This window comes from Papio anubis, chromosome 1, assembly GCF_008728515.1.
Source record: "Papio anubis isolate 15944 chromosome 1, Panubis1.0, whole genome shotgun sequence".
NCBI lineage: Eukaryota > Metazoa > Chordata > Mammalia > Primates > Cercopithecidae > Papio > Papio anubis.
The window spans coordinates 107,503,341-107,645,561 of NC_044976.1; the positions used below are offsets into that span (position 1 = coordinate 107,503,341).

Below are 142,221 nucleotides of genomic sequence, written 5' to 3' on the forward strand. Positions count from 1 at the left end.
TGGAAACCGTCTCTCACTGCGTAAGTAGCCGGTGGCTGGCCGAGCGCCTGTAGTCCCAGCTACTCTGGAGGCTGGCTGAGTCAGGAGAATGGCGTGAACCCGGGAGGCGGAGCTTGCAGTGAGCCGAGATCGCGCCACTGCACTCCAGCCTGGGCGACAGAACCAGACTCCGTCTCAAAAAAAAAAAAAAAAAAAAGGCGGGGAGGAGGGGGGAATTTATTGCACGATATTCTTTTCCATTATTTTTCCTTTCTTTTTTTATTTTACTTTTTTTTATTTAGATGGAGTTTTGCTCCTGTTGCCCAGTCTGGAGTGCAGTGGCCCTATCTCAGCTCACTGCAACCTCCCCGTCTGGAGTTAAAGGGAGTCTCCTGCCTCAGCCTCCCAAGTAGCTGGAGTTACAGGCGCCCATCACCACACCCGGCTAATTTTTTTATATTTTTAGTAGAGATGGAGTTTCACCATGTCCGGACTGATATCGAACTCCTGACCTCAGGAGTTCCACCTCCCTCAGCCTCCCAAAGTGTTGGGATTGCAGGTGTGAACCACTGTGCCCAGCTTGTTTTAATTCTTAATTTTTTTTTTTTTTTTCTTAGCTGCAGTCTCACTCTGTCACCCAGGCTGGAGTGCAGTGGCTCCATCTCGGCTTACTGCAACCTGCGGCCTCCGGGGTTCAAGCGATTCTCCTGCCTCAGCCTCCCGAGTAGCTGGGATTACAGGCATGCACCACCATACCCAGCTAGTTTTTGTATTTTTAGTAGAGACAAGGTTTCACCATGTTGGCCAGGCTGGTATCGAACTGGCTGGTTGCAAACTCCTGACCTTGTGATCCCCCCGTCTCAGCCTCCCAAAGTGCTGGGGTTACAGGCATGAGCCACCGCGCCCAGCCAGTTCTTAAATTCTTGATATTACAGAACTAAAGTGAAACTTATTAATATTCTACTCTTACATTTTTTATCGACAAATAAAATTCATGACCCAAAAAGCCCAAAACAAAACTAAAAACAGGGAAAAGCTTATAAAATTAAATATGGATCCCAGCATTAACAGCTGAATAGAGAATGTGATTTTAAAATTCTTAGCAGATAATGAAGTTGTGTAGAAACTGAACACTTACAAATTATTTAAAACCTGGAATCACCAGAAATTACACAGTCGGATCATGGGAAGACAGCACAAAGGGGTTACTGAGGGAACCTACACTATTCTAGCTGTGCCCCATACCCTTCTCAGAGGAAAGCCTGGCATCGATTAAATACTGGCCCAAACTAATACTAGCAGCAGAGCCAGTGATGGTACCCTGCCTATCAGAGGACCCTTCCACTGGGTTGTTAGTTTTGATCCAGGCTCCAGACATCTGGCGGATCTCATTAATGTTGGCGCCTTGGGGGCGGATTACACAGCCAATTAAGTTATTTGGAATGGTAAATTTGTGCGTGGTTTGAGTAGATTTTTTTTTTTTTTTTAGATGGAGTCCTGCTTTGTCACCCAGGTTGGAGTGCAATGGTGTGATCTCAGCTCACTGCAACCTCCGCCTCCCAGGTTCAAGCAATTCTGCCTCAGCCTCCCAAATAGCTGGGATTACAGGCGCCCTCCACTACACCCGGCTAATTTTTGTATTTTTGGTAGAGATGGGGTTTCACCATGTTGGCCAGGCTGTTCTTGAATTCCTGACCTCAAGTGATCCGCCTGTCTCGGCCTCCTAAAGTGCTGGGATTACAGGAGTTAGCCACCGCGCCTGGCCATAGTTTGAGTAGATGTAGCCACACTTGCCCAATAGCCTTTCACCTCTGGAGAGCTGGAGTCAATTTGGGTGAATCCGGTCCCACTGTGCATCATGGCAAAGTGAGCTTGTTGTCTTGCCACCTGGTTCAGCTTGACCAGATCAAGCAGAGAAATGGTGTGTTGTCCTTGAACCGAGTAGGCATCTAGAGGTGGTCCCTCCAGGTCATGGGTGTCGTGGGGGTAGCCTGTAGCGTTGCTGCACCAATCTTGGCCACCCACGCAGATGACTGGGGAGTTGGCTGGCATGGGCTGGTATGGAATGGTCATGACTCTCCCTTGGGGAGACTGGGAGAGCGTTTCCAGCATGACCAGGCAGATCTGTTTGACAAACCGATGGTGATGGCCCTCTCGGTGGAGTTGGGCAGTATATCCCCTGCCACCTAGACCTGGGTACCATACTCTTGGGAATCTCTTTGATCTTACACTTGCCTTTCCCAAACCTTTCTCTCTTTTTTAGCTTAGAAAACTACTTATTTATTTACTTGTTTTGAGACAAGGTCTCACTCTTGCCCAGGCTGGAGCACAGTGGCTCCATCATGGCTTACTGCAGGCTCGATCTCCCGGGCTCCAGTGTTCCTCCTGCCTCAGCTAAAAGTGTTGGGATTACAAGTGTGAACCATCAACACCTATTATACAATATTCTGAAAGGTTTGCCATTCTTGTCCAATCCTTTTTATGACACAGCAGGTCCCTGTGAGTGACTTGTAATTTTGGAAATCACTGAATACATCAGTTTTTAGGTACTGCAAACCCAAGCACCAGGTTTTTGAACCATATTTATAAGAATCAGGGGTATATATCACAGCACAAATTGACACAAAGGAAAGGGAGTTGACTCCCAGGCAAGGACAAATAGCAGAGTTAGAGATTAACAATGGTGAATCAGGACCAGGGAGATGGAACCAAGGAAAAGTAAAGCCCAGCAAATGCCCAGACTCAGGACGGCTAAATCTCTTAAGCGTGATCTTAGCATAAATACTGATGCTATTTGGAGCTTCTGAAAATACAAAGTAGTTCATATCTTTTTTTGTTTCCTCAACACTTAGCTCAGATCCTGGCACATAAAGGTTTGCTGGCAGTGTTGAATGGACGGCTCTGTATGGTTGGAGTGACTTCAGTTTACAAAATGTGAATATCTGTATCCTACCAAAGACTGCTGTTCTGTCCTAAATCAGCAAGATATGATTTTCCAAGTTGCAAATATACCCCAAAGGACTAGTTTCTATAAGTTGGGTAATTTCCTTCCTGTGTTTTTTTTTTTTTTTTTTGAGACGGAGTCTCGCTCTGTCGCCCAGGCTGGAGTGCAGTGGCCGGATCTCAGCTCACTGCAAGCTCCGCCTCCTGGGTTCACGCCATTCTCCCGCCTCAGCCTCCCAAGTAGCTGGGACCACAGGCGCCCGCCACCTCGCCCGGCTAATTTTTTGTATTTTTTAGTAGAGACGGGGTTTCACCGTGTTAGCCAGCATGGTCTCGATCTCCTGACCTCGTGATCCGCCCGTCTCGGCCTCCCAAAGTGCTGGGATTACAGGCTTGAGCCACCGTGCCCGGCCTTCCTGTGTTTTAAGAGTAGTCAAGTGGAGGCCGGGTGCGGTGGCTCATGCCTGTAATCCCAGCACTTTGGGAGGCTGAGGCAGGTGGATCACAAGTCAGGAGTTCGAGACCAGCCTGGCCAACATGGTGAAACCCTGTCTCTACTAATAATACAAAAGTTGGCTGGGCATGGTGGCGTGTGCCTGTAATCCCAGCTACTCAGGAGACTGAGGCAGGAGAATTGCTTGAACTCGGGAAGCAGAGGTTGCAGTGACCCAAGATGGCACCATTGCACTCCAGCCTGGGCGACAGAACGAGACTCCGTCTCAAAAAAAAAAAAAAGAAAAAAAAGGTCAAGTGGCAATTTGTAATCTATGGATAACAGACACTTCAGACTTCATCTTGCACAAATCTATTTAATGGAAGTGGGGTGCAGTATGTTTCACTGTGATTGGTTCAGGGATCTGTCAACACTAGGTGGAGAAGAAGCCACCATCTTTCTTTCGGGAGTAGCCTCCATTGGTGGCTGCAGTGTGAGGGGACACTGGAGAAAAGAGAAGAGGAAGTGGACTGAATTTCAGATCCTTGGCCTTTTCTAGGAAACTTTAGTCATCAGTACATTTGTGGGTACTGTGGAGAAGCTTCTCATAACAGCTGGGAAAACTGGCATATGGAGGACTGATGGGAGGTAGTTATAGGTCTTCCACCCCCAGGGTTTTGCCCTTGCTGTAAATGTTTGTCCCCTAGACCTAAGGCTGAGCAAAGAGGCTCTGAAAAATTGAATTAATTTCCTAGCTCTGTAGTCAGCACATCCCCTGGTATTAATCTGGTACTTGCCAACTTAATCGCTGCTTTCCAAGACCCACAGAAATCCCTCATCTTCCCTACTATCCAGTCACCTGAAATCCCTGATTCATGGGTCCATTTAGAAAGACCCCCACTGCTTCATCTGCTTACCCAGTCTCCTAACCCTTACCTATGGATCCCTGGATGCTGTGGATGGACTCCTTTTTAGGGTTGATCCAGTGTCTGATGTTAGCCAGGAAAGTGATGGGTGGAGTGGGAGGGGTTAAAAATTCTCCAGGGAATTGGATCTTGGTTCTAGAGGAATGCGTAGGGAAGAACAGTGGAGAAATCAATCATAGAAACGTGAGGAGGGCAAGGTAGTTGCATGTGATCTCAAGAATAAAGCAGCCAAAGACCTTTTTTACCTCTGTGAGATTAACTAAAGATTTTGTTTATACAGATGAGCACAATCTTGGGTGATTTCTGTTCATCTTAGACAGTGAAAATACAGAAACTATATTATAGACACAGATGTAAAAATACAGAAATTCGTATACAAATGAGTACCTAGTGATTATCGTTTTCCTGGTGACATTTTACCTTATATGACTGGATGGCAGCATGTTTAGGCTGGAGAGGCTCTGCCTCTACCACTTACCTACAGACATCTTGTGTGGTCTTCTGGTTTAACAGTATCTCATTTTTGTTCTTGAATGTCCCAGTGTGGTGGTTGTACAAGGCTGCTAAGCGGAAGTCCAGGTCATCCTTTGGTATCTACAGAAGTCAGTCCCCCCAAGGTTAGCTCGGCCACCTGTATCCCTGCTCTAGTCAGGTTCTATTGTGCTCTACTCTTCCCCAAAAGTATAGTGAAGGCTCTCTTGGGCCTGGAATCCACAACTCCTTACACACTAATTTGTTGTACATGATAACTCTGGTTGATATGGAATTATCTTGGGGTTAGGTCTAGGGAGTGGTGAGCTCTCACTGGAGAGTTAGGAATATTGTTCCTGATATGGGCTTAATGAACTTTACCTCATTCATGTTTATATTCAGTCCTCATTTTCAACAGAGAATGAGAAGGTCTGTAAAATCATTTGCTCTAGATAACTGCCCGGAGCAAAACTTAAGTCTTCTGGCTTCCCAGAGGCCAGATAAATTGGTTTTTGGCTTTGGATTTGGTAGGATCTTGGGTTAGAGACAAAAGGAAAAGTACTGAAGCATTTAGGGACAGACTAACTTTCAAAAAGAATATTAAGGGCTGGGTGCAGTGGCTCGTGCCTATAATCCCAGCATTTTGGGAGGTTGAAATGGGAGGATCACTTGAGGCCAGGAGTTTGAGACCAGCTTGAGCAACATATTGAGACCTCATCTCTTCAAAAAAAAATTAGCTGCATGTCATGGCACATGCCTATAGTTTCAGGAGGCAGAGGCAGGAGGATTGCCTGAGCCTGGGAGGTTCAGTCTACAGTAAACCATGATCAGGCCACAGCATTCCACCCTGGGTGACAGGAAAAAAAAAAAACAAAAAAAAAAACCAAAACCCTAAATGGCTGCAAAGAGGAATAATATTTCAATGCTAGATACCTCGAGATCAAAATAGTAGGCATCCCGCCTCATGGAAGTAATTGTGGGGGTTGAGTTGAGCCGACTCCAGGGTTCCTGCTGCTGAGCAAGGTGAGTTGGGTTCTTGTATGGCAATTTCTGCAAAAGAGAAACCATATCCAGGACAACCTGGTTATACAGGAAGCCTTGCTGATGTGGTTAGCTTCAGTAGCATCGCCTTATTCCATCCAGTTTTATTTGTGTTTTTAGTTTTATTTTTTGAGACAGAATCTTACTCTGTCACAGAAGCTGGAGTGCAGTGGCATGATCTCAGCTCACTGCAACCTCTGCCTGTTGGGTTCAAGTGACTCTTCTGTCTCAGCCCCTCAAGTAGCTGGGATTACAGGCATGTGCTACTATGTCCAGCTAATTTTTGTATTTTTAGCAGAGACAGGGTTTTGCCATGTTGGCTAGGCTGGTCTTGAACTCCTGACCTGAAGTGATACACCTGTCTCAGCCTCCCAAAGTGCTGAGATTATAGGCATGAGCCATCACGCCCGGCCCCATCTGGTTTTATTTGAATCTCAGACATCTGCAAAGAGAAGAATGGTATGGGGCAAGACTCCCCAGACTCTTGATCCTCCTAAGTTTTCTTAGTGAGAACTGACAGAAACAGGCCAGAAATATAGGAGAAGGTATAGAGTGGGATGAGGGGAGTAAAGAGTTGGGAGCAGATAGGAAAAATGATGAGCTCAGGTTTAGATGTACTGAGTTTGAAGAAAAGGTGAGACATTCTAATGCAAATAACAGGTAGAAAACTGGAAGTGTAACTTGTTGGAGGAGAGCTCAGAAGGATTGGTTGTCCACATGAAGTAGTAGCTGAAGCCTGCAAAATGGAGTCAAGCCAAAAGGGAAGAACTGGTTTGTGAGGATTGTACAGTATTATAACTGGGAGTGAGGAGGACCCCAGAGAAGCAATCAGAGACGGAATCAGGAGAGTGCAATGTCTAAGCAGGTAAGACAAAGATTCCAGTAAGCAGGGAAGGGTCACTGATTGCAGGAATGGCAGAAAAAGTCCACTGGACATTAGTTCTCAATAAAGCTCCACAGGCATGAACGTAAAAAGCATGTAACAGATTTCTTCATTATATATAAAATGCCATATTCGCCACTGTATCCCCAGCTCCTAGCACACTGACCTAACACATGGTATTAAAAAACGGTTGAATCCAATATATCATTTGACTGAATTCCAGTCAGTGCAACTAACAACCTATTAGAACTCTGGCTGGGTGTGGTGTCTCACCCCTGTAATCCCAGCACTTTGGGAGGCTGAGGTGGGCAGATCACCTAAGGTCAGGAGTTTGAGACCAGCCTGACCAACATGATGAAACCCCATCTCTACTAATATACAGAAATTAGCTGGGGGTAGTGGTGGATGCCTGTAGTCTCAGCTACTTGGGAGGCTGAGGAGGGAGAGTCGCTTGAACCCAGGAGGTGGAGGTTGCAGTGAGCCGAGATCGTGCCATTGCACTCCAGCCTGGGCAATAAGAGTAGGATTCTATCTCAAAAAAAAAAAAAAAAGAACTCTCATTAGACCTATCCAACATTGTAATCCTCCTTCTCCCCAGTATGGCAAAGTGCTATGTGAGCCATACCTTTTTTTTTTCTTTGAGACGGAGTGTCGCTCTGTTGCCCAGGCTGGAGTACAGTGGCGTGATCTCGGCTCACTACAACCTCCACTTCCTGGGTTCAAGCGATTCTCCAGCCTTAGCTTCCCAAGTAGCTAGGATTACAGGTGTGTGCCAGTGTATCTGGCTAATTTTTGTATTTTTATTAGAGATGGAGTTTCACCATGTTGGCCAGGCTGGTCTTGAACTCCTGACCTCAGGTGATCCACTTGCCTCAGCCTCCCAAACGCCTGGAATTACAGTCATACCTTAATTGAACAGTGTGTATCAGCCACTGTGCTATCACCAAGAATAATGAAGTATGAAAGAAAGAAAGCTACAGGTATTTGATGCCAGCATAGGCTCAGTTATCCTTTGATGGGGCCCTGAGCAGCACTCCTCCCACTCTCCTTGAAGACCACTTAAACCTCGTCATCTCTGTCAGCAGAAGGATGAGATTGTCTTTCACTGAGAAAGTCCAGACTGTCAAGCACGAATGTCATCTTTACATCCACTTTCTTTTTTTTTTTTTGTATTTTTTAGTAGAGACGGGGTTTCACCGTGTTAGCCAGGATGGTCTCGATCTCCTGACCTCGTGATCCGCCCGTCTCGGCCTCCCAAAGTGCTGGGATTACAGGCTTGAGCCACCGCGCCCGGCTACATCCACTTTCTTTCCATCTCAGGGAAAGGAAAGTCCCTTTTACTCCCCGGACCTACACTTCCCCGTGCTTCTGAGACCTGTACCATTCTGCATATGCTCTTTTCTGACCCAAGCCTCTCTTCATTTCTTTGTCATGGTCTAGCTACCAGCCTATCACTTTCCCTACACAACCAGACCTTTTCAGGAGTCAATATTTACTATCTCTACTTCCTCACTCACCATTCCCATACCCTCTTTAGCTCACTGTAGTCTGGCCTCTGCCTCAAGCACCCCCTAAAACTGCTCTTGCTAGTTATCAGTGAACTCTGTGGCCAGTTCAGGTGGATCCTTTCCAGGCCTGATCTTATTTGAACTCAGCTGTTTCTGACATCATAATGCTGATTCCCTCAAATGCCCACAGCATGCTCTGTGGGCCCAGCTCCTCTGGGTTTTCCTCTTATTTCTGGCCCTTATCTCTCAGCTACTGTCTCAGCTCCACTTTCTCTCTGTCCCTTAGACAGTGCTATTCTCCAAGGGTCTCATTTTTACTTTTCTTATGCTCACATCCACTGGATGAGCTGATTCCCTTCCATGGCTTCAACTACTATATGGATACCGTAGCTCATATGGATACACAGCTCCATCATACATCTTCAATCCAGAACTCTCAACCCTGTTGCCTACTATTGATCTTCACTTAAATGTCCCACAGTCACTACAAAAACATCTACATAGTTGATGTTTCTCAACATCTTTCTCCCCAAACCTGCTTCCCCAGGATGCCCCATTTCAGTGAACCCTCAGAATTAAACCCTTAGGAACCTAGCAGTTATCCTAGACTCACCTCCTCTCTTGGGCCCGTATCCAGTCAGTCCCCAGGTCCTGTCAGTCCTGCCCTGTGCACCTTTCTCACATCTGCACCTGATCTCCATCCCCTGTGGTACTGCTGTAGATCCATTACTCTTCCTCCTGGAGATCGCCTCACTTGCCTCCTAACTGATCCCTCTTGTCTCACTCTCATCCTATCCAGTCTGCTGCCACTTGTGCTTCCTAAAACACCCATCTGATTGTGTCACTTGGTACTTAAAATCCTGCTATGGGGCTGGGACCTACGGCTCATGCCTGTAATCTCAGCACTTTGGGAGGCCAAAGCAGAAGGATCACTTGAGGCTAGGAGTTTGAGACCAGCCTGCGCAACAAAGGAAGATCCTGGTTCTACAAAAAAATAAAATAAGAATTTGCCAGGTGTGGTGGCACCACCTGTGGTCCCAGCTACTTGGGAGGCTGAGTTGAGAGAATTGCTTGAGCCCAGGAGTTCGAGGCTGCAGTAAGCCAAGATTGTACCAGTGTAGTCCAGCTGGGGTGACAGAGCAAGGAGACCCTGTCTCAAAAAAAAAAAAAAAAAAAAAAAAAAAAAAAAAAAAATCCCACCATGATTCCTCACATCTCTAGGATGAAACCATAGCTAGCTAGCTAGCATGGTGTACACAGCATACCCAGCCCACCAAGGGCATCTCCCAGCTCTGATCTCTGAGTGCCTCCATTTCATGCCTGCACTCCAGCCCTTCTGGATTATTTGCAGTTCCCCAGACAAGCCATTCTCTATCTCCTTTCCATGTATTTGCACCTGCTGCTCCCTTTGCCTTGCATATCTGGTTCCTGTTTCCTTCTTCCTAACTCATATTCTACCCACTCCCTCACCTGGCCTACCTAACTCATATTTGGACATCAAAATGCATCTGCTTTGTGAAGCTTTCCTTTAAGTTCCTGGTTCTCACGGCACCCTACACACAACTCTGTCACAACATGTGCTGTTGTGCAAGCATTTTTGCTATTGTCGGTCTATCTTCACTACTAGAGTTCCTTAACAGCAGAAGCTACATCTAATTTATTTATATATCCTTGGTGTCTAGCAGAGTGTCTGGCTTATAGTAAATAAGTATTGAATAAATAAAAAGGGGCTCTTAATATTGTTATTAGACAACAATTACCACTTAATTCATCTTATTGTGCACCACTTCAAATATCCCAATCACTCCTACCAGAAAAAAGATCATCTAAGTTCCTAAATCAGTGACCACCATCATGCTAAACACACACATAACAAACACATTGTGGTGTTAACCAGAAGACAGAGTGTGAACACAGATGTATAAAGCATGACCTCTGGTGACTTTCAGAGGATTCTCTCCCAATCCATATCTCATTTCTCTTCAGAGAACAGTCTTCCCAACAGGGAAATGGGTAGCTTGAAGGAACCTGGGCCCTGCCATAACTTATACTCACAATTGATTTGAGTTGCCAGAGCCCCTTGTTCTTCTAGGCTAGAGCTCTACTTTCCCCTGCTCAGAAACTCCTCTGAAACGTTAGCCAACCTGAATATGGAGATAGGGAGGCAGGCAGAAAACAGACTTCTCTGGTACCCGACTGAGTGTCTTCACCAGAGTGCTTTATGTTACCATCTCTGCCCATCACACTGACAGAAAGAAGACTACCGGTGACCCTACTAGGAATCTGCGCAAGAAACCACAGTACCTTGGAAGCCCGCAGTTCTCCTAAGTAGGAATCATCGTTATCTAATGTAGGCTGCTGGAAAGGGTCCCGGGTGGGAGGCATGGCTAAATGCCTAACTCTTCTAAGAGGGATGGGAGGTCCGCTCAGCCGCAGCACAGCCTCACTCGCATGTGATCCCGGGTCCCAATTGTTTGGAACGCTGGTTTCGGTTGCCAGGCAACTGCCCAGCCATTTAAGACAGAGGAATTCCCTGCGAGGAGGGCGCCACCTGGCGGCTGACCGCGGGAGGCCGCTGGGGAGGATGCTCCGGGGAATGCAGAGGGAAAGCGCCGCTGAGTGGGCCCCGAGCCTTGGAATTGCACTCCTGAGCCTCGGCGGAAAAGCGCGGGCCGCTCACCATCACGACTTCTGCAAAAGACTTCAGTTGAAGAAAGAAGTCCTTAAAGATGACCCAGAAATTTCCTTCTGGCTCGCACCTAACAAAAGGCTTTCAAAGCCATGAGAGAATGAGGATGTCAAGAGACCAAAGAGGGCCGGGCGCGGTGGTTCACGCCTCTAATCTCAGCACTTCGCGAAGCGGAGGCGGGTGGATCGCTTAAGCCCAAGAGTTCGAGACCAGTCTGGGCAACATGGCGAAACCCCGTCTCTATAAAAAATAGGAAAAAGATTAGCTGGGCTTGGTGGCACGCGCCTGGAGTCCCGACTACTCAGGAGGCTAAGCCAGGAGAATCTCTTGAACCCCGGAGGCGGAGGTTGCAGTGAGCCGAGATCGCGCCACTGCACTCCAGTCTGGGTGAGAGAGTGAGACCCTGTCTGGGGGCGGGGGTCGGGGTGGGGGCGGCACGTGCGGTACTTGGAAAATTGCGGCTAAGGCAAACTCCTTGCTTAAACTCTGATCAACTGCAGTGTCAGGGCTTCTCATCTAGCCGGTTGTAAAAGCACGGATGGATTTGGCGGGATGTAAGATCTCCAGGAGTGGCCTTCGTAGGAGGGAACACGTACTGGGGCCTCTTCTAGGCGACGACTTCTGGAGGGTGATCTCTCCATCTTCTTTCTCTCGGTTCACATGCCACGTGTACAAAATCAGAGATGCTCATAAAATAACCCCTAGCCCGAAAGGGCTGTAGAAAACGGAAATTTGTTGGCGCTGGCCTGGAGGATGCTTCCACCGCGTTCTTCACACGAGCCCGGGGCATGCCCGTTGGGCCGGTTGCGCACCCCGGGCGCGCGCTCTCCCGCGCCCACGCCGCGCGCACCAGCTGCGGCGGCTGCCATGGCGACCCGCAGGTGAGCGGCAGAGGCGCGCGTGGTCCCTGCCCCACCCGCGCAGAGCCAGAGAGGAGGCGGTTGTCAAGGCGACGTGGGTAGGAGGAGAGGACTGAGGGAGGAGGAAGGATGGGCGGTGTTGGCGTAGCCGCAGGGAGGTGACTGGAGCGAGCCTGGCCTCTTGCATCCCCTCCCTGTGTACCTCCCTCCCCTTTTTTTCCGCCTTCTGCCAGCAGAAGCAGCAGCCGCAGCACCTGAGCCGCTACTGCCGCTCACTCAGGACAACACTATGGCTGAGCCTGGCCACCGTCTCTCCGCCAGAGGCAGGGGAACAACTGAGAGGCGCACACCCCGGCTGTTGCGGCTGCTGCTCTGGGCTGGGACCGCCTTCCAGGTGACCCAGGGAACCGGACCGGAGCTTCACGCTTGCAAAGAGGTACTGCCGCCCCCCTACCCGACCCCGCTTTGGTCACAAAAGTCTTGGATCCAGGCGGAGACCTTGGGGACACAGGCGCAGAGAGTTTCAGACGCCACAGAGTTTAGATTTCTTTGGGGATGAGGCATGGGGGGAGGGAAGAGGAGCCAGTCTGGCGTCATGAGGAGGCCAGCACATTGGAGGACTCAGGGATAGATCAACCTCACAGCTTGGGATGCTGAGCTCAGCGAGAAAGGTCCCAGCCCCAAGAAGGGGAGCTACCTGGGTACCTGAACTCAGAATGAGGGAGGAAGACGAGTTGTTTTCCAGCTGGGATGAATTCATCTTAAAAGTGGTTGACAACAAAAGATTATGCACAGAGAAGCAAAATAGGAAGAGGAAAGGAGAGTAGTGGGAGAGGAAAGGAGTTAGGAAGGCCAGAAAAAAGTACCGGAGCGAAGTGATTTTATCATGGCTACACAAAACGGAGTGTGAAGGTGGGAGATGTGCGAGAGGGATGATAGGATCCCAGCTCTCTAGTTCCTTGTTTGTTAAACATCGGTTAGTGAAGACTGTTAAATGTGGCTTCTCCTTATAGCTTGGCCTCCCCGCAGCGTACTATGTTTAGTGTACCTGACAGCACACGACTCACCTTTCTGCAGATTTTGAGTTCTTCAATATCTTGTGTTCTGCCAACCTCTGGTCTCCTCTCTGACTTCTGCTAACATATGTCAAAGTCTTTTTCAAGGTATTTCCAAAATGTTGGAAGCAGAATTCAGACAATAGGTAGTCAATGTCTTATAACCAAAAATATCTTTTGAAAAGTCATCTTGGAAGAACGCAAAAGGGCACTAGGAGCAACAAAACAGTCGTTTCTCTATTATTGAAATAACGATATTTGGTTGTGCTCTGAGCAACTTTTTTAGAAACCATATGGCAGAGGCAACAAGATATTTACAAGAACTACGTTGGGGAAGGCAAAATGAAAGTTCTGTTATTTCTGTGGAATGTGAAGGACTAAGGTTTTGAGAGGTTAGTGTGTATATATATATATATAACTTTAAAATATATATGTTTTAAAATAGAAATGAGGTTTCAATATACTGCCCCGGCCAGTCTCTTAACTCCTGGGCTCAAGCGATCCTCCCACCTCAGCCTCGCAAAGTGCTGGGATTATAAGAATGAGTCACTGCACCCAGTCCAGAATATTTTTTATAAATTGTTAGTGTGAACTGATTGCCAACAATAACTCCATCCCTTATGGAGATATATTCTTATAAAGATGTTCTGAGTCTACAGTATAGCAGGTCATAAAGAAGTCAGGTGTGGGGGGAAGGATTTTTGTGTGAATAAAGATACTTGATTTTGAAGATTCATGAATATGATATAAGTGACCCCAGTGAGTGGGACTTTTGATAACCTTTATTAGCCTCAATGACAACCTGCCCTGGGCCATCTACATTTCCACCCAGCCACATAATGACCTTTTTTAGAGATGGCAGAGAACAGGATGATCTTATCAGTGACTCTGGCTCACCGGCCTTGATGGCCTGTGGTCTAACCAACCAAAATAATGAGACGAAGAAAGCCCACTTGCCTAAGAATCAAACAAGGGAGTCTCCTGAGTGGAAGGTAAGAATCATACAGTTTAACTACCAATTCTTGTTGAGATCTTTGTCAACAATGGAAAATATGAGACATTTCAGAAATTAAGCACTTCTATTATCTTGATTTGGAGGAAGAGAAGAATATTGATACTTGAGAACTTGAACTTGTGTACGAATTTTGCCTTTGGTCTTGTTTGAATAACCAATATTTGCCTAAGCAAAAGGTCTTACCGCAAAGAGTAAGCTTAGGGTAGTGGAAAGCTATGGAGCTCAACCTACCAGGGTTTTAGTCTTGTTACTTACCACATGGTTTTTGGATTTGTAGAATGGGTATCAAAATAACACCTACCTCAGAAAGGATTGCTTTGAGTATTGAAATAGAAAATACATTGGAAACACAAAATAGAGTTACCTGCCCTCCTTCCCTGTTCAGCTTCTTTCCCATTATATCCACACTCATGCCAGATTGGAAATGGCTTAGGAGGCATGCCCATTGACCACAGGCGTCAGCAAGTCCTGTTTACATTCTCCTTAAGCAAACAGTGGCCATTGAACACCCTCAACTCCAAAACAATCAGGGAGAGAATAAGTCCATTATTATAGAATTCATTTGGCAATATGAACTGATCAAACAAGTTTGGGGGCTTCCAACCCCACACGGTGAAAAGCCAATTCAAGGTAGACCAGCATTTCTCTGTTCCTTTTTTTTATTTTTATTTTTTGAGACAGAGTCTCACTCTGCCAGCCAGGCCAGGCTGGAGTGCAGTGGCATGATCTCGGCTCACTGCAACTTCCACCTCCCAGGCTCAAGCAATTCTCCTGCCTCAGCCTCCCAAGTAGCTGGGATTACAGGTGTGTGCCAATACACCCAACTAATTTTTGTGTTGTTAGTAGAGATGGGGTTCACCATGTTGGCCAGGCTGGTCTTGAACTCCTGACCTCAGGTGATCCGCCCACCTCGGCCTCCCAAAGTGCTGGGACTACAGGCGTGAGTCACTGCACCCGGCCACTCTTCTCTGTTCTTGATCTTCATACGAATTTCTTGTGAGCTGATGTTGGGTGTTGATGGCAGGGACTCTTATCAGGCCAAGGCTGACCCTAATGACAACAATATCGTTCCAGCCTTGTTCATGAAAGCTGAGGCATCTCTCTGGATGTAATCAGGAAACAGAGAGGTTTAGCTTGAGGCCTAAACTGAGGCGGCAGAGAACTGGAAGTTCTAGACTGCTGGACATGTGCTGGGGCTTGGCATTCCTCTCACAGTTTTATAATAATCAGGGTCACACATGGAACTAAACATCCTGTATGATATTTGTTTTCACAAATCATTTCTTTAGCCGAGGCTTAGTGCTGACTGCGAGCCAAAGGAGTGTTTCCCATGGCGCAGTGAAGCAAATCGAACGAAAGAGGAGCAGAAAGCTGCCTTTAACACGCTCTGCCTTGTCCTGAGGCTCTAGGGCTAATTGCCCTCAAAGGGGTTCCCCACTCTATATTGAAAAGCCCATGGGTTAGGAATCTAGCAGACATGGATTGGAATAAAATTTGTTGAATGAGTGATGCCATTTAGTAAGGATGCTACTTTGAGAAGTTAATTAACTTCTGTTAGCATCGAATTCCTGATCCGTGAAATGGGAGATGATAATACCTATCTCACAGGGCTGTTGTAGGAATTAAATTAAATTAAATAACACATGTGAAGTGCCTAGTGCATACTTCTTTGGTATATCGTAGGTGCTTAATAAATGTTGGTAGGAAGAACATTTAAGTACACAGATAATGACATATAAATGACGACATAAGATTAACATGTGGTAAACAATGCAGGAGTGGCAATATAGAGGTTGATAGGAAAAGAGAGAAGAAAACTAATTCAGGGCAGGGCACAGTGGTTCACGCCTGTAATCCCAGCACTTTGGGAGGCCGAGGCAGGTGGATCACCTGAGGTTGGGAGTTTGAAACCAGCCTGGCCAACATTTAAACCCTGTCTCTACTAAAAATACAAAATTAGGCCGGGCGCGGTGGCTCACACCTGTAATCCCAGCACTTTGGGAGGCTGAGGTGGGCGGATCACGAGGTCAGGAGATTGAGACCATCCTGGCTAACACAGTGAAACCCCATCTCTACTAGAAATACAAAAACTTAGCTAGGCATGGTGGCGGGCACCTGTAGTCCCAGCTACTTGGGAGGCTGAGGCAGGAGAATGGCAAGAATCAGGGAGGCAGAGCTTGCAATGTGTGTGCCACTGCACTCCAGCCTGGGCAACAGAGCAAGACTCCATCTCAAAAAAAAAAAAAAATTAGCCGGGCATGGTGATGCATGCCTGTAATCCCAGTTACTTGGGAGACTGAGGCAGGAGAATAGCTTGAGCCTGGGAGGCGGAGGTTGCAGTGAACTGAGATTGCGCCATTGCACTCCAGTCTGGGCAACAAGAATGAAACTCCATCTCAAAAAAAAAAAAAAAAAAGATAGAAAGAAAACTAATTTAAACCGTTGGCACTTGACTTGCTTCTGTGATAATCAGTAGCATTTCAGTGGGCAGAGATGGAGGAAGGGTGTTTTCTAGATAGAGGGAGGAGCCTGACGAAAGGTCCACATGTGGAAAATGCAAATGATCCTGGGACTTGCAAGCAGACCAGCTGGCTGAAATGTGCAATAGTGTGAGCTACAAAGTTGATAAGGTTGAAAAATTCTAAACTAAGTGGAGAATCCCTGAAGGATTTCTGGCAGAGATAGCAGCTTAAGCGGAGTGGATTAGCATGATTATAAAGTAAGCATGGTTGAGGTGGGCCAACAGGTGACAGCGGAGAGATGAGGCAGGGAGACCAATGCCGAAGATATTACTGAAGTCAAAGAGGAGGTTAATAAAGGGACTGCACTGGAATGGGGGCAGTGGAATACATGGAAAGGCATCCGTGTGAAAAACATGCTGACGGTAGAGGTTAGAGGATTTGGCAACTGATTGATGATGTAGGGTGATGGTGATGGCAGGTCGGGCGATTTTGTTGTGATTTGATCGATCCAATCTGAAGCGAGTCCTGATCCCGACTGACTGACGTCCGGTTTGATGATCTCTCGATGATCTGATGTTCGATTGAAATTCGCGCGGCGGCAGCGCGTTGCCTCTGGCGGCAGCAGCAGCGGCAGCAGCAGCGTATAAGCAAAAGATTTTTTGTCGGATTGATGATCCGGAACTGACCCTGTTCTATTCTCACCATGGTCGATTTTATTTATCTTTGTTGGTTGTTCCATCCCTGACCTGAGTGATCCGGACCTGACCTGATTCTCCAGGTTTTAGGAGCAATGGTCAGGTTTCGGCCTAATTTTTTTTTGTTGTTTTTTTGAGACAAGATCTGGCTCTACTGTGAAGGCTGGATGCAGTGGTGCTATCTCTCAGCTCACTGCAACCTCCTATATCCCCAGGCTCAAGCCATCCTCCCACCTTAGCTGGGATTACAGGTGTGCACCACCACGCCTGCATAATTTTGTGTTTTGGGAGAGACAGGGTTTCTCCATTCTTGCCCAGGCTGGTCTCAAACACATGAGATCTAGTGATCTGCCTGCCTTGGCCTCCCAAATTGCTGGAATTACAAGTATGAGCCACCACACTCAGCCTCCGTTTTTTGTTTTGTTTTTCACATGTATGTCTCCCTAAACAATCTTAGATGTAGATTCGTTTATTTTGACCTTTATAAAATATATTGCATTGTATATAGAGCTATAACATTTGCTTTTCTAACTCAACACTAAGCTTCTAAACTCATCTACATTATTATTATTATTATTATTATTTTTTTTTTTTTTTTTTTTTTTTTTTTTTTTTGAGACGGAGTCTCGCTGTGTCGCCCAGGCTGGAGTGCGGTGGCGCAATTCGGCTCACTGCAAGCTCCGCCTCCCGGGTTCACGCCATTCTCCCGCCTCAGCCTCCGAGTAGCTGGGACTACAGGTGCCCGCCACCTCGCCCGGCTAGTTTTTTGTATTTTTTAGTAGAGACGGGGTTTCACCATGTTAGCCAGGATGGTCTTGATCTCCTGACCTCGTGATCCACCTGCCTCGGCCTCCCAAAGTGCTGGGATTACAGGCTTGAGCCACCACGCCCGGCCTTAAACTCATCTACATTATTGTATGTTACTCTATTTTCTGCATTTTCAGTGTTATAAAATACTCCTTTGGTGAATATTCCACAATTTAAAAATTAGTTCTTCTGTTAATAGACATTTGGGTTTCCATTGTTTTGCTATTTCAAACAGTGCTGCTATGGACATTGTTGAACCTGTCTTCTGGTGTGCAGGTACACATTTCTTGAAGGTATAAACCTAGAAGTGGGGTGCTGGGTTGTGGGGTGTGTACAGATTCATCTTCACAGGGAATGCCAAATTGTTTTCTGAAGTGAGGGAATTAATCAGAATTTATTCTTCAGTGACTCCAGAGATTGGGATTCTATTAAGGACCTTAGTCACTACTATGGTCTGATGTTTGTGTCCCTCCCAAAATTCATATGTTGATACCTAATCCTCAATGCAATGGTATTAAGAGGTGGGGCCTTTGGGAGGTGATTATATCCTATGGGATTAGTGCACTTATAAAAGAGGCATGAAGGGCTGGGCACTGTGACTCATACCTGTAATCCCAGCATTTTGGGAGGCCGAGGCAGGCTGATCACTTGAGGCCAGGAGTTCAAGACCAGCCTGGCCAACATGTCGAAACCGTGTCTCTACAAAAAATACAAAACCTAGCTGGTGTGGTGGTGCATGCCTGTAATCGAAACTACTTGGGAGGCTGAGACACGAGAATTGCTTGAATCCCGGAGGCAGAGGTTGCAGTAAGCCAAGATCGTGCCACTGTACTCTAGCCTGCGTGACAGAGCAAGACTCTGTCTTAAAATAAAATAAAAATAAATACAAGAGGCCCGAGGTAACTTTTTTGCCCCCTCCACTATGTGAGGACACATAGACAGCACCATCTCTGAGGAATGGGCCCTCACCAGACACCCAATCTGCTGGTGCCTCGATCTTGGACTTCCCAGCCTCCAGAGCTGTGAGCAATCAATATCCATTGTTTATAAATTACCTAGTCTATGGTATTTTGTTATAGTAGACCAAACCGACTCAGCAGTCACTGTAGCCCCGGACATACTAAGTCAGGGCTTAACTGTGGGGCCACTCTCCCTTCACAAGTAATGTTATTTCTTCAGAGCTCTTGGAGGTCCTGTTTACCTCGACTTTTATAGCTTTCTTCAGTTTTCAGTTCTGTAATCTGATGTGTCTCAGGTTGGATGAGTTTTCTTCTATTTTGGAAACTGGACAGATGAATTCTTACTCAGATCACTCGCTAAATAGAGTCTGGGTGAAAGCAAGTTCTAGGGCTAGGCTTCTGGAAATTAGTAGTATCTTAAGGTCTCAAGGTAGGTACCATCTTAGGGTAAAACAGAAATGTCACTCAATAGGAGATATCTACTGCTCTCTACTCTATCTGAGAGGAGCCTTAGCTATTGTGATGTCTTTCAGGGAAGTGCACTGTGGGCAAAAATAACTCTTCGTATCCAGATTTGGTACAGTTTACAAAATTTTGAAGTTTTTGATACTTTTTGTGTCCCTTTTTGCATTCTGTATTTCTTGAATTTTTTTCAAATTTTTTTTGAAATGGAGTTTCATTCTTGTTGCCCAGGCTGGAGTCCAGTGGTGCGATGTCGGCTCACTGCAACCTCCGCCTCCCAGGTTCAAGGGATTCTCCTGCCTCAGCCTCCCAAGTAGCTGGGATTACAGGCGCCTGCCATCACTCCCAGCTAATTTTTGTATTTTTAGTAGAGATGGTGTTTCACCATGTTGGCTATGCTGGTCTCGAACTCTTGACCTCGGGTGATCCACCCACCTCAGCCTCCCAAAGTGTGTGAGCCACTGTGCCTAGCTTTTGAATCATTACAATAAGAAAGTATCAGCCGGGCGCGGTGGCTCAAGCCTGTAATCCCAGCACTTTGGGAGGCCGAGGCGGGTGGATCACGAGGTCAGGAGATCGAGACCATCCTGGCTAACATGGTGAAACCCCCTCTCTACTAAAAAATACAAAAAACTAGCTGGGCGTGGTGGCGGGCGCCTGTAGTCCCAGCTACTCGGAGGCTGAGCCAGGAGAATGGCGTAAACCTGGGAGGCGGAGCTTGCAGTGAGCCGAGATCGCGCCACTGCACTCCAGCCTGGGTGACACAGCGAGACTCCGTCTCAAAAAAAAAAAAAAAAAAAAAAAAGAAAGTATCATTGTTATAAAAGCAATAAGGTTATTTAAAAATAGTATTCAATAGGCCAAAAGGGAATATGGAAATAACAGCCTTGAACTCCTGGCCTTGAAGGATTCTCCTGCCTCAGTCAGACTTTAGAGTTTCCCTTTTCATTCAGGATGAATCCTGAAAAGAGGGGGTTAATCCTGCGTTAGACACTGGAGAGACTAAACTCTGAGAAAAGAACATTACCAAGAACTATCTAGCCCTGTGAAATTTAGACAATTTCTGCAAATATGGATCTTTCATACTCCAATGGCCCAATAATGGAGGTCTTCTTTGCCTGTGTATTACTTTTTTTTTTTCCTTTTTTGAGACAGAGTCACCTGTGTTGCCTAGGCTGGAGTGCAGTGGCACGATCTCAGCTCACTGCAACCTCTGCTTCCCAAGTTTAAGCGATTCTCCTGCCTCAGCCTCCTGAGTAGCTGGGAATACAGGCACCTGCCACCATGCCCAGTTCATTTTTGTATTTTTAGTAGAGACGGGATTACACCATATTGGCTAGGCTGGTCTCAAACTCCTGACGTTGTGATATGCCCGCCTTGGGCTCCCAAAGTGCTGGGATTACAGGCGTGAGCCACCGCAGCTGGCTTTTTTTTTTTTTTTTTTTTTTTTTGAGACAGAGTCTTGCTCTGTCACTCAGGCCAGAGTACAGCGGTGCAATCTCAGCTCACTGCAGCCTCTGCCTGTCGGATTCAAGCAATTCCCATGCCTCATCCTCCTGAGTAGCTGGGATTACAGGCATGCACCACCACACCCTGCCATGTTGGCCAGGCTTGTGTTGAACTCGCAGCCTCAAGTGATCACCCTGCCTTGACCTCTCAAAGTGCTGGGATTACAGGCGTGAGCCACTGTGCCCAGCTTCAGATAACCTTTCCATTTAAAAAAAAGGCAGAATGCAGTGGCTCATCCCTGTAATCCCAGCACTTTGGGAGGCCGAGGCTAGCAGATTACTTGAGCCCAGGAGTTCAAGACCAGCCTGGGCAACATAGCAAGACCCCATCTTTACAAAGCAGTTTTCAAAATTAGCTATGTGTGGAGGCCCATGCCTGTAGTCCCAGACACTAGGGAGACTGAGGTGGGAGGTTCACTTGAACCTGTGAGTTAAAGATTACAGTGAGCTGTGATCAAGCCACTACACTCCAGCGTGGGCAACACAGTGGGACTCTCTCTCTCTAAAAAAAAATAAGGGACTGGGTGCAGTGGCTGACACCTGTAATCTCAGCACTTTGGGAGGCCAAGGCGGGTGGATCACTTGAGCTCAGGGATTTGAGACCAGCCTGGGCAACATGGTGAAACCTCATCTCTACTAAAAATACAAAAATTAGCTGGGCGTGGTGGTGTGCCCCTGTGGTCCCAGCTACTTGGGAGGCTAAAGTAGGAGGACCGTTTGAACCCAGAAGGTTGAGGTTTCAGTGGCACCAGAGCAAGACCCTGTCTCACAAAAAAGGTAGGGGGATCTGTATTAGTTAGCTTTTGCTATATAACAATCCACCCTGAGGCTTATTGTCTTAAACAGGACCCCTTGTTCAGCCCACAGTCCTGTAGTTTGGTCTAGGGCAGCATGGCTGATCTATGGGCTCCCTTGTGTGACTGTGGTCAGCTGGTAGATTGACTGCAAGCTAGATTACCTAAAATGCTTCACCCAGAGGTCTGACATTGACAGGCTGTTGAGTGAGGTACCCAGGTTCTCTTCTAGATGGCCTCTTATCCTCCAGCAGGCTAGTTTACACTCATTTATAGGATGGTCTCAGAATTCCAAGTGCAGTAGCAGAGCAAGCCCCAATGTGCAAGCTCTTCTCAAGCCTCTGTCCATGTCGTCATTGCTAATGTCCTATTGGCCAAAGCAAGTCACATGGTCAGGCCATGAACTAGACTTCACTTCTCTATGGGAGCCCCTGCAAAGTCATTATGTAGGGGCATACATATGGGGATGGGAAGAATTTGTTGCCATTTTTGAAGCATACCACTAGGAAAAACAGAGTTGATACAAATAACCAACCACTCCAATGGACCTATAGTTATAAATTTGGTTAAGTACTAGGAAAGAAAAATAAAGGATATGAGAGATTATTACAAAGACACCTACTTTACAGTATGCCACAAGATCTTTTATATACTTTCAGCATCTTTCTATAAAGATGACATATGAACATTTTTAATCACCATATCTGTTGGTATAGATCACTGCTTTAGGAATGCAGCAAGAAAACTACAGCACAGTAGTCAAATTGCATACTCAAGGAAAAGCATACAAAGAGTTGATTTGAATGAGATGAACTTTAAATTTCTCTATTCCCTTTTGGCTTATTGAATACTATTTTAAAATAATCTTATTGTTTTTGCAACAATTATACTCTCTTATTCTAATAATTCAAGAAATACAGAATGCCAAAAAGACCACGAAACTTACCCAGAATTTCATAATTGGTTAAACTCATTGTAAACATTTCATTATATCTTGCCAGCTTTCTCTCCATACTGATAGACTTTTTAGACTTCTATATGTATGGATATAAATATATAATTTTTTTTTGAGACAGAGTTTTTCTCTTGTCGCCCAGGCTGGAGTGCAATGGCACAATCTTGGCCCACTGCAACCTCCACCTCCTGGGTTCAAGCGATTCTCCTCCCTCAGTCTCCCAAGTAGCTGGGACTACAGGCGTGGGCCACCATGCCCAGCTAATTTTCGTATTTTTAGTAGAGACAGGGTTTCACCATGTTGCCCAGGCTAGTCTCGAATTCCTGACCTCAGGTGATCTACCCCCTCAGCCTCCCAAAGTGCTGGGATTACAGGTGTGAGCCACCATGTCCAGTCATAAATATATAATTTTCCATAAGTGTGATTATTCCATACATGCTGTTTCATAACCTGTTTTTTTCATGCAATAATATTGCAGGGGGCATTGCTACATGTTAATAAATATAGGTCTACATCATCATTTTTCTCTTTAAGAGATAGAGTCTCACTATGTTGCCCAGGCTGGAGAACAGCGACTATTACAGGTGTCATCATGGTGCAATATAACCTTGAACTCTTGGGCTCAAGGTATCCTCCTGCCTGAGGCTCAAGTAGCTGGGACTGCAGGCTTGTGCCACCACACCTGGCTACTTTATTATTTTTAAGGCTGCATAGAGTTCTGTAGGCTGTATGTAATATAGTTTATATAACTAACCAATTCAGATAACCAACCAATTTCTATTAGTATAAACAATACTGAAGTGAACACTTTTGCACATATAGTTGTAAACATTTGCTCAATTGTCATTCAGTTAACTCCTTAAATTATGTTCTTAGAAATGAGGATTATTTGACCAAGGGCATATATATTTCATATTGTTCCCTATTACTCAATTTATCTTTTGGAGAAATTGCATCAATTTTTACTTCTCATTAACCTTGCACACCCTAACCTTTTCTCACATCCTTGGCAATGCTATCAATCCTTTAAAACTTTTATAAATTAATAGGCAATACACACACATACTTTATTCTTGGTCCATAACTGAGGAATCCCACCAGTTTTCAAAAGGACCCTACTGGAGCTCCCATGTGACCTCAGAGCATTTCTAGGGGTTATTACTTCAATTGAGGGAGATTTTCTGGCTCCTCACCCTCCCACTTTTGCTTCCTTGTGTGTGGTCTCTTTTTTTTTTTTTTTTTTTTTGAGAGAGACAGAATCTTGCTCTGTCACCCAGGCTGGAGTGTGCAGTGGTGCGATCTCTGCTCACTGCAACCTCCACCTCCCGGGTTCAAGTGATTTTCCTGCCTCAGCCTCCCAAGCAGCTGGGATTACAGGTGCCCACCAACACGCCTGGCTAATTTTTGTATGTTTAGTAGAGATGGCGTAATACCATGTTGGCCAGGCTGGTCTCGAACTCCTGACCTCAAATGATCCACCTACGTCGGCCTCCCAAAGTACTGGGAGTACAGGCGTGAGCCACCGTGCCCCGCTGGTAATTTTTGTATATTTTTAATAGAGATGGAATTTCTGTATATGTTGGCCAGGCTGGTCTCAAACTCCTGACCTCAGGTGATCCACCCCCACCCCCTTGGCCTCTCAAAGTGCTGGGATTACAAATGTGAACCACCATGCCTGGCCAAGCAGTCTGTTTTTTTGTTTGTTTTTTGTGTTTTTTTTCTGAGTCAGAGTCTTGTTCCATCGCCAGGCTGGAATGCAGTGGCACAATTTTGGCTCACTACAGCCTCCGCCTGCCGGGTTCAAGTGATTCTCCTGCCTCAGCCTCCTGAGTAGCTGGGATTACAGGCATGCGCCACCACACCCGGTTGTATTTTTAGTAGAGACGGGGTATCACCATGTTGGCCAGGATGGTCTCGATCTCTTGACCTCGTGATCCACCCGCCTTGGCCTCCCAAAGTACTGGGATTACAGGTATGAGCCACCGCGCCCGGCCAAGCAGTCTGTTTTTAACCCTGCACAATCTGGATACACAATTTAGCACTTCCTAGGGTGTTAAGAATTCATCTTCATACATAAAAACACACATACCAAGCAAAAAACACCACCACTACGGCAAGATGACGCTAATGAGCAATGTAGTCTTCACTAAGGACTTTTTTTTTCCAGGAGGAAAAGTTTTAATTTATTCACAGAAACAGAATTAAAATCCCCATACATCATTCTTAATCTTTCAAATCCCTTCTCAGCTGCTTCCCCTCCCCCAACCAGGAGTAAAGTGTTCCACCCTTCTCCCACACTACACCAGTCTCCTCTCTTCCCTTTCACATTTCCCAACTTAGGTGGTCCCAGGAAGAAGCTCGTTTGGCTTGGGAAGCCAAGTCAATACTCACAAATAACCATTCCAATCGACTTGTAGTTATACATTTCGTTAAGTGCTCTGCAAGAAAAGTGAAGGATATGATGAGAGATTATTTCAAGGAGACTTAGATGGGGAAAATGAGAGCAGGCCTTTCTGAGGAGTAAGTTTAAGCATGGATCTGAAGGGTGTGGAGGAGTTTGGCAGGCAAATATGAGGGACAAACTCAGCCTGGTGCTCAGAGGATGGACAGAAAGCCAGTGTGGCTGAACCACATAAACTTACACTTGTAAAATAAAAAAGTGCAAGGCCAGGTGCAGTGGCTCACCACTGTAATCCCAGGTATGATCCTTAAAAAAACAAAACAAGCAATACAGGAAAGTATAAGTAAAGAAAATAAAAATTTACCCCAATTTTCATCACTCAGAAATAATTCTAAAAAAGTCCTTTTTTTTTGAGATGGAGTCTCGCTCTGTTGCCCATTCTGGAGTGCAGTGATGTGATCTCGGCTCACTACAACCTTTGCCTCCTGGGTTTCCAGCAATTCTCCTGCCTGGCCTCCCAAATAGCTGGGATTACAGGCACGTGCCACCATGCCCAGCTAAATTTTGTATTTTTAGTAGAGATGGAGTTTTTTCATGTTACCCAGGCTGGTCTCGAACTCCTGACCTCAAGTGATCAGCCTGCATTGGCTTCCCAAAATGCTGGGATTACAGGTGTCAGCCACCGTGCCTGGCCTGTAGCATGGATTTTTAATGACATCAATAGCTTTCTCCATCTGTGGTCAGCTGATAGGCTCGGACAGCTTTGGCTGTGAGAAAGGCCAAGAGTGCTCATTTTCACCAGGGAATCACTGAGACATGGAGGGCCAGGCTCAAGAGCTTGTCTGCTTTGTCAAGCTGCCAGATCAGGGCAGATCAGGGCAGATGGGCCGGGTGGAGAATTCTGCCAAATTTTTTGAAAATAAGTCAAACTCATCTTTTCCTCAGTCTGTATTGTCCCTCTGGTGAGTGATTAAAAATTGGGCTGTTTGTCACATTTCTTTCTTAAGCTTTCCTTCTATGTCATACCAGATAAAGAACACAAGAGATAATTATAGTCAGTGCTTGACAACTGCTGAAAATACGAAAATATATTTTCATACTTCCTAGGCCCTCCACTACTCAAATTCTTTTTTCTTTTCTTTTTTTTTTTTTTTTGAGATGGAGTCTTGTTCTGTCACCAGGCTGGGGTGCCATGGTGCAATCTCGGCTCACTGCAACCTCCACCCCCCAGGTTCAAGAGATTCCCCTGCTTCAGCCTCCCAAGTAGAAGGGACTACAGGTGTGCACCACCATGCCTGACTAATTTTTTGTATTTTAGTAGAGACGGGGTTTCAGCATGTTGACCAGGATGGTCTTGATCTCCTGAACTTGTGGTCCACCTGCCTTGGCCCTGCAAAGTGCTGGGATTACAGGTGTGAGCCACCACACCCGGACTTCAAATTCTTTCAAGTCTGAGAAGCCTGATATGATGTTACCTTTTTATTTTATTTATTTATTTTTTTGAGACAGGGTCCTACTCTTTACCCAGGCTGGAGTGCTGTGGCACGATCACTGTTCACGGCAGCCTCAAGCTCCTGGGCTCAAGTGATCCTCCCACGTTAGATTCCTGAGTAGCTGGAACTACAGGCACATGTCACCACACTTGGCTAATTTTTAAGTTTTTTCAGAGACTAGGTCTCACTGTGTTGCCCAGGCTGGTCTTGAACTCCTGGGCTCAGGTCATATCCTCCCACCTTGGCCTTCCAAAGCGGTGGGATTGCAGGCATGAGTCACTGCACCTGGCCTGCTTTTTTTTTTTTTTTTTTCAAGTCTTTCCTTTGAGACAAGAGTCTCGTTCTGTCACCCAGGCTAAAGTGCAGTGGCGTGATCTTAGCTCACTGTAACCTCTGCTTCCTAGGTTCAAGGGATCCTCCAGCCTTAGCCTCCCGTGCAGCTGGGATTACAGGCGCATGCCACCATGCCCAGCTAAGTTTTATATTTTTAGTAAAGATAGGGTTTCACCATGTTGGCCGGGCTGGTCTCGAACTCCTGACCTTAAGTTATCCACCTGCCTTGGCTTCCCAAAGTGCTGAGATTACAGGCGTCAGCCACTGCACCTGGTCTTATTAAAGGCACTTTTAAAAGATCCACAAAACTATGCAGCATGAAAAATAAAATAAATTGAGTTTCATAGGCCTAGAATGTGGTTTTCTAAGTCTGAACCTTACTGCTAATACAAAATGAAAAGCAAACAAAAAAATTGGACTCTAATTTTGATAAACCTGCATGCTAATTGGAGCATCCCTTTCCTGACCTGATGCAAAACAATGAAGGAAAACTGAAATTGCCTAATTTTGTGCTTGGAATCAATTACTTTGACCTCCCATCCCAATCACATGAAAATAGAGTGGCTAGTAACCCACTCTGGGGAGTGTCACCTAGATATAAAACTGTCACTTCATAACATTGCTGGTGTTGGGGTGAATTTTAGTGGTCCTCCAGTCCCAAGGCATCCTTGCCTACAATACCTGGATGGGCACTTATCTTTTGGTAGCCTGAACCTTTCTGGTAATGAGGAGCTCACTATTTCTAAAGGAAAACTGTGCCATTGGGGTAAAAAAGTATTAATTTTTAAACATTGGTAGTTGTTAAGCAGTTGTTGAATATTTTGAGCCAAAATTTGTCACCTCCCTTTCTAGCTTTTACATGCTTCAGAATTTTCTCCTTTAGGTTTGAGACCAGAGCCCAAATGGATCTAAACAGGCCCTTTGCACTGCTCTGCAAATTCTCTCATTTTCTGTTGTCCAAGACCAAGGATATTATCTCCATAGAGTGCCATTTCCCAGCTTACTAAATAAGAGAAATCATCAGTTTCTTAAAGGTTAGACTGAGAATCTGAGCCCCGAACATTTAACATCTACCTGTAGCTCATTCTGGGATGCATTTAAGAAAGTAATTTAAGATTAATCTCCAGTGGTCACTGTACTAAGAGTAAGAAAGTGCAAAATTCTTTCCTAAGACTTTGTGAGTTGTTAGAACGCATGGAAGGTTGTTAGACACTAGAAAGGAGTCTTGAAGAAATTGTGGACATTCTTTAACTGAAATGCCTTTAAAATCTTACAGATACCCATTATCTTCCATTGAGGAGAAAGGATTATGCGAACCCTGGAGGGGCTTTAGAATCCAAATGTCTGATGCAGGGAAAGGAAATGTCTTTGCCTTTAACACAAGAAGCTTCACATCTACGAGTTAAGCAACATAACTGGTCACTTGATGACCACATTATCTCTGACATTTATTTCCTCCTTCTAATACCGTTTCTGTTTTTTATTCCTGTTAGGAATATTGACAGATACTGTCCATTTTGGTACCTGGTTCCAGAGAACAAGTATCATCAGAGTATTTTACAGTTTGAAGACGTCAGTGACAGATTGCCTCTAGGGCTCATGGGTCATTGTCATGTTTTTGTTTTTACCAAATAGTTATTTTTCCTCTTATAGTTTTAATTTTTAATCCTCTGAAATTTAAAATAATCCCCTCATTAAGTATTTATTAAACATAATGGGCTGAAAGAGACATAGAAGAATTACATGATATAAAACCAACTTTGGGCTGGGTGCAGTGGCTCACACCTGTAATCCCAGCACTTTGGGAGGCTGAGGTGGGTGGATCACCTGAGGTCAGGAGTTCAAGACAAGCCTGGCCAACATGGTGAAACCCCGTCTCTACTAAAAATACAAAAATTAGCTGGGCGTGGTGGCACACACCTGTAATCCTAGCTACTTGGGAGGCTGAGGCAGGAGAATTGCTTGAATCCAGGAAGTGGAGGTTTCAGTGACCCGAGATCATACCACTGCACTCCAGCCTGGGTGACAGAGTGAGACTCCAACTCAAAAAAACCAAAAAAAACAAAAAAAAAACCAGCTTTGATGGAACATACAGCCTTTAAGGGAATGAGTGGTTGCAGGCAGTTACAGAGAGAGATCAAGAGCATGATAGAATGAGGCCAGTTGGGAAGGAGCAGTGGACAGAGCGCAGCCTCTGGAGATGGGGTTCATACCCCAGTTGGAGCTTCCCTCACTGTGAGACTCAGGCAAACTGCTGAATCTCAGCATCTCATTTACCAAAGGAGCTAATCCTATTTAATTTGAAAGACCACTGTGAAAATTAGAAAGGAGAAATAAGACGTGCACTAGTTATATTAGTTACCTTGGGCTGCCTCAACAAAGTATCACAAACTGGGTGGTTTAAAGGAACAGAAATTAATTTTCTTGCACTTCCACAAGCCAGGAGTCTAAAATCAAAGCCCTCTGAAGGCTCTAGGGAAGAACATTCCTTGTCTCTTCCAGCCTCTGGTGCTTGCCAGCAATCCTTGGCCTTCCTTGGCTTACAGCTTCATCACTCCAACCTCTGACTTCACTGTTTCATGGCCTTCCTCCTGGGTGTGTCTCTGGGTCTTCACATGACATAAGGCCTTGAAATTAGGGCCCATCCTAATCCATTGTGATCTCATCTTAACTAACTGTATCTGCAAAGAAGATTACATTCTGAGCTCCAGGGTGGGCAGGAATTTTGGAGGGACACTATACAACCCAGTGCACTGGCACATAGTATAGACTCAAAAAGTGGAAGTTGTTATGGTTATCAGGTGCCACAGCGCCAAGAGCAGAGAAAAATTATTTGTATGAGTTGGAGTGGTTAAGGAGAGCTTCACAGAAGAAGTAAGAGTCATGGAGGGTTTCAAAGTAGTAGTAAAATTTAAATAAGAACTAAAAATGTGTAGAGTCTATCAGGTGGGAAGAATAGCATATCAATATTTTATTTTATTTTTAAAATTATACATACATATTTTTATTTTTATTGAAAATAGAGACAAGGGCTCACTATGTTGCTCAGGCTGGTCTCCAACTCTTGAGCTCAAGTGATCCTCCCACCTCAGCCTCCCAAAGTGCTAGGATTACAAGTGCGAGCCACTGCACCCAACCAGCATATCAACATTTTAACAATAGAGTTATTAACCTTGTAAAATCAGCTACTCATGAGACAGAAATATCCTTTGGCCCAATAATGGGAATTAAAAACTATAATCTTTTTTGAAATGGTTTAATACATATATTAGTTACCTATTACTTCTTAACAAATTACCCTAAAACTTAGCATCTTAAAATAACAAACATTTATTAATATTAGCTGGACGAGGCCGGGCGCGGTGGCTCAAGCCTGTAATCCCAGCACTTTGGGAGGCCGAGACGGGCGGATCACGAGGTCAGGAGATCGAGACCATCCTGGCTAACACGGTGAAACCCCGTCTCTACTAAAAAATACAAAAAACTAGCCGGGCGAGGTGGCGGGCGCCTGTAGTCCCAGCTACTCGGGAGGCTGAGGCAGGAGAATGGCGGGAACCCGGGAGGCGGAGCTTGCAGTGAGCTGAGATCCGGCCACTGCACTCCAGCCTGGGCGCCAGAGCGAGACTCCGTCTCAAAAAAAAAAAAAAAAAATATTAGCTGGACGTGGTGATGTAAATCTGTAGTCTCAGCTACTTGGGAGGCTGAGGCGGGAGGATCACTTGTGCCCAGGAGTTTGAGACCAGCCTGGGCTGCATAGCAAGACACTCTCTCTAAAAATAAATACCAAACACGTATTATCTCACAATTTCTTGGGACGGGAATTCAGAAGCAGTTTAGCTGGGTGATTCTGGCTCAGAGTCTCTTAAGAGGTTATAGTCAAGATGTCCTCCAGGGCTGCAGTCATCCAAAAGTTTGTTTGAAACTTGAAGATCCAATTCCAAGATGGTTCACTCACATGGCTATGGCAGGAGCCTTGGTTCCTCAAGCATGGCCTCTTCCACTGGGATGCTTAAGTGTTTTCATGACATAGCAGCCAGCTCCCTCCAGAGCAGGTAATCAGAGAGAGAGCAAGGAAGATGCCACCATGCCTTTTATGACTCAATCTCAAAGGTCACACACCATCACTTTTCACCACATTCTGTTCATTAAAAGCAAGTCACAAAATTCAGCGCACCTTCCAGGGGAGGAGGATGAAGTTCTAATTCCTGTTGAAGGGAGAACCACACCACGGTGTATAATGAAAGCATCCATTCCTTTAGCTGTTGGACTAGTTTCCTACATTGGCCGTTCTTAAATCTCCATGTTATTATTATTATTTGTTAGCAAAATAATCATTTTGAGCACTCACAGTGTGCCAGGTGCTGTACTTGAAGCTGGGAATTTAGGATGAATTGGTCCAGTGCTTGCCCTCAAGGGGTTTACAGGTTAGTGAGGGAAAGAGAATAGTCTGTAAATATAATGCACGTATATAAGAGATAAAAGTGATTATAAACAGAGGGCTTTGGGTTTGCAACTCTAAGAGGGAAACTGAAGAAATCAGAGAAAGCTTTAGGGGTAGGAGGCATCTCAGCGCCTAGGGCAGTACCCAAACCTTAGCCTAACCCCTGGTATAGAGTAGTTCCTGGGCAGGTCATTGAGGAGGGACATTTGCGCCTGGAGATGGGAATGTGTGGGACTTGTATTGGGGAATGTCAGGTTGTCCAGGGTCACTTTAGTGGAAGGGGGAGAAAAGGAAGAGTTTGAGGCCAGTTTTGGAGGCCCTTGAAGAATGTGGTAAGGAGAAAGATTAGACTTGATTATGAACACACTGGAGAATGACGTGTTTTTTGAGTAGGGGAGTGATATACTTAGATACTTGTTTTGGAGAACAGAAAAAATTGGAGCCAGAGAAACTAATGTGTATGTGTGTATGAATTCATTCATTTATTCAAAATTTATTGCAGACCCACCAGGCTTTTTTTTGAGACTGAGTCTTGCTCTGTTGCCCAGGCTGGAATGCAATGGCATGATCTCAGCTCACTGCAACCTCCACCTCCTGGGCTCAAGCGATTCTCCTGCCTCAGCTTCCTGAGCAGCTGGGATTACAGGTACCCGCCACCATGTCCAGCTAATTTTTGTATTTTTAGTAGAGATGGGGTTTCACCATGTTGGCCAGTCTGGTCTCGAACTCCGGACCTCATGATCTGCCCACCTCAGCCTCCCAAAGTGCTGGGACTACAGCTGTGGGCTACCACACCCAGCCTACCAAGCATTATTTTTAGAGCGCTTATAGTCTAGTGGGAGAGGTACATATTAATCAAATCATATAAGGATAAAATGACAACTCTGACAGTGCTACAAAGAAAGGTACATGGTGCAATGAGAGCACACATTAGGGGATTTGACTTAAGCCAGAAGTTCAGGGAACTCTTCTGAGACAATGATAACCGAGTGAGGCCTGAAGAGTGTCCAGAAGTAATAAGCCATGCAAGAGTAGGGATCAGCACAGGCAAAGGCCCTGAGATGAGTTACAGAGGACCGAAGGAAGGCCAGTGTAATGGGAGGAGCAAAGACAGAAGGAAGGAGAACACAGTTAGAAATAAGGTGGGAGAGGAAGGCAAGGATCAAACCATGAATAGTCTTAATTAACTAATGAATTAATTGTGCCCCTATCTACAAGGATTTCAGTTTTTGGGAAATACCTCCATCAAAATAGTAAAATCTAAATATAAAATAAAAATTATGGCAGAAAAAAAAATACGACTTAAGACCAGGTATGGTGGTTCATGCCTGTAATCCCAGCACTTCACGAGGCCGAGGTGGGAGAACCACTTGAGTCCAGGAGCTCAAGACCAGCCCGGGCAACATGGCAAAACCCTGTCTCTACAAAAAACATAAAAATTAGCCAGGCACAGTGGCCCATGCCTGTGGTCCCTGTAACTTGAGAGGCTGAGGTAGGAGGCTCCCTTGAGCCTGGGAGATTGAGGCTGCGGTGAGCCATGATGGCACCACTGCTCTCCTGCCTGAGTGACAGAGCAAGACCTTGTCTCAAAGAAAAAAAAATACAACTTAGAATGACAAATGCAGAAAGAATCATTAAATGAATATATGAATGCGATATAAGCAAATGGACTGGAAACTTGACCCTGAGCTTCCTAGTGGCCAAAGTAGAAGCCCCCCCCCCCAAAAAAAAAAATTTAGAATATGTAGTGCTCAAAGCCCATGAAGAAAAACATGGGAAAATCATTTAGCAGGCAGGTGCAACAGAAAGATGTACTGATGGTCTGATGGTCTGTCTGCGGCATGAAAATGGAAAAGACTAGCAACATTAGAGGAAGACGTTGCAGAGAGATTCACTGATTAGTTACTATGGTTATTAAGACTATAGTATCTCTGGATATTATCTCCCAGTATCTACCGAGATTATTATGGGATCAATGATTATTATTTCTCCATCATATATATGTGAAGTAGAAGTGGAATCTATCTTATTTTTTAGGTCAGGGTAACTTTATTTTGTCTCAAATTGGACTAGCAGGGGATATGTTTACTGTCTACGAACTGTTATGGAAGTTGGCACTGCTCAAAGTGCGAGGAAATAAAGAGATAGCTTGTTTATCGGTGGGCATAAAAATAAAGAAATGGCAAGATTTGTCCTGTTTCCTCCTGTGCCTGCTAAAAAGCAGAAGGATCATCTGAGGCCTTCCTGAAAATTAGGGAGAATGGCAGCCTGTCTTAGTTTCTTCCACCAAATTTCACTCTTGGATCCAGGCCATTTCTACTTTGGCAAAGTGTGAGGTGCTAATGCAGACTCCTGTTCCCAGTGATGTTGTGCCAGGCTGGCCCAGGGGAACTGTCAGTGCCTGGTCACGGGTGGGAGGAAGTGGGAGGGGGCAGAGGAGCTCTGTTAACACTTTTAGTACTGTAGAAAGGAGCAGTTCCTTTTATTCCTTGTAGCAGAAGTCACCTGAGAAAGTGAACTTAGGCAAATGGCTTGTGCTTGAGTGTTCCACTGTAAATTCTGTTCTTTTCTCCAAATCCACTCCTGCCAGCCTCTCCTCTCTTTTTCACAGTGGTCAATATCACAGTTTCCTGGAGGAAACATTGAAAGCGACTCAATGGCAGTGCTCCCTCCTGTTGCCATAGCTTTGGGTGTCTTCAGATTTTACTCTGCAAAGCCTCATGGGTTCTCCAGGTGGAGCCCAGTGGTGAAGCCCTGGTGTGGGCTTCTTGACCTCACAGGGCTCTGGGCCTCTCCCCTCTGGCTGGCATCTGGCTGCTCTTCTGCCACCAAGACCCCCAAGAAGAAAAGTAGCTTCCTCTAAAACCAGGTTATTCGTGCGAAGCTTAGCCCTGGCCCTCTGTGTAGCATAAAAAAGAACATCTGTCCAGTGAACAGCCAGCTTTTATGGCAGTGCCCTGTTGGCCTACTGATAAGAAACCGTGGTTGCTCAGGCGGTTGCTGCACCTGCTGCTCTTGCCATTTCTTTCCTGCTTGTGTAGATAAAGCCCGGCGGAGCTGAGCTGGTTTCACCTTTGTCATTACAACTTTGAAGCCCTCTGGAGGCTTTAACAACATCTTGCCAGTCTTATCCTAGAGAGGACAACCAGTTCTCCTTGCTAGGTGGGAAAGCCGAAGCTGAATTCGGGAATTCTCATCAGGGCTGCCCATAGGAGGTCTCATCATTTCTAGCAGAGGAAAGAAACTTGAAGAAAGAATGGATTTAAGTAATTGCCTCCAGGCAGTCTTCTCTCTCTCCTTCCTCCCTTTAAAAAAATCATGGGATCGCCGGGCGCGGTGGCTCAAGCCTGTAATCCCAGCACTTTGGGAGGCCGAGACGGGCGGATCACGAGGTCAGGAGATCGAGACCATCCTGGCTAACACGGTGAAACCCCGTCTCTACTAAAAATACAAAAAACTAGCCGGGCGCGGTGGCGGGCGCCTGTAGTCCCAACTACTCGGGAGGCTGAGACAGGAGAATGGCGTGAACCCGGGAGGCGGAGCTTGCAGTGAGCTGAGATCCGGCCACTGCACTCCAGCCTGGGCAGCAGAGCGAGACTCCGTCTCAAAAAAAAAAAAAAAAAAAAAATCATGGGATCATGTAATTTTTCAGCATAAATAATGGCAATAATGTTTGGAGGACAAGGTAAGATTTCCGGAAATCTGGCAATTACGCAGATGACTTAAAAGAAAAAAAAAATGACCAAGCTAATCTTTAACTCCACACCTACTCTTGCCTTTTCCCAGGCAGCTTCCTGGTTTAGTGCAGGGTTCCCAAACTGCAGTAGGTATCAGTATCCCCTGGAGGGCTTGCTAAAACCCAGATTGGTAGGCCTACCCCTGAGATTCTGATTCAATGGGTCAGTGAGAGGGGCCTAAGAATTCGAATTTCTTTCTTTTTTTTTCTTTTGAGACGGAGTCTCGCTCTGTCACCCAGGCTAGAGTGCAGTTGTGCGATCTCGGCTCACTGCAACTTCTGCCTCCTGGGTTCAAGCGATTCTCCTGCCTCAGCCTCCCCAGTAGCTAGGATTACAGGCACGCGCCACTACATCTGGCTAATTTTTGTATTTTTGGTAGAGACAGGGTTTCACCATGTGACCAGGCTGGCTGGTCTCCAACTCCTCACCTTGTGATCCACCCACCTTAGCCTCCCAAAGTGCTGGGATTACAGGCGTGAGCCACCGAGCCCGGCCCCAAGAATTCCAGTTTCTAACAAGTCCCCAGGGGCTACTGCTGCTGCTGCTGCCCCCACAGGTCCTGAAACCACACTTTGGGAACCATTGGTTTAAGCTTTATGGAAAGTACAAGAGCTTTGAAGAAAGGCAGGCTTGGGTTTCAATCCTAAATCCATAGCTTATGTACCAGCTGTGTGACTTGGAGCACATGACTGAACATCTCTTAACTGGTTTCTTCATTCTTAAAACGGGGGAAATAATATCTACCCCACAGAGTTTATTGATTCTACAAATCCTGCAATACCAGGCCCTGAGTTGGGTGGTGGGGACATGCCTGTGCATGAGACAGTCTTTGATGTCAAGGATCTCTGGGTGGATATGAAAATTAAAGAGATAAAATGTTCAAAGTTCAAGGACCATGAGGGACGCCCAATAAACAATTTTATTTCCTTCAAGGAGGTAACATGATTCTGCTTTTCTTTTTCTTTTTTTGGTCTAAGAAGTAATTCTCAAATTTCACAGCATGGAACAAAAAGCTATGCTTCTCCCCTTGTCTAGATGGAAAATTTGAGGTACAGGTACTGTTTTGAGTTCACCTGTGTCCTTCAAAAATTCGTATGTACCTTAGAGTAGCCACTGTGTGCCCCAGCACCTCAGAATGAGACCTTATTTGGAAATGGGATCTTTGCAGATATAGTCAAGTTACAATGAGATCATTAGGTTAGGCCCTAATCCAGTATGACTGGGGTCCTTATAAAAAGGGGGAAATTTGGACAAAGATGAACACACAGGGAAAATGCCATGTGAGAGCTGGAGTTATGCTACCACAAGCCAAGGAAACCAAGGATGGCTGGCTGTCCTCCGAAGCCAGGGCGGAAGCAGGGGCCAGATTCTCCCTTGTGGCTTCCGAAGGAACCAGCCCTGCCAACACCTTGATTTTGGGCTTCTGGCATCCAGAACTGTGCAACAACAAATTTCTGTTGTTTAAAGCCACCCAGTTTGTGGCATTTTGTTACAGCAGCCCTAAGATGAATGCAGGCACTGTGAGGTAGAGCATCCCTCACGAACAGGGCACATTGAGGAGAGGTGAAGGAGGACTTCCAGTTTTTGTTCCACACATCTCTTTATTGTGCTTGTGATTTAAAAAAATTAATTGTAGGTATAATTACTGCTAAATACCCTGAAAAGAATGAACTCCTGTGCCTCTAGATATTTAAACCTCTCAGTTAGCAACAGCCTCTGACCGTGTGTCCACCTATCAGGGAATTCTTCAAAATAGCCATGGAGTGTCTGTTTGCAGGGAAAACACATTTAGATGTTTAAGTCACAGACACACACGAGTCAAAGAATTTACCATCTAACTGGGACCAGGAGAACTGAACAGTAACAACACAGCAAGGCAGTTTGTGATCTTTGCACCATGACCGTTGTGGAGGAGGGAGCTCCCACCGGCCAGAAGGATTAGGGGCCATATCACAAAGGACCGGGAAAGGGCACTTCAGCCAGGACTGATGAATTGGAGGGGTGAAGGGGACCAGGCTGGGCATTCTGCAAGGTGGGGGAGCAGGTATAATGCCCTCTTCTGATGCTTTTACTTAGCGTTTCAGTTGCAAATCCATGTCACTCTGGAGGGGTAAGCGATAAAGGCAAGGTGATAATTTTTAAAAAATATTTGATTATTTATTTATTTTGAGACGGTGTCTCACTCTGTTGTTCAGGCTGGAGTGTAGTGGCATGATCTCGGCTCACTGCAACCTCCGCCTCCTGTGTTCAAGGGATTCTCCTGCCTCAACCTCCCAAGTAGCTGGGACTACAGGCGTGCACCATCATGCCCAGCTAATTTTGTATTTTTATTGTAAATGGGGTTTCTCCATGTTGGCCAGACTGGTCTCGAATTCCTGACCTCAACTGATCTGCCCGCCTCGGCCCCCCGGAGTGCTGGGATTACAAGTGTGAGCTACCACGCCCGGCCTACATTTATTTATTTATTTATTTGAGATGGAGTTTCACTCTTGTTGCCCAGGTTGGAGTGCAATGGTGCCATCTCGGCTCACTGCAACCTCTGCCTCCTGGGTTCAAGCGACTCTCCTGCCTCAGCCTTCCTAAGTAGCTGGGATTACAGGCATGCGCCACCATGCCCAGATAATTTTGTGTTTTTAGTAGAGACGGGGTTTCTCCATGTTGGTCAGGTTGGTCTCAAACTCCCGACCTCAGGTGATCCACCTGCCTCAGCCTCCCAAAGTGCTGGGATTACAGGCGTGAGCCACTGTGCCCGGCCTAAATTTATTTTTTTAAATAAGCAATCCACATAGTAATCAATCAAAAAAGTATAAAGGGACACAAGAAAGATCTTCGTTCTTTTCTCCACAAAGTATACAGACTTTTCTGATTCTTTAGCTGTTTCTAGAATGAAGGTCAAGTTAGCTGAGGCCTAGAAAGACTACATTCCAGCTGTATGGGACAGTGAAAGGACTTTGCTGGTGCAGAAACTTTATCAGCTAGTGGGAATCTCTTCTAAAAGCACCTATTCAGGTATACGTCCACCCAACCCTGCCCCTAGAGCGTGGCCCCAGGTTGCAGCTGAACCTGCTTAAGCAAGAGCCTGGCTTCTGTTTGCCCTTAAGATCAGGTTGACCAGAGGAAGCCTGACATTCTAGAGATGATTCCCCACTCATACACCTCCAATTCACCTGGTGATGGCAGAGGCTGGGTCAGAATCTCAGTTGGTGACACTCGGTGATGGCTGAGGGTGCAGCTTTGTCCCAGAGAATGGCCTGTGGTTTTATTCAGTGTTTCCTTCACAAACGTGATACAGATATCCATAGCCACACCAGTCACTGGCACAGTTTTCATTTTACAGGACACAGAGGCACCTGCCCAGGTGTCTATTTGGCCTCTATGGCTCGGAGCGCTCATATATCACAGGTGTGTCCACAGCTGATAAGATCCCTTTGTGAGGCATAGATAAAATATCAAACACAGTATGAGAAATTGTTTTTTCTTTCTTTTTTTCTTTTTTTAGACAGGGTCTCGCTCTGTTGCCCAGGCTGGAGTGCAATGGTGCAATCTCGGCTCACTGCAACCTCCGCCTCCTGGGTTCAAGCGATTCTCCTGCCTCAGCCTCCCAAGTAGTTGGGATTACAGGCATGTGCCACCACGCCTGGCTAATTTTTTTGTGTTTTTTTAGTGGAGACGGGGTTTCAGCATATTGGCCAGACTGGTCTCATACTCCTGACCTTGTGATCCGCCCGCCTCTGCCTCCCAAAGTGCTGGGATTGCAGGCATGAGCCACCGTGCCCAGCCAAGCCGAGAAACTGTTTCTTTCACCTCCTCCTTCCCCACCACCAGGAGCAGCAGCAGGCTAAAACTTCCTGATTTCCTAATGTTCTCATGAAGGAACATTTTCTGCTATAGGTCAGAGTCAAATGAGAAACCCAATGACGGTGTCAGGTCCTGCCCAGCGTGGTGAAATGCTGCTTCAGCCTTCTTCCCATAGTCCCAGCTCTGAGTGTCCTGCTAAAGGATCTTCTCCCTGGTTGCGGTGAGCTGAGATCACGCCATTGCACTCCAGCCTGGGCAACAAGAGCGAAACTCCATCAAAAAAAAAAAAAAAAAAAAAAAAAAAAGAATGTTCTCCCTAAAAGAGGGGTTAAAATTTTTTTCAAAACTTCATTTAAAACAATTTTTTAAATAGGTAATTCACCCACATGGTAATCAATTTTAAAAGTATAAGGGAGTACAGAGTGAAGAGTAAGTGTCCTTCCTACTCCTATCCTGGCCCCCTAGTTCTCCTAGGAAGTAGCTCCCGTTGCCTTGGAACTTACTACTAAAGTTACTTTGTGGTTGGGCGCGGTGGCTCATGCCTATAATCCCAGCACTTTGGTAGGCTGAGACAGGCAGATCACTTGAGCCCAGGAATTAGAGACCAGCCTGGGTAACATGGCAATACCCCGTCTCTACTAAAAATACAAAAATTAGCTAAGTGTGGTGGCACCGCCTGTAGTCCCAGCTATCTGGGGAGCTGAGGTGGGACGATTGCTTGGGCCATGGCTGCCTTGAGCCATGATCACGCCACTGTACTCTAGCCTAGGTGATGCAGCGAGACCTAGTCTCAAAAAAAATAAAAATAAAATAAATAAGTAAAGTTAGTTTGTATGAACAAGCACTCCTGAGGCACACTATAGACACTGGGGATACACAGAAGACATTATAGCAGTCTTGACCACAGGCTTCTCTCTCTGGAACAACAGAACCAGAGACTGGAGAGTGCTCATGGGCCAGTGTGTTAGTCACAACATCAAAGTATAATACATAAAGAATGAGGGGTTCCTTTAAATTAGCTTTAATTATTTGGATTGAGATTGGAGGAGTTGAATTTTGAGCCAGATATTGATATGAATTGGAGGTTAAAAGAAAAAAAAGAAGCTAGGGAGCATTCAATAAATCACTTTTTAAAATTCTTGAAGAATATTATTTCTCATCTGTCATGTCTGCCACTTTCTTTTTTTTTTTTTTTTTTTTTTTTTTCTGAGACAGAGTTTCGCTCTCGTTGTCCAGGCTAGAGTGCAATGGCACGATCTCAGCTCACTGCAACCTCTGCCTCCCAGGTTCAAGCGATTCTCCTGCCTCAGCCTCCCTAGTAGCTGGGATTACAGGCATGTGCCACCACACCCGGCTAATTTTATATTTTTAGTAGATATGAGGTTTCTCCATGTTGGTCAGGCTGGTCTCAAACTCCCGACCTCAGGTAATCCACCCGCCTCGGCCTCCCAAAGTACTGGGATTACAGGCGTGAGCCACCGCGCCCGGCCCATGTCTGCCGCTTTCTATCTGATATTATGTTTATGTGTATATTTATAGCATTTCTCTTTTCCTTTTTTTTTGAGATAGGGTCTCACTCTGTCACACGGGCTGGAGTGCAGTGGCATGATCTTGGCTCACTGCAACCTCTGACTCCTGGGCTCAAGCCATCCTCCCACCTTACCATCCCAAGTAGTTGGGACCACAGGTGTGTGCCACCACTACCGGCTAATTTTTGTAATTTTTGTAGAGTTGGGGTTTTGCCATGTTGCCCAGGCTGGTCTCGAACTACTGAGCTCAAAAGATCCACCTGCCTCAGCCTCTCAAAGTATTGGGATTACAGGTGTGAACCACCCCACCCAGCTATATATTCATAGCATTCTTATTTTGTAGTATATATCATTTATTTATTTATTTATTTATTTATTTATTTTAACAACCGTATTAAACAATGTGGTATATATTTTATAGGATAGTGTCTTGTAGGCTATTATGTGAATAGCACTCCCTGGGGTTATATCGTGCACAACCTGTATATCTGTACATATTGGCTCTCTATATGCCAAGACTGTCCTGATTGTATTTGTATCCCCTCACTATATACTTAGTGAATATTTTTAGTTGAATTACTTTGAGATAAAGTGGGCAGTATCACAAACAATTATGGCTAGGGCGCAGGGTTGGAATAAAGAGAGGAAAGGCTAGAGAGGTAAGCAGAGGCCAAAGAGTGAAGGCCCTCATAAACCTTACAGGAATCTGGCCTTGCTTGGAGGGCAACTGTGGGGTAGCCATGCAACCTGACTTGCATTTCGTATAGATCACTCTGGCTGTAGCCTAGATAATGGATTGGAGGGGAGAGGGGAGCAAAACATGGGAAACTAGTAAGGAGGCTCCTCTAGATAAGAAATGACTGTGTTTTGATTTCATCAGTAGCAGTGCACATGGAGAGAAGTGGACTGATTCAAGAGATGTTTTGGAGATAGAAAATAGATAGAGCTCAGGATTGTACACAAGGGCACAGCTCCCGGCTTGAGGAGGTGCTGAACGTAGCAGTTTCATTATCAGAGCAAAAGGACAGTCTGAGACTGGTATTAAGTGTCCAGAATTTATGAAATATTTTAAAGAAATAAATGAAACTAAATACTTAAACGCTTCAAATGCATTTTATTTTATTTATTTATTTTTTTCGGAGACACTCTCTGTCACTCAGGCTGGAGTGCAGTGCCGCGATCTCAGCTCACTGCAACCTCCCCTTCCCTGGTTCAAGCGATCTTTGTGCCTCAGCCTCCCGAGTAGCAGGGATTATAGGCATGCACCACCACACCCAGCTGATTTTTGTATTTTTAGTAGAGACGGGGTTTCACTCTTTGGCCAGGCTGGTCTCGAACTCCTGATCTCAGGCGATCCACCTGCCTCGGCCTCCCAAAGTGCTGGGATTATAGGCATGAATCACCATGGCCGGCCAAATGCATTTAATATATTATGAAACATCAAGTAAAGGATACAATAATAAAAATATAAACATTACTTATTCTAATATAAATTGTTAGCAGATAAAATTAATGAAATATTATTATTAATAATTTTTTTGGCCGGGCGCGGTGGCTCAAGCCTGTAATCCCAGCACTTTGGGAGGCCGAGATGGGCAGATCACGAGGTCAGGAGATCGAGACCATGCTGGCTAGCTGCAGTCTCTGCTAAAAATACAAAAGGCCAGAGGAGTGGCAGAAGCACATGGTCCCAGCTACTTGCGGAGGAGGCTGGCCGGGAGAATAAGTGAACAGGAGGTGGAGCTTTGCAGTGAAGGCTGAAAGAGATCCGGCCACTGCACTCAGAGGCGACAGAGAAATGAGACTCCGTCTCAAAAAAAAAAAAAAATAATAATTTTTTTTTTTTTTGAGGTAGGAGTCTGGCTCAGCAGGTGGTAATGGCTCACTGCAACCTCGGTAGCCTTGGGACTGGTACCACACCCGGCTAATTTTATGAGAGACAGGGCCTCACCGTGTTATGAGATGATCTGACCTACCTGCCTCGGCCTCCCAAAGTGCTGGGATTACAGATGTGAGCCACCGTGCCCGGCCCAAAGTATTATTTTAAAAACTCTGAAAAGCCAGTATTGCCACTACAAGGTGGCTGATGTCACTATTCAATTAGGTATGGAATGCTGGTGGGGAGAGTAGCCGAGCACTATATTTTATTTCATTTTTGAGACAGAGTCTTGCTCTGTGCCCAGGCTGGAGTGCAATGGCACAATCATGGCTCACTGCAGCCTTGACATCCAGGGTTCAAATGATCCTCCTACCTCAGACCCCCAAGTAGCTGGGACCACAGAAGTGCACTATCACACCTGGCTAATTTTTTTTTTTCCTAGAGATGAGGTTTTGCCATGTTGCCCAGAATGGTCTTGAGCTCCTGGGCTCAAGTGATCCTTCTGCCTTGGCCTCTCAACGTGGTAGGATTATAGGCATGAGCCACTGTGCCTGGCCTGTTTTATTTTCTTTGACATCCAGAATACACGTTGGAGAGAACTATATTTTAGAAGTTGGGTCTGAGGTGCCTGTGGAATGCCCCCATAAGCAGTTAAGGATAAGAATTTGGAGCTCAAGAGTAAGCTCAAAATATAATCTAGGAATCATAAGGCCATAAAGACAACTGAAACTATGAAAATGGCTTTGTGTAAGAGAGTTGATTGAATTCTGGCACTCTGAAGAAAGAAAAAAAGAAAAATTAAAAAAAACAAAAGAAAAGAAAAAGAAAAAAACAAAAAAGAGTTGAACTGAGCTTTAGAAAAGACTAGGACTTTAATTGAACTAGAAGGCGCGTAGGTAGAAGCCGAAGAAAAGAGCAAGTCAAAGAAAGCTATGAAGTTAGGAGTAAATGGATACTGTCAGTGATGTGCTGGTAAATGTTTAACAAATGGCTCTTTAGGGAGGTGAAGGGAAGTCCCAATTTATGGTGTTTGCTGAATTCCATGGCGTAAATACTCCCATCACAGTCAATCTCAAGCTATCAGTGTCACTGAGCATGGAACTGGGAAGAGGTGAGCACAGTCAGATCTTGTGATCTCATACAAGTGTACGCTGGTCCACAGCCGGGCACAGTCCTGACGGAAAGACAGGTTTCTGTCAGGGAGATGTAAAGGACATGCTTCAAAGATAACGTGGACCACATGAAGACAGATAATAACAAGTGTGGGTGAGGATGTGGAGAAATTGGAGCCTTCATACATTGCTGGTGGGAATATAAAATGGTATCACTGTTATGGAACACAGTTTGGCAGTTCCTCAAAAAGTTATACATAGAGTTACCATATGACCTGGCGATTATACTCTAGATATATTCTCAAGAGAATTGAGGACATACATTCACACAAAAACTTGTACATGATTGTTCTAGCAGCATTATTCATAATAGCCAAAAAGTAGAAACAACCCAAATGTCCATCAACTGATGGATGGATAAAATAAAATGTACTATGTCCATATGGTGGATTTTTTTTTTTTTTTTTTTTTAAAGCAGTTTCACTCTGTCACCCAGGCTGGAGTGCAGTGGTGCAATCTCAGCTCACTGCAACCTCCGCCTCCTGGGTTCAAGTGATTCTCCTGCCTCAGCCTCCTGAGTAGCTGGGATTACAGGCATGCTTCACCATACCCTGCTAACTTTTGTATTTTTGGTAGAGGTAGGCTTGTTGGCCAGGCTCACCTGCCATGTTGGCCAGGCTCATCTCGAACTCCTGGCCTCAAGAGATCCACCCGCCTTAGCCTCCCAAAATGCTAGAATTATAGGCATGAATCATCATGCCCGGCCCATACAATGGAATATGATTTGGCCACGAAAAGGAATTAAGTACTGATCACGGTACAGTAGGTACAACTTGCTACTTGAAAGCATTATGCTAAGTAAAAGAAGCCAGACATAAAAGACCACATATTGTATGATTGTGTTTAAATGAAGTGTCCACAATAAATAAATACATAAAGTCAGAGAATAGATTCGTGGTTGCCAGGAGCTGTGGGGTGGGTAAAATGGGAAGTGACTGCTGATGAATATGAAATATGAAAATAATTTCAGAATATGAAAATATCCTGGGATTAGATAGTGGTGATGCTTGCACAATCTTGTGAATATACTAAAACCTCCTAAATTGTATAATTTACATTTGAATTTTAGAGCATATGATTTATATCTCAAATTTTAAATAAATGGTAAAGTGAGGTTCAGCTGCCTGTAAAGTTTGAACTTTGTTTTTTTTTTTGAGAAGGGGTCTCACTTTGTCACCCAGGCTGGAGTGCAGTGGGACAAACACTGCTCAATGCAACCTTGACCTCCCAGGCTCAAGCAGTCCTCCCGCCTCAGCCCTCCAAGTAGCTGGGAGTGCAGACGTAAGCCACCATGCCCAGTTAATTTTTGTAGAGACAGGGTTGCACCATGTTGCCTAGGCTGATCTTGAACTCCTGGGCTCAAGCAATCCACCCGCCTCAGCTTCCCAAAGTGCTGGGATTATAGGTATGAGCCACTGCTCTTGGCCTAAAGTTTGAACTTAATCTTAAGGATTACTAGGTGCCAATATTTTTGGAGAGGGAAGGTGAATTATCTAAAATTATATATTTTATATATATACATATATATATATGTGTGTGTATATATATTTTTTAGAGACAGAGTTTTGCTCTTGTTGCCCAGGCTGCAGTGCAATGGCATGATCTTGGCTCACCGCAACCTCCACTTCCCGGGTTCAAGCGATTCCCCTGCCTCAGCCTCTCAAGTAGCTGAGATTACAGGCATGTGCCACCATGACCAGCTAATTTTTTGTAGAGATGGGGTTTCTCCATGTTGGCTAGGCTGGTCTCGCACTCCCAACCTTAGGTGATCTGCCCAACTTGGCCTCCCAAAGTGCTGAGATTATAGGCGTGAGCCATCTCACCCAGACTAAAATTATATTTTGAGAAGTGATGAGGGTAGATTGAAGAGTTCTGAAGCCCAAACTTTGACTTTTTTATCTCATTCTTGAATAATTTTCTTAGAAATAAAATTCTAGGTAGGGTGCAATGGCTCATGCCTGTAATCCCAGCACTTTGGGAGGCTGAGGTGGGAGGATTACCTGAGGTCAGGAGTTCGACACCAGCCTGCCCAACATGGCGAAACCCTGTCTCTACTGAAAATACAAAAACTTAACCCGGTGTGGTGGTGCATGCCTGTGATCCCAGCTACTCAGGAGGCTGAGGCAGGAGAATCTCTTGAACCTGGGAGGCGGAGGTTTCAGTGAGCCCAGATTGTGCCACTGTATCCCAGCCTGGGCAACAAGAGCCAAACTTTGTCTCAGGAAAAAAAAAAAAAAAGCAATAGAATTATAGGATTGGCCTTTTCTCTCAGTACTTTGGTTATATTTCCCATTGTTTCCTAGATGTTATTGTATTATGCAGAAGTTTGCTGTAAGTATAATTTAGTATTTTCATAGGTATTTTGTCTTTTCTCTCTGCTTGCTTTAAGAATCAAACAACTTCTGGAAACAAAACCAAACATATGTTATATATTATGCATATATATAATATATACATTTGCTATGGCTTAAATAGGTCTCCTCCAAAATTCGAGTGTTACCAGTGTGATATCTCAAAAGATGGGGTCTGTTTTGTGATCTGTTTGCTGGGGAAAGGGTGGGTCTTTATGAGGTGATTAGGCCGTGTGGATCTCTCCCTTGTGAATGGGATTAGGTACCCTTATAAAGGAGCATGACAGAGGCAGTAGATCCCTTTTCTTGCCCTTCCACCTTCTGCCATGTGACGATGCAGCAAGAAGGCTCTCACCAGACACTAAATGCTGGTGCCTTGATCTTGGACTTCTTAGTCTCTAGAACTGTGAAAAAAAAATGCGTTTCTGTTCTTTAAAAATCACCCAATGTTAGGTAATTAGTTGTAGTAGCACAAACAGACTAAGACAATATTCATTGAAATTTAAGGTCAGGCACGGTGGCTCATGCCTATAATCCCAGCACTTTGGGAGGCCAAGGCGGGCCAATCACCTGAGATCAGGTGTTTGAGACCAGCCTGGCCAACATGGCAAAACCCCGTCTCTACTAAAAATACAAAAATTAGCCGAGCGTGGTGGTGTGCACTTGTAGTCTCAGCTACTAGGGAGGCTGAGGCAGGAGAATCGCTTGATCCCAGGAGGCGGAGGTTGCAGTGAGCCAAGAATGCGCCACTGCACTCCAACCTGGGCAACAGAGCGAGAGACTCTGTCTCAAAAAAAAAAAAAAAAAAAAAAAGAACGAAAAGAAAAAAGAAATTTAAAACTCGGTGACTAGGTTCCCTTGCAGATTTGAAAGAGATGACTAGGTAATGAAGTGGATGACTATGAAGAAAACATTACTCCGTGCTGCATAGAGAGAGATGGAACTGGGACTACAGTTGCTGGGACTACAGACATGTGCCACCATGCCTGGCTAATTTTTGTACTTTTTGTACAGACCAAAGAGAGAGTAGAATGAGAAATAGAATAGAAATAGAAAGAGAGAATAGAATGAGACGGTCCAACTTACATCTAATGGGATTTCTGAAGAGAGAAAGAATAGCAAAAGCAGGAACAAAGGCAATATTCGAAGAGAATATGTCTAAAAATTTCAGAATTAATAAATGATATGAATCTCAGGCCAGCACAGTGGCTCACACCTATAATCCCAGCACTGTGGGAAGCTGAGTTCAAGACCAGCCTGGGCAACATGGCAACTTCCCATTTCTACTAAAAATACACACACAAATACAAAATTAGGCCGGGCGCGGTGGCTCACGCCTGTAATCCTAACACTTTGGGAGGCTGAGGAGGGTGGATCACGAGGTCAGGAGATTGAGACCATCCTGACTAACACGGTGCAACCCCATCTCTACTAGAAATACAAAAAATTAGCCAGGCGTGGTGGTGGGCACCTGTAGTCCCAGCTACTCGGGAGGCTGAGGCAGGAGAATGGAGTGAACCCAGGAGATGGAGGTTGCAGTGAGCGGAGACTGCACCACTGTACTCCAGCCCGGGGGACAGAGCAAGACTCCGTCTCAAAAAAAAAAAAAAAAAACATAAAAATTAGCTGGGCATGGGGGCACGTGCCTGTAGTCCCAGCTACTTGGGAGGCTGAGATGAAGAATCACCTGAGGAGAGATCGAGGCTGCAGTGAGCCGAAATTGAGTCACTGCTCTCCAGACTGGGTAATCAGAGTGAGACTGTGTTTCGATTAAAAAAAAAAAAAAAAAAGATACAAATCCCAGATTCAAAAATTAAGAATTCCAGGCCAGGAAGAAAAAGATAAATCCGTATTTAGATATATATCAGTGTGGAAGCTGTGTGACTCTTTATGACCTAGCCTTGGGAGTCACTTAGTGTCACTTCCACTGTATTTTACCTCTTGGTCTAAGCAGTCACAAGCCTGCCCAGATTCAAGGAGGCTGGAGGGTGCAGGAATGGAACCCACTTTTGTTTTTTCTCTTGCTTTTTCTCTTTTGAGAATCCACTTTTCTAAGAGAGAAATGTAAAAGAATTTGCAGCCACACTAGGTGAGACAGCAGTTGTCAACACAAAGGCAAAGGCAGGCACTGTAACCTTGTGGCTGTTCTTGAGGGAAGGTAGTCATCAAGGTGAACTTAGATATGTCTAAACTAAGGTTTATTATTACTATTATTTTAGAGATGGGGGTCTCATTCTCTCCTCCAGGCTGGAGTGTAGTGGTGCAATCATAGCTCACTGTAACCTCAAACTCCTGGGCTCACGTGATCTTCCCGCCTCAGCCTCTCAAGTAGCTGGGACTGCAGATGCAAGCCAACATTTTTTTTTTTTCGAGACGGAGACTTGCTCTGTCACCCAGGATAGAGTACAGTGGCGCATACTCGGCTCACTGCAACCTCCACCAGTTCATTCTCTCCTGCCTCAGCAGCCTCCCGAACTGGGATTACAGGTTCCTGCCTGCTGGCTAATTTTTTTTTTTTTTTTTTTTTTATATTTACAAAATGGGGTGTGGGGTTCACTATGTTGGTGGGCTGGTCTCGGGCGCTCATCTGCAGGGTGATCTGCCCGGCCTCAGCCCTGCTGGGATTACAGGTATAAACCCTGCCTTCAGCTGGCTGTTTGACAGAGTCTACAGGCTGGAGTGTTGGTGGCGTCCTGACTCACAAAGCTCCACCTCCAGGTTCCATCATTCTCCTGCACCTCAGCCTCCCGAGTAGCTGGGACTACAGGCGCCCGCCACCTCGCCCGGCTAGTTTTTTGTATTTTTTAGTAGAGACGGGGTTTCACCGTGTTAGCCAGGATGGTCTCGATCTCCTGACCTCGTGATCCGCCCGTCTCGGCCTCCCAAAGTGCTGGGATTACAGGCTTGAGCCACCGCGCCCGGCCTATTTAATTTTTTTAAGTAACATCAAATGATAACAAAATTAAACAGTTAGTCTAAAATGATCTATCCAGCCATGAAAAGATACAGAGAAAACTTGAATGCCCTATTACTAAGTGAGGGAAGCTGATCTGAAAAGGCTACATACTGTTTGACTCCAAATATATGACATCCTGGAAAAGGCAAAACTTTGGAGACAGCAGAAGGATAACTGATTGCCAAGGATTATGTGTGTTTGTGTGTGGGGGTATGGAAGAGGCAGAGCACAGACAACTTTTAGGGCAGTGAAATTACTATAGTATAACTATATACTATAATGGTTAACACGTGTCATTAAACATTTGTCCGAACCCATAGAATGTGCAACCCCAAGAGTGAACCCTAATGTAAACCACGGACTCTGAGTGATAATGATGTGTTAGTGTAGGTTTATGAATTGTAACAAATGTACTACTTTGGTGGGGGATGTTGGTGATGGGGAGGCTATGAATTTGTGGGGACAGGGGAGATATGGGAGAGCTCCATACATTTTGTTCTGTTTTGCTGTGAACATAAAACTGCTCTAAAAAAATAAAGTCTATTATTTTATTTTATTTTTATTTACTTTATTTTATTTTATTTTATTTTATTTTATTTTTGACACAGAGTCTTACTCTGTCACCCAGGCTGGAGTGCAGTGGCACAGTCTCGGCTCACTGCAACCTCCACCTCCCAGGTTCAAATGATTCTCCTGTCTCAGTCTCCCGAGTAGCTGGGATTACAGGCACCTGCCACCACGCCTTGTTAATTTTTGTACTTTTAGTAGAGATGGAGTTTCACCATGTTGGCCAGGCTGGTCTCAAACTCCTGACCTCAGGTGATCTGCCCACCTCAGCCTCCCAAAGTGCTGCGATTACTGGCATGAGCCACTGTGCCCAGCCAAGTCTATTATTTTAAAAAATTATCTTAGAGAATATTATTTTGAGGACCCTTGAGAACACATATGGGAACTCTCAGGGATCCAAGGACTCCATTTGGAGAAACAGTGTTACAGGAGATTGAGTACTGCAGCTGCTCATATCCATTAGCTCCAGTACAGTTACAGAAGCCCTGTCTGTTGAACTGGTTCTGCAGGCTGGAATTCTGTCCTCCAGGTTCTCTCCATCACAGACAGCTAACATATCTAAACAAGCAATGTACTTGGAGAGTTTTGCACAGGCCACAACCTAGATTGCCTGGTTCTGACATGTATGATTAAAAGCTCAGGTGAAAAACATTTAATAGAACATTTCAGTCTCATTAAAAAGTGATCGAAGCACATCTTTAGAATATAACCTCATAAAGCCCTGCCTTGTAGACAGATGTGTGTGCTATATATTCTCTTCTATCAGAAAGAGATTGGAATTTATGAAGGGACATTTTGTTTCTTGGTGACAAAGCCATTTCAATCCTAGGGATATTTACAACCAGTACTGAAAAACCCTCTGCACCTGAGGGACTGGCCGCAGTTACAGATCGTCGTAAATGTCAGCGACCAGGCTTTCTCTCGGAGAGATTAGCTCTGGGGAGTTGCTAGGGGAGAAAAAGTGGAGAGAGGACAGGTGTTGCTCCATATGTATGAGAAGACTGGGATTAGAAAAGAGGGCGCATCGGGCAGGTGGTAAACATGACGGGGAAACTGAGGAGGGTCTAACTGCTGAGGATTATCACAGTTAGGCCAGAAATGTCAGCGGGGCTCCTTTCTCTCAACCCTGCTGCCAGGGAGAGGAGAGAACACCTGGGTGCTCCCTCATAAACCCTCTTCAGGCAGGGTCAGGGCAGTAGCTGACTTTTTTTTTTTTTTTTTTTTTTTTAAACCAGTTTACAAAGAGCTTTCCTAAACATAATCCCCTAATCATCCAGAGAGATCAGTGTTCCTCAGGTTTGTGGGGGAGAGCTGCTGAACTATTTAATCATCTTAGAAGGGTGTTACATCCCTGTTTTATAGATAAGGCAGATTGAACGACTGGCCACGGTCATGCAGCATGGGGTGGCAGGATAAGAGCAGGGTCTAGACCTTTTGGCTGTAATCCCAGCACCTGCACAGCTCCCAAGCTGTTCTAGGGCCACACCCTGGCTCACCATTCAGTCATTCAACAAATACTTATTGAAAACTACTATGTCAGGCACTGTTCTGGGTGTCTGGGCTACGTCCATGGACAAAAACAAAGACCTGTGTTCTGATGACACTTACATTTGATCTAGAACGGGGAACGGGCACAGGGGCAGAAACAGACAATAAACACAGCAAATAGTAAAGGTATAAAGTGTGTGTTTGAAGGTGGTAAGTGCTATGGAAAAAAATTCAAAGTCATTCCAGATTTGAAGGATCAATGGATGGTTGAGATGGGGGAGCCAACTGCTGTTGTGAACAGGGAGGTCGAGGCGGAAGGGATACTATTGGCAACACTTCAGGAGGCTTTTGTGAGGGCTAAAGGGGAAGAAGATGCAGGTACAGTGCCGGGTCCCGAGCCTGGCACATGGGAGCTTAGAGGTGCTCACTAGGGTGCTGTTATTACTGCCGCAGGCCTGTCTCCCTCACTGGACTGGTCAGTGTCTTCCAAGAACCCTCACGCCAAGGCTCTGCCTAAAATAGACAGGCAGCTTAAGTTACACACAGACTGGACAACGTGGTCAAGGTCCTGCCTGTCCCAGAGCATGGTGGTACAAACTACCCCAGGTCCGTGTGGAGGCCACTGTCTGCTTTGTGTGATGTGTCCATAGCCAAGCCAGCGGGGTAGGCCCTGCCAGGGGGACCAGGTGCTGTCTCTGCTGTTTTTGATCAAAATAGAAGCTGGAAAGCCAGAGTAGAATAGAGCAATGCTGAAAGAAAGGGCAGTGTAAGGCCAGGGTTCCCCCAGACTCCTGTAGACTGAGAGCCCCCGCGCCCCGGCTCTATGTTGCTAGGCGACGGTCCAGGGATTGAGGACAGCCAGCAGAGGCTGGCAGGACTGGGGTCTATTTGCTGCTTCGACTGCTGCTGGGTCTGGTGCTTGCGCTGGGGGAGAAGAGGTCTTACTTGTAGGTGGAGGAAGCAACTAATTACGTGGGATGACTAAAGGGAAGCCAAAAGTCACCCTTGACCCTGTGTGTCTGCCTCGGTGCCTGCAGTTTCACCTTCAGCAACTCGTTCAAGTCAAGACTCTGGCATCCTAACATTTTTGATGTGTGAAATTTTTGGTTCAAACAAAATTTTAACTTAGAAGCATGAACAAGAAAAAGGTATTTTAAAATGTTGCTCTGTTAATGGGGGACTCTCTACTTACCCCTTTGAAGGGGCTGGCTTTCTTCTAAACCCTAGACTCTGCAGCATAATTTGAAAATCACTGGGTTAAAGTATTTCAGCCATCCTGTTAAAAGGAAACAGCCTTGGTCTGGTAAAATATTAGGCTACTTTAAAATTACTAATACATGATGGCAGGTGGTAATGTTTTCCTGTGTAGGGAGGAGGAGGGGGATAACAGACTCCTTAGAGGATTTGAAGTCACACAACAGACCCACTGCCCAGAAAAATGCACATATCTGAAATTCTGCATCTGGCCGTATATGGGCAACGGTCCGTGGACCATAGGTTAAGGACCCCTATCTTGTGGGATATTTGTTTATGTGATTTACTTTCAAATGGGATAAATATTTAAGGCTTGGGGCACAGAAGAGTGAGTTTTGAAAAAGGGAGGAAGGAGAAGAAGAGCTAGAGAATCAGGATCTTGGTGGTAGAGCCCAGGAATGTGTGTTTTTAACATGATCTCCAGGCAGTTTTGATCAGACAAACGTAGGCCCCAGAGGTCTAGAGCTGGTGCACCCAGGCTTATTGAGTCCGCAGTCCTAAGGGAGTGGGAGGAGAGAGGGAGAGTGGGAGAAGCCCAGCAGCCTTTCCCAGGTCAGGTGTGACCAGCTGGAGAACAATAGGAAACGTCCTCTCCCCTCAAGACTCCTCTTCACAATGGGACACAGTGAGGTCGCAGTGCCCCTGAGCCTCAACCAGTCCATCCACCCAAAGCTTGAGCAGAGGAACTCTGAAGCAAAAAGTAGGAAAACCAGGAGTTCACAAAACACCCGCAAGGGCTGGACCTGAGAGAAAATCTCATCTGGGGGACTCATATTCCAAATTCTGACATTTCTCCACAGTTTTCCACATTCCTATGCTAAGCGGAATTCATTGGTACTTTCCAGCAAAGGGCTAGTCTCTCCCTAACAGTCAGGGAACTTTTAGAGTTTGTCAGAAGTAACACAGGGCTTCCATTAATTTGAGGTTGATTAATGGAATCTGCTCTGGTCTGGGTCAAGTACTTTTCAGGCGAAGAAGTATGTGTAACTGATCAACAACTACCTATTGACCCTGTTATACTCAGCTCCAGGGCATTTGCCTGGCGACCCAGCCTCATCCTTTTTTTTGAGGCAGTGTCTCACTCCGCCACCCAGGCTGGAGTACAGTGGCATGATCATAGCTCACTGCAACCTCCACGTCCCAGGCTCAATCAATCCTCCCATCTCAGCCTCTCAAGTAGCTGGGACTACAGGCACGTGGCACTACGCCTGGCAAATTTTTATATTTGTTTGTAGAGCAGGGTTTTGCCATATTGCCCAGGCTGGTCTTGAACTCTTGGTCTCAAGCAATCCTCCTGCTTTGACCTCCCAAAGCGTTGGGATTACAGGTGTGAGCCACTGCGCCCAGCGCCTAATTTTGACATTCTCCCTAAAGAATCTGCTTTTTTTTTTTTTTTTTTGAGACGGAGTCTCGCTCTGTGGCCCAGGCTGGAGTGCAGTGGCCGGATCTCAGCTCACTGCAAGCTCCGCCTCCCGGGTTTACGCCATTCTCCTGCCTCAGCCTCCCGAGTAGCTGGGACTACAGGCGCCCGCCATCTCGCCCGGCTAGTTTTTTTGTATTTTTTTAGTAGAGACGGGGTTTCACCGGGTTAGCCAGGATGGTCTCGATCTCCTGACCTCGTGATCCGCCCGTCTCGGCCTCCCAAAGTGCTGGGATTACAGGCTTGAGACACCGCGCCCGGCCAAGAATCTGCTTTTTAGGGACTGTGAGAGAAGAGAAACTTCTCTTCTGAAAGCAGATCTTTTGAGAACAAGGGAAGAAGTGGCCTCCTCCAGACCCCAAGGCATCCAGTCTAAAGTTGGCTCCAGACAAAACCCAGGTTTACTTAAGAACCTGTTTCTTGAGGCAGATCCTGTCCCAGCCAAGACAAACCCAAGTCATGTTGATCTTCTGCTTCCTTGGCTGCTTGTGACTTTAGGCAGCAGTGGATTTAAGACTCAGAATGTGAGATACCTGCTTGGCTCTGTCTTTTCGCTCCGGGAGGTAGGAGTGGTAGGGAAGTTGTTCTCTTTTCCCCAATAGTCTTTGGGTGGTTATTCTTAGCCCTGTTAATGTTTTACTCAAATATGGCCATCTATCAAAATTGTAGAGTTAATATTTGTTCATTTCAATGTATATACATTTTACCTTTTAAAAAAGGACCACGAGGTTGGCACGGTGGTTCACGCCTGAATCTCAGCACTTTGGGAGGCTGAGGCGGGCAGATCGTTTTGAGCTCAGGAGTTCAAGACTAGCCTAGGCAATGTGGTGAAACCCCATCTCTATTAAAACTACAAAAATATTAGCCAGGCATGGTGATGCATGCCTGTAACCCCAGCTATTCAGGAGGCTGAGGCGAGGGTGGCCTGAGTTCGGGAGTTCAAGGCTGCAGTTGCAGTGAGACGAGATCACACCACTGCACTCCAGCCTGGGTGATAGAGTGAGACCCTGTCTCCAAAAAAAAAAAGGACCATGAAAAATGACAATCTTATGCGGGGAGGAGCGAGTGGAGGCAGATGTAGTGGGGTGGAGATAGACAAAGAATGTCAGAAATTGGTGAGTGTTGAAGCTGGGTGATGAGACGGGGGCTCATTGCACTGTTTTGTTTTTTTAAATATATATTTGAAATAATGTATTTCAAATTTGCCATAATAGGTTTTATAAATTTACCATATCAAAAAGTAAAAGTGGGAGAAAAGACTTAGGGATGTCTGTTTTCTCTTAGAAATCTCCCTTCTTGATCAACAGTCTCAAAGAAACTCATACTCTAACCTCGTAATTCTGCTTCTGGGAATTTATCCAAAGGAAATAATTAGAGATTCAAAGAAAGTGTCATTTCAATATTATTTAAAATAAGGAAAAATGGAACACAACTCCAGGTCCAACAATAGGGGAATGGTGAAAGAAACTATGATGCAGCCATTAAGGACATGGGAAAGTGCTTTCTACCTAAAATTAAAAGGAAGAAAGTCAGAATACAAAACTATATACCATATGATCTTCATCTGCATGTGTACATGCATGTATAGAATCAGAATCTGGAAAGAAATACAGCAAAATGTTAAAAGTAGTTATCTCTGTTTGGTGGACTTGTAGGTTGGTTTTTTTTTTTTTTTTTTTTTTTTGACAGTCTCGCTCTGTTGCCCAGGCTGGAGTGCAATGGTGCAATCTCGGCTCACTGCAACCTCTGCCTCCTGGGTTCAAGCGATTTTCCTGTCTGGGATTACAGGCGCCCACCACCACACCAGGCTAATTTTTGTATTTTTTAGTAAAGATGGGGTTTCATCGTGTTGGCCAGGCTGGTCTGGAACTCCTGACCTCAATTACAGGCGTGAGCCACTGTGCCCGGTCCAGATTTTTATTTTCTTTTTTATTCTAGTCTGTATTTTCATCTTTCCTGCACTTAACAGGTATTACTTTGATAATTATTATTAACTAAGATGTGCTATTTTGAAAGAAAAGGGGCCGGGCGTGGTGTCTCACGCCTGTAATCCCAGCACTTTGGGAGGCCGAGGCGGGCGGATCACCTGAGGTTAGGAGTTCGAGACCAGCCTGACCAACATGGAGAAACCCCGTCTCTACTAAAAATACAAAATGAGCCGGGTGTGGTGGCTCATGCCTGTAATCCCAGCTACTTAGGAGGCTGAGGCATGAGAATTGCTTGAACCCGGGAGGCAGAGGTTGCGGTGAGCCGAGATCGCGCCACTGCACTCAGCCTGGGCAATAAGAGCGAAACTCTATCTCAAACAAACAAACAAACAAACAAACAAAACGAAAGAAAGAAAAGGGGAAAAAGATGGAAGGAAGGACAGATTTCCATGTTGGTACCAGTACAAAATAATAAGTTCTTGGAAATGGAAGGAATCTTAGAAGTTGTCTAATCTTAGAAGTCCAACTGTCTCATTTTACAGATGAGGAGACTGAGGGTAGAATGAGTCAAATGACCATCGAGGTCATTTGTTCCTAGTATCAGAGACTGCTTGTTTTAGTTCACCACTAGCCCTCGCGTCCTCCGAGGACCTTCGCAGGCTGGGGAGTGCCCATGTTAATCCCCAGAGGCCCCATTTGAGGGGCTTTCCAGCCAGTCTGGGCCATCCGTTGCAGTCATCGTTGGCCAGCTGGGCTGGAGAAGTGCCCTGGCAGGAAGAAGAAGGCTGGTAGGACAGTAGATCTCACTGCCACCTGGTCACCTTGTGCTTCTCTCTTGGAGTGTTGTGACCAGTCATCCCCGTCTTCTTAGTTCTGCTGTTGCAGGGGTTATTTCGAAGCAACTAGGCTAAACGTCTGTGGGACCTGGCTTGTCCTGGCTTTCAAACCACCATCACTTGGAAGAGAAACAATGTGGTTTAATGGTTAGTCAGATCAGAGTTAGAGATGTGTTGCTGTTTTTGCCACAGTCCTTAGACACCAAGACCCTGCTCTTGAGAAATAGGGGCAAGCAACAGCTTGCAATGGTAACTAAACCTCTTTGGGATGTGTGTTTATGGTCTGTCTCCTCCCCATCCCATCCTTGCTAGCACACTCCCCACCACATACACATAAAAGCTCTAGAAATCCACAGGTTTTAAACACCACTGCTTCACCAGAACTTAGCACATAACAGGCCCTCAGTACGTGCTTATTGAATGTGGGATGAGTGAACATTATTTTCTTAGAATGTAGAAGAACAGACATATTCCAAGTTAACAATATCTTCTGAGATATTGTTCCTGAGCTATAAAAACATTTTATATTTTATAATAAAATAAAAAATAAAATATATGCCAAGACATGTAAACACTTTAATTCTAAAAGAACAGAATGTTTGAAAAAAATTAGCGCTTAATATTTATTTGCACAACTACAATGCAATGTGTTTGAAAGTTGTCAATAGTGAACAAATAAGTGTGAGGGACCCACCACAGCCCGGGTATGTCCAGTGACACTGCCACAATGTGCACTCTGCCTGCTGCCTTCCACTCCTCCCTCTTGGTGTTTCTGAGTTTGGCCAATCATATGGATGATAATTAAAATATTTTTGGAGGGTGTGGTGACTCATGCTTGTAATTCTAGCACTTTGTGAGGCCAAAGTGGAAGGATTGCTTGAGTCCAGGAGTTCAAGACCAGCCTTAGCCACATAGCAAGACTCCATCTCTACAAAAAAATTTTTTTAATTAGCCAGATATAGTGATTCACACCTGTAGTCCCAGCTACTTAGGAGGCTGAGGAGGGAGAATCACTTGAGCCCAGGATGTTGAGGCTGTAGTGAGCTGTGATCACACCACTGCACTCAAGCCTGGGCAACAGAGTAAGACACCATCTCTAAATATATATAGTTTTATATTTTATAAAAATATTTTTTATTTTGGAGATATTTCTCTAATTTAGACTATTAGATCATCAGGCTTCTGCCTTCTGGAGTATTCAATAGAATAACTCAGAGATTGGGCATGTTCTGTAGGACCTGTGGTATCACCTTTTTTTAAAAAAAAAAAAAATTAAAGTTGTGGTAAAATACACATAATAAAATTTACCAGCTTAACCATTTTTAAATCTATGGTTCAGTGGCTTGAAGTACATTCACATTGTTGTCCTACCATCGGCACCACCATCGTCATTATCCACAGAACTGTCTTACAGAATTGAAATGCTGTACTCATCAAACAGTAACTCCCCATCCTGCTCCCCCAGCCCCTGACAGACACCATTCTTTCTGTCTCTATGAATTTGACTACTATATACCTTGTATAAGTAGAATCATACAGTATTTGTCTTTGTGACTGGCTTATTTCACTTGGCATAGTTTTTATGTTTTTATTCTGTGGAGTTTGGTTGGGGGGCTCCAAGGTCAGCCCTAGGTAGAACTGGGAAGTAAGGAGGGGCCTTATCCCCAGCTGCCCCACTTTCCTGCCCCATCCCTCCCTCAGTTCCCACCCACCTGAGGTCCCTGCTTAGTGGCTAAATGTCTTCTTCCCCCTCATCCCATCTTCCACTTATCCGCAAAGAGCATCTGATTGGTCTAGTGTGGGTCATGTGTCCACCCACGGCAGAGGAAGGTGGGCCACCTCACTTGCGATCCCATCAAGACTGTATATAATAAGGAGGCAATAGTTCCTCCCAGAGAGGCGCTGCTGTCAGAAGAGGGGTGGACACTAGGTAGGCACAAACAATAGATGTCTTTGTTGAACCTCCAACAAGGTTCAAAGTGCCTTTCCGCCTTCCCATTGTACACGGCTTTGGACTTGGGTCCCTTCCCCTTGGGCGTTGTTTGCAAAGTTTTTTATGGGCTTGGCTTTCCTTGCAAAGTTTTTAGCAGCTTGAGAGCCACTGCTGAGCCCCAGACACAGTTTGTAAGTGTGATAGGAGCCTACACAGGCTGCTTTCAAACACCAGCAGCCTTGAAAACAGATTCTGGACTCAGATAGCCTGGGTGCAATCCTGGTTTGGCAGTTCCTGGCCGTATGGCTTTGAGCAAGTGACTTTGCCTCTCAATGACTCAATTTTCCCATCTGTAAAACGGTAAAATAATTTGCCCTTGGATTGTTTTGAAGATTGGAAAACCTACTGTGTGATGTGCTTGACCTACATCATCTTAATCATGCTCACAGGGGGCCCTATTGCACATGGGGAAGAGGCACTCCCTCTCTGGGCAGGTGCAACCTTCAATAGGGCGTACCACCTAACATGCAAGGTCTGAGCTAGAATCCACCCTCCACTCATGCCCTGAGCTAGGTAACCTATGAAGAGCCTGCATAACGATACAGCAGCCCAAACCCCTGTATGATGCAGAGGTTTGTATATCCCCATTTTTCAGTGAGTCAGCTATGGCTTAGAGAGGTCGAGCGCCACGTGGGAAGGGGTTGTGGGATTCATTTGCCTGTTTACTTAGGGCACATGAAAGAGGCTAACCCAGTGCCTAGGACTCTCCTTCCACCTGAATTGTGGACCACATCTCTGTCATCAGCTAACCAGCTTAAACCTTACTCGTCTTCCACAGTGGATGGTAACAAGGTACAGCTCTAGCATCTAACCCATAGATTACCTCCAATCTCTAGTCTTTTTTTTTTTTTTTTTGAGACTCCAGCTCTGTCGCCCAGGCTGGAGTGCAGTGGCGCGATCTCGGCTCACTGCAAGCTCCACCTCCCGGGTTTACGCCATTCTCCCGCCTCAGCCTCCGAGTAGCTGGGACTACAGGCGCCCGCCACCACGCCCGGCTAGTTTTTTGTATTTTTAGTAGAGACGGGGTTTCACCATGTTAGCCAGGATGGTCTCGATCTCCTGACCTCGTGATCCACCCGCCTCGGCCTCCCAAAGTGCTGGGATTACAGGCTTGAGCCACCGCGCCCGGCCAATCTCTAGTCTTTAAACGGTTCCTTTTTTCATTTGAGGCAGGGTCTCACTCTGTCATTTGGGCTTTAGTGGCATGATCATGGCTCACTGCAGCCTCAACCTCCCAGGCTCAGGCCATCCTCCCACCTTGGCCTCCTGAGTAGCTGGGACTACAGGCGTGTGCCACCATGCCCGATGAATTTTTGTATTTTTAGTAGAGATGGGGTTTCACCATGTTGGCCAGGCTGGTCTCAAACTCCTGACCTCAAGTAATTTGCCTGCCTCAACCTCCCAAAGTGCCGGGATTACAGGTGTGAGCCACTGCACCTGGCCTCTAAACTGTTACTTTGATAATCATTTTTAAAAGTAAGAGATACTATTTTGAAAGCGAGTGGTGGGAAGGTAGAAGGAAGGACAGATTTCCATCCAGGTACCATCTTGATTTGATAGTTTTCTTATTTTTTAGTCATTTCAGCAGTCCATTTAATACCTAGACAGTAAGGACTAAAAGTATTGTGAGTCTGAGTGAATTCTTCTAGAGCTGAGAGATCAGTGTTACCGACAGATCAGTCAATACAGGCAAAGCATATTCCAGTTTCAGGGTTTTTTTTCCTCTTCCTTCACTTGTGCCCAGGACTATTACATGGCTGGGTGGTGCTAGGGAAGGATGCACTAACTAAAGGTCCCCACCCCCTCATTTCTAAACCCTTCCTTTATTTTCCTGATGAACAGACAGCACCCACTGCCTGCTGTGTCCCATTTAGCAGTGTAATTTGGGTGTGCGTCATAGAATTGTGCACAGGGAGGAGGAAGGAGTTACGTGCTGGATGTATATACTGAATGTGTTTATGTGCTCCTTTGTAGACCTGCACTTTATGCAAACTATATACTTTCAGACAGATCACTGAGTAAACTGAGGTACTGTCAGGGAATTGATGTGTTCGCAGAACACTGAATGTAATTGAGGAGTCCTGCCAGTTCTATCCCTGATTTAACTCTCTCTAAGCTCATGTCTTTTTTTTTTTTTTTAGACAGAGTCTCACTCTTTTTGCCCAGGCTGGAGTGAAGTGGCGTGATCTTGGCTCACTGCAACCTCTGCCTCCACTCCTGGGTTCAAGTGATTCTCTTTCCTCAGCCTCCTGAGTAGCTGGGGTTACAGGCATGTGCCACTACACCTGACTAACTTTTGTATTTTTAGTAGAGACAGAGTTTCACCATGTTGGCCAGGCTGGTATCAAACTCCTGACCTCAGGTGATCCACCCACCTCGGCCTCCCAAAGTGCTGGGATTACAGGTGTGAGCCACTGTGCCCAGCCCTAAGCTTATGTCTTGAATGGTGTGACCTCAAAGTGTAGTTCAGATTTGAAACAGGTGTATTAGAGCCAACCACCTTGAATGATGTAAATATCCCCAAGTGGCATGAAGTAAATGAGCACATATGGAAAGGGAAATTTTCTTAGGCTTGAAACCACCATTTCCTCAGCAAACCTCCCACCTGAGTGGGACCCAGGGGACATCAAATGAAAGACGATGAAAAGTAACAGATTTGGCCCATGTGCCTCCAAGAGGCCAAATGCAGTCAGAATGAACTGAGATGATCTTCGAACAGATTAGATATTTTAACACCAATTCTCATGCCTCAGAAGCGAGCCTGGCTGCTGGCAGACAACCAACACTGTCATGTTTAATTTTTAGATTTGGCTGTTAAATTTGGCCCTGTGTGAGTCTGTGTTTGATCAGAGTCTATAAGGGTGGAGGATTCCTGCTGGGAAGGCCTGGTTTCTAGCTCAGTGACTTATAGGCTGTGTGACCTTGGACAAGCTATCTCGCCACTGAGAGTCTAATTTCTCGTCTGTACAATGAAGGAAACAACTCCTGGTCTACTTGCCTTATAGGGAGTCGTGCAGATCAAACGAGATGGTATTTGGGAACTGTGAACACACTACACAAAAGACCAGCATGAATATGTTCACGAGCACCGCACAGTCCTTTCTGCCTTGCTCACTCAATTCTCCATTTAATTTATACACAGTGGACTTTACCCCTCATTCTTGCAGCAAAACCCTTTTGAGAGTATCATTTTAAGAAGTGGATTGACATCACATATGCATAGTTGCCCTATTTATCCTCAGAGTCCTCTGAGATGAGGAAAAGACAAGAATTTTAGGAAAAATAGACCCAGAGAGACGGTAGCCCAAGGGCACAAAGAATTCCCATCCTGATATTCTTTCTTTCCTAGATGACATTGACATCTACATCCAAAGCCAAAGATTCTGGTCAAAAGTTAATCTCTTGGCTGGGCATGGTGGTGCACATAGTGGTTCCTGTAGTCTCAGCTACTTGGGAAGCTGAGGTGGAAGGATCACTTGAGCCCAGGAAGTCAAGGTTACAGTGAGCCATGATCATGCCACTGCACTACAGCCTGAGTGACAGAGCAAGAGACTGTCTCAAAAAAAAAAAAAGAAAGAAAGAAAAGAAACTACATCTTTACTATATTGCAACAAGTCTGAAACACCACTGCTTCTAAGACACGATTTTTTTAATGTGTCACAAAGAAAGAAAAAGCTCTATCCCTTGAAACATAACACAATGCTTCCTTACTGTGTCAATTTTAAGAAACGTCTTGATTTCATAGACGTTAGATGTGGAAAAAATACGCATCTTGGAATAGATGACATGCAGTGTGTTTACCTCTCCCCAAAAATAAAGCTTTTTCCTTTTGGTCCTGACGCATTATTAGATTAGCAAACTTCAAAACTGTTGTATTTTTTGTCTTAGCTCCTTGACGTTGTACATGTTATGCAATCATGCTTTCACGTGGGTTAAGGGGGAAGTTGATTCTATTTTTCTTATGGATACAGTAATACAAAGTACCTCTGGGCTTGAATATAGTTTTAGGTAAGTGCAGATTGTAAAATACTTGTTAGAGCCAAAATCATCACTAATTCCATGGTCTGTTGTTTATTACCAGATTTAAAGGAGGAAGAAATGCTTAAGGGCATTTGGCACATCAATTGTGTTTTCTTTGTTCTGAGTAGAACTGTTTGTTGTTGTTGTTTTACTTAATGCTTGATTTGATTGTTTTGTTTTTATCCCATTTATTTTTAGCTCAGGTAAAACAATTAAACTCTGAGTTTCCCATTGCACAGACGAATCAGGGATGAACAGGCTCAAGTGAGAGCACATCACCTGCCTCGGCCAAATATAATATTTTCATAAAATGCAATTGGGAATTCGTAGTCTTTCTGAGTGGAAAGGAGCATAAGAAACACAGGGAAATAGGGCCAGGTGCAGTGGCTCATGCCTGTAATTCCAGCACTTTGGGAGGCCAAGGTAGGAGGATCACAAGGTCAGGAGTTTGAGACCAGCATGGCTAACATGGTGAAGCCCCGTCTCTACTAAAAATACAAAAATTAGCCTGGCGTGGTGGCGGGCACCTGTAGTGTCAGCTACTTGGGAGGCTGAGGCAGAAGAATTGCTTGAACTGGGAAGGCAGAGGTTGCGGTGAGCCAAGATGGTGCCACTGCCCTCCAGCCTGGGCAACAGAGCGAGACTCCGTCTCAAAAAAAGAAAAAAAAAAAAAAAAAGGAAAAAAAAAAAGAAACACAGGGAAATAGAAATACATACCACTTCTGTAATGAGGCTTTGTAAATTTTTTGTGGACTAAGGCTTCCATTTAGAACATCCTTCCATTTAGAATGTCCTCGTTCATAAATGCTACACTTTAGAATAAGAAAAACTCCACCTATTTCTAGCTTGTTCCTTAGTTACCTTCCCACATTCCTCTGCTCCATAAGGATATTACTTAAACATAACAACAAAGACAGTCACACACAAAAATGATTTCTAGGGACTAGACCGTGGCTGGGTGGAAAGGAATGATCCAAATCATTGTAGTTCTTCTACTCGGCTCATAATCATCAGCTCCCTGCCGGGGGTCCCAGAGCCCATTTCTGAGAGGATGAGCATCAGTAGCCATGTGCTGGGCAGGAAGTGGGTGGGAAACTCTTAATGTTTGATCACTGCTAATGCACATTTTGCCCACTGTTCTCTCCCCTGCAGTCTGAGTACCACTATGAGTACACCGCGTGTGACAGCACGGGTTCCAGGTGGAGGGTCGCCGTGCCGCATACCCCGGGCCTGTGCACCAGCCTGCCCGACCCCGTCAAGGGCACCGAGTGCTGTAAGCAGCTGTCCTGCTCAGGGCCTCCCTGTCACTCAGCTTTGGTCTCTCCCCCAAGTCTCCTGCCATCCAATCTGGGCCCTTCCTGGCAGAGCAGCTGCATTAAGGAATCAGATCTTTTCCTCAATTAGTCCCCACATCCCAGACCCTTATGAGATTTGGTGCAGAAGTATTTCATGAATGCAAACTGGATATCTGAATTTGCTTTCATTTTTTAAAGGAATTTAAATCCCATCAGTGGATACAGCATAAGCAACGCCAGCTGTGTGCACTCAGATATTCTTTTCTGTTTGCATACATTTTCATTTTGCCTGTGTATGTCTCTCCAATCTATACTCGCTCATCAGCCACAATCAGTCATTAGGAAAGATTGAGATTGCTTTCATTCTTAAAAAGGAAGTCAGAGAGGCTAAATTTCTGCAGAGACATCCTTTAAAATGCTCCAGGCATCACTTCAGGGGACAAGGATCTTCCTGACTGTGGATCTGATTGTGCAATAGGAAAAGCAGTGGCTTGCCGCAGCCCCAGCGCCTGCCTCTGTAATTCTGCAGTCACAACTTTTCTACAATTGGCAGCTTTTTCCCCTGCATTAGTATTTTAGGAATGCAAAGGGAATAACAAGAAAAACCAGGCACTAGATTTAAGGAATTATTTGAAGAGTTGGAAAGGAGTTTGAAGATACTTAAATTCTCAAATCAGCTTAGTACAGTGCCTGGTTGAGTAAGTGAGCAAATAAATACTTGTTAAATTAATGACTGGATATTGCTGAGACCTGAGCAGAACTGAGGTGTGACTAGTGGAAACAAATGAGCCATCTTCACTGAACTCTGCTGAACTCTGCCGACTTCAGTGAATCCCACTAGGTGTAAGCACCATGATGTGCACATGCAGTGTGAACTGCAAAGACAAATAAGGCCCAGTCTCTGCTTTCAGAAGCTTAGGTGGTGGAAAGTGCAGACATTCATTCATTCACTCATTGTTTCAGAAACATTCATGAAGCTCCCAGTCTGTGCCAGTCACTGAGCCAGCCATCCCCGGAGTAGCGCAGAGCCTAGTGTAGTTTCTCATATATGATATGAGAAAGAATGAGAGTTACAAATATTTAGGGATCAGGCGTAGCTGGGAGGGCCACATGAGCAAAAGCTTAGATGTGGATGAAGAGTGACACATTTGAGGAAGAGCTTGTGGTCCAGGGTAGAGGCAACACAGAGAAGGTGATGGATGGGGTTGAGGTGGAGAAGGATTTGTAGTGGGAGGTCAAGCTGGGAAGTTAGACTGGAGGGAAACCGTGGAAAACTGAGTGCCAGGCCAAGAGCATACTTCTAGAACCAAAAGGGGGTGCCTGTTTATTTTTTTAAATAAGGAGAGTAATAGTACATATGTGTTTTACGTTTTATATTTTAAAGACAAGGTCTCACTCTGTTTCCTAGGCTGAAGTACAGTGATGCAGTCGTAGCTCTGTGTAGCCTTGACCTCCTGAGCTCAAGCAATTTTCCCACCTCAGCCGTTTGAGTAGCTAGGATTACAGGCACACGCCACCACTCCCAGCTACTTTAAACATTTTTTTTTTTTTTTTTTGTAGTGACAGAGTCTCACTGTGTTGCCCAGGTTGGCCTCAAACTCCTGGGCTCAAGTGATCCTCCTGCCTTGATCTCTCAAAATGTTGGGTTTACAGGCGTGAGCCATTGTGCCTGATCATATCAGTGTTTTAGAAAGGTATCTCTGACCACAGAATGAGCAAAAATAAGAATAGGGAACTATTTAGGAGGATATTGCAATGATTGAGTTAACAGGTCATGGGAATCCCACCTAGCATGGTGACAGTACAACCAGAAAGGCAGAGGCCAGAGGCTCAAGGGAGAAATTCAAGGCTGAAGAGCCATATGTCGTTCAGAGGGGTCAGCACAAGAGACCTTGGCATCCTCTTCACCAGAGAGCTCTCAGAATGGTCAGGGCACCTCTCCAAAGGAAATGAGTGCCAGGGACAAGCCCAAAGTCCCACAGCAAGGCAGAGTATCCATGGCCCTAGATCTATTTTTTTTTTATAACAGCTTTATTGGTATATAATTTATATGCCATGAAATTCATTCCTTTAAGGATAAAATTCAGTGGTTTTTGGAATATTCACAGCAACCATCATCACTCTTATTTCACATTTTAATCATCCTACAAAGAAACCTCATATTATTAGCAATCTCTCCCCAGGCGCCTCCCGCAGCCCCTGGCAACCACAAATCTACTTTCTGTCTCCATGGCTTCTCCTCTTTTGGCCATTCCATACAAATAGAATCACACATAGCAAGGAATATCACCGCTGAAAAAAAAATTTTTTTTAAGAAAAATAAAATAAAATCACACAGTAAATGCCACGGCCCTAAACCTTAGTGGGCCAAACTCCTAGATCCCAACCCAGCACTCCTCCCTTCAATTGCTCGAAGCGTGACCTCACTGCCCCGCCTTGTCTCTGCCATTTTCCAGCCTTCTCTTGCAACGCCGGGGAGTTTCTGGATATGAAGAACCAGTCGTGTAAGCCATGCGCTGAGGGCCGCTACTCCCTCGGCACAGGCATTCGGTTTGATGAGTGGGATGAGCTGCCCCATGGCTTTGCCAGCCTCTCAGCCAACATGGAGCTGGATGACAGTGCCGCTGAGTCCACCGGGAACTGCACTTCGTGAGTTTGCACACACACACACCCCATCCCCAGCCCACTGGGGAAGGGGCTGCAGGGCACACTGGGCAGCCTCCTCCATGGCCCCTCAGGCTAGGCAGGGAGGATGGAGGGAAGAGGAAGCCAGGCTGCCAGGGTGAGGCCTGTAGCCATGCCCACAGGACCGGTGGATGTGACTCTGCCTGGCCCACTATTACTGGCCTAAACTTACCAGTGATGGACAGGCATTTGTGGGAGGTAAAAAACATGGGAAAATAAGACAGTGGACAAGGGGACAAGGGTTAAATGGCCCAGTCTATTTAAAACAAAACCCAATTGGAGCTGGGCACAGTGACCCGCCCCTGTAATCCCAGTACTTTGACAGGCTGATGTGGGAGGATTGCCTGAGACCAAGAGTTTGAGACCAGCCTGGGAAACATAGCGAGACCCCGTCTCTACAAAAAGTTAAAAAATTTGCCAGGTGTGGTGGTGCATGTCTATAGTCCCAGCTACTCAAGAGGCTGAGGCAAGAAGATGACTTGAGCCCAGGAATTCAAGGTTAGAGTGAGCTATGATCACACCACCATACCCCTGGATAACAGAGCAAGACCCTGTCTCAATTAAAAACAAAAACCGGCTGGGTGCGGTGGCTCATGCCTGTAATCCCAGCACTCTGGGAGGCCAAGGCGGGTGGATTACCTGAGGTCAGGAGTTCAAGACCAGCCTGGCCATGGTGAAACCCCATCTCTACTAAAAATACAAAAAATTAGCCAGGCATGGTGGCAGGCACCTGTAATCCCAGCGACTCGTGAGGCTGAGGCAGGAGAATCGCTTGAACTGGGAGGCAGAGGTTACAGTGAGCGGAGATCGTACCATTGCATTCCAGCCTGGGTAACAAGAGCGAAACTCTGTCTTAAAAAAAAAAAAAAAAAAAGGCCGGGCGCAGTGGCTCAAGCCTGTAATCCCAGCACTTTGGGAGGCCGAGACGGGCGGATCACGAGGTCAGGAGATCGAGACCAGCCTGGCTAACACGTGAAACCCCGTCTCTACTAAAAAACACAAAAAACTAGCCGGGCGAGGTGGCGGGCGCCTGTAGTCCCAGCTACGCGGGAGGCTGAGGCAAGAGAATGGCGTAAACCCAGGAGGCGGAGCTTGCAGTGAGCTGAGATCCAGCCACTGCACTCCAGCCTGGGTGACAGAGCAAGACTCCGTCTCAAAAAAACAAAAACAAAAACAAAAACAAAAAAACAAAAAAAAGAAAAAGAAAGAAAGGAAAAGAAAAACGAAAACCAAAAAAACACAACTGGAGTCCACCACGGAATTTTGGATCAGCCAATATACTTTCTCAGCTTAACTGGAACACAATATGCAAAGCTTGGGTATTTTCCCGGCTTGGGTGCTAACTTTTTTTTTTTTTGAGACAGAATCTCACTCTGTCACCCAGGCTAGAGTGCCGTGGTACCATCTCAGCTCACTGCAACCCCCAGCTCCCAGGTTCAAGCGATTCTCCTGCCTCAGCCTCCTGAGTAGCTGGGATTACAGGTGTGTGCCATAATGCCCAGCTAATTTTTTTGTATTTTTTAAGTAGAGATGGGGTTTCACCATGTTGGCCAGGCTGGTCTCAAACTCCTGACCTCAGGTGATCCACCCGCCTCAGCCTCCCAAAGTGCTGGTATTCCAGGCATGAGCCATTTTGGGTGCTAACTTCTAAAACTGATTCTGTCTAGCCTTTGCTCAGTGCTGGCTGAAATCTTCCAAACGCTGTGAGACCCCAGTAACTAGAAAATTTTCTTGGAAAGCTCAGTCCAGGGTGCTTGGAGAACTGGATATCTATTTCAGATACGTATTTTGTAGGCCAGGCACTATTCTGGATGCTTTACGTATATTGTTTTCTCTAATTCTCACAAGAACCCTGTGAAATAGGCATTACTATTTCTATTACAGAGACGAGGAACTGGAAGCTCAGCAAGGTTATGACCTGCCCTTTGTTATCTGGCTTACAGCTGGCGAGACTGAAATTCAAACCCAAGCTTCCACTGCTCCATAATGCCACATTCAAATAACATTTATTACGGGCAAGGCAATATTGGGTCTTAGGGAGCGAAAATAGGGGCGATATGGGGATGTGAAAGGCAGTCGTATTGTTCCTTATTAAATATTGACAGTGAATACAGGAGGAAAGTAAATGAAAGTTTCATTTATACCCAAACAATCAAATGGATAAAAAGAACTCAAGAATTGTATTACACTCGGATTTCTAAAAACTGGGAGCAATGTCTCCCATTCCTATACTTAAATCTTGTCTAAGCCAAGCAGTGGCTATGTAATCTGTAGTCCAATTTTAATGTTATGTTATTTTAGAGTTCAATTTGAAGTGTCAAATTCATTAGCATGACGACACTGGAGGCAGAGATAAAGCTAGAGAGCTTTAAAGCTGGAAGGAGCAGGAACGTGTGGGTTAAGACAACCAACCCCCATTTGAGTCCTAATGGAGACTGTCATTAGGCCCTGGACAAGGTGCAGACCTGGCTCAGTCAGTTCCTAGCCATGTAAAGGAAGGATGTATTCTCGCTCTGGGGACTGCACCGAGAGTCCAGAAATCATTATCTCTCAGCAAGCCAGGATGTGGGCGGGTGAATAACAACTTGTGTTTCCACAGCACGGACTATTTCAGGGCCTGCATCTTAAGGCATCCCACGACATCCCTGGGAGGGAGGAAGAGGATATTTCTCCCTCAATGGAGAGGAAATGACCATCTGGAGAGGTTTTTGTGGTTTTCCCATCATCCCTCAGAAAGGCAATAATTGAGCTGATACCTAGAGCGCAAGTATTTGGCTTTCCTATTCAGCTGTGCAACTACCCAAATCCTGCCTGCTCTGCCTCAGGAGACTCCAAGCTGGTCTCCTGCTTCCATTCCCAGCCTCCTCCAGGCCTGTCCACTCAGCAAGAGCCAGATTCATCTTTCTTTTTTTCTTTTCTTTTGTTTCTTTCTTTTTTTTTTTTTTTTTTTTTAGAAACAAAGTCTCACTCTGTCACCCAGGCTGGAGTGCAATGGCGCAATCACAGCTCACTGCAGCCTCAACCTCCCCGGGCTGAAACCTTCCTCCCACCTCAACCTCCCACGCAGCTGGGACTGCAGGCACACGCCACCACACCTGGCTAACTTCTTGTTTTTTCTAGAGACAGGGTCTCAGTACGTTGCCTAGGTTGGACTCAAACTCCTGGGCTCAAATGATCCTTCCACCTCGGCCTCCCAAAGTACTGGGATTACAGGTGTGAGCCACTACACCCAGCCTCATCTCCTTAAATCCGGTCACAATAATTTCCTGCTAAAAACCCTAGATTCAATGGCTACCAGTTGCTTTTGGGACAATGTCCACTACCTTCCCACAGCCTGCAGGGCCCTGCTGCCCTGCCCTCTGCCCGTTTCCCCAGTCTCTCCCAAGTACCTTCTGTCTTCACTTGCTGTGTTCCAGCCACACTGACCATCGCACTCCTTACCCTCAGGGCATTTGAACATGTGACTCTCTGTCCCCTCTTCTATGACTCCTACTTAACCCTCACGTCTCTACCTAAAAATCATTTCCTCAAAGAAACCATCCCTGACCCCATAGACTCCTGTTACATGCTCTTGTATCATCCTGAATTTCTCCAATGGCACTTATCACCGTCATTCCTATGTGATTGTGTGATTAGTTAAGCTGCTGTCTCCTCAACTAGAAAGCGAATGCAAGCCCCAAGCGGGAAAGGATCATACTTGTCTTGTTCATCACTGTGTCTCCAGCATCTAACATAGTGTCTGGCCCAAAATAGACAAAATAAATAATTGGGGACAAAACAGACCAGCTGAATGGAGTCTCCATGGCAGGATCCTGAGCCTTCAGGGATCCTCCATGGGTTGTAGGTTGATGTCCCAGGGCTAAGGTACTGGCAACAGTCTGAGATCAGAGACTAGCATAAGCTAAGGGAACAGGAGTGATGTGGGAGTAATAGAAAGAACGTCATATATTAGTGGAAAAAATTGAGCAGACGCTCAAGGACTGTGACAGTGAAACAAGAATGAGAGAGAAATGTAAACATTAAAAATGAAAAACATTATATGCAGATCACAACTGGATGACCTAGGGTAAGTTTCCTAAGCACTTCTGGGCTTCAGTTTCTTCATTCTACAAATGATGATAAAAATACTACTCTAATAGGTTGAGGTAAGGATCGATGAGATGATACTTGTAAAGAATTTAGAGCGATGCCTGACACTAGAAATCAATCAAAACATGTTGTTATTATTGAATATGAAATGTCTTCACCAGGGGCAACTCTGACAAAAATCAGAATTGAGATGCACTTTGCAAGTGTAACCCACTTATGGCATCTTTTTAATTATTCATCAAACCTCAAGAGTTATTTATAGCTGACGTCGTTGAGCACATGAGCATTAAAGGTTATCTCTTTCCACAAGGAGAAATCAATGCTATTAAGTTAGCTGGAATATTTTGGATAAGCTCATGTTATATGTTTTCGTTTTGAGAATAACACTGACTGTCAAAGAGCTGAAAATAACCATGTTGTTCTGGCAAATACAGGGGGGAAATCTGTGGACTAATCTGAGGTTCCTTTAACTGGCTATTATTATTATTATTATTATTATTATTATTATTATTATTTTGAGATGGAGTCTCGCTTTATCACCCAGGCTGGAGTGCAATGGCACGATCTCGGCTCACTGCAGCCTCCGCCTTCCGGGTTCAAGCAATTCTCCTGCCTCAGCCTCCTGAGTAGCTGGGATTACAGGCATTCGCCACCACACCCAGCTAATTTTTGCATTTTTAGTAGAGATGGGGTTTCACCATATTGGTCAGGCTGGTTTCCATGGTCTCGAACCCCTGACCTCAGGTGATCCCTGCCTCAGCCTCCCAAAGTGTTGGGATTACAGGCGTGAGCCACCATGCCCACCCAACTGACCATTACCAAGCAACTGGAAACCTGGGCTGGTCTCAGGCAAAACAGTGCAATAGTGTGATGGTGTTTGATTACCTGTTTCCACGTTCAACTCTTTAACCCCGCACGTCCCCACTATGTGTCAGGCCCAGGCTGGTACTGGGAATACTTTAGTGAGCAAGGTAAATTTGGTCTCTTCCCTCACATAATATTGGCAACAATTTTAAGGTCTGACAGTTTCAAATTTGGAGAGGATGTGGAGCATCAGGAACAGTGCAGCAGTCGCTGGTAAATGGGAGGCTCACATACAGTTCTCCTCCCAGGCATTCTACTCAGACATGTGCCTAAGGAGACAGGAACACAGCAGAATGTGCACACGAAACTGCAAACAATCCAAATGTCCATCAGTGAGTGATGCACAAATAAATATGGTAGAGTCATGCAAAGGAATGTTATGCAGTAGTAAAGACGAAGCCAGAAGAGCTGGATGTGTGAATATGGATGAATCTCACAGTTAGTATATTGAAGTCCCTCCCTTCCCAAAGCGAGTTGCAGAGCCTGTAAATATAATACCATTTATGTGAAGCTTTAAAACATGCCAAGCACTACCGTACAGTATATTGTTTAGAGATACATACCTGTAGAAAACCGCATGCACATGTTAAACACCAGATTCAGGAAAGCGGTCACTTGGCAGTGGGGAAGGCAGTGTGTCCCAGGAAAAGGCTCAGATGAGGTTAGCGGAGGGTACACAGAAGCTTCTGCTGTGTTGAATTTCTTAAGCAGGGTGGTGGGTCGGTGAATGTTCATTATACCATTGTATAGGTCTCAAATATTTCATAATATACTAAAAATAAATAAAATATCATGGGATTATGGCTATGAGAAGGGGAGCAAAGAGAACTAAGGGCACCCATAGCAGAAGCAGATAGAATCAAGGAAGACTTTTTAGATTAAGTGGCATTTAAGACAGTGTAGGAGTTAAACCGAGAGACAGAGGAGGAAGTTTGTTCCAGGAACAGGGAAGAGGATGTCAGGAGGCCCAGAGGTAAGAGAAAGTTTGGCAGAGGAATTGAAAGAAATGTCATAGAATTGGAGTATAAAGAGTGCATCAGGAATCTGTACCCTATCCTAAGGGCCACAGAGAGTCAGTCCCAGGGGTTTTAATTTGAAGCAAGGGAGTGCCATGGTCAGATGTCTATCTGGAGGATCTGTCTGCTGGGCTGCAGCATGGAGAGGGCTAGGAGGATGCGGGACTGGCTTCAGGGAGACAAGTTTGGGAGCTAGTTCATAGATGGTGTGGTGGTGAGCACAGGGAGAGCACAGGGTGGATAGAGTGAACACGTATTTAGGAGACAAAACAGACATGACCAGGTCGGCTGTCTCCGGGGTTCTCTGGCCCTCCCACTTTCCATAAAAACCATTTACATGTGGCATCTTTATAGTAGACATTTCTGGGAAAACAGGTAGACTAGACTGGGTGGATGTCTGAGTTCTGAAGAATGTCTGTGTCTACTGAGTTATTTGACAGCTTTAGAGTTTGGCAGACCAGATCTCAGCCCTGCCACTTGCTGGCTTCATAATATTGGGCTTGGCACTCTCCAAGCCCCAGTTTCATCGTCTCTTAAACAGGAAAAACATTTCCTCTTATTGATGAAAAGAAATCACTAATATAAAGCACATAGTGCAATGCCTGGAGGTAGTAAGCAACCAATAAATGTCACCCCTCCCTGAGTGGGTGCAGTGGCTCATGCCTGTAATCCCAGCCCTTTGGGAGGCTGAGGTGGGTGGATCACTTGAGGTCAGGAGTTCGAGACCAGGCTGGCCAACATGGTGAAAACCTGTCTCTACTAAAAAAAATACAGAAAGTAGCTGGGTGTGGTGGTGCATGCCAGTAACCCTAGCTACTTGAGAGGCTGAGACAGGAGAATCACTTGAACCCGGGAGGCAGAGGTTGTGGAGAGCTGAGGCCACGCCACTGCACTCCAGCCTGGGAGACAGAGCAAGACTCTGCCTCAAAAAAAAAAAAAGTTATCCCTCCCCAACTTCGCCTGCCACCCGTATCCCAGGTAGTTCTGCACAATGTGGAGGCAAGCCTGCTTGTCTTCCTCACCTGTCTGCCTTCCTCTTCTTAGCTGCACTCCAGGTCGTTGACCTACCTGAGGGCTTCTTTTGTCTTTCTTCACTGAGCATTTTCAGGTCCGAGTTTCAGTTTGAATCACAAGCCTGAAAATTCCCAAAGACCCAGCAGAACACGAGACCTGCACACGGCACGAAGCCTGGTGGGCTGTGCTCCTGCCTGTAAACCTGGTTCCTGTTCCTTCACAGGTCCAAGTGGGTTCCCCAGGGCGACTACATCGCCTCCAACACGGACGAATGCACAGCCACACTGATGTACGCCGTCAACCTGAAGCAATCCGGCACCGTTAACTTCGAATACTACTACCCAGACTCCAGCATCATCTTTGAGTTTTTTGTAAGCCCCTGGCCAAGGTGGAGGGTGGGAGCTAAAGTCTCTCTGGGGTTCAGATCCATTTAAGGAATCCACCGTGAGTGTAGCCCTGCTTGGGAAATCGCTGTTGTTTTCCCTCTGGGGAGAGCTGTGGGCAAAATGACCTGAGGCCCCAGGAGGCAAGGAGAAAAGGCAAAAGTGAAAGGACTCTTGGGGGAAGAGTTGTCTGGGAGATTTCTAAGTGTTTTATCCGGCTCAGACATGAAAACAGCACATTTGACTTACAAGTTATTTCTTTGGTGTCAATGCTCATTTTGTGTGTGCGACTAATTCCTGCCCTACTTTGAGGCTCATGTGTTTTGAGCTCAGTCCCTAAAGGAAATTGGCAACTCTTCCCATATAAAGAAGGGCCCTCTGGAGGACTGGTGCAATGTGGGGAAAGATATCTATTTCCTTAGAAAGCTGAGACTCTGGTTCCAAACTCTTTTATGTCAGGTTCAGAATGACCAGTGCCAGCCCAATGCAGATGACTCCAGGTGGATGAAGACCACAGAGAAAGGATGGGAATTCCACAGTGTGAGTATCACACCAGCCTTCTCCCAGAGATCCCAGAAAAGGGACCCAGGGGCCTTCCTCAGAGAGTGCTTCCTCCCAGTCTGAGCCTCCACCCTGATGTCCCTGGAGGGCAGGAGTGTGATATGATGAAGATGCTGTAGTTGCTGTCCTCTAGCATTGACAGAATATGGATGGGAGCTGACTTGTCGCTTCTATGGCTTGACTGCAAAGACCAGCAGCTTTCCAGCTTTAAGACTGGGCCTTCTGGGGAGGCGGGCTGTCTCCTGCAAAACCACAGAAGAATGAGGGAGTTCCAGTCACCCTATTGTCAGGATCCTCAGGTCTCTTTACTGGTCTCACCATAAGAGATGCTCGTGGTATATGTGATCCAGGGAGCAGCGGAAGGGTTGTAAGAGGAGGCTTAGAAAGAGAGAGGAGCTGTGCTAAGTTGGGAGGAAGTGCAGAGCTGAGGACGAGGAGGAAGAGGGTCAGAAGAAGCATTACCATGCAGTTAGTAAGAGGAGTCGTCCCAAGAAGAGGCTATACCAACAGATTAGCGCGATTTCTCTGTGTGATGAATGAATGCTCCTGTTTGTGGTTTTTAGGTGGAGCTAAATCGAGGCAATAATGTCCTCTATTGGAGAACCACAGCCTTCTCAGTATGGTCCAGAGTATCTAAGCCTGTGCTGGTGAGAAACATCGCCATAACAGGTACTGAGACCGGGGTTACTGACTCCCTGGGCTCTTGACTTTGCAGTCTCCTGGGGACTCAGTCTCCAGGCTGAATCCTTGCTTTTCTGACTCTTCTTCCTCCCTAGGGGTGGCCTACACTTCAGAATGCTTCCCCTGCAAACCCGGCACGTATGCATCCAAGAAGGGCTCCTCTTTCTGCAAACTTTGTCCAGCCAACTCTTATTCAAATAAAGGAGAAACTTCTTGCCACCAGTGTGACCCTGACAAATACTCAGGTGATGTTTCTGAGGGTGGGAGGAGTTTGGGGATAGATGGTACCACACAAGGAGAAATGAGGGAGTAGAGCCATCCTTCTGGTCAAGCTGAGGATGATGATTCTTAAACCCTTCCTTTCTGGATCCTGGAATACCCTTGCCAATCCGTATATCCATTAATCACTTTGTCTTTTTTTTTTTTTTTTTTTTTTTTTTGAGATAGGGTCTCACTTTATCACCCAGGCTGCAGTGCCGTGGTACAATCATGGCTCACCGCAGCCTCAAACTCCCCATCCCAAGCAATCCTCCTGCCTCAGTCTCCTGAGTAGCTAAGACTACAGGCGTGCCCCACCACACCCACCTCATTATTTGTTTTTATTTTTATAGAGACAGGGGTCTTGCTGGTTGCCCAGGCTGGTCTTGAACTCCTGGGCTTAAGTGATCCTCCTGCCTCAGCCTCTCAAGCTGTGAGCCTATAATCCCAGCACTTTGGGAGGTCGAACCGGGAAGATCAACTGGGCCTGGGAGGTTGAGGCTTCAGTGAGCCATGATCGCACCACCGCTCTATAGCCTGGGTGACAGAGTGAGACCCTGTCTCTAAAAAAATGAAATAAAAATGAATCATTCAATAAATATTGAGCCTCTCCTGTCTGCCAGGCCCTATTCTATGTACTTGGGCAACATCAGAACAAAATAGACAGAGGTCTCTGTTTTTATGGGGTTTACATTCGGGGGTGTGGGGAAGAGAGACAATAAACAAAAAGAAATAGACGACACATATATAATACATTATATAGTATGTGGGATGGTAAAAAGTGCCATGGTGTCATGTCAAAAGGAAAAAGCAGCTCAGAGCTAGAGGGGTTAGGAAAGCTAAGGAAAGGGTTGCAATCTTTCTGTTGCTGTTGTAGAAACAGGGTCTCACTGTGTTGCCCAGGCTGGTCTCGAACTCCAGGCCTCAAAGTGATCCTCCTGCCTCGGTCTTCCAAAGTGCTGGGATTACAGACATGAGACACTGTGTCCGGTCCAGTCATTTTTTAAGTGGTGAATTTTTGTTTATATTTATATGTTTTTTTATTTATTTATTTTTGAGATGGAGTTTCACTCTTGTTGCCCAGGATGGAGTGCTGGAATGCAATGGCATGATCTCGGCTCACCACAACCTCCGCCTCCTGGGTTCAAGCAATTTTCCTGCCTCAGCCTCCCGAGTAGCTGTGATTACAGGCATGTGCCACCACGCCTGGCTAATTTTGTATTTTTAGTAGAGATGGGGTTTCACCATGTTGACCAGGCTGGTCTCGAACTCCTAACCTCAGGTAATCTGCCCACCTCGGCCTCCCAAAGTGCTAGGATTATAGGTGTGAGCCACCGCACCTGGCCAGTGGTGAAATTTTACGTGAAACATTGTATAAGATTATAATATAGTCCAGGGGTGGTGGCTCTCGCCTGTAATCCCAGCACTTTGGGAGGCCAAGGCAGGGGAATCACTTGAGGTCAGGAGTTCAAGACTAGCCTGGCCAACATGTCAAAACCCCGTCTCTACTAAAAACACAAAAATTAGCTGGGTATGGGGGCATGTGCTTGTAATTCCAGCTACTCGGAAGGCTGAGGCTGGAGAATCACTTCAACCCGGGAGGTGGAGGTTGCAGTGAGCTGAGATCGCACCACTGCACTCCAGCCTGGGCGACAGAGCAAGACTCAGCCTCAAAAAAAAAAAAAAAAAAAAAAAAGATTATAATATACACAGTAGATACAGTAGAGTTAAAATGTATAAATTTATACATGTTAACATATAACAATTATTATCAAAGTTAATTTCATGAGCCTATATTGAGGAACAAAAACATTTTGATAACAAGATCTAAAGATGCAAATTACAATCTTGTATCAGCCTGAGAGCATTCGTTGAAGTCCAATGAGGCATTTTGGGAAATCTAGGGTTCCTTAGAACACAATTTGCAAACCACTGCTCTGAGGGAAAGTAAGGGGACAGCTGGAAGCAGCCTGTTTTTACAGTTTGAGGATAGCTTCCTAAAGCATTCCAATTTGAAAAACAGGACGTGGTCATCTGAGGGAGTTCCAGGGGATATCGAGGCTCTGGTGTGAGATGGGCAGTGCCAGCGGATGACTTTCTGCTCAGGCAGTCCAGACATTGGTATGAGGGCCAATCTCCAAGACAGGTTCTGAAACAAACAAGAAGGGAGAGAGAAACAGTCCCATCTTTTCCCCTGGAAACACTCACAACTCTTCTACTTTTCCTTTCTTACACAGTTTAAATGTAAACCCAGCACGAGGCCCTCTCTCAAACAGACCCACCTGTCCCTACAAAGACATGCCACACTTCACACAGGTGTTGAAGTATGTGTTTGCTCAGCCAAGACCAGTCACTGACCTTGTGAATTGCTTGTTTCTACACTATTCCTAAAACAAAAGTCATACAGATCTTGCCAAATGAGTGCAGTTTTCAACCAAAACAGACATCTTTAGGTCTTGGGGGAAGTTTTTGTCTGTAAGTCTAGATCCCTGTTTTTCCACTTGCATTTTTTATTCCTCCTCCCCACTCTGCTTCTATCAACAGCAACCTTTGTTAGTCTAAATCTCTGGCTCCCTTTACTGGTCCAGCAGTTGGGCCAGGGTTTGAATGGCAAGGTGGTTCTAGTAAAACTGCATAGGAGTGTTTTGATCAACTCTATGTACGCTGATTTTTATCCAGAGTGATGTTATAAAAGCATTAGGTTGGGAGTCTGAATTCTTGGAATCTATTTTCCTTCTGCCACTGATTTCTCAATGTGCCGCATTGACTGAGAAGTGAGTTTTTTCTTTTTTCTTTCTTTCTTTTTTTTCTTTTCTTTTTTCTTTTTTTTTTCTGAAATGGAGTTTCCCTCTTGTTGCCCAGGCTGGAGTGCAATGGCACGATCTCAGCTCACTGCAACCTCTGCCTTCCCGGTTCAAGTGATTCTCCTGCCTCAGCCTCCTGAGTAACTAGGATTACAGGCGCCCACCCCCATGCCCGGCTAATTTTTTCCATTTTTAGTAGAGACGGGGTTTCACCATCTCGGCCAGTCTGGTCTTGAGCTCCTGACCTCAGGTGATCCACCTGCTTGGCCTCCCAAAGTGTTGGGATTACAGGCGTGAGCCACCTCACCTGGCCAGTGAGTTTTTACTATGAGGAACATGGTCAACTTGTTGACAACTTCACCATCTTGGGGTACAAAGAGAGTCATATTTTTTGAGACTTGACTCTTCCAGAATACAGGGTCAGTGAGAGACTGGGAAAATGCAGGGAGACTCTGATGATAGCCTATGATAGACTGTGTGTGCAGGGATTGACAGAAGGTCCATGCATTTACAAATATATTCTGAGTGCCTGTCAGTTGCCAGTGTCCATTCAGTACTGAAACCCTCAGGAGAAATGTTTTATGTTGATAAAACAGATCCCAGTGAGAACATTGTACTCCTGGAGGCAGGGGGCGGGGTGGGAGGATATTGAAAGATGGAGGCAGGTGCAGAAAGAGTAGTTGGAGCCCCTGAGATAAACTTTATTTTCTTCCAGTTTTGCCCAGGGCCAATCCTACTTAAGTCACTTTTCACTCCCTCAACCAAACATAGAGGCCCATCTTCCAAACTTGACTGGCATCCAATTTAAACACCTTGATGAAACCCAAGCTGGGAAAGGAGGTCAGTCTCAGCATCTTGGTTAATCATTTATTAAAACCACCTTAACAGAGATCAGTGTGTAAACAGCTGAGCCATTTTTGCTAAAACCCAGAGCTAGGATGTCAGGTTGGGCAAATATTTGACAAGCAGAGAAAGGTCTTGGTGTAGAATGCATTTTCTAACACATAACTTGTACTTTTCTAGACCTAGGAATTGGCACCTCCTCATGTTTTCAGCCTCTCTCCCTCCCCACATTGTTCCTGGCCAAGTCAGTCAAAAGCAGGAGTCCACGGGTCCCTCTGTGCTGAATTATGCATCTTGTTCTAGGTAGAGAGAAACATCTCTTTTTTTCAAATTTTCAAAAGAGTTTTTAAATTCAAAACAAGTTAAACCCACTGCTTTGAAGAGAGAGTCAAGCACAATGGCTCCTGCCTATAATCTCAGCACTTTGGGAGGCTGAGGCGGGAGAATTGCTCGAAGCCAAGAGCTCAAGACCAGCTTGGGCAACATAGCGAGACTCTGTCTCTACCAAAAAAAAAAAAACAAGAGAGAGAGAGAGAGAAAAGAAAACAAACCCATGTGATGGGAAGAATGAAAAAAAATAAAAAATAAAAAACGAATAGAGATTCATAGATGTAGTTCTCGCTATCCAGATGTTCAAGGGTTAAAGCAGAGCTAACACAGACATGAGGAGAACATTCAGACAGCAGAAGAAAACTGATAGTTCACATTTTTCTGTTTCTTTCCCTCCCTCCCTCCCTCCTTTCCTCCCTTCCTCCCTTCCTCCCTCCCTCCCTCCCTCCCTTCTTTCCTTCCTTCCTGAGTCTCTCTCTATTGCCCAGGCTGGAATGCAATGGCATGATCATGGCTCACTGCAGCCTCAACCTCCTGGGCCCAAGCGATTCTCCTGCCTCAGCATCAAGTAGCTGGGACTATAAGCCTGTACCGCCATGCCCGGCTAATTTTTGTATTTTTTGTAGAGGCAGGGTTTGCCATGTTGCCCAGGCTGGTCTTGAATTCCCGGGCTCAAGAGATCCTAAAGTGCTGGGATTATAGGCATGAGCCACCACGCTCAGCAGTTAACATTTTTCATTAGGTATAAATCAAGAGTTAAAGATAGTGCTGGGCCGGTGCGGGAGGCCGGAGAATCACTTGAGCCCAGGAGTTTCAGGCTGCAGTGAGCTAAGATTGCACCACTGCAGTTCAGCCTCAGCAACAGAACAAGACTCTGTCTCTAAAAAATAGCAACAATAAAATAATAATAAAGAGTCCAGGTGCGGTGGCTCACACCTGTAATCCCAGCACTTTGGGAGGTCGAGGAAGGCACATCACCTGAGGTCAGGAGTTCGAGACCAGCCTGACCAACATGGAGAAACTCCGTCTCTACCAAAAATACAAAATTAGCCGGGCATGGTGGCTCATGCCTGTAATTCCAGCTACTCAAGAGGCTGAGGCAGGAGAATCGCTTGAACCTGGGAGACGGAGGTTGTTGTAAGCCAAGATCACACCATTGCACTCCAGTCTGGACGACAAGAGTGAAACTCCATCTCAATAATAATAATAATAGTGTTGGGATGCTTGGGTTGAGGCAAGTGGGAAGAACCTTGTGTGGAGTCCAAGGAAATTACAAACCTGATTTGTGTAGAATGGTTGCCTGAAGAAAAGGAAATTTCCAAGGTGGAAGGCCTTCATTCTAGGCATATCTTAGAACATTCATAGAAAGACTTGGAATGAGTATGAAAGCAAAGTCATGTTTTACTTCAACACTTCAGGAGTACAAAAACCACACCCACAGTCGACACTAAGGCACCTGGAAGATGGTGAACTTTCTGAACCTCCCCAGGTTTCAGGGAACTTGGGTTGGCAGTGGTTAACCTGCAAGAGGCTGTCTCCACCTACCCTCCTTGCTGGTCCTTTGACCAGGCCACTTCTCCATCCCCTGCCCCATGGGGTGGGAGAGGGGGAGTGGCAAACAGTGGTTTCTCATCAGCACCTGGAAGAGGTGCAAAGGGAAGCCTGAGCGGGGTTGGGGAACTGGAAATGACACTATTGAGGCAAGGGGAAGGGTGAGTGTGCAGGATTTTCTACTTCCGGCAATATCTGTATGGCAATGCACCCAGGGGCTTGGGAGTTACAGGGCCATGAAGAGGCCAGGAGCTCAACTTTCTTATGTAACTCCAAATATTTCTTCTTGCTTTGGCAATTTAGAGAAAGGATCCTCTTCCTGTAACGTGCGCCCAGCTTGCACAGACAAAGATTATTTCTACACACACACGGCCTGTGATGCCAACGGAGAGGTGGGTAGCACAGTCTTGGAGTCCCTTAGCCCCAGATGGACTGTCTCCCACTCCCTGAGCTTTGCCACCATTTGGAGCTTCAGTGGTCAATGACATTGGCGCCAGTTAAAACCCCACAGGCCTCCAAGGTGATCCTAGGGCTAGGTGGGGTGTGGGGCAAAACGAGACCTCTTCATTCATTTTCCAGTCAGAAACTGTTTTTGCGGCATCTGTTTCACAGTTTATGCACGTATGTTCTGTTTCAAAAACCCACTTCACTCTCTCTTGCTTGGTTTCTTCTATTTGCCGAGCCACTCCGGGCAGAACCTGCCTGTCCATGCACAATGTCCTCCGGGGCTCTTCAGGCTCGCCCGCTCGGCGCTGCTTTTGTGGGCTGGCACTGGGAATGGATTCCTGCCTATGGTCTGACTTGTTCCATTTCTGCTGCTTCTCTTTCCTCCAGGATTTCTGCTTCAGAAAAGAACTTTCCCTCCTCCTAGTCTACACTGTCACTGAGTCACAAGCACTTTTTGAGGCTGACTGATGTGTCAGGCCTGGCACTATAGGCCGGGGAGTCAGAAATGACTGAAACAAGCTCCTGCCCCCAGGGAGCTCGCCGTCCTGTATGGCAGGCTGCAGAGAGGAGAAAAACGGGCCCAGTCAAGGCAACCAGAGGGATGTGCAGGGAACTGGGGGAGCCCAGATGAGAAGCGACCAGGACGTGGGGTGGGGGCGGCAGAGAAAGTCTCTCAGAGGTGGCCATTTGTTCATCAGTCAACAAATATTTATCCAGGAGCAACTCTGTGCCAGGCACAGCGCAAGGTGCTAGGTGCTAGGTATGCATCACTTAACAAAACTGAGGGAGCATCTAGCCTTTACAGAGCTTAAGTCTTGTTGGGGAGGGAGTGGAGAGGGAGATAATAGACAACATATGGCTGTATAATATAGCAAATGGTAGTAAGTGGTAGGAAGGAAAAAAATAAACCAGGATTAGAAGAGAGAATGACGAAGGGTGGTGCCGCTATTTTAGAAGGGTAGGGATGTCCTCTCTGAGGAGCTGACATTTGAGCAGAGACCTGAAGGAGATGAGGGAGGAGCCTGGAGCTTTCCAGGCAGCGGACACAGCAGGAGAGGAGGCGGTGGCTGGGCCTGGTGGGTGGAGGAACAGTGTAAGTGAGCGGGGAAGGGCTTGAGGGTGCACGGAGAAGGATCTGGCTGAGCTGTCTCTAAGCCAGAGATTCTCAAGGGGATAGAACTAGGAGTTGGGAATTCTGTACTCAGCACTAAGCATGATGCTTGGCTCTTAGGATGCATAAACATTTGCTGACTGGGTGGCTGGCTGAATTCTTCCTTTCCTAACTAAGCATGGGTTAAAGTCTGGTCATTAACAATGAATATTTTGCATAGTCATCTCTTACCACCACCACCTCCCCCACATATTTGGGGCATCATCCCCTTCCCCAGCAGCCAAGAGAGAATGGCTGTGTCTTGTCAGTTGCACCTTAGACTCAGTTCTGTGGTGTCTGGAATTCTGTATGACCTTGTAAACATTATTTTCATTTTCTTGGTCTCAGCTGACTCACTAATAAAAGGCGGACAATTAATCCTGCTGCTCTTCTCCCTCCTGTTCATAACATGTGACTGAATGTGGCTGTCTTTCCTCCCTTCTGCCCCATTCTCTTCCCTCCCTGGGCTCACACCAAGGCCCTCTGGGTCAGTAGTGTGCTTGCTGCCTGCAAGCCCAGGTGTCTACCTTGGTCTGACCCCTGCCAGGGCCTTTAGATGCTGGCTCAGACCAAAGCCTGCGTTCCCGCCTTGCAGCACAGCCAAGGCCCAGCTCAGAGGAGGAGCGCTGAAGCACGTGCTTTCGGGAGTGCGCATGAATATGCGTTCCCCAGCCATTCCTTGCAGACTTCTGCTTTGTGCCTCATTCCCGCACTGGCTCTGCTCAGTCTGGTGATTCAGTTTGTCTTCTGAACAGTCTTCTAAAATCAAGGGACACACCTTGAGCTGGCTCCTGTGATTATGTTTCTGACCTTGGCTGTGCCTCAGTTGTTTCTCAGGGACCAGGATGGCCCATCCATTGGGGCCACTGAATGTGCTGCTCCAAGAGCTGGCCTGAGTCAGTTTGCCAGCTCCTGGGACCCTCCTCTCCCTGAGAATCACAGGAGTCAGGTGAGGTTCAAACCTGGGGCTCTGGCTGCCGCAGCCCTTTGCAGGCAGCAGGCTGAGCTGAGCAGGGGAAGGAGGAGCCCAGGGCTCCCCATCATTAAGGCACTCTGTGTCCCTCCTTCAGGACTTGTTTCTTATCTTGAAAAATATGGACAGAGGCCTTATTCATCCTTCTTTTTCACATGTATGGTATCTGCACAGATCATGTTCACCAACCCCTCAGTGCAACCCATAAGGGCACTTTTTTGTGTGTGACTCGATCTAAGGGCCATGTGGGAAGAATGGAGCTGCCCACCTTCACCCCTGCCTCAGCCGGAGTCTCCTGCGGGTCATCTCCACTTCTGCACCCAATGCAGGGGTCACATTTCATTCATCTCTGAGACACCAGATCTGGCACATAGATGCATTAGGCTTTCTTTAAACATTTACCCAATAAATAAAACAGCAAAGAATGCACCCCTCAAAAAATAAGTTGGGACATCTCTGCCACCCCCTCAGTCCCCAGGGGGCATCTGAGCCACCTCCACCCTGTGCCTTTCTGTGTTCTGGGATTTTCACCAGCTGCGCTTCCTGTGACCTTGGTAGCAATAAGATTCTACAGTGGAATCGGAGCTTTCTCTAAGACAACTGGTCCCATATTCTGTGTCATAAAGTCTTCATTCGAGCTATTCCTTGTCACCCAGGCAACATTCATTTGGCAGATAGTGACTGAGCACAACCAGGAATCAGGCACTGCGCTAGGTGCTTGGGATACATCTGTGACCAACACAAAGTTCCCCACCCCGGGGGAGCTCTATGTGGCCCAGAATCTGGATCTCTGCCCCCAACCCCCATCCTCAAGGCAGAGTCCCAGAGACGTCCTAAATCTCACACAGGCTGAGTTGTGCTTAATCCATTTCTGCAGACACAGCTCATGTACAAATGGGCCAAGCCGAAAATCTGTAGCGAAGACCTTGAGGGGGCGGTGAAGCTGCCTGCCTCTGGTGTGAAGACCAGCTGCCCACCCTGCAACCCAGGCTTCTTCAAAACCAGTAACAGCACCTGCCAGCCCTGCCCATACGGTTCCTACCCCGTCTGCCCCATTGGTGTGTCCACGTGACTGACACCCCCCTTGTAGTGATTCCACAGAGGAAAGGCCCAGACTGACCGGCAGGGACTTCACAGTTTAACAAGGGTCTCACCAACCGTGATGGCACCTGGGGTGGCAGCCACATGGGCACCCACTTCCCCTCTGGCCATCGCACCCTCTTCACTTGTCTGTCCTGGGTTCAGGGTGTGAATTCTAGGACCAACACTCCCGTGGAGACGTGGAAAGGTTCCAAAGGCAAACAGTCCTATACCTACATCATTGAGGAGAACACGACCACGAGCTTCACCTGGGCCTTCCAGAGGACCACTTTTCATGAGGCAGTAAGTTCCTCCCCTTCCTCAGACCCTCAGCTCCCAGGGGAGACCCTCTGAACGCAGGAGGATTCCTAGCATTAGCTTAAGTGTGAGTCTGAAGTTCAGAATCCAAGGGTGAGAAGGATCTTAGGGAGTCAAGCAGGAAACTGCCTAACCCAGGCCTCTGAGCACCACCTCATCTGTCCGGATGACTTCCTGGAAAGATGACACTAAGAAATAAGCTGGCCCTCCTTGTAGTCCCTGCCCTGATACATGTGGAACCACACTTGTTGTTGTTTTTAATAATAACAACTCTGGTTTTATTTTCTTAACTCAAAGGAATACAGGCTCATTGCAGAAGACTCAGAAAATAGAAATAAACAAAAATAAGAAATAAAATCAGCCATAATCCTACTACCCAGAGATAAACCAGTTAACATCTGGACCATCTCCTATACACTGTTTCTGTACAAATACATTTTTGCCTCTTTTACAAGGAGAAAACTTGCTTTTTTCATAAAACAGTATATATTATGTATTTTCCCCATGGTACTTAATATTTTTATATGTCCTATAAATGGTTCAGTCTCATTTTAAAATGACACCAAATACATATAAAGAGCTACTGGTAAGTGAGTAAAGAGTCGGATGCTTCTAAGATTCTTCTTGAGTATCACAGGATGGAAGATTAACTACCTTGCTCTTTCTAGAAGCCTCAATTGTTGCTGCTGTCTCAGGCCTCTCCCCTCTCCCCTCTTGTTTCCTTGTCTCCAGAGCAGGAAGTACACCAATGACGTTGCCAAGATCTACTCCATCAATGTCACCAATGTTATGAATGGCGTGGCCTCCTACTGCCGTCCCTGTGCTCTAGAAGCCTCTGATGTGGGCTCCTCCTGCACCTCTTGTCCTGCTGGTTACTATATTGAGCGAGATTCAGGAACCTGCCACTCCTGCCCCCCTAACACCATTCTGAAAGCCCACCAGCCTTACGGCGTCCAGGCCTGTGTGCCCTGCGGTCCAGGGACCAAGAACAACAAGGTACCTGCAGTCTGGCATTTATCCTAAACCTGACCCTCTGCTTGGATGAGCTCAGAAGATGCTGGGTCCCGGGTGGGGTTCTTTAGAGGCTGATCCCCAAGTGCTCCCCCAGCATACTCCTAGGTTGGAGTCCTGGAGGACACCCATCCAGGCTGTGACTGTAGAGGGTGAGCAGGGCTTGATTTCCAGGGTCCAGGACTCAGTCACTGACAAGTCTCCTCTTTAGTGGCAGGTAAGAGAGGTTGGTGACCGTCTGGCCCAGAGGGTTATTTGGCAGGTGTGCAGAGACCTAGAGGGAAGGAACAGTGGGGTGGGGCCTGTGGCTTATATTCAGCATCGTTCAATCCAGCCTGTTATTATGGAAATCTGCCCCTTCTTTGGAAAGATAGAAACCCAACCGTTGCTGGGACATATGATAACTGGCATTGCTGTCTTCTATCCCAGTGGCTTCTCAGCTTTACAAGTATAAGGATTCCTTTCCTAAGTGGGAAGAGGCTGCCTGCAGTGGCTCACACCTGTCATCCCAACACTTTGGGAGCCTGAGGTGGGAAGATCACTTGAGCCCTGGGGTTCAAGGTTGTCATGAGCCATGATTGTGCCACTGCACTCCAGCCTGGTGACAGAGCAAGATCCTGTCTCTAATTTACAAAATAAATTTTAAAAAAGCACCTTAAAAGCTAATAAATAAATAAAGTGGGGAGCAGTGTTGTTGCCCCTATGTGCTTTCTGCATCTGAGAAGTACTTACGACTAACAGCTCTCAGATATTAATCGATGCTTTTAAATGAATTTGTATTTTACTGATCACAACTACACGCACATACACCTGTAAGGCACTATCAATATGTACTCTGCAAACGTGGCCTAGTTCATCTGCGCAATGAAGTGCAGCGATTCTACAGACCCCTGGCAACCTCTTTCCGGTACCCTGGACTTTTGCTACAACCTTCCTTCCCTGGAGCTCCCTCTGCTGCTGTGGGAGGGAATGACAATTGTGTGCGGCTGCCGCTGAATGGTGACCCTAAAACAGAGCAATGAACGGGTTTATGGGAAGAAAAGCCCATTTCCAAGTTCAGTTTCCTACAGAGAACCTGAGAAACAGGAAGCAGAGTTCAGTGAGTTTTACACTGTGAGGGGGTGAGGAGGGAGCAAGAAAAATTTCTCTTCTTCCATCTCAGATACCCTTTTCTGGTTAGTACCTCATTGTCTTCTGCTGGAAAAGTAAAAAGGATCCTCTTGTGTCTTGAGAGGCTTCTATAATCTAGGCACAGGAATAAGGCTATAGAATTTGACCAAACTCCCTTCTGAACAATAACAGGTTTGGGTTTGTCCATCACATATGTGCTAATAACTGAATGGCAAATGTACATAAATCCCCTAGTGCCTGTTTCACTTCTTTTGCTAGTCACCCCTAATCCTTTCTTCCTCCTCTTGACCCCATTTGGGCGGGACCAGACTGGGGAGAAAACTGCTGTTCTCGGCTGCGGCCCCTCAAGGCCCTGCCTGACCAGTGGGCCTGACCCGTCCCTCTCCCCGTCAGATCCACTCTCTGTGCTACAACGATTGCATCTTCTCACGCAACACTCCGACCAGGACTTTCAACTACAACTTCTCCGCTTTGGCAAACACTGTCACTCTTGCTGGAGGGCCAAGCTTCACTTCCAAAGGGCTGAAATACTTCCATCACTTTACCCTCAGTCTCTGTGGAAACCAGGTAAGGTATACCAGTTGACAGGGTGAGAATTGAATGGGGGAGGCCCGAGGATCAGAGGCCAGAGACAGACACAGGAGAAAATCAGAAATCCTTCAGGCAGCAGGGGGTTGAGGAGCTTCAAAGGTTTTTAAATATTATTCTCCCTGAGGACTTTTTTCCCTCAAGGTAAATAATCAGGATTATAAACACTTAGGAAAATATAGATGTTTAAAATAATGTGTTCTTGCTGGGTGCTGAGTGCGGTGGTTTACGCCTATAATCCCAGCACTTTGGGAGGCCGAAGCAGGCGGATTACCTGAGGTGGGGAGTTCGAGATTGGCCTGACCAATATGGAGAAACCCCATCTCTACTAAAAATACAAAAAAATTAGCTGGGCGTGGTGGCGCATGCCTGTAATCCCAGCTACTCGGGAGGCTGAGGCAGGAGAATCGCTTGAACCTGGGAGGTGGAGGTTTGCAGTGAGCTGAGATCGCGCCATTGCACTCTAGCCTGGGCAAAAAGAGTGAAACTTCGTCTCAAAAAATAAATAAATAAATAAAATAAAATAAGGTGTTCTTTTACTTTTACCTGATCTTTATTTCCACAGAATTAGTCTATTTAAAAATATGCAGGAGGAAGGCCGGGCGTGGTGGCTCACGCCTGTAATCCCAGCATTTGGGAGGCCGAGGTGGGCGGATCACGAGGTCAGGAGATCGAGACCATCCTGGCTAACACGGTGAAACCCCGTCTCTACTAAAAATACAAAAAATTATCTGGGCGTGGTGGCGGGCACCTGTAGTCCAGCTGCTCGGGAGGCTGAGGCAGGACAATGGCATAAACCTGGGAGGCGGAGCATGCAGTGAGTCAAGATCATGCCAGTGCACTCCAGCCCGGGCGACAGAGTGAGACTCTGTCTCAAAAAACAAAACAAAACAAAACAAACAAACAAAAACCCAGAAATACACAGGAGGAAAGGTTTTTTTCCCTTCCTTGAGAGCGGTCTTCAGCAATCACTGCATTTGTCGCTTGTTTTCTAGAGGCTGGATAAAATCAGCTGTTTCTAGTTCATCCACATGTCTCTTTGCTGACAGCATGAAAGAAAGTAACATGAAATGCTTTATAAGGAAAGATTGTCGCCATCAGCCATTTCATGCTGCTGCAAATATTTCAGATCCAAAATTCAAAGGCAGAAATGCAAAGGTTAATCCCACCGCTGCACTTGACTAGATTGCAAACAAGCCACAATTACCAGTTGGAAAGTTCATTTCAAATGTTACAAAACAGGCTGGGCACGGTGGCTCACGCCTGTAATCCCAGCCATTTGGAAGCCAAGGCAGGTAGATCACCTGAGGTTAGGAGTTCAAGACCAACCTGGCCAACATAGTGAAACCCTGTTTCTACTAAAAATAGAAAAATTAGCCGGGCATGGTGGCACACGTGTGTAGTCCCAGCTACTCGGGTGGCTGAGGCAGGAGAATTACTTGAACCCAGGGGGCGGCGGTTGCAGTGAGCCGAGATCGTGCCACTGCACTCCAGCCTGGACAACAGAGCAAGACTCCATCTAAAAAAAGTTACAATATAAAGTGCATCTTGAGCATCTCTTCTTTGGTTCTTTTGGTGGTAAGGCCTTTACATCATAGAGCTCTGACCCATCTTCTGCAGCATGCGAAGAACTTGATGGGTGTTTATATAGAGAACATGTCAAGAAAGAAACTAATCTATGAAAGATTAGAGATAGGTGTCTCTATCTTGTTTTCAGAAGTCTTCGAAGAAGTTAAAATGAAGCCTCAGAAATAACAGGTCATGATCACTTAGGAAATAAGACTGAATAAAGCAGGCTCCATGTAGCAAAAGTGTCATTCAGCGAACTATGGAGAGCAACGAAGGTGGTGATTTGGGGAAATGGTGTATTTTTTTCTCTACTCCTTTCCTGTTTAGAAATGCTTATGGTGGCCGGGCGCGGTGGCTCAAGCCTGTAATCCCAGCACTTTGGGAGGCCGAGACGGGAGGATCACGAGGTCAGGAGATCGAGACCATCCTGGCTAACACAGTGAAACCCCGTCTCTACTAAAATACAAAAAAAATTAGCCGGGCGAGGTGGCGGGCGCCTGTACTCCCAGCTACTTGGGAGGCTGAGGCAGGAGAATGGCGTGAACCCGGGAGGCGGGGCTTGCAGTGAGCTGAGATCTGGCCACTGCACTCCAGCCTGGGCTACAGAGCGAGACTCCGTCTCAAAAAAAAAAAAAAAAAAAAAAGAAATGCTTATGGTGTACTGCCACACTACAAATCCTTAGTTCAAAGACAGAAGAACTCTTTATTTTATTGTATTGTAAAGGTTTCCTTCAGTTTTCAAACTCATCTACTTCTTACAATCTAGAGAAAAAAAAAAAAAGCCTGAGACACCAGATTTAGCACTTTTTTTTTTCTTTTTTTTTGAGGCGGAGTCTCACTCTGTAGCCAGGCTAGAGTGCAGTGGCACAATCTCCGCTCACTGCAACCTCCGCCACCCGGGTCCAAGCGATTCTCCTGTCTCAGCCTCCCAAGTAGCTGGGACTACAGGCGTGCGCCACCACGTCCAGCTAATTTTTGTGTTTTTAGTAGAGACAGGGTTTCACCATGTTGGCCAGGATAGTCTCAATCTCTTGACCTCATGATCCACCTGCCTCGGCCTCCCAAAGTGCTGGGATTACAAGTGTGAGCCACTGCACCTGGCCAGCACCATTTATAATAAAATGTATAACACTGAAAATGTTGGCTGGGCACAGTGGCTCACCCCTGTAATCCCAACACTCTGGGAGATTGAGGCAGGAGGATTGCTTAAGCCCAGGAAGTCAAGGCTTTAGTGAACTATGATTTCACCATTGCCTGGGCAATAGATCAAGACCCTGCCTCAAAAGAAAACAAAACAAAACAAAACAATCAAATCTGTCCCGTCATTAGACCTGGGATGAATCATTCCCCTGCAACATACCATTGGAACGCTGAAAATTTAGATGTAAAAAAGCCTTCCCTATTCCCTTCTGGGAATTCCTCTGTGACCACTCACTTCTCCCCACTTCTTCCTCCCACTCCCCCACCAGGGTCGGAAAATGTCTGTGTGCACCGACAATGTCACTGACCTCCGGATTCCTGAGGGTGAGTCAGGGTTCTCCAAATCTATCACAGCCTACGTCTGCCAGGCAGTCATCATCCCCCCAGAGGTGACAGGCTACAAGGCCGGGGTTTCCTCACAGCCTGTCAGCCTTGCTGACCGACTTATTGGTGAGTAACTCTGCTGCCTCAGCCTTTTGAGAGAGAGAGAGTGTGTGCGTGTGTGTGTGTATGTGTAAGAGAGTGTGAGGTTACCAGGCTGGGAGGTAAAAGGCCCCACATGAGGGGCCCAACCTCTTGACCTGTGTTTTCTATTCCACTCTGTGTGCAAAGTGCTCCCAGGGACTCTGACAAACCCTTGTTTCACCCTTTCATAAGTCAATCAGGGATGTGATGAGATGAAGTGAGGTTGGATGTTGAAGGTATTGGAAGAATTGAAGTGGTTGCCAGCTAATGCTACTAGCGAGAACTAATTAGGAGCTCTGATTTGGCAGGGGTGACAACAGATATGACTCTGGATGGAATCACCTCCCCCGCTGAACTTTTCCACCCGGAGTCCTTGGGAATACCGGACGTGATCTTCTTTTATAGGTGAAGATGAGAGGCTAGGCTACTGCAAGTGAAACCTAGGACTCCTCCATAATTTCTGCTGCATCCCTCCCTCTCTAGTCACCTACTGCTTATCAAGCCAGAACATGTCTGAGGTCTAGCAGATCTGCCCAGTCATGATAGCTAAAGGCTGGGAGTTCCTGATCCCAGCTTCTTGGATATTATTGGAGCAGATCTGCCCTAGAGGCAAGGAGAAATATTGGATGATCTGCAGTGGACTTCCCTTCCAGCCTAAGCAGGCTCCAGTGGATGCTAGCCATGACTTCCCTAAACCAGGGCATTTCCCCCTTGACTACATATTGTTGATCCCCACCCTTTCCACGTATAAACCAAGGCCTGTGCACTCCCTGTGTGCCAGGCTAAAGCCCAAGTCCCGACTTCCCCAGCAAGGGAATTGCTCCATGCGGATTTCACTTGGTGGCTGTCCAGGAACACAGCTGAGTGACTCATTCCCCCATGGGGCTGGCTTTCTCTGCAGGTCCAATGATGTGACCCAGTCCTGCAGTTCTGGGAGATCAACCACCATCCGTGTCAGGTGCAGTCCACAGAAAACTGTCCCTGGAAGTTTGTCGCTGCCAGGGTAAGCCCTGCAAAGGGGTGTGACGAAGGCCAAAATCTCCCTTCCTTGAAGTCATTCCATCCTGAGATCCAGAGATTAGTGAAAAGGAGAAAAAAGAAAAGAGTTTGAGATCCATTAATGGGCTCTTAGGGGCAGAGTCATGGCCCCAGACCCTCAATCTTCATATGGCAAGAATGGGGTAGAAGGAAGAGTGAAAGCTGCTCTCATATTCCTGGTCCATTATGGTGGCAGCTGCATAGCATTGTAACCAACAGCTCGGCTGAGAGCCAGATTGAATCATCTCCTCCACTAACTAGCTATGCTATCATGGCTACGTTTCTTACCGTCTTTAGGCCTCTCGTTTCCTTATCTGTAAAAATGGGCATAATGCTAAATTCCCTCAGCGGGTTGTTTTGAGGATGAAATGAGACAAGGAGACTTTAGGACGTTTCATGATCTCTGGCTATTATGAGGATTAATAAAGGTTTAGGGATCCTAGGAATCTCTCTGCAATGAAAATACCCAGTTCTGAGTTTAATAGCTGAGTGAACTAAATCAGAAATTTCCAAATGAATATGACCACAGGACACCCCCTCCCCTCCCCGCATAACAGCAACTAACATCTTGACGGGCACTGGCGTCTCGAAGAAGACATTTTGGATATGCTGCGCCTAAACAACTGACTGGGGAGATGGGGAGCAAAGCAGGGCGTCTTGACCCAGTAGTGGTGTCTGAGTGTCAAATCCCTGTTCTTGCCGTTGTAAACATCACAATAAAGTACATAACGGGTATCCATGACCGGAAGCTCATTCCTGAACCCCACCTCAACTCCAATCCCATCACCAGGAAGCTGCATCAAAGTGGCTATTGCAAATGTCACAAGTCTGTGGGGAGGACGGGAACCTCAAAGAGGTTGGTGGGACAGCCGTGCTAGAGCTCAGACACCTTACAATAGCTCTCATACGATGTCAGCAAAAACATAAACGGGCAGAGGGTGGAGAGCCCATTGGAGGCCAGGAAGGCCTCTTATCAGTGAAATCAGAGATGAAAACCTGTGTTAAGGACTAGTTGGAAGGATCCTGGTAGGGCTAACGGTTTGGGCAGGGAGCGGGTGAATCAGGCAAGCTATGAGACAACAGGCCCCCAACCAGATCTTCCCCACCAGTCCAGCCAGTGAGAGCTCAGGCCTCTTTTCTGCTTTGCTAGAACGTGCTCGGATGGGACCTGTGATGGCTGCAACTTCCACTTCCTGTGGGAGAGTGCGGCTGCTTGCCCGCTCTGCTCAGTGGCTGACTACCACGCTATCGTCAGCAGCTGTGTGGCTGGGATCCAGGTGGGTTTCCCTGTGATCGGGCACTCCCACGAGAGAAGGGAATGAGAGATCTGAGTTCCTTGTTTTTCTCCCCAACAGAAGACTACTTACGTGTGGCGAGAACCCAAGCTATGCTCTGGTGGCATTTCTCTGCCTGAGCAGAGAGTCACCATCTGCAAAACCATAGATTTCTGGCTGAAAGTGGGCATCTCTGCAGGCACCTGTACTGCCATCCTGCTCACCGTCTTGACTTGCTACTTTTGGAAAAAGAATCAAAAGTACATGATGCGGTATTGGAGTTTGGGGATGGACAGGGTTGGATTATTGATCAGGGAGAATATCTGAAAGTATAAATGGGGTTTTTCTCTGGAATTGGCTACAGACTCTGTGACTCTGGCCAGAGACTTGTTAAACCACTTATCCAGTGCATGGTTTGGTTATCCTGACTCCTGAACAGGATGGTACCACGTGGCAGTCTATAAACGGATGTTAAATTCTCAAAAGCAAAGAGTATCCTTAATTTGTTATTCTTAACAATACAGAGAATGACATTAAGATTTTGATATTTCTATTAAACTTTGAGATCACAGAAACAGGCTGAAGGAACAAAGATCACTGAACTGGGAACCAAGATTCCTTCTAGTCCCGCAGCCCTGACACCGTTTTACCATGCTTCAGTCTCCTTACCCTTGGCATGGGAATAGGACCTGTTTGTAGCCCAACTTCTCTACCTCTTTCCCCCTTATTCCCACATTTTGGGATCTTGTCTTTCCCATCCTCCTGTTTTATAGACTAGAGTACAAGTACTCCAAGCTGGTGATGAATGCTACCCTCAAGGACTGTGACCTGCCAGCAGCTGACAGCTGTGCCATCATGGAAGGCGAGGATGTGGAAGACGACCTCATCTTTACCAGCAAGAAGTCACTCTTTGGGAAGATCAAATCATTTACCTCCAAGGTAGGGGGCCTGGCCAGTGCACTGAGGTCAGCCTGGAGGGCTGGAGGAGACACTGCTCCTCAGACACTGAATGGTCCTGTACCGTTCAGGGATGGGCGCCCTGTTCCCCACGCCCCATACAATTCCATTTCCCCACTCTGAAAATCCTGCCTTCTGCCTTCTGTATTTCTACACCAATACTCTTTCCCCCCGGGGCCCAAGGCTGCTCTTGATCAGGCTCCTTCTCTCTCAACATCTCAACATGTACTCCAGTTAGTGAGCTGCTTGGGCCCTCTCACTTCCAGAAGGAGTACTGAACCATCCATGTTGTAAGAATCATCCCCCACCCCTTTTTTTATTTTCACTGAAAGGGGGAAAAGATGATCTCTGGGATCAACTTCTGATAGAAGTCAGGCTCCCCTTTGACCAGTGGGAGGCGCTGTCCTCCAGGTGTCTGGGTCCAGTCCTTTGAGAGCTGAATCATAGTTCAGTCTCAGCTGTTCCCCACTGAGCAATTCTGAGCTGGGAGGGCTGGGTGAGTTTGTGTGGGTGGGTGAGTGAGTATGAAGCTCATAAATGCAATACAGACAATACTGTCACTGGGCGTGGGGCCAGCTGAGAGCATTCAAGCACCTCCTCCAGTGGCCCTCTGCAGCCCCACTCTGCCAGTGCCCATATCTGACTACTGCTCTGAACCAGTTCATCCCAATAGGAGTGGGTGGGGAGGGTAGAAAGAGGAAGGAGTGTATTGGGAGGTGGTGAAGAGAAGGACCGTGCTTGGGTGTTCAGATTGCTGAGTCTTGTTTCCTTTGTGCTGACCTGCTAGGGAGACTCCCTTGGCCTCCTTAGACTGCGATTTTTTTTTTAAACCAATGGGAGAACAGTTCACCCTGGGACTCTTGAGTCTATCTGGGACTGCTAGAATTCAGCAAAGGTGCAAAGCAGGGGAGTTTTAAGATTTTTGGCTCATGCCTGTAATCCCAGCACTTTGGGAGGCCCAGGCTGGAGGATCTCTTGAGGCTGGGAGTTCAAGATCAGCCTAGGCAACATCGCAAGACCCCATCACTACAAAAAATAAAAAACAATTAGCTGGGTGTGGTGGAGCATGCCTGTAGTCTCAGTTACTTGGGAGGCTGAGGGGGGAGGATCACTTGAGCCCAGGAGTTGGAGGCTGCAGTGAGCTATGATTGTGCCACTGCACTCCAGCCTGGGCAACAGAGCGAGACTCTGTCTCTAAAAAACATGTATTTATTTATGTATGTATGTATTTATTTATTTATTGAGACGGAGTCTTGCTCTGTTTCCCAGGCTGGAGTACAGTTGCGTGATCTCAGCTCACTGCAACCTCCACCTCCCGGGTTCAAGCATTTCTCCTGCCTTAGCCTCCCTAGATGCTAGGACTACAGGTGCATTCCACCACACCTGGCTAATTTTTTTTTTTGTATTTTTAGTAGAGAGAGATTTCCGCATGTCAGCCAGGCTGGTCTTGAATTCCTGACCTCAGGTGATCTGCCTGCTTCGGCCTCCCAAAGTGCTGGAATTACAGGCGTGAGCCACTGTGCCTGGCCAAAAACATTTTTTTGAAAGAAAAAAATATTTTCTTTGTTTTTTTTTGAGATGGAGTTTCGCTCTTGTCGCCCAGGCTAGAGTGCAGTGGTATGATCTTGGCTTACTGCAACCTCTGCTCCTGGGTTCAAGTGATTCTCCTTCCTCAGCCTCCTGAGTAGCTGGGATTACATGCGCCTGCCACTATGCCTGGCTAATTTTTGTATTTTCAGTAGAGATGGGGTCTCACCATGTTGGCCAGGCTGGTCTCGAACTCCTAACCTCAGGTGATCCGCCTGCCTTGGCCTCCCAAGTGCTGGGATTACAGGCATGAGCCACCACACCCGGCCTAAAAGAAAAAGATGTTTATTGTTCTCCAACTCACACTGAAGGGAGCAAGCAGAATAGAGGGTATCTAATTTCTGTATTTCCACAAAGCCACTGAAACAGTAATTTCATAAGGGTTCCTTCTGTCACCTATTTTCCATTTCTCTCCTTTGTCCCCAAACTTGCCCCTGTGCAGCAGCCAGCTCCTGTCACCATCTCTCTTTCAGAGGACTCCTGATGGATTTGACTCAGTGCCGCTGAAGACATCCTCAGGAGGCCCAGACATGGACCTGTGAGAGGCACTGCCTGCCTCACCTGCCTCCTCACCTTGCATAGCACCTTTGCAAGCCTGCGGCGATTTGGGTGCCAGCATCCTGCAACACCCACTGCTGGAAATCTCTTCATTGTGGCCTTATCAGATGTTTGAATTTCAGATCTTTTTTTTTATAGAGTACTCAAACCCTCCTTTCTGCTTGCCTCAAACCTGCCAAATATACCCACACTTTGTTTGTAAATTATGCCCTTGCTTGTATCTTGTTTCCCAAAATGGCCCATCCGCCAGAGCCATAGCTTTGTCTGCTCATAATTCTTACAGCTCTGGAATGAAGATATTTCTCTCTTCTTAAGTATAGAAACTATTTCCTCTGTCCTCTAACTTAAGTGCAGAAACAGCTGGGAGCTTTCCTCGCATGCCCTCAGCTCATGATCTCTTTAGGAGAGAGGCTGGGTGAGGAGGGTGTCGGGGTTCCCTGGTGGACAATCTTCATAGCAGCCTGGATCCATTTCCCGTGGATAACCAGCTCAAAGGGAGTGAAATGGGTAGTCTGAGGGCAAGGTGAGTAAGGCCTGGGTAAGAAAAGGCTTGAAAAGCACAAAGAGAGGCAACAAGGAATGGTTTTGTTTTTGAGACAGGGTCTCGCTCTGTCACCTAGGCTGCAACAGTGGCATAATCACTGTTCACTGCAGCCTCAATCTCTTGGGCTCAAGCTATCCTCCCACCTCAACCTCCCAAGTAGCTAGGACTACAAGTGTGCACCACCAGGCTCACTAATTTTTGTATTTTTTTTGTAGAGACCGGGTTTCACCATGTTGCTCAGGCTGGTCTCCAACTCCTGGGCTCAAGTGATCTGTCTGCATCAGCCTCTCAAAGTACTGGGATTACAGGCATAAGCCACTGCACTCAGCCTTTTATTTGTTTTTTAAACCGGGTAACTCATTCTTTTCTCTTAAGTAAATGATAGATATTCTCACTGAAGCCAAAGGAAAAAGTTCATGAAGAAAATGCCCAAAGCCCTGTGGATACATCTCCCTATTTTTTTTAAACCTCCCACTATCACTCTATGACACTGAAAAGAACCAGGTAAGCCCCAAACCCAGATGTTCCAGCCTTATCCTCAATTGGGTTTACCCACAGAGATGGCAAACCCCTGTCAGTGAGGAAGATTCCCCATCCTTGAGTGCCCCCATCCTAGCAGTTTGGGCCATATTATGGAATAGGGGTCTCTTATTTGAAAAGAGCACAGGGAGGCCAAGATTTTAATGGGGCACTTTAGGGGATCCAGCCCACAATGGCATGGGCCTGCGGTGGCCGTGATATCTGCTTCTAAGCTTACCATCTGCTCAGGCACAGAATCAATGTCTAGACTGGCCACAAAAGAAACTGAATCCCAGGCCCATACCCCAGCAGCAGAATCAAACCAGTCTTCAAGGAAGGAAGGCTAGGAGAGTTTAACAAGATGTTCACCGGGCCCAGCATGGTGGCTCATACCTGTAATCCCAAGGCAGGATGGTCGCTTGAGCTCAGGAGTTCAAGACCAGCCTGGGCAACATAGTGAGACCCTATCTCTAAAAGATTAAAAAATAAACAAGGTGTTCACCAAGCTGGGATACTTCTCACTTTTAAGCCCCTATCTTTCTCTCTCTTTTTTTTTTTTTCATTCTCAATTGCTTTGTGTGATAAAAAACTAAAGAGACTTCTGGTCCAATTTCTGGCAACATCCCTTCTGAAAGGTGAGTAGAGTGGGTGTCTTCTATGCCTGTTTTCCCCAATTTTACACCAACTATTATCAATGAACTTTTAAGTACCTAGAACGGGTAAAACCAAAGCAAGACTTTAAATTACCTTCTTCTTGGGGCCCGGCGCAGTGGCTCATGCCTGTAATCCCAGCATTTTGGGAGGCCGAGGAGGGCGGATCATGAGGTCAGGAGATTGAGACCATCCTGACTAACATGGTGAAACCTCGTCTCTACTAAAAATACATAAATATTAGCCGGGCGTGGTGGTGGGCACCTGTAGTCCCAGCTACTCGGGAGGCTGAGGCAGGAGAATGGCGTGAACCCAGGAGGTGGAGCTTGCCATGAGCCAAGATTGCACCCCTGCACTCCAGCCTGGGTGACAGAGCGAGATTCTGTCTCATAAAATAAAATAAAATAAAATTACCTTCTTTCTTCTACTGGCAATTCTGCCTGCATCACTATCAGGCGAGGGTGACCTTCCCTTGGTCAAGCCCCAGTTGCCCATGATTTGTGCCTGTGTCCTTTCTCCAGTAACCATTTGGTGACAGATGGTAGATACAGAAAGGGGATGGCATTTGCAAGTGACTGGTCTGCCACAAAATGCTCATCTGATCAGCCACTGCTGCCCTGGTGATGGCTTTGTAAGAGTCAATGAGAACTAGAGCCATGCTGTGGTCCCTGGCCATCAACAGTGTTGATGATGGCAGGGAGTCCCTCTGGTTTAATAAATCCAGTTTTTCTTTGGGTAGCCACATTCTCCCTCCTTTTGTAGGAGTCAAGCTCTCAGAACCTGTGTCCATGTTGGAACTTCCCCCAGTGTGGATGCAGATATGCAACTCCTGAGTTCCGGCCTAAAATCTTCTGTAGCCTCAGCAATACCCGGGCACCTGCCATCTCACTGAATAGCTTTCTTTTGTGACAAAGGCCACAGACAGCCTTTAGACTATTCTGGAAACAGTAGGAAAAAGTACATATGTTTTTGACTTCTTTATTCTGACTCCACTGATTTTAGCCATAATACTTTAAGGAGCTACTTTTTACTACCCTTACCGTGCTGACTTCTGCAGGTCTGCCCTGTGACCTGTCAGGAACTCCTGAGTTACGCTGCCGGGGTCACCTGTTGCTCCCCTAGCAAGTTAGATGTGTCATATATTTTTAACAGCTTTGTTGAGATATAATTCACATATTATACAATTCACCTTCAAAACATACCATTCAGTGGTTTTGGCCTACTCACAGAGTTGTGCACCCATTTGAGAGCGAACACATGTTCAATTTTCTTTTCAATTTTTTTTTTTTTGAGACAGAGTCTTGCCTTGTCGCCCAGGCTGGCATGCAGTGCCATGATCTTGGCTCATTGCAGCCTCCCGGTCCTGGGTTCAAGCAATCCTTCTGCTTCAGCCTCCCCAGTAGCTGGGATTACAAGCATGCGCCACCACGCCTAGCTAATTTTTGTGTTTTTAGTAGAGATAGGGTTTCACCATGTTGGCCAGGCTGGTCTCAAACTCCTGGGCTCGAGTGATCTACCCACCTCGGCCTCCCAAAGTGCTGGGATTACAGGTGTGAGCCACCGTGCCCAGCCTACATGCTCAATTTTCTATGAACAAAGTCTTTAGTCCTTGACCCAGGGCTGTAGTGGTCTGTCCAAGCTGTTGTTGGTAGAGGGAGTGTGATAAAATGTTTAAATCTCATTTGGTTACCTTGAGTCCTGGAACACACAGTAACTCTCATCCTGTAGTCATCACCTGTACTTGGCTGAGAATACAAATGAAGATTGTGGTGTATTCAAAAGCAGGGTTTTTGTTTTTGTTTTTAATGCCAACAAAACTTCTTTTTGTCTGACTACATTAAAGATAAGACTGACTATATTTATACAACAGAAACTTTGTAATAGATTTTTTCAGCTTTGTGAAATAGAATTTTTGTCTCATCAGGACTGATCGGATTTCCTTTTTACTTTGTATTCCAAGCATTAATAGTTTGTTAGAAGATGGGTATTGCATGTCACTTTTTTTGTTTTTGTAAAATAAAAACATACCTTACAAGTTGTTTTTCTTGAACATGGGTTGGGTGGCTGGAGGAGTGAGTAGGAAATGTAAATGTCCTGGAAGCTTAAACTAAAGAGGAGAACGATTCCACATTCGCAGAGAGGCAGAGAAAAGAGCACAGACTTTGGAACAAGATGGACATAGGCTAGAAACCTCCCACTGCTTGTTGAGAAATCAGTCAATAACTAAAGCCTCAGTTTCCACAATAATAAAATGCATCTAATGATACCCAACACCCCAAGATTGAATGAGCTCAAAAGAGGTAACTCATAAACCATCTCGCTCTGTTGCCCAGGCTGGAGTGCAGTGGCGCAAACTTGGCTCACTGCAAGCTCCACCTCCCAGGTTCACGCCATTCTCCTGCCTCAGCCTCCCAAGTAGCTGGGACTACAGATACCCGCCATCAAGCCCAACTAATTTTTTTTGGTATTTTTTAGTAGAGACAGGGTTTCACCGTGTTAGCCAGGATGGTCTCGATCTCCTGACCTCGTGATCCGCCTGCCTCGGCCTCCCAGAGTGTTTACAGGCATGAGCCACTGCACCCGGCCTGCTTAGGTTTCTTTCGGGGAGCATGAGGCCAGCCACATAACAATAAATCCACAAGTAGAAGCAAAATTAGCTTCTTTGGGTGTGAGGTAGATTATTACAGACTAGATGTGGAGAAAATCCTAGACAATATCAAGGGCCTACCATTTCCCGGGGCCGCTAGATTTTTGCAATCTCTGCTCACTGCAGCTTCAGCCTCCTGGGCTCGAGTGATCCTCCCACCTCAGCCTCCTGAGTAGCTACAGGCATGCGCCACCACACCCGGCTAATTTTTGTACTTTTTGGAGAGACGCAGTTTCACCATGTTGCTGGTCTCTAACTCCTGGGTTCTAGAGATCTGCCTACCTTGGCCTCCAAAGTGCTGGGATTGCAGGTGTGAGCCAGCGTGCCTGGAGGGATTTTTCTGCTTCAGAACTTCATTCCAGTTGAGGGCACTTGATCCCCAAAAATAATTCTCTCAGCTATTAATAGATGAGTTGGGAACGTCACACTTTTCAGACTGAATGCACTAAGTGCCAGATGTTCTTCGTCAGGGTCCTTAGGTAATTTCTAGCCTTCAAACAGGCCCCTCCCTGCGAGTGCTTCCCATGCCAGTATCAACCCCCTGCTCTGTAGCCAGAGCTCTTTTTCTTTTTTTCATGAAAACTTTTCTGGTAAAAGGCAGAAAACCTGCTAACCAAATTCTAAAAGAGGGTGTGGCAGCTCACGCCTGTAATCCCAGCACTTTGGGAGGGCCAGGCTGGAGGATCGCCTGAGGCCAGGAGGTTGAGATTATAGTGAGCTGTGATTGTGGATTGCACCACTGCCCTCCAGCCCGGGTGACAGAGGCAGACCCTGTCTGTTAAAAAAAAAAAAAAAAAAAAAAAATTCTAAAAGAGCTGGAACACTCAGAGCTGTTTTTCTAATACATCTGATGGCACTCAAATGTGTCATCTCTGATGGCTCCTTATTGCTGCCAGGCAGGAGCAATTGGCAGCAGCCCCCACCTACACTCCAAGGCGGATTGTTTATGACCCACATCTACTTTGACTGGGTGGTACCTGGGTTGTACTGGTGGTTAAATATTTTGAACATCACCCCTGCTTATAACATAAAAGTCCAAACTCTAAGAAGGAAAGTAGAAAAGAAAATGCATTCATTTGGCATCTCTGTGTCAAGCCTGGACTTCATGCTTTCATGGCATTGCCTTTTTTCATTTTCAGAACAGTCCTGGAGGCAGCTACTATCCCCATTACAATAGAGGAAGAAACTGTGTCTCCAACAGATTCAGTTAAGTGGCCTACGAGATCCCTAACAGCCCACCCTGCTCATCCTCCCAACATTGTTTCTATTCTAACCACACAAGTTTTTGATGGTCTCTGAGTCATAAGCACTTTCATGCCTCCAGCACTAGAATGTGCTCTCCTCTCTGCCCCTCTGCTTCCTTTTTCACCTCACAGATCCCACTCCACCTTCCACGTCATCCCACTGTGGGAAATAACAGGGTGAAAACAATCCCATGGGAGTACTGCTATGAGTCTTCATGAATTCAACCATATACCGTGCAATGCAACAGACAATCAAGCTTGAAACTGCGGGGCAGGGAGAGGGGTATGTAATGATGTGGAAATGATTTTAAGAATTTCCCAATCACTGACAAAGAAGTAAAATACATTATCAGGTGACCAGGCAAGAACATACTTATGACTTGGTCTCAATCTTAAGGAAGACAATTAACTGGGAAGCACAGAGAAACACTGAGTATTAAGAGATAGAGAAATTGATTTAGGGTTGCAATACAAAACTTTATGAATAATTTAAGAGCTATTCAAGGAGAATTTGGAATATAAACTAATTTTGTCTCAGTGCCAAAGTTAACAATCCCACATAAAACACAATTCCCTATAGAGTAGTTCAGCCTTAACAGTACTTTCACTTTCCACAGTTTCAGTTACCCAAAGTCAACTTAAGTAAAAAAAATTAAATTAAAATTCCAAAAATAAACAATTCATAAGTTTTAAATTGTATGCCATTATGAGTAGCATAATGACATCTCGTGCCATCTCACTCCTTCCCACCTGGGACATGAACCATCCCTTTGTCCAGAGTATCCACGCTGTCTGCACTATCCACCCATTACTCACTTAGCAGCCATCTCAGTTCCCAGATCAAAAAATCACGCTATATGTAGGAATCTGTGCTCTCCATGGTTTCAGGCATCCACTGAGGACTACTGTATAAATACGGTGTGGTGGGAGAATTGATTTCGCACCCCAATTCTATCAGATAGAGAGGCTGGATCAAAGTTCCCCCAGGTCCTGGCAGCTTTCCCGGACTCACGCTATTTTTAAATGATTCCTGCTTAGTTGCTGAAGGATAGCAACATGGACCTCCTTTGTTACTGTGTCTCTCTGATAGAAGGGAACGGGTAAGCCAGAACTGGAGGCTGAGTGGTCAATTCCTCCTGTAACGGTATCATCAATACTACTGTACTGTGGGAAACCGGAAGGATGCCTAACCAATTTGCAGGAAGGGGTAAATATGACGTCAGAGAAGGCTTCCAGGAGAAAGAAGGAATTAGCCAGGTAGAAGGAACAGAGAAGGGAAAGGGAGTTCCAGGTAGAAGGAACTTGTACAACCAAAGGCTCAGAGGGAAGGAGGGGAATCACAAGAAGGTTGGAATGGGGATTACAAAGGGGAAAGGTTAAGAGATAAAGAGATAAGAGATAAAGAGTGGCTCATGACTGTAATCCCAGCACTTTAAGAGGCCAAAGTGGGCAGATTGCTTGACCCCAAGAGTTCGAGCAACATGTTGCTTGGGCAACATGGCAAAGCCCCGTATCTACCAAAACAAAAACAAATACAAAAATTAGTTGGGTGCGGTGGCACACCTCTGTAGTCTCAGCTACTCATGAGTCTGAGGTGGGAGGATCCCTTGAAGCTGGACATGTCGAGGTTGCAGTGAGCCATGGTTGTACCACTGTTTTCCAGCCTGGGCAACAGAGTGAGACTGTGTCTCACACACACACACACACACACACACGCACACGTATAAAGAGGGAACATGTTAGAGAAGCTGGTAGGGACAGATCATCAATAGCATTGCCAGCCATGTTTGGATTCCCCTGAGGGTAACAGGTATCCACAGAAGACTTCTAGCAAAGGAGTGACAGGACCGGACTTGTTCATTGAACACTGAGAAACCCTACCCCAAATCCAAGACAGAGGAACACAAAGGGCTGCCACATTGAGGCCTAAGAGAACCCTTCCGAGTTAGCCAGCTCCAAACTGGGAAAATTGAGGTAGGCAGCTTTGGTTGGGTGCCCTGCACCCTCTTTTCTTGCTCCCTCTCTGCAGTTGCTCTTTCCCCCTAGGCTGCCCACTAGCTGTCCAGGATCCCCAAGAAAGTATCTTCACCCAGGACTCTGTTCGCTGTCCTGCAACAAGCTACCACCCTCTCAGCCTACTCCCTCGCAACCCACTCACTCAGGGAGGATGTAACAAGCACTTACCATGGGTAAGGCGGTGTGCTAGGTCCCGTGGGGAGAAAAACGCAAATACGCAATGGTCTCTACCCTATAAGATCAGGCCCCATAGCATAGTCAGGGTCCTCACTGACCTGTTTTCTGCTAAGGAATGCTAGTAAAAGGGCAAAGCCCAAACATGAGGCTATCTTAGGTATTTACCTGTGTCCTGGTTCTGATTCCATCACTTACCTTCTCTGGGGCTGTTTCCTTGTACAGAAAATAAAAGGGTTAGCCTGGCTGACTGTTTCCAGTCGGGCCTTCTTGAACACTTCCGTCCTCAGAGGCAGTACTCAAGAACATTCTCGGTAGTAAGGGTTAACAGGAATCACATATCCGAAGGTGGCAGGGCTTCACACCATCACTCCGTAACCCAAGTTTTTCTGTTGATTTGTTTTTCTGTTAGCTTCTGGCAGGAGTCACTTGGTGCAGTAACACTGCCTATTTCCTGCTGATCAGAATTTCTAGTTGGCAGCCATATAGATCTGATTAATAAAAAAGGCAAAAAGTTGTTTTTTAAAAATCATGTTCATTAGACAAAAATATTTCAAAATATGAGGGACATGATGATGAAAAGATCAGGAATTATTAAGTTAACAGATAGCTAAAGCTCCCCTCCAAATCTAAAACTCCCACAATTCTAAGCTGATGAAGTACGCTATTACGTTAATTTATTGTACTCATCAGGTAACACGAACTTTTTTTTTTTTTTTTTGATACAGAGTCTCGCTCTGTTACCCAGGCTGGAGTGCAGTGGCATGATCTCAGCTCACTGCAACTTCTGCCTCTAGGCTCAAGCAATTTTTGTGCCTTAGCCTCCCAGGTAGGTGGGATTATAGGCATGTGCCACCACACCCGACTAATTTTTGTATTTTTAGTAGAGACGGGATTTTGTCATGTTGGCCAGGCTGGTCTCCAACCCCTGACCTCAGGTGATCCACCCACCTCGGCCTCCCAAAGTGTTAGGATTACAGGCATGAGCCACCACCCCCGCCCACATGAACATTTTAAAGGGAGATGTTTCACTAATTGTGAAAATTCATGAATAAATTTGGGGAGATCAGAATTTTAAGATCACTTGTTGAATGACACTGATGACCTCCTTAAAGGGTTGACCCAGTGGCCCTCCTCCCCTAGGCCTGGGACCACTTCAGCCTCAGAAACACCTGTCACCATTTTGGAAACTTAATTGGCAATACACTTTGACAGTGCCTTCAATGACATGGAAGCAGGCAGCCGCTCCCATCACAGACCTTGCCCTTAGAAGGTTTTAGGGAACCCAACATTTTGAGGAGAGTCTTCTTAGATGTTTTCCTCAGAGACTACAGCTCCTCGCCCTTCCTTTCCACTGGTTTTAAATCTAACACCGTAGGCAGGTTGAACCAAGGGGAGCACACCCAGACAAGCCCCTTTCCTCTGCCTCCCTCAGGGTCTCTACTTAGCTCTATCATTGTTGTTAGCCCTGACCTACACTTCAGGGTTGGCTTGGCAGAGGCTTTCTGGGGAGCAGGGATAGTGCAAGAGGCCAAAAAAAAAAAAAAAAAAAAAAAAAAAACCCACACTCAACATATAACATTTCTGTGACCAGAAGCAGGGGTGAGGGGCCCTGGGGGGTAAGTTCCTCACACACCAAGGGATTCTCCAGGGGACATTGGCTGCGCATTCTATAATTGAATTCGATTCTGATTCTGACACTAGCTACCTGGAGGTGTAGCAGGACGAGCCGCAGACAAAACTCCTCAGACACTGGATTAAAGAAGGAAGAAGTTTTTTATTTGGCCAGGAGCGTCGGCAGACTCGCGTCTTAAGAGCCGAGCTCCCCGAAAAAGAAATACTTGGCCTTTTTAAAGGCTTACAACTTTAAGGGGTCCACGTGAAAGGGTCGTGATAAATCGAGCAAGCGTGGGAAATGTGACTGGGTGGCCTACATGCGTCAACTAACAGAACAAAAAGTTTTACAATGCTTTTTTTTTTCTCATACAGTGTCTGGGATTTACAGATAAGTAGTTTAGGTTAGGGATTGATGTTATTATTATTACTTTTTTTAACTCCTAGGGCCGGGTGGTGGTGCCAGGGTTGTCTGGCTATTTATCATACTTTTGTTTCTTTCTCTGTTTCCTCCTGTCTTATGAACTAGGCAAGGTGGGAGGAGGAGGGCAGCAGGAGTAGTAGTGGTCTCCTTCCTTAACCCCCACTTTGAGAATTTTCACTAATTAGTGGGAGTTCTCACTTTTAGTTTTACTTTCTGAGTCTCTTTGGGAGACAGAGCGATAGTGCTTTATGTAATACACTTGTGCTGAAGTTTTCTGATGAACCATGGTAGCTACAAAACCTTTTATCATTTGAAGGAACAAGTGTAATACACAGGGGAGCAGCAAGCAACTTTCTATTACCCGTAATATACTTATAATGAGGGTTTTAAATTTTTATAGCTGGAAACTATTTTCTAAATGAAGACCTAGGATCACATCTGTGTTAAACTTGTACAGTCACCTGTATCAACTTTGTCATGTCCTAAGCAGGTTAGTTTTGTCCCTGGGTCTTAAAAGCTTTTTCTTAGCAAGTAACACAGTATTTTTTAATAACAGAAGTTTTTAAGAGCCAGATGCTTGAACTTGGGGCATCTGTTTGGGGAAAGAGTTAGTTAAAGTAAAATTATCTTGACGCATTAACTCTCTTGCTTCTCAAGGCCACTGGTGTCTTATGTTAGCCTTTTTATAAACATAACACGAAGAAACATCCAGACTGCCAGCAATGTTTTCAGCCAACTGAGCAAATAGGCTTTTTCTATTTTTGCTAAAGGAAGAGGTTCTGGTAACTTCTGGTTTATATGTTTAAAGAATGACTGTAAGACTCGGAATTGTTGCTGGGCTGGACGGGTCTGGGTTTCCTAAGTAGTATGTGTACAGTGGGGACACCTTATATGGGTGTTTCTTCTAGCATGGTTATGGGGGGTAACAACAACAAAACAATGTACAGCAAGGACAAAAGAGGTCCTTACCTGGGAAAAAGGTTGAATACAGCGACAGAACAATAGGAAAACAGTATTACAGGAAAACTATGAGTCTTAAGATTTTTAACTACATTTACTTGCTTGATGAGTCCTCAAGCTTCAGCCGTGCATAGACTAGTCAGCTGTTGGTGTGTGACTAGAACAGGGCTTGTTGTCTCCTCAAGCTTCAGCCGCGCGTAGACTGGTCAGCCTCCGGAGTGACCATAGCAGGGCTGTCTCCTCAGCAGCAGCTTGGTCTCGTCTCAGGATCAGCTGGGTTGGATGATCTGCGTCCTGCTGGCTGGTCCGCTTGTCCTGAGCTGCCGGTGTTAGCTGACTGTGATGGATCCAAGACACAACACCTGCAACTTTAACAGCAGTGGGAGTGGACGAGGTTACAGTATAGGGCCCATCCTACATGGGTCCTAGAAAAATTAGAGTTTACTTTAAACAGAGTCACTAGATTTAAGGGGGTGTCAGGCTTATAGGCATTTTCATTTATTTAATTATGAACACTTTGTATGGCTATTTTTAAAGCCTGCATTTGCTTTCTCAAGGTTAATTTCTTTAGTTTCTGGAGGTCACCTTTAATTTGACCTATGATTTGGGGGTGGCCAACCGAACAAAATCTTATAGGGCAAATACATAATTTGTTTGGTGGGGGTGCACCTGACTCAGAGTAGGACCATAGGCAAAAACCTGATTTTATCTTAAATGAGCAAACAAGCACTAGCATGTACCGATAGTCTCCAGCATGGGGCAGTTCTATAAAGTCTATAAGCAAGTTTTCACAAGGTATGGCTCTTTTTACTGTTTAAGTTTCTTAGAGGAGGGGTTCTTCTCGGCCCCCGCTGCCCCCCTGCCCCCATCCCACCCCCAGCCCTTTGTAACTCTATCTAGTGGCTTAGCCTTCAGTGAGACATTGGAATTCAGATACGGCAGAATCTTGCTGTTTTTAACTTCTAATGTGACCATGGGCTCCTGGGAGCCTAATGAGAAGGTATGTAGTCTGTCCTAGTCTTTACATTCTTCAGCTCCTGTCAGATCAGTATTTGGTTCCCCCAAGGTGTGGCAGCCCTTGGCCAATGGCCTCTTTGTCTTGTGGCCTTGGCCATTTCCTTTATTGCCTTTTTGAACATTTACCCTTCTAGTGTTCTTTCTTTTTGCATCTCGCACGATAATCTCTCTCTTGCCTTACCCGGCTCTTGAATCTTTGCCTAACTTGACTTCTTTCATATCTACATCCGTGTCCACCGTCCACGTCCTCTCACATTGCTAATTTCTCTTTTTTTACACTTACTCTTAGTCTGTCTTTTTCTCTTTTCCCGTCTTTCCCAGTTTTGTTCCTTGGTTACAGTTAACATACACCTTGGTGGCCACTTTTCTAGACTAGGTGGTGTTCATGTCTGCAGCTTCTGCTTGATGTTACTATGGGCTTGCTTTACAAATGAAGTATTCACTATATACTGATTTTCAGCAGCCTCAGGGTTAAATGGGGTGTAAAGCCAGAATGCTTTATAGAGTCTCTTATAAAACTGACTTAGGTTTTTGTCAGCTCCTTGAAGCATTTCTGAAATCTTTTTTCATATTACTTGCTTTTTTCTACTAACTCTTAGCCTCTGCAGAAGTGCTTCTCAGTACCTCTGCAAACGCTGAAGCTGAGTTGCATTCTCTGGGTCTTTTTTTCCCTTTTTCCTAGAGTTTACCAAGCTCTTTTCTTTATATAATTTTCCATGCACTTGGAGGGCTAAACAGGCATACCGAGAATCAGTGTAAATGTTTACAGTCTTACCTTCACTGAGTTCTAAGGCCTGAATTAAAGCAATGAGCTCAGCCTAATGACAGTGTGCAGGGTTACCACCGCATACTCTGCACATCTCTCTCCTTGCGGGTCGATGAAGCTGTTCCCGTCCACGTATAGCTCCTAGTCTACTGATGCCCAAGGCTGGTCCCGGAGGTCAGATCTGCTAGAGTAAACTTGAATCCAACACCTCTACACAGTCAGGCTCGACAGGGCTCTAGCTGCCGAGAGCAAGGTGGTGGATTCAGGGTGTTTCCAGTTTAGTAGATCAGTGGTTGAAAAGGGCTGATAGATAAAAGTCTGTTGCTCCCCCAGATGTGGGCCTGGTCATTGTAATAGACAGGTCCTCATCTCCCTGAGAGGCATTTGCATAGCTCAAGCAAGACCAGATCTGAGAAGGCCCACTTGACTATCTTGACTTCCTTCTTTGGCCTCTCCAGGTTCCGATTCTCCCCTTCGAGGTGAGACCTGGGGTGTGTTAGCTCCTGAATCTCGTTTCTGAGGGGGCTGTTGGCCTCGGTAAAGCGGGATAGGCTGGGACATATGGAGAAAGAATTTCTATGATCTCTGGCGGCTCCTGCAAAACTGGTTTCTCTTGCTGTTTCTGGGACTCCCTTTTTAACTCTGTGTCTGCCGGCGAAGCTGCTCTTACTTTTACTTTTGTTTTTTTTTGCAATAAGCTGTTAAATAGGACTAAATTTTTGCTGGTTTTGTCTATATTATATTTAACCATGAGTCAATATAAAGGAATTTGATCTAGGTACACTGGCTGTCCTCCGAGCCCTGTCACCACCTTAAATACATGGCCAGTTGTTTCTTGTCTATAGTTCCTTCGACGGACCATCCAACACCAAAAGAGGGCAGTTCTAATTCACATAGAGATCTTAACCTCTAAGGGGTTAACTTAACTCCATAATCTCCTGCAAAACTTTTCTTAAGGTTCTGTAACATGCATTTTAATAGAGTAAGTTTTGATGATTGGATGACTTTCCTTTTATTTTTTTGAAATTTTTCTTTTTGAAATGTTTTAACACAGTAACTAGCGGAGTGGGCTTACTTTGTGTCTGACCTATTTTTCTCTCGACACAAAACAACATTCACAATACAGGAAGGAAAGGTTAAAAGGTCACTCACTCGTCTAATTTACACTAAATCAAAATCAAAACTAAAACCAGTGTTGTTAAAGGCACACCTGTTCGTCAAGCAATTTAAGCCAAGTCAAAATCAGAATCAAAACCGAAGTGCCAATAAACGCAGGCCTGTTTATCAAGCAATTCAAGTCAAAATCAAAACAAAAACCAAAGTATCAAGCAATTAATTCAAGTCAAGTCAAAAACCAAAACCAAAGTATCAAGCAATTAATTCAAGTCAAAAACAAAAACCAAAGTGCCAGTACAGGCACGCCGTGGGTGATCAGGCCACGTTCCACTCAAATAGAGTGGGCAAGTTCCAAAGACCAGTCTTACCAAGTTTCAGCTGTCCGGACTTAAAGTGCCAGTTCCTTCCCGGTGTTCAGCCACTGTGTTGATCCTCCACGGGGGCCTGCTGTGCACTGCTCTGACCAGGCGTTCCACCAGGGCAAATGCCTACCCGGGAGCGCTCTCAGGATCCGCATCGCTCAATCTGGCCAGAGTCCCCCGCAGGGCTGCTCTACAGGGCAGGCATAAGCCGCCTAAGGGGCTGCCTCGACCATCCGTTAATCACCTCGCTTCCCGATCAGGGAACCAAGAAATGCAGCAGGACGAGCCGCAAACAAAGCTTCTCAGACACCGGATTTCAGAAGGAAGAGGTATTTTATTCAGTGGGGAGCGTCGGCAGACTCGCGTCTTAAGAGCCGAGCTCCCTGAAAAAAAAATACTTGGCCTTTTTAAAGGCTTACAACTTTAAGGGGTCCACGTGAAAGGATCGTGATAAATCGAGCAAGCGTGGGAAACGTGACTGGGGCCTACATGCATCAACTAACAGAACAAAAAGTTTTACAATGCTTTTTTTTTCATACAGTGCCTGGGATTTACAGATAACACAAGTAGTTTAGGTCAGGGGTTGATGTTATTGTTATCACTTTTTTTAACTCCTAGGGCCAGATGGTGGTGCCAAGGTTGTCTGGCTATTTATCTTACTTTTGTTTCTCTCTCTTTCCTCCTGTCTTGTGAACTAGGCAAGTTGTGGGGAGGAGAGCAGCAGGATTAGTAGTGGTCTCCTTCCTTAGAGGTTGTGTCAGATTCTATGGTGTAAGGGCCTGATCCCACTAGACTGCCCCTCTTCAGATGCCAACTGCAAGTAGTAGATTTCACCTACACTTCTTACTCAGCAGCTATAAACTGGGGCTCCCACTACCCCCTCCTTTGGTCTGATTAATTTGCTGAGAAGGCTCGCAGACCTCCAGGAAACATTTACCAGTTTATTATAAAGGATAGTACAAAGGGTACAAATGAACAGCCAGATGAAGAGATGGATAGGGCAAGGTGTCAGGGGTGCAGAGCTTCCATGCCCTCTCTGGGCAATACACCCTCCTGGCATCTCCACATGTTCAGCAACCCTGAAGCTCATCAAATCTTGTTGTTCGCGTGTTTATAGAGTTTGATGTCCAGCCCCTCCCCTCCCCCTTTTCTGGAGGTTGAAGGGTGGGGATGAAAGTTCCAATCCTCCAATCACTTGGTTTCTCTGGTGACTGGCCCCATCCTGAGGTTATCTAGGGCCCCTATCCTAAATCACCTCCTTATTATAAACTCAGGTATTATTAAAGGGACTCATTATGAATAACCCAGGAAATTCAAGGGTTTTAGAGGGTTGTATCAGGAATCAGGGACAGAGGCCAAATATATTTCATATTATAAATAATATGATAGTTAGCTATGTCACACCCTCATCTCAGGAGTCCACGACGGTGGTATAAGATCAAGAAGATCTTAGCACATCTAGCTCTGAGAAGGCATTGGGAGTGAGGCTTCAAAGTTTCTGCAAAGTGGAAGGATTGGGGGCGGGGGTGGGGTAACAGATCACCTGTTCCCAAATCCTTCAAATAATCTCTTGTTATCAGGGAGATTCTTTGGTAACTTTGGCTTCAATCAGCAACCAGAATATTTCATTGTAAAGGCCTGAACATTATAAAATCAAAGTTTGATACAAATTGTCCTTCAAGACGCTTTCAAATTGACCCAAGACATGACCTCAATACCTTATACTGCGTTCAAATCTGCCGTGTCCCTTTGGAAAAGTTTTCTCTTGTCTCTCTCTAAAAGACAACCGCATTTTCCCAAAGCTGTGCTCTTAAGAGTTGGTAAAGGGACGATTTGGTTTATTCAATAATCAGATTAAGAAAGTTATCCCATTTTTTGTTGTTGTTGTTGTTGTTGAGCCAGAGTCTCGCTCTGTCGCCCAGGCTGGAGTGCAGTGGCCGGATCTCAGCTCACTGCAACCTCCGCCTCCCGGGTTCACGCCATTCTCCTGCCTCAGCCTCCCAAGTAGCTGGGACTACAGGCGCCCGCCACCTCGCCCGGCTAGTTTTTTGTATTTTTTAGTAGAGACGGGGTTTCACTGTGTTGGCCAGGATGGTCTCGATCTCCTGACCTCGTGATCCGCCCGTCTCGGCCTCCCAAAGTGCAGGGATTACAGGCTTGAGCCACCGCGCCCGGCCAAGTTACCCATTTCTAAGGCATCAGAGCACGAATCTTAAGCTGAGGTAGCCCTGGGACTACATATGCCATCCTCTTGTATCAAGATGGAGAAGACTGCGGAGGTTCGGGGAAAGAGCCCAGTAGAAGGACCCAACCTAGTGAGAGGAAAACAGACATCTGGTGACGGCACCAGCCTCTAAGCTAGGGATGCAGGGACAGGCCTCTCTCTGCCTAGCCTGAGACAGGAGGAGGAAACTGAGGCATTCACACTTTTATGGGGCGATCACAGTTCCTGCAGAAGGGCAGAGCCGGGGCAAAGGAACCAGACGCATAGTCCCACGCCTACCCACTTTCCCCTCCCCTCCCTCCGCGGCCCCGCCTCCAACAAGCCGCTTCCGGTCGAGAGGGGCCGCCGGCGGGCTGCAGCCGCGCCTGCGCAGGAAGGGCGGGTCAGCGCGCCGGCGCAGTGGCGCGGTCACAGGCTGAGTGCTGCGGCGCGACCCTCGCTTCCGTGAGAGTTGGCCCGCAGCGAGAGTTGGCCCGGGAGGAAAGATGGTGCTGGATCTGGATTTGTTTCGGGTGGATAAAGGAGGGGACCCCGCCCTCATTCGAGAGACGCAGGAGAAGCGCTTCAAGGACCCGGGACTAGTGGACCAGCTGGTGAAGGCAGACAGCGAGTGGCGACGATGTAAGTACCGGCACGGGCGGGTTACCTCCTTGATCCTAAACCCAACTTTCTAAAATCCAGCCACCGCTCCTGAGGCCACAGCTTCCACCCTTCGTCAAACCCCCTCCCAAGGTGCGGTGGCTCCGAGGTTCTCCCCATCCGCGAAAACACAGCCTGGTAGCCGGGGTCGTCCCACTTTCTTCTCCACCCGGGCGGTGCGAGGTCCCTTCCACGCGTGCTCAGTTCCGTTCGTTGCCTGTGTGCGTACGCACGCCCATCGGGAGCTGTCAAACCTTCCTGCCCCAGGAGTTGCCAGAGCCTGCAATGGCGGGAGGTTGTGGGGCCGAGGCGGCTTTTCTATCACGAATCTTTGGTCGCCCGCAGTCTTTTTCTCATCTTCAGCAAGGCCAGAGTGGTTTTCCTTTGTTTTGATAGGATCAAAGGCTCCTTCCGGAAACGGTGTCACTTTTGCAACAGAGTAGATTCATTCCTTCCATATCGGAAGCATTTCGGGGCGTTGGAGGCCGCTCTTGGCCAAAAGAAATGACCCTGAAGCTTTTGGGAATGCCATCCGCCGACCTATGGGCATACTTTAAGAATCGGAAAAGTCTTTTCCGTGGTAGATCAGACGTGAGGGGAGTGGGGAGGCGAGAAAAAGATTGTAATGATTGAGGCTGTTTAATTGTGATTTGTGGACGTTTTCCTTTAAAGACATTGCTAGAACCTAGAACTGCCGGATCTTGGAGTCATGTCGAGCATCTTTCATGAAGCTGAATAAAATCATAGAACCCTCTGCCCATAAATCTCTGCCTATATTAACTGGAGTGGTCACTGGTTGGGCGGATGCTGTCAAGTACATGTGATTCGATTTGTCTGATGCAATAGGTCTGCAACCATCTGGGAGCTAGGTTGATGACAGTACACTGCAAAGGCAGCCGCTATCCAAGAGTGTGATGGATTTCTATTAGGAAAATTGATTTTCTCCCGTTTATAAGTGTAGCAGGACGAGCCGCAGACAAAACTCCTCAGACACTGGATTAAAGAAGGAAGAGGTTTTTTATTCGGCTGGGAGTGTCAGCAGACTCGCGTCTTAAGAGCCGAGCTCCCTGAAAAAGAAATACTTGGCCTTTTCAAAGGCTTACATCTTTAAGGGGTCCACGTGAAAGGGTAGTGATAAATCGAGCAAGCGTGGGAAACATGACTCTTGCCTACATGCATCAACTAACAGAACAAAAAGTTTTACAATGCTTTTTTTTTCATACAGTGTCTGGGATTTACAGATAAGTAGTTTAGGTTAGGGATTGATGTTATTATTATTACTTTTTTTAACTCCTAGGGCCGGGTGGTGGTGCCAAGGTTGTCTGGCTATTTATCTTACTTTTGTTTCTTTCTCTCTTTCCTCCTGTCTTGGGAACTAGGCAAGGTGGGGGGAGGAGGGCAGCAGGAGTAGTAGTGGTCTCCTTCCTTATAAGGATCTTGGATGTCAAAAGAGTATTTGTTTAACTTGAGTTCTGTGCTGATTCTGTATGTCTTAGGCCCTCTATTGTAGTAGTTTGTGTGATTGTGAGATTCCACACTTGACCTAAAGTTTCGAGTTGCAATGGAATTTGATTTTGCCACATTTTTTGTTTAAGATAAAACTAGCATGAGCATTGTTCTACTGAATCTGAAGTCAGGAGTATCAGATTTTTGTGTCAGTCCAGCCCTTAGCCAGTGCTAAATGACTTTGAATGTGTTAGCTAGTCTTTTGGGTATAATGCCCACATCTGAGGGATTTGTCCCTTCTCTGACAAGTAGGTAGGTGGTGAGTTCTTCAGGGACAAGGATTGAGTTTTATTCATCTGTATATCCCAGTTCTTAGGATATACATATACACATTTATACATAAAATCCCAGTACCTGGCACTGTACCTGGTCCTTGGTAAGGCCTTGATAAAGGTTTGTTGGAGGCGTGAATATTTTCTGTGTTCAGGGCACTTTACATTCTTTATGAAAAGCAGTTTACGTAGTTTATTTTCTTTTTTAAAAAAACTTAATCCCAAATGTGAAGTCGTTTCTCTTTTTTTTGTTTTGTTTTGTTTTGTTTTTGAGATGGAGTCTGTCATTGTTGCCCAGATTGGAGTGCAGTGGCACCATTTCAGCTCAGTGCAACCTCCATCTCCTGGTTTCAAGAGATTCTCATGCCTCAGCCTCCAAGTAGCTGGGACTACAGGTGTGCACCACCACACCCAGCTAATTTTCGTATTTTTTTTTAGTTGAGATGGGGTTTCACCGTGTTGGCTAGGCTGGACTCTAACTCCTGACCTCAAGTGATCGCCCACCTCAGCCTCCCAAAGAGCTGGGATTACAGGTGTGAGCCACCATGCTGGGCCAGTAGTTTATTTCCAAATGCATCTATTAATTTGATTCTTTTCTATTTGACAAACCTTTCCAATGTTCTCTTTGTATCCAAATGGAATTTATGTTTTTTCCCAAGTTCCCAACTGCCCAAGGTGGACACTAACAGATTCATATCAAGGTTTTTTGACACCTTAAACTTCAGATCAGAGGATGGAGTTCTCTCATTGGCTGGAACAAGGGCTTATAACCAGGGCCACATTAAGAACTCAGATCATGCTCCCTAATTGAGGACACATAGCAAGCTTCACCAAGCCCTCTACTACAACTGTACCAGTTTGTCTTCCTGTAGACTTATAAGGTACACTAGGGTTCCTTGGAGAACAGAGGAGTCCAGTATAACTTGGAGTCATAATACCGCATTGGAACTTACAACTCTTCCAACTCCAGGGATTTGAACTGTGATTTCTTCTTTTTAATTCAGTGTAGCATAATGATCCTACACTTGGGCATAGTTGTCTTGGCCCCACTCCCGAAGCAGCTAGATTTCCATGTATCTGGAAGTCTGCTGCAAACCAGAAGAATTTTATCCTCCCTCAAAAAGCTCTATCCTAGTTGGGTTTTTGTTGTTGTTGTTTTTACTATAAATTGAAAATTGAAGTTGTTGTTTCCTATCTTTTTTTTTTCTTTTTTGAGACAGAGTCTCGCTCTGTCGCCCAGGCTGGAGTGCAGTGGCGCAATCTTGGCTCACTGCAAGCTCCACCTCCTGGATTCACGCCATTCTCCTGCCTCAGCCTCCCGAGGAGCTGGGACTACAGGCGCCTGCCACCGCGCCTGGCTTATTTTTTGTATTTTTTAGTAGAGATGGGGTTTCACTGTCACTGTGTGATGGTCTCGATCTCCTGACCTTGTGATTCGCCCACGTCGGCCTCCCAAAGTGCTGGGATTACAGGCGTGAGCCACCGTGCCCGGCCTTTTTTTTTTTTTTTTTTGAGACAAGGCCTCACTGTGTCACCCAGGCATGATCACAGCTCACTGCAGCCTCAATCTCCCCAGGCTCAGATGATCCTCCTGCCTTAGACTTCTGAGTAGCTGAGACTACAGGCACAGTGCCACCATGCCTGGCTAATGAGTGCATTTTTTGTGGAGATGAATTTTCGCCATGTTGTCTAGGCTGTCCTCAAACTCCTGGTCTCAAGAGATCCTTCCACTTCAGCCTCCCAAATTGCTGGGATTACAGGCATGAGTCACCATGCCCAGCCTAAAGCTGTTATTTCCTCATAACCTTTACTGTACATGTTTTAAAACAGGTCCTTTTCGTTGTTTGCCCCAGCAGCTGGAATAGCTTTATGTCTGCTTTAAATCTTAACCCAGTCTCACCAGGGCATATAATCTTTCTAAAATGCAAATCTAATCATTTTACTTGAAGGCTTAAGTTTTGCAGTGACATGCTTTAGAGCAGCACTATAGGAATAGAATGTTAGCTTCATGTGTACAGATGCTCCTTGACTTAGGATGGGTTTATGTCCCAATAAATCCATCATAAGTTGAAAATCTTGTAAGTAAAAAATGCATGTAATACACATACCCTACTGAATATCATAGCTTAGCCAAGCCTACCTTAAATGTGCTCAGAACACTGACATTAACCTGCAGTTGGGAAAAAATCGTGTTACACAAACCCTATTTTATAATAAAGTGTTGAATATCTCATGGAATTTATTACTATTGATCTTAAAGTTTAACCATTATAAGTTGGTGATAGTCTGTAATTGTTAATTTGTTTGTATTCAATCTAAAAAATATAAAGAGAAACAGATGAAATTAATTTTAGTAATATATTTTATTTAACCTAGTCTTATATACCCAAAAGTTTTATATATATATATATATATATATATATATTATTATTTTTAGACAGGGTCTTGTTCTGTTGCCCAGGCTGGAATGCAATGGCATGATCACAGCTCACTGCAGCCTGGACCTCCTGGGCTCAAGTGGTCCTCCCACCTCAACCTCCTAAGTAGCTGGGACCACATATGTGCACCACCATGCCCAGCTAATTTTAAAATATTTTGTAGAGATAGAGTCTCACTTTGTTGCCCAGGCTGGTCTTGAATTCCTGGACTCAAGTGATCCTCCCACTTTGACCTCCCACACTGCTGAGATTACAGGTGTGAACCACCACGCCCAGCCCCAAAATTGTATTTTCAACATATAATCATTATTTTTAAATTACTGAAACTAGCCTGGCACAGTGGCTCACGCCTGTAATTCCAGCACTTTGGGAGGCTGAGGCGGGTGTATCACCTGAGGTCAGGAGTTTGAGATGAGCCTGACCCACATGGTGAAACCCCATCTCTACTAAAAATACAAAAATAATTAGCCAGGCATGGTGGCGGGCACCTGTGGTCCCAGCTACTTGGGAGGCTGAGGCAGGAGAATGGCGTGAACCCGGGAGGCAGAGCTTGCAGTGAGCTGAGATCATGCCACGGCACTCCAGCCTGGGTGACAGAGCAAAACTCTGTCTCAAAAAAAAAAAAAAAAAAAAAAATTATCCAGGCGTGGTGGCGGGTGCCTGTAATCCCAGCTACTCGGGAGGCTGAGGCAGGAAAATTGCTTGAACTCAGGAGGCAGGGGTTGCAGTGAGCCGAGATCGCGCCATTGCACTCCAGCCTGGGGGACAAAGTAAGACTTTGTCTGAAAAAAAAAAAAAAAATTACTGAAACTACTGAGATATTTTACTTTTTTTTTTGTACAAGTTATCAAACTCCAAAGTGTGTTTTATACTTAAAACACCACTCTGTTCAGGTGCTCATTTCAAATTTCAAATGCTAATAGTCACATGGTATTGAAAGCTACTATATTGGACAGTACAGCCTTAAAACATAAAAATCCAAATTTCTGAATACACTTTACAAAGTCCCCCATGCCTTCCTGGCCTCGCCGTCTACACTCCCCGCACAGGACCTCCCGCTCTTTGCTCTAGCTTGTTATTGCTGCTCCTAGACTCTTTCACACTCTGTGACTGTTGCTTCTTCCTGGCACGTTTCTTATCAGGGTGTGCCGCTCCCACTTCCATCAGCCCTCTTTGCCACTCAACTACTCTCGTAGTGCCACCTCATTTGTTGAGTGCTCTCCTTATATTATCTTACAACTCTCTTTTTTTTTTTTTTTTTGAGACGGAGTCTTGCTGTGCTCCCAGGCTGGAGTGCAGTGGCGTGATCTCGGCTCACTGCAAGCTCCGCCCCCCGGGTTCACGCCATTCTCCCGCCTCAGCCTCCCAAGTAGCTGAGACTACAGGCGCCCGCCACCACGCCCGGCTAGTTTTTTTTTTGTATTTTTAGTAGAGACGGGGTTTCACCATGTTAGCCAGGATAGTCTCGATCTCCTGACCTCGTGATCCACCCGCCTCGGCCTCCCAAAGTGCTGGGATTACAGGCTTGAGCCACCGCGCCCGGCCAATCTTACAACTCTCTTACAGCATTTATACTATTCCCGTATATCCCCTTTGGAAACTTACTTTTATTGACATATAAACAGTAAAGTACACAAATCTTAGTATACAGGTTGATGAGTTTTCTAAATCTATACACCAATGTAACACCCAGGTCAAAATATAAGACATTTACAGCACACCAGCAGATTTACGCCACCTCCCAGTCAGCCCCTCCTCCAAAAATAATAGTATTCTTACCTCTATCACCATAAATTCCTTTGCCTGGTTTTGAACTTCATATAAATGGACTTATGTAGTATATACTTCTGTATATGGCTTCTTTTGTTTTTTTGAGACAGAGTCTTGCTTAGTCGCCCAGGCTGGAGTGCAGTGGTACGATCTTGGCTCACTGCAACCTCTACCTTCCAGGCTCACACCATTCTCCTGCCTCAGCCTCCCGAGTAGCTGGGACTACAGGTGCCCACCACCACGCCCGGCTAATTTTTTTTGTATTTTAGTAGAGGCAGGGTTTCACCATGTTAGCCAGGATGGTCTTGATCTCCTAACCTTGTGATCCACCTGCCTCGGCCTCCCGAAGTGCTGGGATTACAGGCGTGAGCCACCGGGCCTGGCATGGCTTCTTTCTTTCAAGATTATGTCTGTAAGATTCATCCATGTTACTAACATGTAGCAGTAGTTGGTTCTTTTCATTGCTGTATAATACTCCATTATGTAAATATGCCAATCAATTCTACTGGCTTATTTACTTCATGACGTTTAGATAAACTGGGTTGTTACCGGTTGAGGGCATTATGAATAAGCTTCTAGAGACTCTTTCTAAAAAAATGTTTGCCAACTAACAAATTATAGTTGTATATATTTATAGGGTACAATGTAATGTTATGATTTATGAATACAATGTGGAATAATAAACACAAGCTAATTAACATATCCATCACCTCAAATACTTACATTTTGTGATAAGAACATGTGTACATTCTTATGTGCATCTATTGGTAGACATAAACACTCATTTCTGTTGGGTATGTACCAAGGAGTAGAATTGCTGGATCATAGGGTGGGCACATGTTTAGATTTAGTAGATAATACCAAGTAGTTTTCCAAAGTGGTTGTAATGATTGATATTCCCACCAGCAATATCTAAGAGTTCCAGTTGCTTGGCATTCTTGCCAATACTTGACATTGGCAGTCCTTTTAATTTAGCCATTCTGGTAGATATATCGTGGTATCTCAGTGTTATTTTAATTTGCATTTTTTTGGTGACTAAAGATATTGAGCGCTTTTTCATAAGTTGATGGCATTGGATGGCCTATTTTGAGAAGTACCTGTTCAAGCCTTTTGACCAATTTTTATTTGTCCTTTTCTTAGTGGTTTGTAGGAATTATTTATATAGAGTGGATAGAAGAATACCTGTGAGATACAGATACCACAGATCTCCTCTCCCATTCTGTGGCTTGCCTTTTCATTCTTTCAGTCTTGTGATGAATAGAAGTTCCTAATTTTAATGAAGTCTAATTTATTGACTTTTCTTCTGTGATTCCAAAACACAATAGATAAATCACAGAATTAGTATTCTGTTTTGAAAATCATGTTATGTCTTAACCTGCAGAAGAGATTCTCTGGTTTTTTTTTTGTAGACATTTTATTTCTTTACCTTTTACGTTTAGGTATAAGATTTATTTAATACTAATTTTGGTGTGTTATGTGAGATAGATCAAAATTTTTTTTAATGTGGAGAGTCAATTGCTCATGTTAAAAATGCAATAAACTGAGACTAGAAGGGAGCTTCCTTAATCTGATAGTAGATACTTACAGAAAAATGCTTCCCTTCCCCTCCCCTTCCCCTTCCCCTTCCCCTCCCTTCCCTTCCCCTTCCTTCCCCTTCCCCTTCCCCTCCCCCTCGCCCTCCTCCTTCCACTCCCCCTTCCCCTCCTCCTTCCTTTCACCCTTCCCTTCCCCCGTCCTGTCCTGTCCTGTCCCGTCCCGTCCCATCCCGTCCTGTTCCTTTCCTCTCCTTTCCTTTCGACAGAATCTCATTCTGTTGCCAGGCTGGAATGCAGTGGTGCGACCTCAGTTCACTGCAACCTCCACCTCCCAGGTTCAAGCGATTCTCCTGCCTCAGCCTCCTGAGTAGCAGGGACTACAGGTGCGTACCACCATGCCCAGCTAATTTTTGTATTTTCAGTAGAAATGGGGTTTTCATCATGTTGGCCAGGATGGTCTCGATCTCATGATCTTGTGATCTGCCCGCCTTGGCCTCCCAAAGTGCTGGTATTAAAAGTGTGAGCCACTGCATCCGGCCACATTTTTCTTAATGATGAAATGTTGAATGCTTTCCCCTTGAGGTTAGGAACAAGACAAGTATGTCTGTTATCACCTCTTCTAATCAACATCATGCCAAAGGTCCCAGGCAGTATGAATAAAGCAAGAAACAGAAATAAAAGATTGGAATGGAAGAAACTGTCATTATTTGCAGATCACTTGATTGTGTATGCAGAATCTGAACTATTAAAATTAAATAACTAACAAAATCACTGGATACAAGACACAGAATCAAAGGTACTTCTATATACAAGTAACAGTTTGGAAGCACCACGTACATAGAGATACAGCTAATAAATAACATTTAAGACTCATACACTGAAAACTATAAAACATTGCTGAGAGAAATTAAAAATAATGAAGGGATATACTATATTCATTGATTGAAACATTCAGCATTGTTACAATATTCGGTTTTGTTTTATTTTCTTTTTGTTTCTTTTCTTTTTCTCTTTTGTGATAGAGTCTTGTTCTGTCACCCAGGCTGGAGTGCAGTGGAACGATCTCGGCTCACTGCAGCCTCTGCCTCCTGGGATCAAGTGATCCTCTCACCTCAGCCTCCCAAGTAGTTGGGACTACAGGCACACACCACCATGCTCAGCTAATTTTTGTTTTTTTTTTTTTTTTTTTTTTGGTAGAGAAAGGGTTTTGCCACGTTGCCCAGGCTGGTTCGAATTCCTGGACTCAAGCAACCCACCCACTTCAGCCTCCTAAAGTGCTGGAATTACAGGCATGAGTCACCACACCTGGCCTTATTTTCTTTTATGCTCCCAATACCTACCCTGGTGCCTTGCAAATAGGAAGGAGTCTCAGAATGATTATAGATTTACAGGAAGTTGGAAAAATAGTAGAAAGATCCTGTTTTCCCCAATGATAACATCTTATATAACTCTGGTACAATATTAAAACCAAGAAATTGACATTGCTACAATCCACAAACCTTATTCAGATTTTGTCAGTTTTATACACGTGCGTGTGTAGTTGTGTGCAATCTTACCATGTGTAAATTTGCGTAACCACTGCCATGCTCAAGATACAGAACTGTTTCATCACCACAAAGATCCTTCTTGCTATCTCTTTGTAGTCTACTCCCTTTGCCCTCCATTTCACCCCTAGCAACCACTAATCTATTATCCATCTCTATAGTTTTATCAATGTGAATAAGTGAATGAGAAAATAGTGATATCATTTTGCATCAAGTTTTGTTAAAGAGATATCAAAGAGGAAAGCTCCTTGGTAAAATCTTAAAGAATGGTTCTGTAGGTGCTATCTCATTTCTAGTCATCAATTTTGCCTCTTAAAAGCTTGAGTTTGGCTGGATGCCATGGTTCACACCTGTAATTCTAGCACTTTGGGAAGCCAAAATGGGTGGATCGCTTGAGCCCAAGAATTTGCGACCAGCCTGGGCAACACAGCAAAACTCCATCTCTACAAAAATAAAAATTAAAAAAATTAGCTAGGTGTGGTGGCGCACACCTGTAGTCCTAGCTGCCTGGGAGGCTGAGGTGGGAGGATCACTTGAGTCCAGGAGGCAGAGGTTGCAGTAAGCTGAGGTTGTGCCACTGTACTCCAGCCTGGGTGACAGAGTGAGACCCTGTCTCAACAGCAACAAGAAAGCTTGTGCTTGAATTTTATCATATTGCCCCTAATGTTTAGATTCAAGAGGTCCAAATTTTACCAATCAGAGTTAGACTGATGATCCATGATACCAATATATTAATTTGGGCGAATGTGTTGACTAGTTAGTGCACTGTCTTCCCCCAAAGGAAACCAAATTATAAGAGACTAAATTATTCTCAAGGCTGCCAGATGAGCATTGTATCAAAGTAAAAGGGTAACATTAGCCATTTCTAGCATGGAGAGGTAGCAATCATGACTGCACTCTTTATAGAGTCCTGTGCATAGCACCTAGTTTCCTTAAATGAGTTTTAAGATCATTGGGCAGGTTAGTTACTTGAGTGTCTTCCAAGTTTTCCAGATGTGTCACTCTATAGTGGTGTCATACATGTTATATACTTTTAAATTTTAACCTCAGAATGGTCTTTTCCTTGTCACCGAATGCTGGGGACACCATTGTAGTCACCATTGTATGCCAACTACATTTGGGGCTCTAAAGCTCTAAGATTAGGCCGGGCACAGTGGCTCACGCCTGTAATCCCAGCACTTTGGGAGGCCAAGATCAGGAGTTCGAGACCAGCCTGGCCAACGTGGTAAAGCCCCGTCTCTTCTAAAAACACAAAAATTAGCCAGGTGTGGTGGCGGGCAGCTACTCGGGAGGTTGTGGCAGGAGAATCGCTTGAACTTGGGAGGCGGAAGTTGCAGTAAGCCAAGATTGCACCACTACACTCCAGCTTGGGCAACAAGAGCGAGACGCCGTCTCCAAAAAATAATAATAAATAAATAAATAAATAAAGCTCTAAGAGTTTATAAAACTTCATGAGGCAGATCCTTCAGCTCTGCCGGCATTTAGGCCTTAACCTGAGATCAGTACTAAGTCAAAATCAGGAGAAGGGAGTATCTTAATTATGGGCATTTCTTTGGTATATTCTTGGATTCTTTATTCCTAGGTAGATTTCGGGCAGACAACTTGAACAAGCTGAAGAACCTATGCAGCAAGACGATCGGAGAGAAAATGAAGGTAAGAGAACTGAGGAACAAACAGCCGTGAGAGCCTGAGCGGAGATATTTGATCTTGCTCTTAGCTAACGTTCACAGAAGTTCTAACTCAGTGTTTAAGTCTACAAGATGTTCAATTTCTTACCAAAGGGGAACATATTATTTTGAAAAGATAGGGAGGCAGGAACTTGGAGGCACTTTCATATACTTTACCACAAGTCCATCTTCCGTGTTCAGGTAAGATTCTTTGTTGTCTAGCCGTTTGTTGTCTATTCTGTTCTTACATTAGAAATATAAATTCCATCAGTCATCTTTTTTAATGGCAGATTTCAGATTTGTCATCTCAGTGTAGTTGTGCTCCATAATGAAAACAGTGCAGATTCAGAGTTCAAATCTTGCTACGTTATGTGACTTTTAGGCAAGTTAATGTCTGAGCCTCAGTTTTCTCATCTATAAAATGACAATACTAAACCTATAGAATGGAATTGTTAGAACTTTTTTTAAAAATTTAAATGCCAAGCAATGGTTATGCATAGAACTAAATTTCTTTTAAATGTAGAAAATTTGGCATAGTGTCAAGAACATGTAGTTGTTCAGCAATTGTGGGTTATAATGGATGGCTAGTAATGTTACTGGCCTTCATCCAAAAAAAATTCTTCCTATGCCTGAAAAATATCACGTTTCAGCTCAGCTTTTGCTTTGGTATCCAGAATAGTTCATGTTTTTAACCTTTCTTTAAAAATACCTGTTTAGCCCCTTAATCATATTACATTACATATTATAGCTAGGTACAGTAGCTCACGCCTGTAGTCCCAGCACTTTGGGAGGCCGAGGTGGGCAAATTGCTTGAGCTCAGGAGTTTAAGACCAGTCTGCACAACATGGTGAAACCCCGTCTCTACAAAAATAAAATAAAACAATTAGCCAGGCTTGGCGGCCGGCGCCTGTAGTTCCAGCTACTCAGGAGGCTGAGGTGGGAGATCACTTGAAGCCAAGAGGTAAAAGTTGCAGTGAGCCAAGATTGCGCTACTGAACTCCAGCCTGGGTTTCCAGTGAAACCCTGTCTCAAAAAAAAAAAAACAACAATGAATTAATTAAATGCACTTTACAATCTAGATACTTTTTAAGTTTAAACCTCAAAACTAAACAACAGCAACAAAAAACATTATAGAACTTTGGAACCACACCAGTAAAGAGCATAAAAAGATGACCTTGGGATTCTAGCACCTTACACTTGGCTTCATGACAGTCGGCATCTTTCTCTTTGACAATATTTTGTTAAACTTTCAGCGTGTAACACTTTTAGCTGTGGAAAGTGGTGTTGATAATCATCCAGTTTCTTTCTGTGGGACTTAGTCATTTGCATGCTACAGACCCCATACTTATGTTAATTCCCATGCATACTCCTCCCTGGGTGTTCTTTGGGACCTATGTACAGTCAGTGCCAGCTGGGTGTTTTTTGTAGCAAGAAGATGGGATTGTGAGTGTTGTCATTTACAATAACATTCTTAGATCTGATTTTGTTGCTAGCCATGCAGGCAGTGTTCACTCCCGCTGCCATTGAAATGGTAATGATAGTGCTTTAATTTGTAGAGCACTCGAAAACATTCAGATACTTTCACAGACATCTCATTTTGGTTTTCATCCTTACTGCAAAGCTGGAGTGCAGATAGTACATTTGTCAGCCCTATTTAATGGGTAAGGGAATCGGCTTAGGAAATTAAAGAGCTTGCTTAAAATCATACTCTAACTTAGTTGCAGAGTCAAACTTTGAGCTCTGAACTTGAATTTGCTGCCCTGGGGGACTATCAAATAGCAAGGGAGCCTGGTAACTATCTTGCTAACATATCACCCTGCCTATGATGCCATTGCAAAAATCTTGAGATTTAGTCCATTTTTTCCCTACCTCTGTAGTCTGTTCTTATCAAGACTCATTCTGATAGTTTCAGATTTTTCCAACTTTTTTTCTTTTTTTTGAGACAAAGTCTCGTTTTGTTGCCCAGGCTGGAGTGCAGTGGCACAATCATGGCTCACTGCAGCCTCAACCTCCTGGGCCCAAGCAGTCCTCCTGCCTCAGCCTCCCTAGTAGCATGCCACCACACTCGGCTAATTTTTTTTTTTTTTTTTTTTCGTAGAGATGGAGTCTCCCTATGTTGCCACTGCACCTGGCCAGATTTTTCTAGCTTTTTAAGATGATTTTTCTCTGAGTCACTGAAGGGTGTGAGTGGAGTTATAGTTAGAATTTTGATCGTATGAGAATGTGTAATGAACCTAAAGGATTTCTGTGCTTTACATTTAGGAGATTTAGTCCTTTTGTTCTTTCTTTCTTCTTTTTTTGAGACAGTGTCTTGCTCTGTTGCCCAGGCTAGAGTGCAGTGGCATGATCATAGATCACTGCAACCTCCAACTCCTTGGCTCAAGCGGTCCTCCCACCTCAGCCTCTTAAGTAACTAGGACTATAGACACATGTCACTGTGCCTGGCTAATTTTTTGAAGTCACCCAGGCTGCAGTACAGTGGCACAAGCATAGCTCACCACAGCCTCTAATTCCTGGGCTCATGCAATCCCCTCGCCTCATCCTCCCAAGTAGCTGAGAGTACAGGTATACTCCACTATGCCTGGCTAATTTAAAATATATATATTTAGATATGGGGTCTCACTCTGCTGCCCAGGCTGGTCTTGAACTCTTGGGCTTAAGTGATCCTCCCACCTCAGCCTACCATGTAGCTGGGATTACAGTTGCAAGCCATTGTATCTGGCTATACTTTGTTTTATTTATACTTACAAAGCAGATGCTAAACATTCTTATGCAAGTTTTGTTGAAGTCTCATATATATTATAATGGCCTTGACTAACTTTCTTTAAGTCTTTTTTTTTTTTTTTTTTTGAGACGGAGTCTCAATCTGTCGTCCAGGCTGGAGTGCAGTGGTGCGATCTCGACTCACTGCTACCTCCGCCTCCCGGGTTCACTCCATTCTCCTGCTGGGTAGCTAGGACTACAGGCACCTGCCACAATGCCCGGCTAATTTTTTTGTGTGTGTTTTTGGTAGAGACGGGATTTCACCATGTTAGCCAGGATGGTCTCGATCTCCTGACCTCGTGATCTGCCCACCTTGGCCTTCCAAAGTGCTGGGATTACAGGCATGAGCCACTGCACCTGGCCAACTCTTTTTTTTTTTTTTTTTTTTGAGATGGAGTCTCACTTTGTCACCCAGGCTGGAGTGCAGTGGCATGATCTTGGCTCACTGCAACCTCTGCCCCCCGATTTCAAGCAATTCTTCTGCCTCAGTCTCCCGAGTAGTTGGGATTACAGGTGTCTGCTACCATGCTTGCCTAATTTTGTATTTTTAGTAGAGAAGGGGTTTCACCATCTTGGCCAGGCAGGTGTTGAACTCCTGACCTCATGATCCACTCACCTCAGCCTCCCAAAGTGCTGGGATTACAGGCATGAGCCACAGTGCCCTGCCAACTCTTTTTAATTTAAGAAGAATTTAACTCTTTAAGGGATCTTCTTAAATTCACCTGGTTTTGTGCAAGGATTACAAGTGATGATTTAGCAGAATTATCATATAGAAGGATGAGAAGAGAAACTAGAGAGAACAAAATCCAGCCCTGGTTACACCCCTGCCGTTATGTCAAATTGCATTGATTGTTCTAAACTTAGTTCCAGATCCTGTGACTTTTTGTTTGTTTGTTTTCCTTGGCTGTCTGATATGTCATCGCTCCATCCATCTTTCCCCCTTAGCCTCAATGCTGGGATTGTTGTTAGCAGGTAGATAAGAATCTACACTTGGGGTGGGTGCAGTGGCTCATGCCTGTAATCCCAGTACTTTGGGAGGTCAAGGTGGGGGATAACTTGAGACCAGGAGTTTGAGATCACCCTGTCCAACATAATGAAACCCTGTCTCTATTAAAAATACAAAAACAAAACAAAACAAAAAAAATTAGCCAGACGTGGTGGCGCACTACTGTAATCCCAGCTACTTGGGAGGCTGAGGCAGGAGAATCACTTGAAACCGGGAGGTGGAGGTTGCAGTGAGCCGAGAGCACGGAAACTGCACTCCAGCCTGGGCGACAGAGTGAGACTCCGTCAAAAAAAAAAAAAAAGAATCCACACGCAGGTGTGTCTGCCCCAGGGCTTGCTCCTGAGCACTGCGCTGCCTCTCCCGGGCTTGTAGCTCATGAGCATTTCAAATCAATTCTCTTCTGATTCCCATGAGGACCTACACACAGGGAGTGACATTCTTCTCGTATTCTTCAGGATGTTAATTCTCTGACCCAGACAGATTAATTGATTTTAGGACCAAAACGCTATTAAGTGGCAGCATAGGGGCTTGACACTTTGACTTCTGGCTTCCAGTGTACTAATTTTTTTCCTACATGTTGTATCTTTTAGAAAAATGTATGTAGGAAGTTCTGCGATTCGTTTATATAATATGTTAATTTGGTGTTTACTTTATAAAACAATGCCAGAGATTTTCTTTTATTGATTTGTGTTGGGTTTTTTTCCTTCCTATAGAAAAAAGAGCCAGTGGAAGATGATGAGTCTGTCCCAGAGAACGTGTTGAATTTCGATGACCTTACTGCAGACGCTTTAGCTGTAAGTTAGAGTCCTTTTCTAAGTTAGGATCTCTGCTGTTTTGTCTTGATTTTATTCCTAGACAGCAAGTGCTCACACGCTGCTGCACACAGCATTGTGACATCCTTTCATTTCTGCTGCTGGGAAATGTCCCCACCCGTTCTTGTTATATTCTATATTTGAGTATTTATTAGACAGCGGAGATGGAGACAGATGGAGTGGGAGAGTCAAGGGTAGGAAGAATAGAAAAAGGAAAGGAACTGTGTTTGGTTTATATAGCTCCCTTTTCTACCCTTTGTTACACAAAGGCAAGAAACTTCAACTTACTGTAATACAGTAAGTATTTAGTGCGCTGGGCAAGAGGAGTAATTTTTGAGTTTTTTAGTCACTGAACCCTTTCTTGAAACCCTTAACATATAGCAAGAACATAAACCAAAAAAGCAAAGTTGCTGTGCTTGAAGGGCTCGGATTGGGGGCCTGAGCCTGCCTGGCCCTACTGCTAAAGCACTCGCCTCAGAGAAGTAAGAGCACAGTTTGAAACAGCTGCAATACAGAATCCAAAAATATGCTTCAGACAAATCTCTTACTCCTAATAAATTTATAATCTTCCTGGAGAACAGTTAAATGCAGCACATCAATAGAGTGCTAAGTTGGTTCAGTCAAGAAAATCAGAAACTGCAGATTAAGAGAAAGTTCGCATAAGAGCGGCAGTACTAACATTTCTGTGATGTATGGGAACAATAGGAGTGGCCAGAACTATCCATCTCTGCCTCAAGCACCACCAAGGAAAAATGCCGATGGATTTGTAGAGCAAGACTGTGTATATCCGTGTGTGAAATCAATCTCAGTTCTTAAAAGTCTTCGTTTCCAGTTTTTAAAATGCTATCGCAAGGGCTCTCTTTAGAGCACAACAGGGTTAGGGTAACCTGATCTTATTCCTGTGCTGTCCTTGCCTCGCTGTCCTGCTAATGGGCCTGGCCTGTTCATCTACAGAACCTGAAAGTCTCACAAATCAAAAAAGTCCGACTCCTCATTGACGAAGCCATCCTGAAGTGTGACGCGGAGCGGATAAAGCTGGAAGCAGAGCGATTTGAGAACCTCCGAGAGATTGGGAACCTTCTGCACCCTTCTGTGCCCATCAGTAACGATGAGGTAGGTGGCTGTGCCCCAGTGGGAGGCAGCCTTAGGTGGCTGCTGTCTCTGCAGGGGCGGGGACGGGAGGAGATCTGTGGAACACTGGCACTCTCTGTCAGAAGCAGGTTCTTTGTATATTCCCTCTGTCCACCAATTGAGAATTGCAGGAGTCAGATCCTTGTCTGATTGGGAAGTAGCAGAGACAGCAGGTAGGAGGAGACTCCTGGCACAGAAATCTCTTCTAAATAGGGCTGCTGTCCCCCACTGCAGTTGCCCGTGGTAGCAGGCGTCTTGTAGGAGGGATCTGCTAAATCAACCTAACCCCCTCACCCACACCCCGCTGAGAAGCTGCAGGTCGAAGGGAAATCTGCATGATAAAAGTTTCCTGCTGAGCGGGAGCTTCCCCTGCACAAAGCTGCTCGGAGCCCAGCCTTTGTTCCCTGACACCCCAGCCGGAGCAGGGCCCATCTGTGCCTCTTTCATTCATTCCCTGGTGAACATTAAACTCACTGCAGGCTGGGGTGTGCAGGAGGCTGCAGAGCACAGACCATGAGCAGACTCAGGAGGTCAGGGCCCTGAGTCCGCCCTCATGTGGCCCTGGGACCAATGAGAGCCTGGAAAAAAAAAAATCTACATTCTCCTCCGCACTCCAGGCAATGTCGATTGTCTGGGAAGAGTTGTCCTTGTGCAGGATTTGAGAGGTCATTTAAAAGGGTAAAAAAAAAAAAAAAAAAAACAAGAGAATACCGTGGACCTCTTGGAAAATCATCATTCCCAGTTTCATGGCTAGAATTACTTCTCAAACTTTGTAAGTTATTACTTCTCCATTGAGTAGCAAGTTGCCTTCTCTAGTTATGAGACACAGTAGTGTTTAAGTTAAATGATGATGTCACAAAGCTAAGTTGCTCGTGGAATAAAGTTTGGAAAGACGGTGGTTGTAGAATTAATAAATCATATATCAAGCTTGGCATGGTGGCTCATGTTTGTAATCCCAGCACTTTGGAAGGCCTAGGCAGGAGGATCACTTGAGCCCAGGAATTGGAGACCAGCCTGGGCAACATGACACAACCCAGTCTCTACAAAAAAATACAAAATTAGCCGAGCATAGTGTCGGGCACCTGTCTGTAGTCCCAGCTAAGGCTGAGGTGGGAGGATCACTGGAGCCTGGAAGGTTGAGGTTGCAGTGAGCCAAGATTGTGCCACTGCACTCCAGCCTGGATGACAGAGTAGTAAGACCCTGTCTCAAAAAAGTAAATAAATAAATAAATAAATAAGTAATTTCATTTAAAAATAAAAAAATAAAATCACATGTCATGTATCTTTCTTTCTTGCTCTGTTTCCTTAGGATGCGGACAACAAAGTAGAGAGGATTTGGGGTGATTGTACGGTCAGGAAGAAGTACTCTCATGTGGACCTGGTGGTGATGGTAGATGGCTTTGAAGGCGAAAAGGGGGCCGTGGTGGCTGGGAGTCGAGGGTACTTCTTGAAGGTAAGAGCTGGGAGCCAGTGAGGATAGGATTATGAAGAAGAAACAATTTTTTTTTTTTTTTTTTGCGGAGAGACATAACCTACTTAAAGAGGCCCCCAAATCTACCAGTTGTACTCGCCTTTCTGCAAATGTATTGGCAATTAGATGCAATTCTCTTTCTAAAGCAAGAGAGGGCTTATCAGGATTCCATAGAACAAAAGCCACTAAGTGGTCCTCCATAATGAATGTATGTTTTGCTGACTGAATCAGAACAGTCTCTGCCTTTAAGTAGCTCAGTATAATTGGATAGTCAGACAAGTAACAAAGAATCAAAATCCACTGTCAGAAGCACTGTGGTTTGTGTAGGCCCAAAGTGCTTTGAGAACATCAAGAGAATTCTCTTAACTGTGTGTCTGGATAGTTCGCTGGGCTTCAGTGTTCAGAATGAATCTTAAGGTTCAGAAGGTCAGTTGCTGTGATCTGTGGTGGTTTTTTTTGGCCTCCTGTGTGCCCCTGGGTAGTCCTGTTCTGTCGGCCCAGGTGCCTTTGGGTGTCAGTGCTAGCTGAGCATGACAGTGACAAGACCCAGCCACACAGTTCTGTGTCTCTGCTCCTCTAGGGGGTCCTGGTGTTCCTGGAACAGGCTCTCATCCAGTATGCCCTTCGCACCTTGGGAAGTCGGGGCTACACTCCCATTTATACCCCCTTTTTCATGAGGAAGGAGGTCATGCAGGAGGTGGCACAGCTCAGCCAGTTTGATGAAGAACTTTATAAGGTGAGTAGCCTGAGTCAGGTGGCAGAATGACTTAAGTTATGTAGCTTAACTTCAGTGATGCAGAGTGGTGCTGTCCAATAGGACTTTCTGCGATGATGGAAACGTTCTATATCTGTGACTCTTGAGCACTTAAAGTGTGGGTGGTACAACGGAGGAAGCACATTTTATATTTTAATTAATTTTAACTTAAACACGTAGCTAATGACTACCATATTAGACAGTGCAGCTGCAGAGCCTCTTTTACCTTTCCCTGGGTAATCTGTATGATGAATCTAAATCAAGTACACTTCAACACCATGAGCTTAGAAAAGAAGCCCATTCCTGGGTGCTTGGACAAAAGGAAATTACAGAAGTGGCACTGATCTCCTAGCCCGCTTCCCGTGTCCTCCCACTCCTAACCCCAGACTGGAAGCTTCCACAGGGTGAGACATACTTGCCTTGGGATGGAGGTGGCTTCCAGTTTGTGGCTCCTTCTCAACCATGGACCGTGTCAGGGAGAGCCAGACAATTCACGTCAAGGTTCAGAAGGTCATTCTGATCAACTGGCTCTAACACCAATAACAGCACCCCACTCTGTGTTCGGCACTCAAGATTTCTAGAGCGTCTCTGCTAACAGCTGTCCAATGCAGCAGTGTCTACTATTCGTTTGCTCCTCCCTTTCAACTCTTCTGTCAGAAATAGGGACTTAGTTCCTACTGGCTTATTTCCTCTCCAGACAGGGGAGGTAGAGTTAGACAACTGCTGTTGGACTCATCTAATTTATACAGGGAGATAGTTCAGTAATTAGAACAATCTTTCCATTGTTTCTGTTGATGAGGTAAAAGTTAAGTTTTCATTCAAGACGCACTGGGAAACAAAGTGTTCTCCCTAAACCCTGAGCATTAGTATAACCTTGACCTCCTCCCTCTCTGCTTTCTTTTAACGAAGGGAGGAATGTGTTCCTTTACTGGCTTAAAACCTGTTTTACCTTTTCTTTGTTTTTCTAATTTCAACCCTTAAGATTAGATAATCATTAAAGAACATTAGAAATACCCACTGCAGGTAACACTAGGGAGAAACCTATGTGGAGTATTATGGAAATTGTTAGGTAGCCGGTGCTCCCTGAGTCCTGCGTTCTCCATCTCTTATCCAGACGCTTCTTGGACCCACAGGCAGGAAGAATCACAGGTTTCAATAGTGAAGAATTTTGGCTGGTACTTCTTGTCTGATAAAAACCTCAGTTCTGGAGAATGAATATAGCGCTGGCCAATAGAACTCTCTGCACTGATGGAAATGTTCTGGGTCTGCATGATGCAGCATGGCAGCCATGAGCCACATGTGACTCGAGCACTGAAAATGTGGCTGATGCAACCGAGGAACTACATTTTAATTTAATTTAATTTGTTTTTATTTTTTATTTTTTAATTAATTTCCTCTATAGAGACAGGGTCTCACTATGTTGCCCAAACTGATTTCAAACTCCTGGGCTCAAGCAATCCACCCGCCTCAGCCTTCCAAAGTGTTGGGATTATAGGTGTGAGCCACTATGCCCAGCCCAATTTAATTGAAATAGTCGTATGTGGCTGGCTATACCATATTAGGCTGCACAGCCCTTGAGCTTTCCTATGTTGTATGTGAATGGCCCCACAGTGGCTACATTCCTACTGCCAGGTAGCAAGGTAGTTTTCCAGGCTCTAAACACTGACCCAGAGGAACTTTCTTCCTTTTTTTTTTTTTTTTTTTTTAATTAAAATACTGCTACATAACAGAAAATTTAGAAATGGCAGAGGGAATTACCTGCTTTCCCATTGACCTAATATAACAATTGTCATCTTAAAATATTCACTTTGGGATTTTTTTCATATATATGTTGTTTTCACATACTTATAATTGCCATGTACCTAAATTGCCTTTTTACTTAGCATTATTTTTTATTTTTATTTTTATTTATGTATTTATTTTTTGAGGCAGAGTCTCACTCTGTTGCCCAGGCTGGAGTGCAGTGGCACAATCTTGGCTCACTGCAACCTCTGCCTCCTGGGTTCAAGTGATTCTTGTGCCTCAGCCTCCTGAGTAGCTGGGATTACAGGCGTCGCCACCATCTCTGGCTGATTTTTTTTTTTTTTTTGAAACAGTGTGTCACTCTTTCACCCAGGTTAGAGTGAAGTAGCGTAATCTTGGCTTACTGTAGCCTCCACCCACCAAGTTCAAGCGATTATCCTGCCTCACCCTCCTAAGTAGCTGGGACTACAGGCATCCACCACCATGCCCGCTAATTTTTTTTTTTTGTATTTTTAGTAGAAACGGTGTTTCGCCATGTTGGCCAGGTTGGTCTCGAGCTCCTGACCTCAGGTGAACCACCCGCCTCGGCCTCCAAAGTGCTGGGGTTACAGGCATGAGCCATCGCGCCTGGCCACACCTGGCTAATTTTTGTATTTTTAGTAGTGACGGGGTTTCAGCAAGTTGGCCACACTAGTCTTGAACTCCTGAGCTCAGGTGATCTGCCTGCCTAGGCCTCCTAAAGTGCTGGGATTTCAAGCATGAGCTACCGTGCCCGGTGGCCTTTTTATGTAGCATTATATCAAAAGTGTTTTTCTGTGCTACTGCATGGTCTTCATTTTTATGGTTGTATAATATTACATAAATAATGTTACAGTGAATTTTGTCCTGTCTGAACTTTTTTTTTTTTTTTGCTTTATTTTCTTTAGCTGAACAGCAAAGTATATTCTTTAAGGATCATAACCACTAACCTATACGCACCAAGAAAGCAGAGACTGGTGTCCCTTTTTGCTCTACATTGGTGTTTAGTAAACACCTCGCAAGGATTAATTTATGTGGCTACCAGCACAGGTTTATTGCATACCTGCCAGCATTGACCATTATTCATCATAGATGAGTTTTCTTTATTAGATAAGTGGAAAATAGCTGGGCACAGTGGCTCACGCCTGTAATCCCAGCACTTTGGGAGGCTGAAGTAGGTGGGTCACCTGAGGTCAGGAGTTCCAGATCAGCTTGGCCAACATGGTGAAACCTTGTGTCTACTAACAATACAAAAATTAGTGTCTACTAACAATACGGAAAAAAAAAAGCATGGTGGCGCATGCCTGTAATCCCAGCTACTCAGGAGGCTGAGGCAGGAGAATCGCTTGAACCTGGGAGGTGGAGGTTGCAGTGAGCCGAGATTGTGCCACTGCACTCCAGTCTGGGCAACAGAGTGAGACTCTGTCTCAAAAAAAAAAAAAAAGGTAAGTGGAAAATATTCTTTCCTCTTAATTTACATTTCTTTGATCTCTGTCCGGGACCCCAAGGTGGACTGAGCCTTTCCTTTATCTTTTTAGTATTCTCTCCCCACTCCCAGGCAGGGATTAAAGGAAATTTTTCCTGCACTATCACTGATATCATTCTTGTGGTTTCTTATTCTAGCCAAGGTCCTCCCCTCTTCCTCTTAACTGGTATAGCTCCTTCCTTCCACAGGTGATTGGCAAAGGCAGTGAAAAGTCTGATGACAACTCCTATGATGAGAAGTACCTGATTGCCACCTCAGAGCAGCCCATCGCTGCCCTGCACCGGGATGAGTGGCTCCGGCCGGAGGACCTGCCCATCAAGTATGCTGGCCTGTCTACCTGCTTCCGTCAGGAGGTGGGCTCCCATGGCCGTGACACCCGTGGCATCTTCCGAGTCCATCAGTTTGAGAAGGTGAGTAGATGGGTCAGGGTAAGGAGTGGACCTTTCTCTCTCTCCAGAAGCGTTAGACGAGAGATAGGATCTGTGTTGCTGAGGCCCATCCTGGCTCCAGCTTTTCCTCTCATTGCTTACCTCTGTGTTTCTGGGGAAGTGAGTGCTGGAGTGGCGTGGAGTATCCACCCTGAAACCAGGCTGTGGCTTTGCCACTCACCAGCTGTGTAACATTGGGCAAAATACATAAGCCCCCAGTGCTCCATTTCTGCCTCTGTACGAAGAGGATAACAGTAACGGTGCCTGCCTCGCCAGGCCTACTGTGGCCTGTTGTGAGGATGATCCCAGTCAATATATATAAAGCACTCAGAACAGGGCTGGCACACATATGGGAAGCTAGCGCCATAAGCATTTGCTTTTGTGGTCCAGTCCCAGTTGCTGGGGACCCAGCCTCGTCTGCCTCCCAGTGGTGTGGAAACGGGTCTTCATGGCAAGGATGTCTCCCTCTTCAGTCCTTTATTCACCCTATACCACTGTTACCATCTCCTTGGGTCCCTCTCTGCAGATTGAACAGTTTGTGTACTCATCACCACATGACAACAAGTCGTGGGAGATGTTTGAAGAGATGATTACGACCGCGGAGGAGTTCTACCAGTCCCTGGGCATTCCTTACCACATCGTGAATATTGTCTCAGGTATGGGACCCAGCCTCTTCCCAGCCTCCCTTTCCTGCATCCCACAGACGCCACCCTCACCAGCTGAGCTGCCACACAGAGAAACAGATCACAAGTCGAGTCATTGCCCACATTAATTAAACTATTACCCTCTTCTCACTGGGGAGTATTTGGTGTTAAGAATATCTGGATGTGATTTCACCTCTGGAGACAGGCCATGAATTAAAGAATTCTCCAGGCTTGCTAAAGGTTAGCCTTCTGAAATACCATCCCTCCTTCATGAGTTCTAGGGGTTTTTCCTTACAGGTTCTTTGAATCATGCTGCCAGTAAGAAGCTTGACCTGGAGGCCTGGTTTCCGGGCTCAGGAGCCTTCCGTGAGTTGGTCTCCTGTTCTAATTGCACGGATTACCAGGCTCGCCGGCTTCGAATCCGATATGGGCAAACCAAGAAGATGATGGACAAGGTAGATGGCCCCCAGGGAGGTGGGAAACAGAGCCTTCAGTACACGGCCCGTCCATCTTACTTCTCAGCCTTTGGGGTGCACTGGTCCCCAGCATCATGGGAAAATCTGAGCTTCTCAATGTAGACCAAAAAAGGAATCTGAAAATGCCTTGTACTGAGTCAGGACTGAGTTCTTTTAGCTAGAAACCTGAATCTAGCTCTCTTCTATAAGGTAATTCTAGCTTTTCTCTTTCTGGCTTTGTTTTTCTTAACTCCAGAGAAAGAATAATCTCCATTTATCTACACAGAACAAGTTGGAGGCTTCCCTCTTCTCACCCAAGAAGGTCTGGGTTGTAAGCTGCTTTCTTCAAACCCAATTCTCAGGCCCTACTCTTTTCCAAGTCAGGGGCTTGAAAGGGGTGAAAAGGAAAGGCCACAATAGTAGTTTCTTCCTTCCCTCAAAGGGTCCAACTCCTCAAAATACCAGAAGCTACTACTTGTCACTCATGGAGACATGAGGGATCTTTCTGCAGTTATCTAACAGGCAATAAATACCAACTAATTCAAATTCAGAAAAAAGTTGCTAAGGGGTCGAACCCATCATTTCGATTTGGACAGTTGTGGTTGGGGAAGTCTGGTTGAATGGATGGTTCCTGGCCGTCAGTAGGACCAGCTGAGAGTTGAGCCCGACTTCCCCTCTGGGACCCTGTCTTTCCAGGTGGAGTTTGTCCATATGCTCAATGCTACCATGTGCGCCACTACCCGTACCATCTGCGCCATCCTGGAGAACTACCAGACAGAGAAGGGCATCACTGTGCCTGAGAAATTGAAGGAGTTCATGCCGCCAGGTAAAACTCCCAGCTCATCTCATCACCCTCCTCTTTTCTGTCTTCACACTCTTCAAAATCGCAGGCCCCTTTCGGGATATACCAGGTTTTTTTGTTCTGACACAGCCCCTGAAACTCTTGTCTGCCCTCTCGGGCTGGGCAGGGCAGGGGGCCTGGTTGAGAAAGTAGCCAGTGCAGGTATGATACTGAAATGCTGCTAAGATTCAGACTAGGGAAGAAAAGAATAAAGGAAACTGGTGCCTATCAAAGGGACCCCTCTGTTCAAAGGGATCATTGTCTTGTTGAATTCTCCCCAGAGCTCTTAGGGCTTTGACTCCCTGAGAAACAATAGGTCATTTGGTTGACTCTTCCCTCCCAGGACTGCAAGAACTGATCCCCTTTGTGAAGCCTGCGCCCATTGACCAGGAGCCATCCAAGAAGCAGAAGAAGCAACATGAGGGCAGCAAAAAGAAAGCGGCAGCAAGAGACGTCACCCTAGAAAGCAGGCTGCAGAACATGGAGGTCACTGATGCCTGAACATTCCTGCGTCCCTGTTTGCTTTCATTTCTGTCTGCTGAGATCTCAGAGCCGGCCCAACAGCAGGGAAGCCAAGCACCCATTCATCGCCCTGCCCGCATCTGACTGTGGAGCTGAGAGGGGAGCAGTGCCGTGTACCACACAGATGTTCCTGTCTCCTTGCATGGGCATTGGAACCCATCACTGATGACTGATGAAACCATGTAATAAAGCATCTCTGGGGAGGGCTTAGGACTCTTCCTCAGTCTTCTTCCCGGGACTTGAACCCCGCCTCTGATGGTTCTCCCTGATACACACTTCTGCTTTTCCTTCCAAATTAGGCTGCTCCCTCCAGTTAGCAAGTCACAGAGCCTTTGAACAGGTAGGTGAAGGGAGGGGTACTTAGAAAAGGCTCAAGGGGCAGGTGGAAAATGGAGTCTGAATCACACAAGCTTGCAGAGCAAGGGCCAGGATCCTCCTTTACAAATATGTTCCTGCTTGAAATCATTGAGGTAGGACTGGCTTAGAGCCAGAACAGTTTTAAAAGCCTCTTAGCACTTCTGATCCCTACAAAGGACTCTGTGGAAAGGGAGAGGCTGTATTTAATCCAGAAGAGCCCCTAGCTTCTATCCCTAGCACAGGTTGGGGACTTATTAACAGCAGTTTCTCTCATTACAGCCACCCCTACATGGGGAGACCACCTGCATACCATCTTGCTGCTGTACCTCCAAAGGGCGGAGATAGCCAGCAGGGCAGAGGAGAGGAGGAAAATCTTGTAGTCCCTTTGTGGAGCTCCCACTGTTGCCCTAATAGCCAGTTCCTTTCGCAGGGGAGGCTGATGTTCAGGCTGTTTATTTACCTGCTGCCTTTCATCTGCAATCTACAAACCCTCTACTTTAATAACAGCTTCTGTTCGTTTAGTGCCTCTCTCCTAGGAGGTTAAAATACTCCCTATAGGTGATCTCTTTTATCTTTGTGATGGACCCAGAAGGTAGGGTGGGGGACATGATTATATGATTATGCCTGTTCCATCCTTTGGAAGACAGAAATACAAGGATGGTAAGGGAGATGAGACAATGTGGCCTGGTGGAAGTCGGAAGCCCTGACTCCTTGGCAGTGCTTTATGTTTCTTTGGGAGGTTGAGAGCTGGAGTGTGAACTGGGCTGTCACTTAGGAGCCTTTTTTGTTTTTTTTTTTTTGAGACGGAGTCTCGCGCTGTGTCACCCAGGCTGGAGTGCAGTGGCGCGATCTCGGCTCACTGCAAGCTCCGCCTCCCAGGTTCAGGCCATTCTCCTGCCTCAGCCTCCGAGTGGCTGGGACTACAGGTGCCCGCCACCACGCCCGGCTAGTTTTTTGTATTTTTAGTAGAGACGGGGTTTCACCGTGTTAGCCAGGATGGTCTCGATCTCCTGACCTCGTGATCCGCCCGCCTCGGCCTCCCAAAGTGCTGGGATTACAGGCTTGAGTCACCGCGCCCGGCCCCAGGAGCCTTTATCTCACCTCAGCTTCCTTAGTCCCTGAGCAGTGACTTCCCTGGGCCTGCTGGAGCATGGTACCAAGGAAAAAGGGGCTATGTGCTCCGTTTTCCAGTGAGGGCTTGGGATTGATCCCATTAATCTTGCTACTGGAAACCCTGTCAAAACTGAGGTAGGTGTGTGAAAGGGTGACAGTGGCTCTCTTGTCTTGCCTGGCCATGCCAGCTGGGGGCCCACAGGCAGACCCAAGCAGCCCGCCTGGGCTATATATAGCCCATTGCCCCAGCTCTGGGATAACAAAGCCAGGACAAGGGAACAAAGCAAGCTGCTCCCATTTGTAATTCAGAAGGACCAGAAACTCACATTCCTGTGGCTTCAACTATTTGGTTTGAAGAAAGGCAGCTTACACAGTGAGCAGGAGGCCAGTTTTGCCCCAGCCCCTATATCATTCCAGAAGCCCACTGGGAACTCTCACAGGGCCCTGAACGCCCCTGCTCTGCCTTAGAAGTCCCTACAGCTGCCTGCTCCACTCCCCACGCCTACCTGCTTTGGCTCCTGGTGCCTGTGACCTTCCTACCAGTAGGAGGCTCTGTTTTCTGCCATGGCCCTGAGAGTTCTGTGGGAGGGCAGAAGCTGGGGCTCTGAGTCCCTGGGGACCCAGCTGACTTACCTGCTGGAGCTGGCTGCCTGGACTCCCAGCTGCTTTGTGCAGAGAGACCCTCCTGCCCTGGGCAGCCCAGCTTCCCCTGCCAGCCTTCCTCCTGCCCGTGTGGGGACTGGTGTAGGAACCTGGCTAGGAAGACAGCTGTATGGACGTACTGGCCTGGTAGAGAGTAACTGTAAGGGACCCCGTGCTCCCAGAAGCCAGAGGAGAGGAAGTCAATGGTAGTAAAGGCAAGGCTGGCTGTGGCTGAGGTCCCTCCCCACAGGTCATGCCCAAGAGCACAACAGCAGGAGGGCACACACGACCGGCCACCGAGTGCTTACCCTGGGCCAGGCACCATTAGGAGCAGGGTTTACAGAAGAAAGAATGTAACACAGTTCTTGCTCTCCAGTAACTGTTGGGAAAGGTGTGGTTCGCCTTCCTTCAGAGGGAAAACCAGACACTCTCCCTCCCTGAGGCAGTGGGATGGGGCTGATCAAGCTTCATTTAGGAGGGGCCAACCCACCTGGAAGCCGAGCATTTGGGAACAGGCCCAATAGCCTTGACTCCACCCTGCTAGTTGCCTCCGCATCCCACGCCTGATGCCCTCATCCCTGGCACCTTGACCTGCCCCATCTCCAACCTCAGCTACCCAGGTTACCTCAGTTAGCAAACACCCTCCAGAGGCCTAGTGGAGTGAGTCAGAGCCCTGGGTCCCTCACCAGCCCTGGGTTCCCACACCCAGGTGTTCAGGGCCCAAGATGCAGGTCTGGGTGCTTTAGGCAGGGAGTGAGGAAACACTGGGACCAACAGTCTGGCCTCTCCACCAAGAGAGACAACCATGAGCCAGACCTCCAGAAATTCTAAAGAGGCTGGTAACTGGGGACCCAGTGTAAGACCCAGGGACCTGCCTGCACTCACAGTCCAGGCTGGGCAGGGCAGCTCCTTAGCCAAACACTGAAACCTCACTCCTGGGAACCAACATTCTCCTAGCCGTCTGTCCTGCTTTTCCTCCCCTGAAGCTTTTCCGGTTTACCCCAGGTCCTGAGAGTGCCTCCTCTCCCCGAGTCTGCATCCTTCCCCGGGGGGAACGCGGCAGGGCCGGCCCTGGCTGCACTCCCAGGGTGTCTGACAGCTGGGATGGGCCCCAGACAAATGTGCTGCGTGTCCAAGCCTGTGCCAGGATGAGGGGCCTGCCCCGCTCCCCCAGTTACCTCCCAACATGGGGTTCCCCAGCAGCTCTTCCCAGGTACAAAAGGAGAGGCATCCTTGCAGCCTGGACTTGGCCAGGTCCTGGAGGGGCTGATGCCTCGGCCTCTGACATTGCCCTTTTAAGAGCCCTCCCCTGCGGGGCCAACCTGTAATCCCAGCACTTTGGGAGGCCTAGGTGGGCAGATTACCTGAAGTCAGGAGTTCAAGACCAGCCTGGCCAACATGGTGAAACCCCATCTCTACTAGAAATACAAAAAATTAGCCAAGTGCAGTGATGCGTGCCTGTAATCCCAGCTACTTGGGAGGCTGAGGCAGGAGAATCACTTCACCCGGGAGGCGGAGATGCCATTGCACTCCAGCTTAGGCAACAAGAGCAAAGTTCTGTCTCAAAAAAAAAAAAAAGCCCTCCCCGTGGGGGCGGGGCGGGGGTGCTGCAGGCAGGTTCGTGTTGCAGAAACCCAGCAATGTGCAGCTCCTCTATCCACCTGGCAGGAAAGAGGCCCTGAACTCCAGGTCTCTACCTCTCTGGGACCTTCGGGCAGAGGTAGGGTGTCCCAGCCACCTCCAAGAGAACCTCTTGTTATGGAGGGGCAGGTCCTTTTCTGCTGCTCTGACTGGCTGGTTCACAAGCCCTGCGTTTTGGAGACTGGTCCCTGTCCCTCCATAGGAGGTTTCCTTCCCCCCACACAAACCTGCTGTCAAAATGGTCTGGGAGTTTATTTTCATTGAGGTGTAAATTGCTGATAAGACTGTGTGACCTTCTGGGACAAGTGGTTTTTAAGCCCTGAAGAAACGGAAGAATTAAGCTCCCATCTGGAATAGGTTTCATCCTTGCCTCCTTCCATCTTGTCTCAGAGAAAACCTTTTTTTTTTTTTAACTCCTCTACAAAACTAGGTCTTGTCTACTTGTGCCCTGGATCTCGCCGCCATCCTGCGTCCCCTGAGTCCTTGTTCTTGAGCTAGTTCTCTGCTGAACCTCCCGTCCCGTGTCCCCTCCGTCCGGACCTGCTTACATAGTCCCCATCTGAAAACAGCCGTCCTGCAGTCCTGCTGCTCCTGTCAAATTGCAATCCCATCTGGCTCCTGTCCCTCAAAGATGAACGAACAGTGGACTCTTGCAGGCTCTGCTACCTCATTAACATTCCTGGCCCTTCTTCCCCCCATCCCCCTCAGAGGGAAGGTGAACTCCTCCAGAGGGAACTGCATGAGGGGACAGGAAGAAGGCCTGAATGGCTGGAGCACAGAGTAAGGGTGATACTGACTGGAGGCTGGAGATGTGGGCAGGGTCAGGAGATGGCACCTGACCCTAATGCTGGCCTCCGCCTCCACTTTCCCTGCTGCTCTGTGACCTCCACATGCAGGGCTCTCAAATCCATTCTCTCTCATCTGAGCATCTCCACCCACCCCCAGCATACACATTGGGCATCTCCTCTTAGTATTCAGGCACCC

At 46.0% G+C, this 142,221-nt stretch overlaps 3 protein-coding genes, 1 long non-coding RNA gene and 1 pseudogene across 10 annotated transcripts; 2 read left to right on the forward strand and 3 right to left on the reverse strand.

The window, feature by feature from the left end:
- Positions 1 to 1,645: 1,645 nt before the first annotated feature.
- On the reverse strand, positions 1,646 to 2,560 carry LOC101004728 (annotated as a pseudogene).
- Positions 2,561 to 3,711: 1,151 nt separating this feature from the next.
- Positions 3,712 to 11,699, reverse strand: C1H1orf194 (chromosome 1 C1orf194 homolog). 4 transcript variants are annotated; one of them, XM_003892315.4, is made up of 5 exons: positions 11,470 to 11,699; positions 5,686 to 5,802; positions 4,760 to 4,875; positions 4,292 to 4,416; positions 3,712 to 3,859 (listed from the first exon to the last, which is right to left on the reverse strand). In XM_003892315.4, the coding sequence occupies exons 1-5, from the start codon at positions 11,512 to 11,514 to the stop codon at positions 3,789 to 3,791; spliced, it is 474 nt and encodes a 157-aa protein (XP_003892364.1). In that variant the 5' UTR covers positions 11,515 to 11,699; the 3' UTR covers positions 3,712 to 3,788. The 4 variants fall into 4 exon arrangements, with proteins under 4 accessions (XP_003892364.1, XP_031507417.1, XP_017801015.1 ...); XM_031651557.1 differs by lacking the exon at positions 11,470 to 11,699 and adding an exon at positions 10,489 to 10,677; XM_017945526.3 differs by lacking the exon at positions 11,470 to 11,699 and adding an exon at positions 8,194 to 9,074.
- Positions 11,700 to 11,803: 104 nt separating this feature from the next.
- Positions 11,804 to 95,967, forward strand: KIAA1324 (KIAA1324 ortholog). Its single transcript, XM_031665805.1, has 19 exons — positions 11,804 to 12,169; positions 63,194 to 63,314; positions 65,793 to 65,985; positions 73,228 to 73,375; positions 73,847 to 73,927; positions 74,512 to 74,617; positions 74,725 to 74,874; positions 80,719 to 80,807; positions 83,863 to 84,053; positions 84,119 to 84,368; positions 85,116 to 85,379; positions 86,919 to 87,092; positions 90,152 to 90,332; positions 90,656 to 90,752; positions 91,249 to 91,350; positions 92,536 to 92,662; positions 92,741 to 92,919; positions 93,433 to 93,598; positions 95,677 to 95,967. Exons 1-19 carry the CDS (start codon positions 12,023 to 12,025, stop codon positions 95,743 to 95,745), a joined length of 2,835 nt encoding a protein of 944 aa, XP_031521665.1. The 5' UTR covers positions 11,804 to 12,022; the 3' UTR covers positions 95,746 to 95,967.
- Positions 95,968 to 103,013: 7,046 nt separating this feature from the next.
- Positions 103,014 to 110,264, reverse strand: LOC116269196. Its single transcript, XR_004176648.1, has 3 exons — positions 109,822 to 110,264; positions 106,653 to 106,922; positions 103,014 to 104,047 (listed from the first exon to the last, which is right to left on the reverse strand). It is a non-coding gene; the product is annotated as an uncharacterized LOC116269196 (long non-coding RNA).
- A 2,146-nt stretch (positions 110,265 to 112,410) lies between these two features.
- On the forward strand, positions 112,411 to 137,733 carry SARS1 (seryl-tRNA synthetase 1). 4 transcript variants are annotated; one of them, XM_031651552.1, is made up of 12 exons: positions 112,411 to 112,660; positions 123,326 to 123,396; positions 127,893 to 127,973; positions 128,946 to 129,104; positions 130,432 to 130,575; positions 131,174 to 131,329; positions 134,783 to 135,004; positions 135,549 to 135,678; positions 135,964 to 136,121; positions 136,378 to 136,443; positions 136,818 to 136,947; positions 137,306 to 137,728. In XM_031651552.1, exons 1-12 carry the CDS (start codon positions 112,525 to 112,527, stop codon positions 137,461 to 137,463), a joined length of 1,611 nt encoding a protein of 536 aa, XP_031507412.1. In that variant the 5' UTR covers positions 112,411 to 112,524; the 3' UTR covers positions 137,464 to 137,728. The 4 variants fall into 4 exon arrangements, with proteins under 4 accessions (XP_031507412.1, XP_031507409.1, XP_031507413.1 ...); XM_031651549.1 differs by having other exon boundaries at positions 112,416 to 112,660; positions 136,378 to 136,452; positions 137,306 to 137,733; XM_031651556.1 differs by having other exon boundaries at positions 112,421 to 112,660; positions 123,330 to 123,396; positions 136,378 to 136,452; positions 137,306 to 137,731.
- Positions 137,734 to 142,221: the final 4,488 nt, after the last annotated feature.

Excerpts from the sequence above, each read along its gene's own strand:
- SARS1 (XM_031651549.1), top strand. The coding sequence starts at position 112,525 with ATGGTGCTGGATCTGGATTTGTTTCGGGTGGATAAAGGAGGGGACCCC. Across the intron at positions 129,105-130,431 it reads TGCCCATCAGTAACGATGAG|GATGCGGACAACAAAGTAGA; the intron begins GTAGGTGGCTGT and ends CTGTTTCCTTAG. Across the intron at positions 131,330-134,782 it reads TTGATGAAGAACTTTATAAG|GTGATTGGCAAAGGCAGTGA; the intron begins GTGAGTAGCCTG and ends TTCCTTCCACAG.
- KIAA1324 (XM_031665805.1), top strand. The coding sequence starts at position 12,023 with ATGGCTGAGCCTGGCCACCGTCTCTCCGCCAGAGGCAGGGGAACAACT. Across the intron at positions 80,808-83,862 it reads CCTGTGATGCCAACGGAGAG|ACACAGCTCATGTACAAATG; the intron begins GTGGGTAGCACA and ends CCATTTCTGCAG. Across the intron at positions 92,920-93,432 it reads TTTTGGAAAAAGAATCAAAA|ACTAGAGTACAAGTACTCCA; the intron begins GTACATGATGCG and ends CCTGTTTTATAG.
- C1H1orf194 (XM_031651557.1), bottom strand. The coding sequence starts at position 10,569 with ATGCCTCCCACCCGGGACCCTTTCCAGCAGCCTACATTAGATAACGAT. Across the intron at positions 4,876-5,685 it reads CCTACTATTTTGATCTCGAG|ATACCAAAGGATGACCTGGA; the intron begins GTATCTAGCATT and ends TGACTTCTGTAG. Across the intron at positions 3,860-4,291 it reads CAGCATCCAGGGATCCATAG|TGTCCCCTCACACTGCAGCC; the intron begins GTAAGGGTTAGG and ends TCTTTTCTCCAG.